The 141,950-nt window shown below is 52.7% G+C and overlaps 1 protein-coding gene and 1 long non-coding RNA gene across 3 annotated transcripts; both read right to left on the bottom strand.

Annotated features, from left to right (window-relative positions):
* Window positions 1-51,025: 51,025 nt before the first annotated feature.
* Window positions 51,026-107,098, bottom strand: LOC135175674 (leucine-rich repeat and fibronectin type-III domain-containing protein 5). Of its 2 annotated transcripts, XM_064144018.1 has the most exons (4): window positions 106,922-107,096; window positions 61,709-63,116; window positions 57,166-57,872; window positions 51,026-51,439 (listed from the first exon to the last, which is right to left on the bottom strand). In XM_064144018.1, exons 2-4 carry the CDS (start codon window positions 63,094-63,096, stop codon window positions 51,330-51,332), a joined length of 2,205 nt encoding a protein of 734 aa, XP_064000088.1. In that variant the 5' UTR covers window positions 63,097-63,116; window positions 106,922-107,096; the 3' UTR covers window positions 51,026-51,329. The 2 variants fall into 2 exon arrangements, with proteins under 2 accessions (XP_064000088.1, XP_064000080.1); XM_064144010.1 differs by lacking the exon at window positions 51,026-51,439 and having other exon boundaries at window positions 54,670-57,872; window positions 106,922-107,098.
* Window positions 107,099-120,669: 13,571 nt separating this feature from the next.
* On the bottom strand, window positions 120,670-121,961 carry LOC135180631 (uncharacterized). The gene is made up of 2 exons (XR_010304512.1): window positions 121,853-121,961; window positions 120,670-121,697 (listed from the first exon to the last, which is right to left on the bottom strand). It is a non-coding gene; the product is annotated as an uncharacterized LOC135180631 (long non-coding RNA).
* Between the last annotated feature and the right edge of the window lie 19,989 nt (window positions 121,962-141,950).

Below are 141,950 nucleotides of genomic sequence, written 5' to 3'. Positions count from 1 at the left end.
AGAGCTGGCAGCCTGTGATGCAAACATCAACTCTAAATGCCACCCAGAGTGACCTGGACAGGCAGGAGACATGGGCTGGGGAGAGCCTTGAGAGATTCAGGAAGCAAAGTGCAAGGTCCTGCACCTGTGTGGGAGCAATCCTCGATATCAATGCAGGATAGAAGATTGAAAGCAGCCCTGCAGAGAACCACTTGGGGTGCTGGTGGATGAGAAACCTGGCATGAGCCAGCAAATTGCTCTTTGCAGCCCAGAATCACAGAATGGCTTTGGTTGGAAAGGAACTTAGAGATCATCTGCCCTAAAGGTCAGTGGCATCCTGGGCTGCATCATCAGAAGCATGGGCAGCAAGTCAAGAGAGGTGAACCTACCACTCTGCTCTGGTGAGACCTCACCTGGAGTACTGTGTGCAGCTCTGGACCCTCTCACACAAAAGCGGCATGAACCAGCTGGAGTGGGTCAAGAGGAGGCCACAAAGATGATCTGGAGCCCCTAACACAAGAAGGACATGGAACTGTTGGAATCAGTCCAGAAGAGACCACCAAGATGCTCAGAGGGCTGCAGCAGCTCTGCTGTGAGGACAGGCTGAGAGAGTTGAGGCTCTGCAGCCTGGAGAAGAGAAAGGAGACCTTGGAGTGGCCTTCCAGTATCTGAAGGGAGCTCCAGGAGGGCTGTGGAGGGATTATTGACAAGGTCTGGTACTGACAGGATGAGGAGGAATGGGTTTGAAGTGTCAGAGGGGAGATTGAAAGTGGATGTTAGGAAGAAGTTGTTTGCAGTGAGGGTGGTGAGACACTGGCACAGGTTGCCCAGGGAGGTGTTGAAGGCCAGGTTGAGACACTGGCACAGGTTCCCCAGGGAGGTTGTGGAGCACAGAATCGCCCAACGTGATCTTTGATCACGTTGGGTGATTCTGTGCTCCATAACCTCCCTGAAGGTGTTCAGGGCCAGGTTGGACAAGACCTTTAGTGACCTGTTCTAGAGGGAGATGTCCCTGCCTATGTCAGGGAGAGTTGGAACTGGCTGAGCTTTGAGCTCCCTTCCAACCTAAGCTGTTCTATGATTCAGTGAGAGTAGAGCAGTGGTGTCTATTGTCTTACCCTCTGACTCCTTTTCAGCAATCCACTCCAAAACACTGTTGTCATCTTACCCAGCCCCCCCTCAGGACCCCTGCCCTCTGACACCTCTGTTTTACTGCTGGACCACTTCAGGCTGTCAGAAGAGGATGCAGGCAGCTAAGCACTGCTGAAGAGCCTGCACATTAGCTGATGGGGAGATGCTTCTGCGCTGCCAGGGATCTGTTCTGCTGCCCGGGGCTGTCGATAGCTGCTGGTACAATTGATTCCATCAGAGTGATAATGACAGCTATAGATCGTTCCCAAGTGCAGCCGGTGCCTGTGATCTGGCAGCTCTCATAGCAGACTTCCCAAGCCTCAGCCTAGACTGTTCTCAGAAAAGAGCAGTGCAGTGGGAGCTGAGCAGCCTGCTTCAATCACAGGATTGTTTTGGTTGGAAAAGACTTCTGAGATCAAGTCCAGCCATCAACCCAACACCACCGTGGCCATTAAACCATCCCCCAGAGTGCCATGGTCACACATTTCTTGAACACCTTCAGGCATGGGGACTCTACCACCCCACCCCCCCCAGCTAGGCTGTTCCGATGTCTGACCACTCCCACAGCAAAGAAATTGTTCTTCATGTCCAACGTAAACCTCCCTTGGCACAATTACAGGCCATTTCCTCTGGTTCTATCACCTGATGCTAGGGGGAAGAGACTAACCCCCACCTGCCTCCAAACTCCTTTCAGGGAGTTGTAGAGAACCAGGTGTCCCCTCAGTCTCCTTTGCTCCAGGCTAAACACCTCCAGCTTCCCTCAGCCACTCCTCACCAGACCTGTTTTCCAGACCCTTCACCAACTTCATAGGCCTGCTCTGTTAGGAGCAGTCCCTGTACTCTGGCAGCAGTACTTGACCCTCAGAGCTGCAAGCTAGCGAAAGGCAGGGAGCAAGATGTGCCCTTCAGAGCAGCAGGCAGGAGCTTTGCAGCTGCCTCCATCCAAGGAGGTCATTAGGGTGATTTACCTACTCAGAGTGGTCTTCTGCCAGTCTGGTTAAGTTTCATGAGACAAAAATTCTGCACAAAGACAGGAGCCAGAGTGCCTTACCCAGCTAGAGACAGGAGTCAGAGTGCCTTACCCAGCTAGGGATGGGAGTCAGAGTGCCTTACCCAGCTAGAGACAAAAGTCAGAGTGCCTTACCCAGCTAGGGACAGGAGCCAGAGTGCCTTACCCAGCTAGAGACAGGAGTCAGAGTGCCTTACCCAGCTAGGGACGGGAGTCAGAGTGCCTTACCCAGCTAAGGACAGGAGTCAAAGTGCCTTACCCAGCTAGGGACAGGAGTCAGAGTGCCTTACCCTACTAGAGACAGGAGTCAGAGTGCCTTACCCCACTAGAGACAGGAGCCAGAGTGCCTTACCCCACTAGAGACAGGAGCCAGAGTGCCTTACCCCACTAGAGAAAGGAGCCAGAGGGCACAGGTTGCCCAGGGAGGTTGTGGAGCACAGAAGCACTGAACACAAACAAAGATCAAAGATCACATTCTGTGCTTCTGTGCTCCACAACCTCCCTGGAAGTGTTCAAGGCCAGGTTGGATGATGTCTTGAGCACCCTGTTCTAAAGGGAGGTGTCTCTGCCTCTGGTGCGGGGTTAGAACCGGCTGAGCTTTGAGCTCCCTTCCAACCTAAACCATTCCCTGATTCTACAACTGCCATGCACTGACATCCACACATTAAATTATTCATCTTAATTGCTATCTAAAGCTCTGCAATATTTGTTCACTTTATAAGAATATATTCTTCTTTTATTTGTTATTTCCCCCCTCCCCCCCCCCTCCTCTTTCATGGAGGCCAAACAGCACTGCAATATTGGAAAATTAAGTAAGAAAAAGGGGTAGGTTCTCTCCTTCTTGTGGTGAGGATATTCACTGGAGACACACAAAGTTTCAATGTTAATGTCTCTGCATCACTACTCCCTGCATGCTAAAATAGGTTTGGAAACGCTTGAAAGGTTAAAGCTTTTGCAAATTATGAAACCAGACCATTTTGGAGCTATAAATCCTGCTCATCAGGGACAGTTGTTCTCGTGTAAAACCTCATGTTTTCTTGAGAGACCCAGCTGAATATTTATGCCCAGCACATCAAACACGAGGAAGGCGGAGGTTGGCTCGTCTGTTGTGGGTATTTAAGAGTTTGCTGTTGATAATTAGATCTAGAAATTGTAATTAGTCCTTTACTCAAATTGGAGTGCCCTCTTTTTCCTCCTTTACCTTTCTAGCACAGGAGTGGTCAAGCAGCCCAGGGGGGTGCTGGAGTCGCTGTCCCTGGAGGTGTTCACAGCACTTTAGGATGTGGTTTAATGGCCATGATGGTGTTTGCTTAATGGACTCAGTGATCTTAGAGGTCTTCTCCAAGTGAAACAGTTCTATGGTGTCAGCTCACTGCTTATCCTGCTCCAGTATCTTTTCACATTCAGCTTTTGTCAGTGATGATCTAGAATCATAGAATCATTAAATCAAGCAGGTTGGAAGAGACCTCCAAGATCATCCAGTCCAACCTAGCCCTAAGTGTCTCAGTGCCTCCTGGGGCCCCTTTGCCAGCCCAGTAGCTGCCTCAGACTGGTGAAACTTCTGGAGTGATTTGCCATTGGAACAGGTGGCCTGGGGCAGGGGGGTGGTCTGGAGTCGCTGTCCCTGGAGGTGTTGAAGCCAAGCCTGGCTGGGGCACTTAGTGCCATGGTCTGGTTGATTGGCTAGGGCTGGGTGCTAGGTTGGACTAGATGAGCTTGGAGGTCTCTTCCAACCTGCTTGATTCTATGATACAGGAGCTGATAAACCAGCACAGGAAGCTTTGGAAAATATCTGCCAATATCCAAGCCCTTTGCCAAAGCCTGAGGAAAGGGCAAGGCTGATCTACCAGCAGGGGATGGCTTATGGAAGGGCAAACAATGACTGTGGTGGGTTTGCTCACAGGAGATGGGCCAGCAGCCTCATTGCAACTCACAACACTGTTGATAAGGGTCAACACTTGCTCTGCTCACTGATCCCTGGGATAGGACAAGCAGCAATGGATGGAAGCTGCAGCACAGGAGGATCCAGCTCAACACAAGGGGGAACTTCTTTGCTGCAAGGGTCCCAGAGCACTGGCACAGGCTGCTCAGAGAGGTTTTCTCCTTCTCTGGAGCCTTTGCAGGCCTGTCTGGATGTGTTCCTGTGTGACCTGAGCTAGATTGTATGGTCCTGCTCTGGTAGGGGGTTGAACTCCATGATCTCTTTGAGTCCATTCCAACCCCTGACATCCTGTGAGCCTGTGAACAGAAGTACTTTGTCCATAGGAAAGCAAAGCTGAGGGAGCACAGAAGACCCCTAATGAGGTTATGATCCAGAAATGAGCAAGTGAGGGAAAGTAGCATCCTGAGCAGTAACTGAGGAGGTGTTTGAGTCATAGGTTTGGCTGGAAGGGACCTTTTAGGTCATCTGACCACCCTGAAGCCAGCCGGAACCCCTGCAGCTAGAGCAGGTTGCTGAGAGCCCCAGAAAACCTGCCCTGTAATGGTCCCAGGACCTGGACATCTACGACCTCTCTGGGCAACCCACCACACTCAGTAGAAACAATTTTTTCCTTCTCTCCAGGCCCAGTTTGCCCTTAAAGGGCTGAGGATGGCCTTGATGCCAGACATGGTGAGAGCATGGCTCTGTGTATTTGAGGAGAGCACAGATGGCTTTGAGCAGGGGCTGAGACACAACCAGTTGTGATCAGCAAGGGGTGAAGGTGTTTGCCAGGAAGGCAACCTGTCTGGGCTCCTGGACATGTAGAGGCAAAAGTGCTAATATTGGTGCTTTGTGATGCTGCAGCAATACCCCACAGCCACCAGTTCAGATGATCAGGCATCCTAACATATGCTGGGGCCATGCTGAGCCACTGCAGCAATGCCAAAGCTTGGACTTGGCCAGCCAGTCCAAATCCAAAGTCAGGTGAAGAGTTACAACAGCTACCCATGTGTATATGGAGGTTCTGATGCTCAGTTCAGGCTGAAACACTCAAGAGAGCAAGTAAGGAGACACGTGGCACTTCAGAATGCCTCCTGGCACATTGTCTGCTCAGGGCTTGGAGGACCCCAGCAAGGTGCCAAGGCCACTTTGCCCTCCTTCTTCCCCATGTGGCAGCGCTGCAAAGCCATCCCTGCTGCCACTTCCATCTCTCTAGTTCCCAACACCTCTGGCTATGGTCTCCAGCATCTCAGGGGATGCCCAGGCACCTACAACCCTTCACCAGGGCAACACAGACCAGCTGCAGGTCACTCCAGCCCCACACTCCCCAGAGTGATGGAAATATCCCAACTAAGTCCAGAGCTCTCCACTGCTCTCTGGAGCACAACCCCACTCACCACTCCTGTCTTTGCCTCTCTGGCTACATCAACACCTTCCCTCACACAGGAGCCATTCTGTGGCAACCCTCTGCTCTCACCAAATCCATCCCTTCTTAAACACCTTCCTCACAGTGGAGGAGGGAAAAGGAGGAAAAAGAAATAAAAGCCAACCAGCAACAAGCAGGCAGCCCTCCCAGCCTCTCACAAACACCTCCAGCACCCAGGCTCTCTTTGTGGCTCTCCTGACTCTGGTAGGCAGCAGCAGAAGGAATGGATTTATTGATCTGGTTGTTGCAGAGGGATTTGTAAACATCTTCTCGGCTCAGAGCAGCCTCTCTTGGTCTTACCAAAGAGCTCTCCCAAACAGAAACAAAATGATTCAGGCCCTTGATGGGGAAGTTTAAACTGTCATGTACCACCCTGAACCTTCTGCTGCTCTGGGACTTTCTGCCTCATTTTGGAGGATGCAACAGCCTGGTTCTGCCTGTTTTGTCTTTCATCTCCTGCCTCTCAGCAAGACATGAGCAGAATGCACACAGAGCAGAGTACTGCACACCAAAAAGCCCAGCCCTCCAGCCCACCCTGGAAACAACTTCCTCTGTTCCAGACTGCACTCACTCACCTGCAGGATGAGTTCTGATGCTGCCTCCTCCCAAGACCCCATCTCTCCTCACCTGCAAGGCACAATGCAGCAGCTGCTGAGAGCACAACACATTGCCACAACGCCCAAGACCGACACCAGGAAACACAAGAGAACAAGTATGTCCCAAAGGAATGTTTGACATCACTGCCATGCTGCAGGCAGTGGTGCACTGCAGAACACCACAAATGAAGACTTCTGTTGTCCACTGGCAACAGAAACTGCCCGTGGCATCTTGTCAGGGATCACTGCTTCCACCTGGGTCTCCTAGATCATAGAAGCATAGAATCAACCAGGTTGGAAGAGACCTCCAAGCTCATTCAGTCCATTACATCACCCAGCCTTATCCAATCAACCAGACCATGGCACTAAGTGCCCCATCCAATCTTTTGCTGTGAGATGCTGTGCTTTTAAAGCAGCTTTTCTCAGTGGTGGGCAGAGCCAAGGATGAGAGAGTGATGCAGCAGAGCTGTGGTTTGGGTAGAAGTGGTTCAGGTTTTATTCCCCCCTCCTGCCTGAGTCTCGTGTGCAGCTGGAGGTGTGGAGCAGCACCAATGGGCTTAGAGTCATAGAGTCAGTCAGGCTTGGAAGGGACCACAAGGATCATCTAGTTCTAACCCCCCTGCCATGGACAGGGACACCTCACACTTAGAATTATAGAATCAGCCAGGTTGGAAGAGACCTCCAAGCTCATCCAGTCCAACCTATCCAACCAAGATCATCCAGTCCAGCCCTAGCCAATCAACCAGACCATAGCACTAAGTGCCCCATCCAGTCTTGGCTTGAACACCTACCTCCTTGGGCAGCCCATTCCAGTGCCAACCACTCTGTGTATGAAGAACTTCCTCCTAACATCCAGCCTGTACCTCCTGTGGCACAGCTTGAGGCTGTGTCCCCTTGTTCTGTCCCTGGGTGCTTGGCAGAAGAGCCCAACCCCACCTGGCTACAGCCTCCCTTCAGGGAGTTGCAGACAGCAATGAGCTCTGCCCTGAGCTTCCTCTTCTGCAGGCTGCACACCCCCAGCTCCCTCAGCCTCTCCTCACAGGGCTGTGCTCCAGGCCCCTCCCCAGCCTTGCTGCCCTTCTCTGGACACCTTCCAGCACCTCAACATCTCTCTTGAATTGAGGAGCCCAGAACTGGACACAGCACTCAAGGTGTGGCCTGAGCAGTGCTGAGCACAGGGGCAGAAGAACCTCCCTTGTCCTGCTGGCCACACTGCTCCTGAGCCAGCCCAGCATGCCATTGGCTCCCTTGGCCACCTGGGCACACTGCTGCCTCATCTTCAGCTACTATCTACCATCACCTCCAGCTCCCTCTCTGCCTGGCTGCTCTCAGCCGCTCTAGCCCTAGCCTATAGCGCTGCTTGGGGTTGTTGTGGCCAATGTGCAGAACCCTGCACTTGGCCTTGTTCAGTCTCATCCCATTGGCCTCTGCCCACCCATCCAGCCTGGCCAGGTCCTTCTGCATGGCTCTCCTACCCTCCAACTGCTCCTAGCTTGGTGTCATCTGCAAACTTACTGATGCTGGACTCAGTTTCCTCATCCAGATCATCAATAAAGATGTTGAACAGTACTGTGCCCAGCACTGATCCCTGGGGCACACCACTACTGACAGATGCCAGCTGGATGTGGCACCATTCACCACCATCCTAGGAGCCTTGCCACATGGTAGTTCTTTCAGCAGTTTAGCTCAGACAAAACTGCTTGAAGGTCTGCTTGAACCCAGACAACCGGTAACAGAAGAAGGGGACACAGTCTCAAGCTGTGCCAGGGCAGATTCAGGTTGGATGTTAGGTGGAATCTCTTGACAGGGAGTGATTGGCATTGGAATGGTCTGCCCAGGGAGGTGGTGGAGTTGCTGTACCAGGAGGTGCTGAAACAAAGCCTGGATGAGGCACTTAGTGCCATGGTCTGGTTGATTGTGTAGGGCTGGGTGCTAGGTTGGACTGGATGAGCTCAGAGGTCTCTTCCAATCTGGCTGATTCTATGGTTCTATGATTCTTGCTGACACAGGTACCTTGTCTTCATCTGCAGCAGAGACAAGCAATAGTCCTGATGCAGTTCTCACCCCTGCTCTGGAACCATGGACCGATTGCTTTCATGGAAAAAGAAATCCAGCCTGGACATGTCAAGATGGAGATGAAGTCTCACACAACTGCTCAGAACAAGTTCAATTTGTTCTCCCTGGGTGAGATGAGTTGAGAAACTTTTGCTCTGGAGGAAGGTGAAAAATTGGCTGTCTGTGTGTGTGCAACCTAAAACCCTGAGCTGCCTCGAGATCTCTACTCATCAGGATCCATAAGACTGCCTCCATCTCCCTTCTGAGAGAAGCATCTGAACAGCACTAAAAATAGAAAATAAGGGTTGGGGTTTAGCAGACAACAGCTGGAATGAGACGTGGCTTAGATACAGAATGCCTGTCTCCAGAGGGAGGACTGGATTGAGAGGAACCCACTTCATAGAATCACAGAATCATAGAATCACAGAATCATAGAATCAGCCAGGCTGGAAGAGATCTCCAAGCTCAGCCAGTCCAACCTAGCACCCAGCCTTGTCCAATCAACCAGACCATGGCACTAAGTGCCCCAGCCAGGCTTGGCTTCAACACCTCCAGGGATGGCAACTGCACCGCCTCCCTGGGCAGCCCATTCCAATGCCAATCACTCTCTCTGACAACAGCTTCCTCCTAACATCCAGCCTAGACCTCCCCTGGCATAGCTTGAGACTGTGCCCCCTTGTTCTGTTGCTGTTTGCCTGGGAGAAGAGACCAACCCCACCTGGCTACAGCCTCCCTTCAGGTAGTTGTAGACAGCAATGAGGTCCCTCCTGAGCCTCCTCTTCTGCAGGCTGCCCACCTCCAGCTCCCTCAGCCTGAGATTTTAGTCTTCTTCCAGGTTAATTCATAGCCTCTCTAGCAGGTGTCTTCTGCTATCAACCAGTGAAAGCATCATCACTCTTTCCTTCCCATCACCACATGGGAGGCACAAATCATGGAATGGTTTGGGCTGGAAGAAACCTTAAAGATCATCTACTTCCAACCCTCTGTCCTGAGTGTTCCAACTCCCTACCTCTCAGTTGCTCAAGGCCCTGTCCAGCCTGGCTTTGAAGCCTTCTAGTCTTGGAGCCTCTCCAGCTTCTTTGGGCAAACAGTTGCAGTACCTCCCCACCCTGGTGGGGAAGAATTTCTTCCCAATATCTGCTCTGAATCACAAAGGCAGAATTTTCTCCTTTGTGTGCATTTGTATGAGCTGAGCCACTCACTGCTGAAATTACCACAGCTTTAGATCACATTTTCTGAAATCAAGATGTTGTTTTCCTTAAGCCATTGGTGCATTATGGGCTGGGGGGAGGGAGCAGGCTCAGCCATCACACCAGCAGCATCTGCAGATCTTGGTCCCCAAGGAGGCAGTTCCCTATTCCTGTCACGCATCATCTCAGCTAGGAGATCCCCAGCTTTACCCTGTCAGGCAAAGGCAGGGCCACAAAGAGCAGAGGGAAACCAGAGCTGTCCTTTGTGTCCATGGCCGCGTTTGCAGGTACCACCACTTTCAGGTCCCTTCAGAATTGCTCTGCTGCTCCTCCACAGCTCCCACAGCAGCAGGGGCTGAGCAGGGTACAGGTCAGGTGTCTGCACAGGGCTGGCAGGGGCTGGAAGGCTTCCTAGAGCTAAGGCATGAAGCTGGTGAAAGGCCTGGAACACAAACCCTGTGAGGAGAGGCTGAGGGAGCTGGGGGTGTGCAGCCTGCAGAAGAGGAGGCTCAGGGCAGACCTCATTGCTGCCTCCAGCTACCTGAAGGGAGGCTGTAGCCAGGTGGGGTTGGTCTCTTCTGCCAGGCAAGCAGCAACAGAAGAAGGGGACAGAGTCTCAAGCTGTGCCAGGGCAGGTCTAAGGCTGGATGTTAGGAGGAAGTTGTTGTCAGAGAGAGTGATTGGCATTGGAATGGGCTGCCCAGGGAGGTGGTGGAGTCGCCATCCCTGGAGGTGTTGAAACCAAGCCTGGCTGGGGCACTTAGTGCCATGGTCTGGTTGATTGTCTAGGGCTGGGTGCTAGGTTGGACTGGATGATCTTGGAGGTCTCTTCCAACCTGGTTGATTCTATGATTCTATGACAGGGATGACAGCAGCCCTGCAGTCCCCAGCTCTGTATGCAGAACTGCTTTCATGGATTCATAAATTGGGTCAAGGTTGGAAGGGACCTCTAGCTCCAACCCAGGTTGCTCAAGGCCCCATCCAGCCTGGCCTTGAACACCTCCAGGGAGGGAGCAGCCACAGCCTTTCTGGGCAATGTGTCTCTGTCTCACCAACCTCACTTTAAAGAAATTCTTTCTGATCTCCAGTCTAAATCTCTGCTCCTCAGGCTCCAGCCCATTCCGTGCTTTCATCCACACCTTGTCTCCCCACTCAGAGCCCTGACATACCAGCACATAGCAGGAGCCTCTCAGCAATTTCCAGTCAGTGCAATCATCTGGAACCCAAAGGCCCTCGCAGGTCTGTCCCTTCCCATCCACTGAGTCCTGCCATCTTCCATCAAAGGTGACTTTGGTGACCTGACAGCTCAGCCACAGACAACGGCAGCTGGAGCAGGGACAGAGCCTGACTTCATACAGGCAGTTGAAGAACTCATCCTGCCTCCTGCCTGCCCTGTAGAAACCTCAGCCTTCATGACCTGCTGTTAAACAGCAACCAAAGGAAAGGAAAAAGGCCAGAGGCCATCAGAAGTGACCCCACTGCTGTTTGAGAGCAGAGGAGAAACAAGGACAGCTGCGACCCAAAGGTCAGGGTTGCTGAATTGCACCTCCGGCACACAGACACAAACTTTGCCTCTTCTGCTCCCCTTTCCAGAAGCTTTCCTCCACATAATGAGCTCTGTCCACTGTATTTGTGTGCTTGTTCAGAAGATGGAGCTGAGGAACATCTCCAGGTGCTGTGATCAGACTGAGGCCAGCTCAGTCAGTGCTATCTGTATCCACCCATGTTCCTCTCTGGCCTTCTACAGAGTACACTGAGAGGACCAAGCAGCAAAGATGCATCTGGCTGCTTTTGGCCTTGCCAGGAGCACATGTGGCCTTTCATCCTGAATTGTCAGCTGTTCTTCTTCTCTAATCCTGACGTGGTGAACTTTTGCCAAGTTGAACTCACAGGACAGACCCAGGCACTCACTCATCAACCAGCTATCCTGAGGGCTCCAGGAGAGCAGAAGAAAGACATCCTCCACCTGGCAAAACTGCCCATTCCCGTCCTCAAAGCACCCTGCACAAGCCAACAGATCAGAGGTTGCTCTGCCGACAGCATCAGAAACAGTGGACTTGCAGCTCTGAACTCAACCATCCTTTCCCCCTTTGCCCCACAGGCGATGGTGTCCCAATACCAAAGTCACAGAGCTGGCCCAGGATCACAGAATCACAGAATGGTTTGGCTTGGCAAGGACATTAAAGATATCCAGTTCCAACCTCCTTGCCATTGGCAGGGACTCTTTCCATCATCGAATCATAGAGTTACAGGATCATAGAATGGTTTAGATTGGAAAGGACCTCAAAGCTCAGCCAGTTCCAACCCCCTGCCATAGGCAGGGACATCTCCCACTAGAACAGGGCACTCATCCAACCTGGCCCTGAACACCTCCAGGGAGATTGTGGAGCACAGAATCAAAGATCACATTCTGTGCTTCTATGCTCCACAACCTCCCTGGGCAACCTGTGCCAGTGTCTCACCACCCTCACTGGATTGAACCCTTTCTTAACATCTAGTTTGAATCTCCTCTCTGCCAGTTTAAACCTTGAGCAATCTGATCTGGATGGGGCACTTAGTGCCATGGTCTAATTGATTGGATAGGGCTGGGTGATAGTTTGGACTGGATGATCAACCTGGTTGATTCTATGATCCTATGAGTAGCTCTCGTCCTGTCATTACAAGAATCAATCAGGTTGGCAGAGACCTCCAACCTCATCCAGTCCAACCAATTACCTAGCCCTATTCAATCAACTAGACCATGGCACTAAGTACCCAATCCAAATCAGGTTGATCAAGGCCTCATCCAACCTGCCCTTGAACACCTCCAGGGAGAGGACAGCCATAGCCTCCCTGGGTAACCTGTTCCAGCATCTCACCCCTCTCACTGTGATGATTTTCTGTCCTTACAGGGTGATCTGGTGGGGCAGGAAAGCAGCATTACCAAAGCAGCATGGGCCAGATGCTGACCAGTTACGTGCCTCTGCACAGCTGATGGTGGGATTCTAATGGATGTGTGCTGGTGGAATATCATGGAGGGGGTAGAGGCGGCAGCTACAGAGGAGGAGCAGCGCTGCTACGGATATCACATCCTCAGGTGTCTGGGGGAAAAGATCTCTTCTTGTTCCTTGTACTGTAGAGTCAAAACTGCAGATCTCGCTGAAAAGCTTATCTGAGGGGAAAGCAGAAGCTGTTTGATGGAAGGGCAGCTCTCTGTCCGGGAGCAGAACAGGCTGATTCAACAGGCACAGATCAATCAGGCCGTGGAAACAGCAGAGCAGCACGGCGCAGTTCCAGTGTTTCCATACACGCTGCCTGAGGGAGCTGCAGAAGCAGATTGTGAGGCTTTAGAAGCACGGCTGGCAGCAGATGAAACCTCTGCCAGCTGTAGGAAACAGCCAAGAAGCAGGAGCATTACCACTACCATCCCTCACTCAGGAAAACAGTCTTGAAGAAGTTGCTGCAGCCAAGTGCAATGTCTGCCTCCAGCTTCCCTCTCACCTAAACCAATCTGCCGGCTGCATGGCACGATGGAGAGTGAGATCTTTGCTCTGAAATCCACCCACCTCCATTTCCTCCCCGCTTAGCATCCCCCCACTCTAGCTTTTGAATGGGCTGGTGTGAAGTTAAGGGCTGAACCATTTGAGGATCAGCTTCTCAGCACTCCAGGGGCAGGGTGAGGGCTTTTGGCCCCCAGGCATCCTCCAGCCTTAGAGTGTTTTGCTTCAAGAGCTTCTCTACTGTTGGAGTCTTCCAGCCTAATTCTGTGTGTACTACATCCTAGGAGACAATTGCCTCACTCAGGCTCTGGAATAGCTCATTCTGGCTTTCAGCTTGAGCTCTGGCTGTGAGAACATCCAGCAGCTTTCATATCTGCAGGACAATCCAGATTATTTTCATGCTTTGCTATGGAGATCGCCACATTGCAGAGCAATTAACAGTGAAACATCAGCACCATGGCAAAGATGAAAGCACAGCTGCTGTCCTGGGTACAGGCAGTGTTTCTGCACCACTCCTAAGTGTTCTGCAATGTCTGGCTCCTTCCTGAGATGACAGCCCCATGTTGCACTGCCACAGAAGCAGGTCTGCAGGCTCCTCTCTATCTGCATAATCTCACCTGCCCACTCAGACTGTGAGGTGCTCCCCTGGGATCTACAAACTGGAAGCCAGAGGGGTCTGGTGGAAAATTCATAGTTCTTCCTACTCACTACAACTGCCATGATGTAAGCTGACTCCGAAACAGTCTGTGTCCCCACAGGTCTGATCCATCCTTGCAGAGAGGAACTCAGGCTCACTGTGGCTGTCTGTGCAGAATCACAGTGTGGTTTGGGTTGGAAAGCACCTTAGAGATAATCCAGTGCCAAGCCCCCTGCTGTGGGCAGGGACACCTCCCACTAGATCATGCTGCTCAAGGTCCCACTCAGTCTGACTTTAGTTCACAGGCTCACAGGATGTCAACAGTTGGAAGGGACCCAAAGAGATCATCCAGTCCAACCCCGCTGCCAGAGCAGGACCACACAATCTAACTCAGGGCACACAGGAACACATCCAGACAGGCCTGCAAAGGCTCCACAGAAGGAGACTGCACAACCTCTCTGGGCAGCCTGTGCCAGTGCTCTGGGACCCTTACAGCAAAGAAGTTGCTCCTTGTGTTGAGCTGGAACCTCCTGTGCTGCAACTTCCATCCATTGCTGCTTGTCCTATCCCAGGGAGCAGTGAGCAGAGCCTGTCCCCTCCTCCTGACCCCCAGCCCTCAGATAGTTAGAAACATTTATTAGATCCCCTCTCAATCTTCTCTTCTCCAGACTAAACAGCCCCAGCCTCTCCTCATCAGGCAGTGCTCCAGTCCCCTCATCATCCTCACAGCCCTCCCTTGGACCGTCTCCAGCAGATCCCTGTCCCTCTTCAACTGGGGAGCCCCAAACTGAATGCAGCACTCATGATGGAGTCTCACCAGGGCAGAGTAGTTCTTCAGCTGGCGCTCACCACCAGGCAAAGAGCAGGAATCAAGCACCTGGCTGCTGCAGCTTCTGCAGAACTGCTGAAGGCTTCCCCTGTGTGCTGTCCCTCCCAGCCTTATGCAGAGAAGCAGCAGATGAGCCCCAGCTGGAGCAGACGTGCTGCTAGCAGCAGCAGAGCATGGCAGCACACTTGTGTCACGTTGCAGTGCTCAGGGACAGATCCTGCATGTGTCCAGGGTGCTTGTGCCAGGCAACCCCTGTGGAAGGTGATGAACCTGCTCTTTGCCCACTGGTCAACACCAGGCTGGATGGGGATTTCAAGGCTTGGCTGGACGAGATCTTGAGCAATCTGTTCTCGTGGGAGGTGTCCTTGCCTATGGCTGGGGGTTGGAACTGGATGAGTTTCGAGGTCCCTTCCAACCTAAACCATTCTCTGATTCAGCAATCTGGTCTGCTGGAAAGTATCCCTGCCCATGGCTGGGGGCTTGCAATTAAATGATCTTTAAGGTCCCTTCCAACCCAAACTATTTCACGATTCTATCACAGAATTTACCAGGTTGAAAAAGACCTCTGGTATCATCGAGTCCAACCTATCACCTAACATCTTCTAATTAACTAACCCATGGCACTCAGTGCCTCATCCAGTCTCCTTTTAAACACCTCCAGGGATGGTGGCTCCACCACCTCCCCGGACAGCCCATTCCAATGAGCCAGAATAACCTCTACATGCACAATCTCAGAGCCAAAGGCAGGAGCAAGTAAATATCCCAACCCTGGAAACAGTCCAGGCTCAGCTGGACAAGTGGTGGTGAATGGTGCCACATCCAGTTGGCATCTGTCAGTAGTGGTGTGCCCCAGGGATCAGTGCTGGGCACAGTCCTGTTCAATATCTTTATTGATGACCTGGACGAGGGGATTGAGTCCAGCGTCAGTAAGTTTGCAGATGACACCAAGCTAGGAGCAGGCGTTGATCTGAAGGTAGGAGAGCCCTGCAGAGGGATCTGGCCAGGCTGGATGGGTGGGCAGAGGACAATGGGATGAGACTGAACAAGGCCAAGTGCAGGGTTCTGCACTTTGGCCACAACAACCCCAAGCAGTGCTACAGGCTGGGGACTGAGTGGCTGGAGAGCAGCCAGGAGGAAAGGGACCTGGGGGTACTGATAGATAGTAGACTAAAGATGAGCCAGCAGTGTGCCCAGGTGACCAAGAGAGCCAATGGCATCCTGGCCTGCATCAGGAACAGTGTGGCCAGTAGGACAAGGGAGGTTATTCTGCCCCTGTACTCAGTACTGGTCAGGCCACACCTTGAGTACTGTGTCCAGTTCTGGGCCCCTCAATTCAAGAAAGATGTTGAGGTGCTGGAAGGTGTCCAGAGAAGGGCAACAAAGCTGGTGAAGGGCCTGGAGCATAAACCCTACGAGGAGAGGCTGAGGGAGCTGGGATTGTTTAGCCTGGAGAAGAGGAGGCTCAGGGGTGATCTTATTACTGTCTACAACTACCTGAAGGGGCATTGTAGCCAGGTGGAGGTTGGTCTCTTCTGCCAGGTAACCAACAATAGAACAAGGGGACACAGTCTCAAGTTGTGCTGGGGAAAGTATAGGCTGGATGTTAGGAGGAAGTTCTTCACAGAGAGAGTGATTGGCATTGGAATGGGCTGCCCAGGAAGGTGGTGGAGGCACTGTCCCTGGAGATCTTCAAGAAAAGCCTGGATGAGGCACTTAGTGCCATGGTCTGGTTGATTGGCTAGGGCTGGGGGATAGGTTGGACTGGATGATCTTGGAGGTCTCTTCCAACCTGCTTGATGCTATGGTTCTATGATTCTAAGGCTGTGAGCAGCCTGGTCTGTTTGCACATGACCCTGTTCACTCCAGGGTAGGTGGACTAGATGACCTTTAAAGGTCCCTCTTAACCCAGACCACTGATTTAATGAATTAGAGATTCCCTAACACAAGTCCCTCGGCCTCACACTGCCCAACTCCGACTCTCTCTGAACATCCTGTGGCTGCCAATGTGCCTTCATTTTACTTTCAGATGGTGGCATTTCAGTAAGAGAGACAGACAGACACAAGTCTCAGCTTGCTCATGTGGTCAAGGTAAATGTTACTGAAGGCAGTAAAAGCCTCAGACGGCACAGTCTGGAGAGGAGAGGACTTCGACGTAACCTTGCTGTGAACTTGCAGTATATTAAAGGGGGCCTACAAGAAAGATGGGGAGGGACTTTTCAGGCTTTCAGGAAGTGATAGGACTGGGGAGAATGGAGCCAAGATAGAAATGGGTAGATTGAGACTGGATGTTAGGAAGAAGTTGTTCAGCATGAGGGTGGTGAGAGCCTGGCAGGGGTTGCCCAGGGAGGTGGTGGGAGCCTCATCCCTGGAGGTGTTTAAGGCCAGGCTGGATGAGGCTAGAGGGTGGTCATTCTGCCCCTGTAATCAGCACTGGTCAGACCATGCACTGAGATACTGGAATGTGCCCAGAGAAAGGTGACAAAGCTGGCGAGGGGCCTGGAGCCCTGTGAGGAGAGGCTGAGGGAGCTGGGGGTGTGCAGCCTGCAGAAGAGGAGGCTCAGGGCAAAGCTCATTGCTGTTTGCAACTACCTGAAGGGAGGCTGTAGCCAGGTGGGGTTGGGCTCTGCTGCCAGGCACCCAGGGACAGAACAAGGGGACACAGCCTCAAGCTGTGTCAGGGCAGGTACAGGCTGGATGTTAGGAGGAAGTTCTTCATACACAGAGTGGTTGGCACTGGAATGGGCTGCCCAAGGAGGTAGGTGTTCAAGCCAAGACTGGATGGGGCACTTAGTGCTATGGTCTGGTTGATTGGCTAGGGCTGGACTGGATGATCTTGGTTGGATAGGTTGGACTGGATGAGCTTGGAGGTCTCTTCCAACCTGGCTGATTCTATGATTCTAAGTGTGAGGTGTCCCTGTCCATGGCAGGGGGGTTGGAACTCGATGATCCTTGTGGTCCCTTCCAAGCCTGACTGATTCTATGACTCTAATCCCATTGGTGCTGCTCCACACCTCCAGCTGCACACGAGGCTCAGGCAGGCGGGGGAATAAAAACTGAACCACTTCTACCCAAACCACAGCTCTGCTGCGTCACTCTCTCATCCTTGGCTCTGCCCACCACTGAGAAAAGCTGCTTTAAAAGCACAGCATCTCCATCCACCTCACAAGAGGAGAGGAAGGGCAGGAGGCAGGTTCCAAAGCATCTGTGTGCGGGGATGTCTCTGCCACGTGAGGTTATTAATTTGTGCCACGACTGCATAATTAATGCCCAGCCTCATCCTGGGCATTTTCAAACCTATTCCCAGGCTGCAGAGGAGTTGTTGGGGCTAATGAACTCAACAGTTTGATGTTGATGAATCACCATTCCGCCCATCAATATTCAAACATCGCCAGAGGTGCGCTTTCCCCTTTGGGGGATGCAAGCCTGGATAGCAGTGGTGTCAGAAATGCAGGGATGATGCTTCTCAAGCCTCAGTGCAGAGGCAGAAGCCTCTGAGCTTTGTTTTCCAGAGTATTTTTGTTTGCTTTCTTCCAGCCGAGTGGTGACAAGAACATACGGCACCCAGCAAACCTTCAGAGTTATCAATAATAGCATCTGAAAGGGAGAAATCCAGTTACTCAGGAAACCTCCAGTCAAAACGAGTTTGTTCCTTGGACTATGATTAATGTGGTAAGTGGTAGCAGATGGTAAATGCTCCAAGAAGCCTCTGCTCTCAGAAGAAGTGTGAATTATTTCAAAGCTGCAGCAAAAGGATAACAGAGGAAGAACAAGTCCCAGCCCGGCTGAAAAAAAGGGACACAAGAGCGAGGTGTACCTCAACACACATTTCTGCCAGGAGTCTTGGTGAGGGACCCACGGGGCTGGGTGCTCCCATTCAGCACTTAACCCCCCAAGCAGGACCAGATTCTTCACCCACACCATCCTATATGCTCCCCGCATAGCACAGAATCAATCTCCTGCCTCCAGAGGAGAAGGACCACAGGCTCACAGGATGCCAGGGGATGGAAGGGACCCAAAGAGATCATCGAGTTCAACCCCCCTGCCACAGCAGGACCACACAATCTGTTGCAGGTCATGCAGGAATGCATCCAGACAGGCCTTGAAAGGCTCCAGAGAAGGAGACTCCACAACCTCTCTGGGCAGCCTGTGCCAGTGCTCTGGGACCCTTACAGCAAAGAAGTTGCCCCTTGTATTGAGCTGGAACCTTCTGTGCTGCAGCTTCCATCCATTGCTGCTTGTCCTATCCCAGGGAGAGTGTGAGCAGAACAAGTGTTGCCCCTTAACAACAGTGTTGTGATGAGGCTGCTGGTCCATCTGTGAACAAACCCACCACAGGCAGCATTTGCCTTCTCCAGAGAAGGAGACTCCACAGTCTCTCTGGGGAGCCTGTTCCAGTGCTCTGGGACCCGTACAGGAAAGAAGTTTCCCCTTGTGTTGAGCTGGAACTTCCTGTGTCATGGTCTAGCCTTGAGCTCTGTGGTACAGGGTTGGACTTGATGATCTGTGAGGTCTCTTCCAAACCTGATGATCCTGTGATACTGTGATACTGTAATTTACATTCACTGCCCCTTGTCCTATCATGCGGAGCAAGTGAGCAGAGCCTGTCCCTGTCCCTTCCATCTTGACACCCAGCCCTCAGATATTTATATACAAGAAAAGCCTGGCTGGGACACTTAGTGCCATGGTCTGGTTGATTGGACAGGGCTGGGTGCTAGCTTGGTCTGGATGAGCTTGGAGGTCTCTTCCAACCTGCTTGGTTCTATGATTCTATGATTTACTAGATCACCTCTCTGCCTTCTCTCCAGACTAAACAGTCCCAGGTCTCTCAACCTCTACTCATAAGAGAGTGCTCTAGCCCCTTCATCATCTTTCTGTCTCCTCACTGGTCTCTCTCAAGCAGATCCTTGTCCCTCTTGAGCTGGTGAGCCCAGAAAGGGTAGCAGCCAGTCTAAGGTGGTCAACAAACACTTCATGGCCTCCCCACTAAATGACAGCCAGCACCAGCCTAGCACAGGGGAAGCCACCAGGCTGTGCAATCACAATGCCTTGCAGGCACACTGGTGGCTGCCGGTCACAGCCCTGGCTTTGGTGGCAGGCAGCACATAAGTGCACACTGACTGCTGCAGCAGGCTGCTGCTGGGCTGCTCTCCACACAGCACCACGGGCTCTGCTCTCCCCAGTCTCCATCAGAGGGTGTGGAAGAGGAGGAAGCTGTGAGGCTGCTAATGGGGCTTTCATGGGCAAAAACTTTGTCACAGGCTGATCAGCCTGTAAAGGGAATGGAATCATAGAATGGCTTAGGTAGGAAGGGACCTCAAAGCTCAGCCAGTTCCAACCCCCCTGACAGAGAGTGGGACACCTCCCACTAGAACAGGTCACTCAAGGTCTCATCCAACCTGACCTTGAGCACCTCCAGGGAGGTTGTGGAGCACAGAAGCACAGAATGTGACCCAAGCCCTTGAACCTGGTAACAACAGCCTGGTAAGAGCCACGTGGGGCACAGAGGGACAAAAAGAGCTGTGGGAGCAGGTTGGGTATCAGAAGGTGGGGAACAGCACATCTGAGTGACATAGCTTGGGACTGACAAAATTGGGGTTGCTTGTTCAAAAGCCACACAAAGGGACAGTTGGAAAAGGATCTGGAGAGCAGGGCTGGTGAGACAGCACCTGAAGAAAGAGGTTGTGCAGAGAAAAGGAGGCTGAGGGGAGACCTTCTGGCTCCCTACAACTCTCTGAAGAGAGGTTGTGGCCAAGCAGGTGTTGATCTCTTCACTTTAGTAACAAGTGCAGGAAAAGAGGAAATGACCTCAAGTTATCCCAGGGGAGGTTTATGTTGGACATTAGAAGAAACTTCTCTCATGAAAGGGTTCTGCAACACTGGAACTGAGTCCCCAGGGATGTAGTTGAATCCCCACGCCTGAAGCTGTTTCAAAGGGGCAGGGATGTGGTACTGAGGGATGTGGTTTAGCAGCACCCTTGGCAGAGATAGAGAATGCTTGGTCTCAATAGCCTGCAAGGTGTTTTCCAGCCAAAGCCACTCTATGAGTCTGCTTTGTGACCTTCTGAGCAGGGAAGCTCCAGAAGCAGCAGACCCAGGGAAGCTCCAGAAGCAGCAGAGCCAGGGAAGCTCCAGAAGCAGCAGAGCCAGGGAAGTTCAGAAGCAGCAGAGCCAGGGAAGCTGCAGAAGCAGCAGAGCCAGAGAAATTCAGAAGCAGCAGAGCTAGGGAAGCTCCAGAAGCAGCAGAGCCAGAGAAATTCAGAAGCAGCAGAGCTAGGGAAGCTCCAGAATCAGCAGACCCAGGAAAGTTCAGAAGCAGCAGACCCAGAGAAATTCAGAAGCAGCAGAGCCAGGGAAGCTGCAGACCTCTCACCACTGACCTCTCACCACTTTCAAGTATTTTATCCTTGCAAAACCATTTAACTAAATCTCCACTTTCTGTCTTAAATTAAATCATAGAATCCTTCCACTTGGAAGGCTGGAAAGGCCTGGAAGAGCAACCCCCTGGAGGCCCAGCAGGATCTGGCGGAACAGGGAGACAGAAGAGAGCAATTAGCCAATGATAGCAGCGGCCAGGAGAAGATGCTGTCGGTTTTGCTGAGCCTCGCCACTGCTTCAGCAGTCCTTGCTGAGGCGGTGGAAATTCAGCATGATCATCTGTCCCAAAGCCAGAGAGGGCTTGTGCACCACTGCCCTAGTTCATGGATTAAAGAGGGGGGGAAAGCACAGGGGAAAAAAAAAAGCAAAGAATTAGGAAGACAAGATAAAGGACATCTAAGCTGCCTTGGTGGAGGCTTCCCAGAGGTACCAGATGAATGATCCAGGAACAATCACGAGCTAAAGCGGATCTGAATCCCCAAAGCAGAGAGAAATTTGTACTTCATTTACGACTTTCCTCCAAGGGGAAAAAAATGCATCATGAAGTAGCACAAATAAAGCACCAGCAATAAATGTGACCTCCCTGCACGGCTCGGTGAGCTCAGGTCCTGATCATCTCATGGCACAGCTACGGCTGCTGCATGAAGGGCAAGCCAAGGACAGCTCCGGATGCAAGCAGGGAAAAAACCGGGCTGCAGCAAGAGCAGTGTGGCCAGCAGGGCAAGAGAGGTGATACTACCTCCTTACTCTGCTCTCCTCAGACCCCACCTGGAGTCCTGTCTGCAGTTCTGGAGCCCTCAATGCAAGAAGGACATGGAAGTGTTTGAGCCAGTCCAGAGGAGGCCACCGAGATGCTGAGAGGGCTGCAGCAGCTCTGCTCTGAGGACAGGCTGAGAGAGTTGGGGCTCTGCAGCCTGGAGAAGGGAAGGCTTGGAGGAGACCTTGGAATGGCCCTGCAATATCTGAAGGGGGCTCCAGGAGGGCTGGGGAGGGACTATTGACAAAGCCTTGTAATGCCAGGATAAGAAGGAATGGGTTTGAAGTGTCAGAGGGGAGATGGAAACTGGATGTTAGGAAAGGGTTCCTTGCAGTGAAGGGGGTGAGACACTCCCACTAGACCCCGTCCAAGCTGGCCTTGAGCACCTCCAAGAAGGAGAAATCCACAACCTGCTTCAGTGTCTCACTACCCTCATTGTGAAGGATTTCTGCCTAAATGAGGTGTGAAGAGCCTGGGGAATTACCTTGGCAGGACTGCTCATGCCATCCTGTCCCTTCCACATCTGTGGGGCTGCTGGTTTTGGGTGCAGCTGACCAGGGACTGGGCCTTTGTGCTCATCAGCTGTGGAGAACCTCTTGATGGGGGAAAGGGAAGCACCAAAGTGCTTAAAGGACACTTTCTAGAGCAATTCTTTCCATTGGAGCAGCTCCTTGCTGCCCAAGTGACAGGAACTCCAACTGCATTACACTGGCACAGGCTGCCCAGGGAGGTGTTCAAGGCCAGGTTGGATGAGGCCTTGAGCGACCTGTTCTAGTGTGAGGTGTCCCTGCCTATGGCAGGGGGTTAGAACTGGCTTAGCTTTGAGGTCTCTTCCAACCCAAACCATTCTCTGATTCAATCTTTAACCCTTCTGCTGCCACAGCTCCCATGCAGTGGGAGCAGTGAGATGAGTTGTCTCCTGCAGCATCTTCAGTTGTCTTGCACTTGCATGACTGGTCAGTTATGCCTCAGCAGTGCCTATGAAGGCATTCTGTCTGTGCAGGTGTCACTGAAGATTAACTTTCAGGCACCAAGTCTATTATTTTCAGCTTGTGCTTCCCCTGTTCCCTGGAAGAAGCTTGGCTCAGCTGTCAGAGCCTTGGAGAGCTTTGCAAAGCTGGCAGTCTGAAATACAAACATCTCACAACAGCTCCTGTAATCCAGCAGAAATAGTCTAGCAAAAGCCAGCTGGTGAGAGCTCAAACCCAACAAACTTTGGCTAGGCACAGGCCTTGGTAGCTGCTTAGTCCAGTTTTGGGCCCCTCATTCCAAGGCCACTGAGATAGCAGGATGTGTCCAGAGAAGGGCAGCTGAGCTGGAAAAGGGTCTGGAGAGCAGGGCTGGTGAGACAGCACCTGAAGAAAGGGATTGTGCAGCCTGGAGAAAAAGAGGCTGAGGGGAGACCTTCTGGCTCCCTACAACTCTCTGAAGAGAGGTTGTAGCCAAGCAGGTAGGTGTTGATCTCTTCACCCTAGTAACAAGTGGCAGGACGAGAGGAAATGGCCTCAAGTTATCCCAGGGGAGGTTTAAGTTGGACATTAGAAGAAATTTCTCTCATGAAAGGGTTCTGCAATGCTGGAACTGAGTCCCCAGGGATGTAGTTGAATCCCCATGCCTGAAGCTGTTTCAAAGGTGCTGAGGGATGTGGTTTAGCAGCACCCTTGGCAGAGATAGAGAATGCTTGGTCTCAATAGCCTGCAAGGTGTTTTCCAGCCAAAGCCACTCTATGAGTCTGCTTTGTGACCTTCTGAGCAGGGAAGCTCCAGAAGCAGCAGAGCCAGGGAAGCTGCAGAAGCAGCAGAGCCAGAGAAATTCAGAAGCAGCAGACCCAGAGAAGCTCCAGAAGCAGCAGACCCAGGGAAGCTCCAGAAGCAGCAGACCCAGGGAAGCTCCAGAAGCAGCAGACCCAGGGAAGCTCCAGAAGCAGCAGACCCAGGGAAGTTCAGAAGCAGCAGACCCAGGGAAGCTCCAGAAGCAGCAGACCCAGGGAAGCTCCAGAAGCAGCAGACCCAGGGAAGCTCCAGAAGCAGCAGACCCAGGGAAGTTCAGAAGCAGCAGACCCAGGGAAGTTCAGAAGCAGCAGACCCAGAGAAGCTCCAGAAGCAGCAGACCCAGGGAAGCTCCAGAAGCAGCAGACCCAGGGAAGCTGCAGACCTCTCACCACTTTCAAGGATTTTCTACTTGCAAAACCATTTAAGCAAATCTTCACTTTCTGTCTTAAATTAAATCATAGAATCCTTCCACTCGGAAAAGACTTCCAAGATCACTGAGTCCAACCATCAACCTAACACCACTGTGGCTGCTAAAGCATGATGGGAGGACCCCCCCCCAATTCCCTATGGAACAGGTCGCTCAAGGCCTCATCCAACCTGGCCTTGAACATCTCCAGGGAGGTTGTGGAGCAGAGAAGCACAGAAAGTGATCAAAGATCACATTCTGTGCTTCTCTGCTCCACAACCTCCCTGGGCAGCCTGTGCCAGTGTAATGCAGTTGGAGTTCCTGTCACTTGGGCAGCAAGGAGCTGCTCCAATGGAAAGAATTGCTCTAGAAAGTGTCCTTTAAGCACTTTGGTGCTTCCCTTTCCCCCATCAAGAGGTTCTCCACAGCTGATGAGCACAAAGGCCCAGTCCCTGGTCAGCTGCACCCAAAACCAGCAGCCCCACAGATGTGGAAGGGACAGGATGGCATGAGCAGTCCTGCCAAGGTAATTCCCCAGGCTCTTCACACCTCATTTAGGCAGAAATCCTTCACAATGAGGGTAGTGAGACACTGAAGCAGGTTGTGGATTTCTCCTTCTTGGAGGTGCTCAAGGCCAGCTTGGATGGGATCTAGTGAGAGATGTCCCTACTCGTGGCAGAGGTCTTGGAATTAGATGATCTTGGGAGTTCCCTTCTAACCCAAAGCATTCTATGATTCTAAGCCCCTGAGAGCTGGAAAGCAAACCACACTGCTCTCCCCAGCATCCCTCTAGTGAGGCAGCAGGAGGAAGGAGCAGGCTTCTCAGCTGAGCTCAGCAATCTTAAATGTCTTTCCCCACCTAAACAATTCTGTGACTCCTCAATCCCACCCCAGGGCCACTCACTGCTCACCTGCAGCATCACCCCAGCAGACCCAGCTCTTCTGCCACACAGCAATTCCCAGGTACTCATGCAGAAAAGTGCAGTGAAGCCAATTATTTAGTGTTTGTGCCTCTGTGAAATCTCTGCTCTAGCTGACAAATTGACCAGAAAAACAAGCGAGGCACTTCCCACCCTCCCACTGCCTTTGAGCAGCAGCTCGCTCCGCACCAAGCTCTCCTGCAGCAGACAGAGGAGCTCCTTTGAACACAAACTGAAGTGCTGCCCGTACCTGGGAGAAGCCTTAATTGGATGTAAGAAAAGATTTGTGTATATTCAGTGTAAAGGAGACTAAGCCACTTAGAAAAGGATCAAACAAATCCTCTGAAGTGGGCCAGGATCACATGATCAGCACTTGGTGTCTTCAGACTCAGAAGAGGGAGTTTTTTATCCCCCTTCCATCTGAGAAGGAGATGCTCCAGTGAAACCAGAGCTTGCAGCCTTCTGTGCCCACTGATGGCAGTGGGATGCTCTGGTTCCCACTGCAGTAATTGGGAGGGCGAACCCTGTCCTCATCAGGTTTAGAGCACAGAGCTGGGGAATGCACTACAGCTTGTTCAGGAGACTCTCTTCTCACAGGTAGTTGGGAGACAGAACAAGGGGAAATGGCCTCAAGCTGAGGCTGGGAAGCTTTAGATTGGACATGAGGGAAAAGTTTTTCGTAGAGAGAGTGGTCAGGGAGTGGAATGAGCTGCCCAGGGAGGTGGTGGAGTCACCCAGCCTGGGTGTCTTTGAGGGTGGCTTGGATGTGGTGCTATGGTTGAAGGTGAATATTGTAGATTAAGGTTCTAGGTTGGCCTTGGTGATGCTGAGGGGCTTTGCCAGCCTGCATGTTGCTGTGATTCTGTGATAGTGGCTGCTCCCTGCCTGGAAGTGTCCAAGGTTAGGCTGGATGAGGCCTTGAACAAGTTGGGCTAGTGGAAGGTGTCCCTGCCCATGGCAAGAGCTTGGACCAGATGATCTTTAAGGTCCCCTCCAACGCAACCCATTCTGTGAATCTGTGCCCATCCCAGGAGCCAAGAAGTGGGGCAGCATTTTCCTCACACATCTGGACCAGGAAGCTGCAGCTCTGCTTCAGAGTGGCCCTCAGGTCTGCAGCTGGCAACTGCACAGGCACTTCAACCCTAGAAGACTCCTCCATGGCATGGTGCACCCAGGGCTGAGGACTCCTTCGCAGCCTGGCACACAAAGGCATGTCCCATGGCATGGTGCAACCAGCACTAGAGGACCCTCTCCCCAGCTTGAGGAGGGCAGATTTAGACTGGATAGCAGGAAGAAATTCTTTACACTGTGGGTGGTGAGACACTGGAACAGGTTGCCCAGGGAAGTTGTTCAAAGCCAGGTTGGATGAGGCCTTGAGTGACCTGTTTTAGTGGGAGGTGTCCCTGCCCATGGCAGAGGTGTTGGAAGTAGACGATCTCTAGAGTCCCTTCCAACCTAAACTATTCCATGAATCTATGTATGGAGCTTGCAGCTTGGCAATTCCCTGGAGTAGCTGCTTCATGAATACTCTAATGCCTTCCAGGGTCCAAGCCCACTTTAGCCTCAAATCATCCTTCTAGCTGGCCCAAGAGCAAGCAGACTCTTACCCATCCCTATACAAGCATAAGGCTGTCTCCTGACTTGCTTGAGGCAAGAACACAGCAAAGACACAAAAATCTGATGAGGGAAGGGTAAAGGCAGCTGGGCCCATTTTACAGCAGGCCTTGGTGAGTGCCTGTGTTGAGTCAGCAGAAGTGTGGGAAGTGTGGTAGCTGATTTAGCTCACCTGCAAGCAGCCTGGTCTCCAGCTGCCTCTCCTTAGCAGCTAGGAGCATGTGTATAAGGTACTGGGAGTCCTTGCTGCACCTGAAAGCAGTTCTGGATGAGGCTGCTCCTTCTGGATATGTTTCCCAGCATGCCAGCAGCTCCACGCTGCCAGCCCAAGGACCAAGTTAGCCTGGTTCAGCAGCTGTACAGGGGTTCAGCAGCTGTACAGGGGTTCAGCAGCAGCATGATACTCTCACAGCAAGTGTCTGCTTTTATTTCCAGCATATAGGAAGGTCAGGATGGAGAATATCTCCCTCATTCTGCTCCATCCCAGGGTGGCATCAGTGGCAGCACATCTCTTACATGGAGCAGGCTGCCCAGAGATTTTGTAGAGTCTCCTTCTCTGGAGAGATTCCAAACCCACCTGGACATTGTCATCCTGGGCAAGCTGCTGTGGGTTCCTATGCTTTAGCAGGGGGGTTGGACAGGAGGAACTCCAGAAGTGCTTTCCAACCACCCCACCCCCCACCATACTGAGATTCTGGGATAATCAGCAGCTAATATTTCTGCCCAAGAACTGTGTACCCATTCTGCAGGTGTTAGGCACAGTGCTGTGGAGGAATCCCTTTGGTCTCAGTGATGACTAAGAGGGCCTTAATTGTACTCAGCACTGCTCAGGCCACACCTTGAGTATTGTGTCCAGTTCTGGGGTCCTCAATTCAAGAGAGATGTTGAGGTGCTGGAAGGTGTCCAGAGAAGGGCAGCAAGGCTGGGGAGGGGCCTGGAGCAGAGCCCTGTGAGGAGAGGCTGAGGGAGCTGGGGGTGTGCAGCCTGCAGAAGAGGAGGCTCAGGGCAGACCTCATTGCTGTCTGCACCTGCCTGAAGGGAGGCTGTAGCCAGGTGGGGTTGGTTTCCTCTCCCAGGCAACCACCAACGGAACAAGGGGACAGCCTCCAGTTGTGCCAGGGCAGGTCTAGGCTGGATGTTAGGAGGAAGTTGTTGTCAGAGAGAGTGATTGGCAGTGGAATGGGCTGCCCAGGGAGGTGGTGGAGTCACCATCCCTGGAGGTGTTGAAGCCAAGCCTGGATGAGGCACTTAGTGCCATGGTCTGGTTGACTGGACAGGGCTGGGTGCTAGGTTGGACTGGGTGATCTTGGAGGTCTCTTCCAACCTGGTTGATTGTATGATTGTATGATGTCACTCTCAGCTTATGTCACAACTCAATGGCCAATATTTTGGTGCTGTACAGAAATACAGGTAAGAGACACCACCACCACCCTGGGCTGTTTAACTGAAGCTGAGCAGGGAAAGGCGCAGCAGGAACCTGACCAAGGCTTTGAAGCAAACACAGGAGTGTTTGCACTGGGCTTAGGGGGTTTGTATTCCAGCAGTGTTTGCCAGATGCCACACATGTGGCAATGCCAGGGGAAAGAGTGGTCTGCCTGTGCGTGGTGATGATGAGTAAATGAGTCCTGATGAAAAAATCTGGGGGGAGGAAGTGATGGTAAGGGGCCAGTAGTGTTTGTGATGCTAGGTGGGAATGGGAGACACAGGGAAAGGAGGTTTATCTGAGGAATCTTGTGTTCTTCCTCAGATCCCAAATCAAGGTTTCCCTAGCCCCAAAATCTCACAGTGCTTGTTGGCTGAGCCCTGAGGTTTCCCCTGTGTCATACCTGAACCATTTCTGCCTTTAAAATGGATTTGTTTTCTTGTTGTGAAGATTCATGGAGACAAAACTCATACCAAGGTCAGTGGAGGAAAACATTTTTCCTCCCTCTCTATCCCCCAGCTGCAGTTTTGCATCCTGACTTCTGGAGCATGTCTCTTCCCTTCACTGCCCATCAAAGCACTAGTTTAAGGTACTTCTGTGTTCCACAACCTCCCTGCAGGTGTTCAAGGCCAGGTTGGATGAGGTCTTGAGAAACCTGTTCTAGTGGGAGATGTCCCTGCCTATGGCAGGGGGTGGGAACTGGTTGAGCTTTGAGCTCCCTTCCAACCTAAACCATTCTATGAGTCTATGACACAAGCAATGCCACCTCTGCCAGCAAAGACTCACCAGCCTCCCAGACCTCAGTGACCACCTTCCTCAGTGGGCAGCTCCCCCAGAGGACAGCATAGATTCATCAACTGACACTTATCTAAGGACCAGAATTCTGCTGCCTCCAGCTGCCCGTGCGTTTGACTCACTGTGCCATCCCTGATGCTCTCTCCAGAGAGGCACAGCACAGATCCATATGCCAAACAGTTTGGAGCAAGCCTGATCACAGATTTTTCCATCAATATCTGGGGGAAGCTGTGAAGGGTTTGCACAACATCAGCTCTGTGGCTGTTCCCTGCGTGCGCTCAGCTCTGCACCTGCTCTCCTACCAAAAGCCTCCAACAGAAACGGGGGGAGAAGGAAAATTCCTCCAACAAGCTGAGTTCCCATTACATAAGTTAAAGCAGAGAGGGAGAGGGATTATTCACACCCTTAAAATAAGCAGTACTTTAAATTTTGCCTTCGCTGAAATGCCACCGAGATGGAAACACGAAGCCATTTCGCAGGAGCCGTACCCTGGGAGGAAGCACAGCTGTCAGCAGCCTCTGCAAACAACCACTTCTGTTGGTGTTCTTAGAATCAGTCAGGGTTGGAAGGGACCACAAGGATCAGCCAGTTCCAACAACCCTGCCATGCCCAGGGACACCCTACCCTAGACCAGCCTGGCCTTGAACACCTCCAGGGATGGGGCTTCAACCACCTCTCTGGGCATTCCAGGCTCTCACCACTCTCATGTTCAACAACTTCTTCCTAACATTCAGTCTGAACCTACCTACCTCCAGCTTTGCTCCATTCCCCCTAGTCCTGTTACTCCCTGAGAGCCTGAAAAGCCCCTCCCCAGCTTTTTTTAGGCCCCCTTCAGATACTGGAAGGCCAGGAAGATGGGCAGACTGGGGCTGCTTCCCAACAGGTCAGCCTCTCACCCATATGGCTGCAGGAGGTTATTTCACCCCAGGTGCAGGACACTGCACTTGGCTTTCTTAAGCTTCTTGAGGTTTCCCTCTGCCCAGCCTAGCAAGGGCTCACTGGATGGCAGCACAGCCTGGTGGGACATAAACTGCTCCCAGTTTGGTGTCCTGAGCAAAAGAGCTGCAGGTCCATTCTGCCCCTTCATCCAGATTGCTGATGAAGATGTTGAACTTTCTACCAACAGGAGTTCCGAAGACAAGCCCCACTACAGGCAGGTGACAACTCCAGGCAGGGTGGAGAATGGCAGAGAGCAGCCCTGAGGAACAGGACCTGGGGGTCTGGGTTGGTAAAAAGCTCAACAGGAGCCTGCAGTGTGAGTGCAGCCCAGACAGCAACCCTGTGCTGGGCTGCAGCAAGAGCAGTGTGGGCAGCAGGGCAAGGGAGGGGATTCTGCCCTTTGGCTCTGCTCTCCTCACACCCCACCTGCAGTCCTGGGTGCAGTTCTGGAGCCCCCAACACAAGAAGGACATGGAAGTGTTGGAGCCAGTCCAGAGGAGGCCATGAGGATGCTGAGAGGGCTGCAGCAGCTCTGCTCTGAGGACAGGCTGAGAGAGTTGTGGCTCAGCAGCCTGGAGAAGAGAAGGCTTGGAGGAGACCTTGGAGTGGCCTTCCACAATCTGAAAGGGCTACAGAAAAGCTGTGGAGGGACTACTGACAAGGTCTTGTAATGACAGGATGAGGAGGAATGAGTTTGACAGAAGGGAGATGAAACTGGATGTTAGAAATGGGTTCTTTGCAGTGAGGGTGGTGAGACAGGTTGCCCAGGGAGGTTGTGGAGCACAGAATGTGATTTTTGATCACATTCTGTGCTCCACAACCTCCCTGGAGGTGTTCAGGACCAAGTTGGATGAGTCCTTGAGCAACCTGTTCTAGTGGGAGGTGTCCCTGCCTCCGGAGGGGGTTGGAACTGGCTGAGCTTTGAGGTCCTTTCCAAGCTAACCCATCCTGTGGTTCTATGACACAGCCATGCCAAGTGTTGTCTCAGTGCCAAGACACTGCCCACACAGACCTGCAGAGAGGTCCTGGCCATGAGACTCTTCCTTTCCCTCGCTCCACATCTCAGCCTGCTGGTGCAGCTGCAGAGGTTTTCCCTGTAATGAACTCAAGGACAATTAGCGGGGATCACCCAGTGGAACCTGAGACACCTCAGAGGCAGCATTATGGGGGCCATAAAAGCACTCACACTTCATTTCTTCTGCTCCAGACCTTGTTAGGGGCAGCAGGCAGCACAGGACTCAGGCGCAGCAATTTACTGCTGGACTAATTAACATTTTCCCAGCCTAATTAAAAAAAAAACAAACAAGAAGCAGTTATTATTAGCCCAGCTCCAGAAGCACCAACAGGCTCCAAAGTGTCCAATCATGCTTTAAAACTTCATCACAAATACATCAAAAGCCTCACTGAGTGCAGCCCTCCCTGGGTCTTCTCAAGTGGGAGCTCCCCAGCCCTGGGCTCTGCTCTAAGCAGATCCCTGACCCCCCAGGCTGCCATCACCCTCCTGCATCAGTCCCTATCACTGGATCACAGAATGTCAGGGGTTGGAAGGGACCCAAGGAGATCATCAAGTGCAACCCCTCTGCCACAGCAGGACCACACAATCTAGCTCAGGGCACACAGGAACACATCCAGACAGGCCTGCAAAGGCACCAGAGAAGGAGACTGCACAACCTCTCTGGGCAGCCTGTGCCAGTGCTCTGGGACCCTTACAGCAAAGAAGTCCCCCCTTGTGTTGAGCTGGAACCTCCTGTGCTGCAGCTTCCATCCATTGCTGCTTGTCCTATCCCAGGGAGCAGTGAGCAGAGCCTGTCCCCTCCTCCTGATCCCCAGCCCTTAGAGGTTTAGAAACATTTATCAAATCCCCTCTCAGTCTTCTCTTCTCCAGACTAAGCATCCCCAGGTCCCTCAGCCTCTCCTCATCAGGCAGTGCTCCAGTCCCCTCATCATCCTCATAGCCCTCTGCTAGACCCTCTCCAGCAGATCCCTGTCCCTATTGAACTGGGGAGCCCAAAACTGAAGGCAGTACTCAAGATGAGGTCTCACCAGGGCACAATAGAGATGGAGAACCTCCCTTGATCTGCTGGACACACTCTGCTTAATGCCCCCCAGGATCCCGTTGGCCCTCTTGGCCATAAGGGCACATTGCTGTACCATGGAAGTTCTCCACCAGCACCCCCAGGTCCTTCTCCACAGGGCTGCTCTCCAGCAGATCACAGCTTTGGTAGTGGTGGGGTCACAGATGGCTCACACCAGGCAGCCCAGCTTCTCCTTAGCACCAGTGAGTCATCCACAAACAGCCGTTAAATCACAGCCAGAAGAAACCCAAGCAGCATGCACCCAAGCACAGAGCAGCTGCTGTCCTGGGGCATGTTGGCACTGTCCCACCCCACCAGTGTGGGGCCTGAGGCCACCTGTACACACGGAGCCCTGGGACAGTTCTTTAGCAACAGCAAAACTAAAACTAAGGAGGAAGGTAAAATGGGGACCTCTCAGTGCTTAGAGGGGGCAGTCAGAAACCTGAGAACAGTCTTCTGAGCAGGGTTTGCTGTGCCAGGACAAAGGACGAAGGTCTGAGCTAAAAGAGAGAAGTTCAAATTGGAGAGAAGGAATGGAATGGGTTGCCCAGGGAGGTGGCTGAGGCCCCATCCCTGGAGGTGTTTAAGGCCAGGCTCGGTGAGGCTGTGGCCAGCCTGATTTAGGCTTGGGTTAACCCTGGGCATGGCAGGGGGGTTGGAACTGGCTGATCCTTGTGGTCCCTTCCGACCCTGACTGATTCTATGATTCTAATATTTGACAGTGAAGGGTGGTGAGAGCCCAGCCTAGATTGTCCAGAGAGGTGGGAGATGACCTATCCCTGGCATCACTGCAGGTCAGGTTGTTTGGGGCTCTTATCAGCCTGTGCTGGTTGCAGATGTCCCTGCTGACTGCAGGGGACTGGAGTGGATGAGCTTTAGAGGTCCCTTCCACATCCTGTGACCCTGTGACACTGGGTGAGGAAAAGCATCAAGAAGAACTGAGCCATTTCACAGTGGGATGATAGCTCTTAGCTTGATGGTTTGACTTAATGATCTTAAAAACCTTTTCCAACTAGAACAATCCTGTGGTTCTGGGATGGGAAAGATCCTCAGGGGAGGAAACAGAAGAAGAATCATAGACCCATAAATTGGTTTAGGTTGGAATTGACCTCAAAGATCATCCAGTTCCAACTCCCCACCATAGGCAGGGACACCTCCCACTAGAACAAGTCGCTAAAGGACTCATCCAACCTGGCCTTGACCACTTCCCTGGGCAACCTGTGCCAGTGTTTCACCACCCTCACTGCAAAGAACCCTTTTCTAACGTCCCCTTTCAATCTCCCCTCTGACACTTCAAACCCAATCCTCCCCCTTCTGTCATTACAAGACCTTGTCAATAGTCCCTCCACGGCTTTCCTGTAGCCCCTTTCAGATACTGGAAGGCCACTCCAAGGTCTCCCCAAAGCCTTCTCTTCTCCAGGCTGCAGAGCCCCAACTCTCTCAGCCTGTGCTCACAGCAGAGCTGCTGCAGCCCTCTCAGCATCCTCATGGCCTCCTCTGGACTGGCTCCAACACTTCCACGTCCTTCTTGTGCTGGGGGCTCCAGAACTGCACCCAGGACTCCAGGTGGGGTGTGAGGAGAGCAGAGCCAAGGGGCAGAATCCCCTCCCTTGCCCTGCTGCCCACACTGCTCTTGCTGCAGCCCAGCACAGGGTTGCTGTCTGGGCTGCACTCACACTGCAGGATCATCATGAGCATCATATAATCATAGAATCAAGCAGTTTGGAAGAGACCTCCAAGCTCATCCAGACCAACCTAGCACCCAGCCCTGGCCAATCAACCAGTCCATGGCACTAAGTGCCCCAGCCAGGCTTTGATTCAACACCTCCAGGGACGATGACTCCACCACCTCCCTGGGCAGCCCATTCCAATGCCAATCACTCTCTCTGGCATGAGCATCCAGAGTATATACACATCCATCTTGGTGGCTTCCTCTGGACTGGCTCCAACAGTTCCATGTCCTTCTTGTGTTGGGGGCTCCAGAAGTGCACCCAGGACTCCTGGAAGCCTTCTCTTCTCCAGGCTGAATTCTATCAGTCTATCTCACATCTCAGCTAATTGTTGGACTAATTAATAGTTGCCTTTGATTCAGAAATGTTTTAATGCAACAGGCTCAGAGTTTCCACCCAGCTGCTTTGGCAGAGAGCAGACAGTGCCAACCAGCTTGTCGTGTCCTCAGCAAAGCCCTGGGAGCTGCCCAGAGGAACCTGCCCGGAGCCAGGCTGCAGTCAGGAGCTGGGCTGCAGGCTGTGTGCCGACTGGCGCCGGCGGGAGGGTGTGAATGTAAATCCTGTCTGCTCAGACATGCAGGCTGTCTGCTGCCATCCCTGTCACAGCCACGGGATCCGCATTTCATATTCTGTAAGGATTTTTTTCTGATGGAAAGCAACTCCAAAGGGATGACTAAATTACTTTTCATCCCAGCTTGGATTTATGACTTTCTCAAACATCACATGGAGGCATCCGCCTGCCTCTGGGGCTTTGTTTTTCAGCTTTTCCAAGGTCAGGACACAGTTTCAGTCCAACTTCACTTGTAAACTGCCAGGGACACAGCATTTCTAGTGTTTTGTAGCAAAACCACAGAATCACGGAGTGTCAGGGGCTGGAAGGGACCTCCAAAGCTCATCCACTCCAACCCCCCCTGTCAGAGCAGGATCACCTAGACCAGATGACACAGGAACATATCCAGGTTGGGTTTGGAGGATCTTCAGAGAGGGAGACTCCACAACGGCCCTGGGCAGCCTCTTCCAGTGCTCTGTCACCCTCACAGGGAAAATATCCCTCCTCGAGTGTACAGAAAACTTCCTTTGCCTCAGATTCCACCCAGTGCCTCTTGGCCTGTCACTGGCATCACCCAGCAGAGCCTGGCTCCAGCCTCCTGTCACTCACCCTAAACATATTGATAACCATTGCTGAGGTCACCTCTCAGTCTCCTCTCAGCAGCACAGCCCCAGCTCCCTCAGGCTCTCCTGAGGGCAAATAGGATGTGATCAAGGATCCCAGTCTGTGCTTCTGTGCTCCACAACCTCCTTGGAGGTGTTCAAGGCCAGGTTGGATGAGGCCTTGAGCAACCTGTTCTAGTCGGAGGTGTCCCTGCCTATGGTGAGGGGTGGAACTGGATGAGCTTTGAAGTCTCTTTCAACCTAAACCATTCCATGATTCTATGAAAGGAGGTGATGCCTGGGTCAGAAACATCTGCTTGTAGCCATGCTCCAAGGATGCTCTAAGGCATGGTTCAGCCTTGCCCCCACCAGGTAGAACCATAGAATCAGCCAGGTTGGAAGAGACCTCCAAGATCATCCAGACCAACCTAGCACCCAGCCCTTTTCTTGAACACCTCCACGGATGGCGACTCCACCACCTCCCTGGGCAGCCCATTCCAATGCCAATCACTCTCTCTGACAACAACTTCCTCCTTACAGCCAGCCCGAACCTCCCCTGGCACAGCTTGAGACTGTGTCCTCTCATTCTGTTGCTGGTCACCTGGGAGAATAGACCAACCCCACCTGACTACAATCTCTTTTCAGGTAGTTGCAGACAGCAATGAGGTCTGCCCTGAGCCTCCTCAACCAGTTAGACACCTTGCAGCCTCTGGGGCTGGGCTTCAGCAGGGTGAGGGAAGTGGAGCTGGGACACCTCCCCCTGCACAGCCCTCCCTTAGCCACTGCCAGGCCAACAGGTGCCCTGAGAGCTTTGCTGTGCTGCAGAGCAACCAGGGATCCCCAGGGAGGACAGGCAATGGAGATTTGAGGTTCAAACACCCTAGAGGGTGGCAGAGCTCTCTCCCTCCCTCTGCTGCTTTTTGTCTCTTGAAAGCAGCAGCTTGTACTTGGAAATTGGGAAGCTTTTGCCTGCATCAGAGGTGGGGTAGCTTTTACATTTTGAGCATGCAAGGCTGGAAACTAACAGGGAAAAAAAACCCCAAAGCCCACATTTCTTACTGCCTCCTTAGCTTCTCCACATAAAACTTAACAACACACAGCCCTCTGCAAGCCTCTGATCAGCTCTGCTCAATCTCCTGCTTTTAAATTGCACTTTTTCTTTTAAGGAACTGTGGGGGTTTGGGCTTCCAGAAGGACCCCCCCCAACCTCAGCCAGCTGGGCTGGGTGCACTGAGCAGATGGAAGGCACCAAGGACGTGGATTGCAGGGCTGGAAGTGCCTACCCAGGGGCAAAGTCGCTGCTGGAGCTGGAGCCTGCTTCTTGAAGGGAGCCGAGAAGCCATTTGGGATTCTTCTGAACAAAGTGTCTGAGGGGAAGGAGGGAGCTTGTTAAAATAGAAATCCTGGGCAGCTTCACTCTGAAATCTGTTGAGTGAAAGCAACCCATCATGACTGAGCACCCACTCAGCAGTCACTGCTGTCTCCACAGGCAGAGCTGCTCTGTAGGGTGATAACTGCTTCATGCCACAAACATACTTCATGTGAAGCAGAAGGGAAATGCCTGAAGGATTAATTGTTGCACTTGATGACCTCAGAGGGCTTTTCCAACCAAAACAATGCCATGGCTCTACAACTGCAAATGCCTTTAGATAATATCCCCAACGAGAGCTTATTCCAGACACTTAATTCTGCTCCACAGTTGCTTCTGAAGTCAAAGCCAAGCAGGGAGAACAACTGCATGGCAGCGAGTGGAGCAGACCCCTCCTGGCCTCAGCAGCTTTGGGAGGACAGAGAGCATGGCAAGCAGGGTGCCCTAGACACATGGGCAAGTGAAGGGTGGGAGAAGCATGTTCACACAGCCCAGAATGATTCTGCCACACCATAGACACAGACCCCAGGCCTTGAGCAACCTGTTCTAGATGAAGATGTTCCTGCCTATGGCAAGGGGTTGGAACTAGATGAGCTTTGAGGTCCTTTCCAACCTAAACCATTCCATGATTCAACCTGCAGAAGTCACATAAGCTGAAAAAACACCTGCAGGGTGAGCACAGTCATTTCCAGAGTTCCATGGTGGAGCATCACAGGCACTCACCTTGATGTTGGTACAGTTCAATATGGTTAGAGAGGGACTCCAAGACTTAAGCTCAGTGTGTCAAGTGTTTCATAGACTCATGGAATGTCAGGAGCTGGAAGGGACCTCAAAAGATCATCTGGTCCAGCCCCCCTGCCAGAGCAGTGTTTCAGACCTTTAAGATCATCCAATCCAACCACTAACCAGTGAGTGGAGCAGACCCCTCCTGGCCTCAGCAGCTCTGGGAGGACAGACAGCACGGCAAGCAGGGTGCCCTGCACTGACTGCCAGGTCACCACTAAACTGCAGCCCTCAGCACCACATCTCCACAGCTGTGAAACCCCTCCAGGGACAGGGATTCCACCACTGCCCTGGGCAGCCTGTTCCAATGCCAATCACTCTTATTGCCAAGAGCTTCTTCCTAACATGCAGCCTGAACCTGCCCCGGCACAGCTTGAGGCTTTGTCCTCTTGTTCTGTCCCTGGGTGCCTGGCAGAAGAGACCAACCCCACCTGGCTACAGCCTCCCTTCAGGGAGCTGTAGACAGCAATGAGCTCTGCCCTGAGCCTCCTCTGCTGCAGGCTGCACACCCCCAGTTCCCTCAGCCTCGCCTCACAGGGCTGTGCTCCAGGCCCCTCCCCAGCCTTGCTGCCCTTCTCTGGACACCTTCCAGCACCCCAACATCTCTCTTGAATTGAGGACCCCAGAACTGGACACAATACTCAAGGTGTGGCCTGAGCAGTGCTGAGTACAGGGGAAGAATAAACCCCCCTTACCCTGCTGGCCACACTGTTCCTGATGCAGGCCCCTGCCCTGCAAACCCACAACATGTTTCCTCATTCATCACCAACACCAAGTGGATTTTTGCTCTTCTCTTTCAGTCACTGCTCCTCTTTAGCCCCTCAGGCACATTTGGAGACTTTGAGCATTTGTTAGAGAAGCCTCCCAGTACTGAAAGGGAGCTGCAGGAGAGATGGAGGGGGACTTTTTACAGGGGCATGTGATGATGGGAGAAGGGGCAACAGCTTTCAACCGAAAAAAAGTTAGATTTGGATCAGCTAATAGGAAGAAGTTCATTGCTGTGAGAGTGGTGAAGCACTGGGACGGGTTGCCTAGGGATGTTGTGCATGCCTCATCCCTGGAAGCATTGAATGCCAGGTTGGATGTGGCTTTGGGTAACCTGGTCTAGTTGAAGATGTCCCTGCTAGCTGAAGGGGGGTTGGCCTAGACAACCTTCATAGAATCATAGAATCAGTCAGGGTTGGAAGAGATCACAAGGATTATCCAGTTGCAACACCCATGGGCAGGGACACCCTACCCTAGAGCAGGCTGCCCACAGCCTTATCCAGCCTGCCCTTAAACACCTTCAGGGATGGGACCTCAGCCACCTCCCTGGGCAACCCATTCCAGGCTCTCACCGCTCTCATGGTGAAGAACCTCCTCCTCACATCCAGTCCCTTCAAGGGTCCCTTCCAACCCAAACCATTCTGTGACAGGATATTTGACAGTCTCTTAGTCCCAGCTGCTGAGTGTGACCACAGAAGCACCTCAGAGTGCTGGGCTGCTGGCTCTGCATCCTGCCTGGATGCAGGAGCTTCTCTGCTCAGAAGAGCTCTGAGGCTTAGGTGAGTCCCCCTCCATCCACATCCACTGGTGTGCTAGCTTGAGGCTAAGTGGAATATTTTAATGAGAGAAATTAGATCACTGGCTGTGAAAAGAAAACAGCAGTGATGTCTATACCACCCATTGCTTTGGCTTAGAGATACAAAAAGCCAAAACAATGATTCTCAGTCTCTGCCTGGCTGCAGCTTGCTTTGTTAACTCCTTTGTCTGGCCCTGTATAACTCAATCAAATAGTTCTCCTTCTAACCATTATCTGGCATCTCATCCCTGCACGTGAGCCTTCTGAGATAAGGGAGGGGGTGGTAAGAAGGAGAGGAGTTAGCTTGGAGTCCTCCTGGGTGGTTCTGCTGGTCAAGAGGGGGGTTGTACTTCTGTATTCCTCTTAACTTGTATGTAGGTGTAAAGATCTGTCTATACACTGCGTGCTTGTGCCACGCTGTAAAATGCAGCTTCATTCCTTAACTTGAGTCCTGCCTTCAGTTCTGGGCTCCACAGTTGAAGAGGAACAGGGATCTGCTGGAGAGAGTTCAAGGGAGGGCTACAAGGATGATGAGGGGACTGGAGCACTGCCTGGTGAGGAGAGGCTGAGGGACCTGGGACTGCTTAGTCTGGAGAAGAGAAGACTGAGAGGGGATTTAATAAATGTGTACAACTATCTGAGGGCTGGGGGTCAGGAAGGGGGGCACAAGCTCTGCTCACTGCTCCCTGGGATAGGACAAGCAGCAATGGATGGAAGCTGCAGCACAGGAGGTTCCAGCTCAACACAAGGGGGAACTTCTTTCCTGTAAGGGTCCCAGAGCACTGGCACAGGCTGCCCAGAGAGGTTGTGCAGTCTCCTTGTCTGAAGCCTTTCAAGGCCTGTCTGGATATATTCCTGTGTGACCTGAGCTAGGCTGAGGGAGCACAGAAGACCCCCAGTGAGGTTATGATCCATAAATGAGCAAGGGAAGGGAAGTAGCATCCTGAGCAATAACTGAGGAGGTGTTTGAGTCATAAGTCTGTGGCATAGGGTTTGGACTTGATGATCTCTTTGGGTCCCTTCCATCTCTGACATCCTGTGAGCCTGTGATCCTGTGAACTTCCAGCCAGATGAACTAGTGTAGTGAATGTCTTGTCTGGGAGGGGTGGGAACGCTCAAACCACAACTGGGAAGCACAAGGTCTGCTGAAAAGGAAGCAAACATTAGGTTCCAGCTCTGGCTTCCTTCCAGGTTCCCAGCAGCTGAGGAGCTTCCAGCAACGGAGAGCACATCGGGATTAAGATGCCACAGGCTGCTCCTGCTGGGTCACAGCCCCTCCTCACACAGCAGTGCTGCTGACAGGGCCAGGCACAAGCAGTTGGTGCTAATGGCTGTGCATTAATTAGTTCAGGAGCAGCTGAAGCATGCATGGCTGAGTGGCCGGTGGAAAGAACTGCCCTGGCTTTGTGATGCACAGGGCCAAGCACCTCTCACTAGAACAGGTTGCTCAAGGCCTTATCCAACCTGGTCCTGAACACCTCCAGGGAGGTTGTGGAGCACAGAAGCACAGAATGTGACCTCCCTTCAGACAGTTGTAGTCAGCAATGAGCTCTGCCCTGAGCCTCCTCTTCTCCGGGCTAGAACAAAGCTGGAGGAAATTCTGGCCCACAAGCAGCATTTTCCTAGCTCCTGGTGGTGTTGCACCAGCTGACACATCTGTGTGTCAGCATCTTCTGCCCAGCCTGGGACAAGAAGGGTTTGAAGGCTTTTTCTACGATTGATTCCATGGGCCTGACAGTACTCAGTGGTCAAGATCTCAGCACTGGTGGTCACCAAAGTGAATGAATGGGTTAATATTGGGAAGCACTTCTCTTAATAGGCAGAGAAAGATCAGGAGACGTCTGTAGGCACTGAGGAGCTGGTGGTGAAGCAGTGGTCCAGGACAAGTATCTGGAGATGCTGCACTCTTCATCCCAGAAGCCTCCTGGGAAGCTCACGCTTGGGCAGCCTGAAATGCTGCTCACAGGGTTTGTGTGAGGTGCAGGTGGTGATAGAATCATGGAATGGTTTAGGTTGGAAGGGACCTCAAAGCTCATCCTGTTCCAAGCCCATTAAAACAGATTACTCAAGGCCTCATCCATCCTGGTCCTGAACACCTCCAGGGAGGTTGTGGAGCACAGAAGCACAGAATGTGATCAAACATCAAAGATCAAAGATCACATTCTGTGCTTCTGTGCTCCACAACCTCCCTGAGCAACCTGTGCCAGTGTCTCACCACCCTCACTGCAAACAACTTCTTCCTAACCTCCAGTTTCAATCTTCCCTCTGACACTTTAAACCCATTCTGCCTCATCCTGGCATTACAAGACCTAGTAATGGTCTCCATGGTGAGTTTGGTTGTGAAGAGGTAGCAGAGGCAGTTTGATCTCAGGAGCTCTCACACCGCATAAGCAGAGCCTGCTGAGATCTGCTGGCTGCCTCTCACAGCCATGCTCCCTCCAGACCAGCCAGGACAGATGCCTCACAATGCCACAGTGAGCAACCCATGTATCTTGGAATACTGTGTCCAGTTTTGGGCTCCCCAAGGCAAGAGAGACAGAGATCTACTGGAGAGAGTCCAATGGAGGGCCACAAGGATGATCAGTGGACTTGTGCATGTCCCCTAGGAAGAGAGACTGAGAGGCCTGAGGCTGCTTAGTCTGGAGAAGAGAAGGCTGAGAGGGGATCTGATCAATGTCTATAAATATCTGAGTGGTGAGTGTCAAGTGGCTGGGGCCAAGCTCTTTTTGCTAGTAGTAAGGCAAGGAACAATGGATACAAACTGGAACAGAGAAAGTTTCACCTCAACTTGAGGAGAAACTTCTTTCCAGCAAAGATGACAGAGCCCTGGAGCAGGCTGTCCAGAGAGTTTGTGGAGTCTCCTTCTCTGGAGACTGCCTGGGAAGCATTGTTGACTGAACTACCCTAGAGAACCTTGCTTTGACAGGGAGGTTGGACTCAATCATCTCTGGAGGTCCCTTCCAACCTCTAACATTCTGTGATTCTTCTGTAAGGTGCTTTCTGAATGCTTCCATCTACCAAGTTCTCCCTTCAGTACCACGACATTCAGTGTTTCCTTCTGTCCCGAGGCATTTGCCAGCAAAGGTGGCAGGTCTGACCCCACAGCTGAACCTGCATCGACTTTTAGACCTCATTTTAGACCTTACTTTAGATGACCCTGCCTATGGCAGGGGGTTGGAACAAGATGATGTTTGAGGTCCCTTCTAACCGAAACCATTCTATGATTCTATACGATCTTAGGATGGTTTGGGTTGGAAGTGACCTTAAAGATCATCTAGTTTTGAACCATTGCCATGGGCAAGAACACCTTATAGAATCATAGAATCAACCAGGATGGAAGAGACCTCCAAGTTCTCCTGGAAGCCTTCTGTTCTCCAAGCTGCAGAGCCCCAACTCTCTCAGCCTGTCCTCAGAGCAGAGCTGCTGCAGCCCTCTCAGCATCTTGATGGCCTCCTCCTCTTAAATCATTCCAGTAGCCAATCCAACCACATTTTATTTGCCAGTTCTCTGCTCACACCTGAGTACTAAATAGGTGTTGTGTAGTGAGAAGTCTACAATTTGTTCTCAGTAAAATCACAGAATCATAGAATCAAGCAGGTTGGAAGAGACCTCCAAGCACATCCAGCCCAACCTAGCACCCAGCCTTAGCCAATCAACCAGACCATGGCACTAAGTGCCTCATGCAGGCTTTGCTTCAACACCTCCAGGGACAATGACTCCACCACCTCCCTGGGCAGCCCATTCCAATGCAAATCACTCTCTCTGGGAAGGACTTCTTCCTCATATCCAGCCTGGATCTGTCCTGGTGCAGCTTGAGACTGTGTCCCCTTGTTCTGTTGCTTGTTGCTTGGAGAAGAACCCAACCCCACCTGGCTACAGCCTCCCTTCAGGTGGTTGTAAACAGCAATGAGCTCACCCCTGAGTTTCTTCTTTCCACTAGAGCAGCTCACTCAAGTTCAGTCTAAACCCCAGACCAGATCTTGGAAGTCTTCTGAGAAAGCTTCTTGCTTTCCAGAATGTATTTGAATGTAATTAGAAGATAAATGTTCTACTAAGCATCCTCCTTCCGCCCACCTGTTAGAACTGGTTTCAACCTGACAGAAATGCTAAAGACATATTTGATTTAAAATTTCCTCTGGTTTGGGTGAAAGTCACAACAACTTACTTGTAGGGGAAAGAAATTTCTCCTGTTGAGGGGGATGTGAAGGCTGCAGGGTTTGGAGGGAAGCCCAGAGCATTGCACACCTACCCAAGCCTGGGACGTCTGCTGTGCTGGCTTGAGACTAAGTGGAATATTCTAATGAAAGAATTTGAATCATTGGTGGTAAAAAGAAAACAATGCTGAAGCCTCTATCAGTCATTGGTTTGCTGAGAGGGATAAAAAGCCAAAGTATAAACAATTTGGCCCTTTTTTGCCTCGGAGGACTTGGTCCCTTCATAGAATCAGCCTGCATCAGTCTCTTGGCCAGGCTGCCAGCCCAGCGTGGCAGCGAGTCTCTGTGTCATGCCTGCTTCTCAAATAACACTAAGGGTTTTTCTTTTCTTCCTCCTGGAGAAGCCCATCTGGCTCACAGAGACAACTGCAGCTCAGGTGCAGCTCCAGTGCATCAGCCAGCTGCAGGGGTGCTGCTGAAGAGCAGAAGTAATTATTGCAGTGGGGGATGGTGCAAAGGGCAGGAGATGCCCAGATGTGGTTCTCCCAGCCTGGCTGCTCCCCATGGAGGCAAACTGGTCCCACTGGTGGGATGAGGGGCCTCAGCCTGGGCAGCTGGCTGAGCCTAGCCTGTGATTTACCCGTACCAGCAGACATCAGCACCTCTCCAGGACAAGGCAGGCCATAGGGGACAAGTTGGGCCTGGACAGGAGGCCCTTTGGTTTACTCTTGTACTTTCTCAAATTCTGATGGCTGCAGAGCTGAGTGCGGCAGCTGGGGTTCACCTTACAGCAAGGGGCACCTTGAGCCTTGGCAATGGGCACCCCAAGCTCACTAGTGGAGCCCAGCTCCCAAGGCCCATGCAGGAACCTCACTGCCGTGGATATTCAGCTTCCCACAGTCTGTTAGCACCCCAAAATCCAGAATTTTTTGTGCACCCGAACTAGTGGCAGCAGAGTGGCTCTGGAACGCTGCTTGAGCAGAGCAGTCATCCTGGCAGGGCTCAGCTGGGTGGCACAAGGAGTCACCAAATGCTGGAGACCCCCAAAGCCAGGGCACAGGCCCCCAGCACCACTGGCCAGGGCTCCACTTGGATGAAAACCCAGGGAGGGCAGAAGCTGCCAGTAGGGGCAAACAGGAGTGGCTCCCCAGGTGCCCTGCAGCCACACAGCCTGTCTCTAGCCAGGGGCACAAGCAGAACCTGAGGCAGCTGCATATGTCAGGGCTGAGACTGGGGGCACAGAGCTGCTGTTAAGAAGCTGCTCACACAAACCCTCCAAAAGCACCAACACTGGCCTGAGCATGGGCTCCTGGCCACTTGAGCAGCATGACACAAGTCAGAGGCAACACAGGCTCTGGGGCTGCCTTACTTCCTTTGGCACCAACAGCACTTGGGCACAGAGAGAGGTGCTCTATTATGGTGGCCCCTCCTTTGGGTAACTTGCCTTCTCATCCCAGGCTCCTCTCCCATGGCTCAGGCTGCTCCACCAACCTCTGTAGGTCATCCACTGCAAACTCCTCTGACCCACTACTCATCCAGACTTCCCTCCCAGTCCCAGCTAGGCCAACCACACCCAACAGTGGCCTGGATGCAGGCTTGAAGTGAGACAGCTGATTTCCATCACCTTCCTCTCTCCAGCTGCAGCAGTTTGGGGTCCATCACCCTGGGACAAGTCACATTCAGGGTGAAAGCCCTGGAGATAGAGCAAGCATGCCAGGGGGACTTTGGAGATGCAGGTATTGCTGGGGATGCTGTGCCTGTTTTGCTGCTGATTCCCACCCAAACTCACACCAAACCCGGACAGAGACTTGGAAAGGCTTCCAAGAAACCTGCTGAGGCTGTTTCCCTCCAGCCCTGTGCCCCATGGTGGCCATCACACTGATGCTGGAAAAGACTTCTGCTGGCCTGTGTCTGAAATGAGACAAAGTTCCTGCAGAAGAAGCCAGAGATACATCAGTACAGATCCACAGCACAGGAAGATCCTAAGGTGTTACCTGAAGGGATGTTCACCTTGCCTCACCTCTTCTCTGACAGCGAGCTGTGGTTGCACCACCAACAGCTACCGAGTGGTGCCAGTGCCAAGCATGATGCCAAGCTGATGGAAGAAACCCACCAGTGCTACACCTGCCCATTGAAGAAAATCACACAGCTCACAGCCAAAATTTTGACACAACTGGCATGGTCAGAGAAGTGGAAGCAGTGGGAGGTGCCACTCCCCAAAAGCTGTGCTGTCACCTGCTCTGCAGGCACCTCTGTAACTCCCAGCCCATCAGTCCAGGCCAGCACAGGGTAATGTGACCTCCTCCTCTGACTCAGTTTGTTCCCTGGAAAGAAAAGTGATCTAACCCAGCATAACCATTACCTACGGTCAGGGCTGCTCCCTTGGGCCTGCATTGAAATGCAGAACTGCCCATGTGGGATGGGACACCCCTCTGAGAGGTCTCTGCCCCATCCCTGCTCAGCCTGAGACCACCTCTGGGCTCTGATCTCCATGTGCAGAGATCTCACAGGCTTTCCTCCCTACTCTTGTCTGTGGGAATGCAATGTGAGAAGAATAATAACAAGCTGTGCTAGTTTGAAGCTAGCTAGAACATTTTGATGAGAAGAACTAGATTACAGGATGTGAAAGGGAAACAAGGCTGATGTCCTCTTCACCCATAGGTTTGCTGAGATGTATAAGAGCAAGAATCCAAACATAGATAAGGGAGACACTCTCTGTGCGGGATGTGGGCTGCATTTCTCTCTAACCTCACCTTCCGTCTCTCTGATTAATCCATTTTGCTTCCTAACCCCCTTGGCTGACCCTCCATTCTTCCTTGGGGCACAAGGCAACATCTGGGGTAAGGTAGGGGAGTGGGAGAAGGCAGAAGGGCAGTTAGGAGCCCCTCCTGGGGACTCAGGTTTCTGGGAGGGGAGTTGTGTTTCTGTATTACCTTTTACCTTGTATATTTCTGTCTGTAACTGTATATACTGTAAATATCTACTTGTATGTTGTGCTAAGCTGTAAATATAAAGCTTCATTCAATTTCCAGAGCTGGCTGAGTCTAGTTTGTGTGATTTCCAAAGTGTGGGGAGGCAGAGAACACCAAAACCATCACAAGAAGCCTCCACCCCTTCCAGTGGGCTGCATGATGCAGCTCAGTTCCCTGCCAGCTAGAAGCCATCTCCCCTATTGTGCTAGTTTGAAGCTTGCTAGAATGTTTTGGTGAGAAGAACAAGATCACAGGCTGTGAAAGAGAAAACAAAGGTGATGTCTGCTTCACTCATAGGCTTGCTGAGAGGTATAAGAACAAGAACCCAAACATATATAAGGCACTTCTTGGGGCATTGCCTGAGCTGCATCTCTCTCTCTAGCCTCTCTGCTGCCTCTCTGATTAATCCACTTATGTTTCCTAACCCCCTTGCTGAACCTCCATTCCTCCTTGGGACTGGAGTAAGGTTGACAGGGATGAGAGAAGGTGGAAGGGTGGTTGGGAGCCCCTCCTGGGGACTCAGGTTTCTGGCAGGGCTGTTGTGTTTCTGTATTACCTTTTACCTTGTCTATTTCTGTCTATATCTGTATATACTGTAAATATCTGCTTGTATATTGTGCTAGCTGTAAATATAAGCTTCATTCAATTTCCAGAGCCAGCTGAGCCTAGCCTGGGTGATTTCCAAAGTGGGGGGGGGGGGGGGCATGTAACACCCAAACCACCAGACAAGCGAACGCTGACCTTGGTTCCCACAGCTGGCTACGTTATCTGGGGAGAAGGACAGGTAAGTGGACATCTCATCAATGAGAAAAACAAGGCGTGGTGTATGTAAGAGACTGGGTTGTTCTTGCCTAATTATGCCAACGTGGAGGTGTGTGCTCCATGCTCAAGACTATATAATGAGAGCCAGATCAATCAATAAAGGTCTCTGGTACAATTCACACTGAACCGTCTGGAGTCCATGTGGCATTGCTCTGATCACACTGATCTGTGCGAGCTTTGATCACCTTCTCCCACAGCAGCAAACAGGTAGCTGCTACACTTGCCATTTTCTCTCTGCCACCCAATGGCTTGTGGCACCCAGCACACCTCAGATCTTGTGTCTAAAAGATAACTTATGGACAAAAATTAATGGGGGGTGAGGGGGAAATCTGTCTTTCTGTGAAAGCTTGAAGAGAAAATTCCCAACCAGCTCTCTCTCACACTCTGTAGGACTGCAAGGGCTTAGTGCACATTGCAAGGTCTGGTCTCTCCTCACTGCAGATGCTCCAGAACAGTTCCAACATGTAACCCATCACTTCAAAGGCTGCAGCAAGAGCAGCATGGTCAGCAGGGCGAGGGAGGGGATTCTGTCTCTTTACTTTGCTCTCATCACACCCCATCTGGAGTCCTGGGTGCAGTTCTGGAGTCCTCAACACAAGAAGGACATGGAAGTCTTGCAGCCATCCAGAGGAGGCCAAGATGCTGAAAGGGTTGCAGCAGCTCTGCTATAAGGACAGGCTGAGAGAGTTGGGGCTCTGCAGCCTGGAGAAGAGAAGAATTTGAGGAGACGTTGGAGTACCCTTCCAGTATCTGGAGGGAGCTCCAGGGGGGCTGGAGAAGGACTATTGACAAGGTCTTGTAATGACAGGATGAGGAGGAATGGCTTTAAAGCAGCAGAAGGGAGATTGAAAGTGGATGTTAGGAAAAAGTTGTTTGCAGTGAGGGTGGTGAGACACTGGCACAGGTTACCCAGGGAGGTTGCAGATGCTCTCTCCCTGGAGGTATCCAATACCAGGATAGATGAGGCCTCGAGTGACCTGTTCTAGTGGGAGGTGTCCCTGCCTATGGCAGGGGCTTGGAACAGGATGAGCTTTGAGGTCCCTTCCAAACTAAACCATTCTTTGATCCTATGATTCTGTCATCCTCTGCACCTCACACAAACCCTGTGAGCAGCATTTCAGGCTGCCCAAGCGTGAGCTTCCCAGGAGGCTTCTGGGATGAAGAGTGCAGCATCTCCAGATACTTGTCCTGGACCACTGCTTCACCACCAGCTCCTCAGTGCCTACAGACGTCTCCTGATCTTTCTCCGCCTATTAAGAGAAGTGCTTCCCAATATTAACCCATTCATTCACTTTGGTGACCACCAGTGCTGAGATCTTGACCACTGAGTACTGTCAGGCCCATGGAATCAGTCATAGAAAAAGCCTTCAAACCCTTCTTGTCCCAGGCTGGGCAGAAGATGCTGACACACAGATGTGTCAGCTGGTGCAACACCACCAGGAGCTAGGAAAATGCTGCTTGTGGGCCAGAATTTCCTCCAGCTTTATTCTAGCCCGGAGAAGAGGAGGCTCAGGGCAGAGCTCATTGCTGGCTACAACTACCTGAAGGGAGGTTGTAGCCATGTCTGGTTGGGCTCTTCTGCCAGGGAACCAGCAATGGACCAAGGGGACACAGCCTCAGGCTGTGCCAGGGGAGGTCTAGGCTGGATGTTAGGAGGAAGTTGTTGGCAGAGAGAGTGGCATTGGAATGGGCTGCCCAGGTAGGCGTTGGAGTCGTGTCCCTGGAGATGTTCAAGCAAAGCCTAGCTGGGGCATCTAGCCCCATGGTCTGGTTGATTGGATAGGGCTGGGTGCTAGGTTGGACTGGATGAACTTGAAGGTCTCTTCCAACCTGCTTGCTTCCATTCCATTCTATTTATTCTGAGATGATTTGTATTATTCTTCAGTAAACGCCCAAGACCTGGGTCTCCACAGCAGGTAATTCGTGACATGATGATGCTCCTCTAAACTCTGAAATGCCACAAAATCTACCCTGGTGAAGCAGCCTCCCTTGCTGTCCCACCAGTGGGATTATTCCTGAGAGGGTACAGCTGGCATACTCTGCTCCAGGGTTTTCCTCCAAGGTCTGGTTCACAGTATCAGCAAGCCCCACCAGAGTTAAAGCTATGTTTCCCACCAAGATGGAGCTGACAGGTAGAACTTATCCTACCAATTAATTAAAGAGCTGTGGAAAGGAAGCAGCAAGGGGAAAGCAGCTCTGCTGCGTGCATGAAAGGCTGAAATTTGAGCTATTGAGTGAGGTGATAACATGGCATTAACAAGAGCCAGACCCCTGAGAGCTGCCACAGGCCAAGCACCAAGAACTTGGGGCAGGTTAATGATGATCTGGACCAGGGGATTGAGTCCAGCATCAGTAAGTTTGCAGACGACACCAAGCTAGGAGCAGGTGTGGATCTGTTGGAGAGTAGGAGAGCCCTGCAGAGGGACCTGGCCAGGCTGAAGGGTAGGCAGAGGTCAGTGGGATGAGATTGAACAAGGCCAAGTGCAGGGTTCTACACTTTGGCCACAACAACCCAAACTAGTGATGCAGGCTGGGGACAGAGTAGCTGAGAGCAGCCAGGCAGGGAGGGACCTGGGGTTGCTGGTAGACAGTAGGTGAAGATGAGGCAGCAGTGTGCAGCAGTGGGCAGGACAGCCAATGGCATCCTGGCCTGAATCAGGAACAGTGTGGCCAGCAGGACAAGGGAGGTTCTTCTGCCCCTGTGCTCAACATTGCTCAGGCTACACCATGAGTGCTGTGTCCAATTCTGGGGTCCTCAATTCAAGAGAGATGTTGAGATATTGGAATATATCCAGAGAAGGGCAGCAAGGCTGGGGAGGGACCTGGAGCACAGCCCTGTGAGGAGAGGCTGAGGGAGCTGGAGGTGTGCAGCCTGCAGAAGAGGAGGCTCAGGGCAGACCTCATTGCTGTCTGCAACTCCCTGAAGGGGAGTGGGGTTGGTCTCTTCTGCCAGGCAACCAGCAAAGGACCAAGGGGGGACAGCCTCAAGCTGTGCCAGGGAAGGTCTAGGCTGGATCTTAGGAAGGAGTCGCCGTCCCTGGAGGTGTTAAAGCAAAGACTGGATGTGGCACTGGACAGGGGTGGGTGTTATGTTGATCTGGATGGACTTGGAGGTCTCTTCCAACCTGCTTGATTCTATGATTCCATGTTGGGTCAAGGAGGCTTCAGCAGCAGCACAAGCTAATGCAGGGTGGCAGAGGCAAGCATCAGCCTTAAGGTTCCTCCAGCAGCTCACACCTCCAGGTGACACATCCGATCTGCCCAGCAGCTCTGCAGGCCTGAGTGCCATCTGCCTGCCCAGAGAAAGTCCTGGAATTCATCAGGGAAGTCATCTCACTCTGCAGTGGGAGGAGATGAGCTTGAAGACTCAGCTGCACTGTGAACATTTTACAGAGACACAGCTTCTTTGGGGCACATCCTCCTCCAGCATTGCAACCCCAGCTCCACCACACAGACAGGGAATGGAAGAGCAATAGGTGCTGTTGTTATAATCCACATCACACCCAGGTCATGTGCAGAGACAGAGGGATCTCTGCTCACACTCTGCAAGGGTCAGAGCCATAGTTCCAGCCCTTGAACAAAATTGGGGGGGTCACCCTCCAATTCTCCCCTGGCATGGCATCCTTGTGTGCTGGAAAAGGCAAGATCACTTATCCCTGGGCTCTGTGGGGCTAGACCAGCACCCAGCTTTCTGCACATGCCATTGGGATGGGCTGCACAGGGAAGTGGTGGAGTCACCATCCCTGGAGGTGTTCAAGAAAAGATTGGATGGGGCACTTAGTGCCATGGTCTAGTTGGCTGGCTAGGGCTGGGTGCTAGGTTGGACTGGATGAACTTGGAGGTCTCTTCCAATCAGGTTGATTCTATGATTCTAAACCTTGGGTGCTGGGCTCCACTAGTGAGCTTGGGGTGCCCATTGCCAAGGCTCAAGGTGCCCCTTGCTGTAAGGTGAACCCCAGCTGCCGCACTCAGCTCTGCAGCCATCAGAGTTTGAGAAAGTACAAGAGTAAACCAAAGAGTGAGGCTCCTGTCCCAGGTCCAACTTCCCCCATGGCCTGCCTTGTCCTGGAGAGGTGCTGATGTCTGCTGGTATGGGCAAATCACAGGCTAGGCTCAGCCAGCTGCCCAGGCTGAGGCTCCTCATCCCACCAGTGGGACCAGTTTGCCTCCATGGGGAGCAGCCAGGCTGGGAGAACCACATCTGGGCATCTCCTGCCCTTTGCACCATCCCCCACTGCAATAATTACTTTTGCTCTTCAGCAGCACCCCTGCAGCTGGCTGATGCACTGGAGCTGCACCTGAGCTGCAGTTGTCTCTGTGAGCCAGATGGGCTTCTCTAGGAGGAAGAAAAGAAAAACCCTTAGTCTTATTTGAGAAGCAGGCATGACACAGAGACTCGCTGCCATGCTGGGCTGGCAGCCTGGCCAAGAGACTAATGCAGCTGTGGCAGGGGTCCAGGGCTGTCTCCCCATTCCAAACAATCCTGCATTAGGGCTGACATGGCCCAAGAGCTGCTGGCACCCCAGTGCTCAGCACTTTGCTGTGGCACTCCTGGCACACAGTGCTGCTGTAACCCACAATGTCCCAGATTCTCTGCCTGGCATGGAGAGGGAGCAGCCTGGCCACAAACAGGGGTTTGGGGGGACCAGCAGCCCTAGTGCTGTCAGGGCTTTCCCTGCAGCGGGCAGAGGCAGATGGGGCTCACTCTTCTATCAAACCCCATGTGCTCAGCCAGGCTGGATGAGGCCTTGAGCAACCTGGTCTAGTGGAAGGTGTCCCTGCCTGTAGTTTGTGGGTTAGAATGAGATGATCTTTAAAGTGCCTTCCATCCCAAACCATTCTGTGAGCCTATGATTCTCACCCAGCACCAAGGGGCAAAACTAGGTGGATCTCCCGTGGCACTGTTACCAGTCACTCTGGGCAGGTGGCACCAACTGCCGCAGGCTGATACCATCACGAGGCACAGCTTGCTGCTCGTTCCTCAACCCTGTGTTTGCCAGCCCCAGCCCCCAAGCTGCAGAGGCACGAGTGACCCCGCGCCACTGTCTGCTGGGCACAAGGACCAGCAGCAGCATGGAGAGCCCTGGACACAGAGAGCAGCAGCAGGCACAGCTGGGCACGGTTGGCCCCTCCAGATTAAGCAGCATGCCCAGGCCATCGTAGTAAAACATTTATTTGTTCAGGTGATAGAAGCTACCATGTTTACAGTCTGTGAGCTCACCACTGGCGACACCGACCGCGACTGGGGCCTGCAGCTGCTGCCACCAGAGTTCTCGCCACTGAGTTTATAAAAACCTTGGGACACCAGAAAAAAAGGAATCGGGACTGAATGTGGCAGATGGCAGACGGGCGACCTGTGAAGAGGGGAGGGAAGTTTATCCAACAGCACCACCGGCCCAGGCGGCTCCCGGCCGCAGCATGGAGCGCAGGCGGCCGTGGGTGTGCGCGGTGCCACGCGTCAGTCTGCGGCGAGCTGGAACCGAATGGCTTTCTGCCGGGCGAGAGCGTCGGTGCCAGCGCCATCGGGCAGCGGAGGAGGGCAGGTGTCCTGTGGGCTGGCCCCGGCTTCTGTGCAAAGAGACAAAACAGGGACAGTGAGGGGACGAGCGCCGGGATGCGGCCCTTTCCCTGCAGCCAAAGAACTGCCACGGGGCAGGTGGCACCAGGAGCTGCTTCGTGGGGCTGGCCCAAGCTTTGCACCACACTGACAGCTGCCCACGGAGCTGACCAGTTGGAGAACAGGCAGCGGAGCCTGCCCTCAGCCCCAGCACCCCATCGGTTCCAGTGCCTCCAATGCCACCAGCACCACGAGGCTGGGATGTGGCAGGAGGAGCATGGCAGCTATTGGCAGACAGGGTTAACAGCACCTGGCATCCCCAGCCAGATCCAGCACCAGACCGTAGCATCACTAGCCAAAAACACTCCCAGCCAATGCCACCACCACTCAGAGCCACCAGCAGCCAGTGCCATCACCAGCTTTAGCACCCTTGTTTCTCAAGGGAAAATCAAATTAACAAACCCCTCTCCTGAAAACCAAAACCAGATCCACTAAAGCTCCTTGCTCCAGAATCAGCTTTCCAGTTCCTAGGTTTGCTCCTACCCTCTCTGACCTGAGCCTTTTTCCACAGCAGGGATTCCAGCTCCTTGCAGGTTCAGAGCCCTGCACACAACTGGAAACACCAGAAGGGAGCAGAGACTATGCATGGGGTTGGGACTGGCCTCCATGGGGTTTACAGCAGAAGAAAAAAATCACTGGAGAGAAACCATGCTGACAAGTTGCCCTGCCCATGCTCCCACACTGTGGGCATCACTCAGGACAGGGCACGTGGACTCTATTTAAAGAGCTGGTTTAATTTGGCATTCAGTGCCCAGTGTGCTGTACCTGCCCATGTGCTTGATGACCAGAGGGACAATCCGTCTCTGAGGACAACAAGGGTAGCTGTGGGTGTAGCACCACAGACGGACTTGCAGAGGGAACCAGCACTGCTGCCTGGAAACCTCAGCTGGGCAGAGCTGGGGTGAGTTCCTTACCCAGCCCCAGCAGCACAGGCTCTGGTACCAGGCCCAGACAGCCTGGCATGCAGCGAGGCTCACAGGAGCACATCTGCAAAAGGAAACAGAATTTCTGTGAGCAGGAGCCCATCGACTTTGCCACCTTTTGCTTCTTTTAAACCAGAACTTTGCCAGCTTAGAGTGGACAGTACTCAGTGGTCTCATGGCTGCAGTCACTGCTGCTGTGGGAGAGCAGCAGCACTCCATTGCTTGCAAGCAGCACCCTAGAAGAGGACAGCAAACCTTCCTGAGCTGTTGCCATGCTGATGGATGCTCCCACTCCACGAGTGCCACCTCAGAGACGCCAGGTCCTCTCCACTAATGGCAAGAGGAGCAATAGCAGGTGAGAGCAGCTGTGACCATGACTTCTGCTGGCTGAAGCAGTCAGTACGGGAGGAGACCTCCTCCCTCTCCAAGCAGGGTTTCTCTTGTGGCTCTGGTTTGCAGTAGCACAGCAAGGGCCATGCAGCACCTTCCCAAGACAGGGACTATTAGTTGTCATGGCTCAGTGTGACTCTGCTGACCCAGGATACTCCATCCCAGATGTGCCCCTGACTCAGCAACAACATTTGAGTGCCAGAGGAGTTACTAGAAGACATTTTGTGTGGTCCTAAAGCAGTGGGCAGTGGAGGTTTCATGGGCTCCAGGAGCCAATCTCTGCATTGCTGGAAGCCAGCCTCCAGCCTCCAGCATCTCCACAACCAGAAGGGATCAGACCAGGACCTTAGCAGGATCTCTTGGGCAGACAGTGTGTCTCAGCAGTAGGCACCTCATGAACGTGTGAGCAGTGGGTATCCTGCTGCCAGGCCCTTCCCAGGCAGAGCAGCATGTGTCCAGGAGCTGTGACCCCTCTCCCAGGCACAGGACACTCGTGGCTGACATTGCTGTGGCAAGGCTGGCCATGCAGGAACAGGATGGCAGAATTGAAGCCATGTGGGCACCCAGAGCACAGCAGAGCCAGGTACTCATGGTAAGGAACAAGACAGAAAACAGGCAGACAGAAAACAACCAACAGGACATAGTTCTCACCCAGCAGAGCCCTGCTTCTCCAGCCAGAGGCAGCTGGCCCCAGCCCGCTGTGACAGCGCACGCACGCCCGGAGGAAAGGATGCGGGAAACATGAGGAGGAAGCGTGTGCCAGCAACTTTAATGAGAGTGAACATATCTGGAGTCGTTTCTCCTCCTCTGGTGCCCACGGAAAGACACCAGCTCATGGCTAAAACCTCGCTCAGTTGATTTTTGAGGAGCATTGCAGGGTGCAGACCCACAAGCTGGGGGATCTCCCAGGAACAGGCTTGTACCCACGGGTCCAAGTCTCTGCAAACTCCCCTCAGCAGGCTGCACCCCCTTATCCCCAATACCCCCGGGGCTGGTAAATGTGTTGGCACCACCACCTGCCCTGGGGAGCACCCTGCTTGGATCTGCTGAACCCACACTCTGGTTTCGAAAGGGTCAGCAACACTGCATTGCTGCGCTCTGGGCAGTAACAGGTCAGCATTGCCCTGGTCACAGAACAGCTCAGCACTTCTTCTGCCTCCAACCTGGCAGCCTCTGGTTTTGCAGAACAGAAAGGACAGAGAATTTTCTCCTCCACAAGGACTTTCTCACTGTGAATTGAGCCTGGATAAAGTGAAATGCCCTGCTGCAGTTACTCTGGTGGGATCACGCCCACGGGACACTCCTCTCTGGCCAAGAGAGGAACCTCCGCAAGGGGAACCCTCTGTTGCCCAGGTCCAACCACTCCTACGCTGTTAGCAGAGAAGCAGATCAAAGGCAGGGACATATGGTCCTTCTAAGCTGCTTATACAGATGCACTGAGGACAGAACACTCAGATCCAGCCTTTAGAAGACGATTCCTTTGAGTAAAAAAATACCCAACAAAAACCAAACGAAGAACATGAAAATAACCCTCCCCAAGTCACAGGAAGCTGCAAATGCTTTAGCACTCTCACAAAACATCAGACACATTTACGCCCGGTTGTAGACAACACATAAAGCATTTTCATTTGATGTTTTTACAGTGCACGACTCAAACACCTCACAGAAATCCTCCAAAGCTCTCCCAGAGCCCAGCACAGGGTGAAGGTGCTGCCTGCAGCCAGCAGCTCCTCCATGGAGCATGTGCCTCCTGCATTCAACAGCACCTTCGCTGCAAGGCCACCGCAGCATTGCCTGTGACTGTGCCCTGCTTTGTAGCTAACTTCTGTGCACAGCCCCTCGAGAAGAAGGTGGACTCCAAAGAAAGCTAAAGAGAGACTGGTTTCTTTATTTCATTTCTGACTTTCCCAGGAGGAAGCAGGCCTTCTAATTTTGAGGTTCTCATTTCCTTTTTTGGTCTCCACATTTCCCAAGGGAAGGAAAAGGGCTTTCTAAATCAGAAACAACCTCTTCTTACTTAACATCCTTTACGCCATCCCCACCAGACACTGATTTTCCATTGACAGGCAGACAAACCACTGAGAACCATTCAGGATAGCTGAGACCAATGGAGATCAGCCAGCATGTGTCAGCCCCAAGGTGTGCAAGGACTAAGGGGCAGAGACTCATGAGGCTGAGGGAGATGGTCCCTGCCACGAGACAATCCCTACCAGCAGAAGGTCCTTGCCATCAGACATGCCCCATCTCAAGCCAATCCCTGCTACAGGACATTCCAAGTCATGAGATGGTCCCTGCCAGATGTTGCCTGCCACCAGATGGGCCCTACCATAAGATGCTCCCTGCACCAGACATTCCCTGCCACGACTGCTCTTGGGCTGGCCTGGTTGCAGCCAGACTGTCTTCAGACATCCACTTTGGTTATGCTGCCCTCAAGAAGAAGCAGAGGGTGTAAAATACAACTCCTCTATCACTTGAATGGCCACAAAGCCCACATCAAGCCTGCTATTTTGCACCTGAGAATGCAGTAAGTGCAGAGCTAAGCTGTCTCTAATTTAAACATGATGGCCATCTGACTTTAATTGATATTAACTGTTGCCTTCTCTTTAGAAGGAACAGAGCAGCAGGAGCACGTGCGGCCACTCTCCCAACGCAGGATTTCCCATTGCTATCACCTAGTGCCACATGTTACATCCCTGTGTAGTGACCTGCATTTGCTTTGTCCCACAGGCACCACAGCCCAACAACAGGTTACAAACAAGACCACCTCCCAGGCCCTTCACTGTGCATGGGGGTTAAAGAGAACTGGAACAAGCCCTAGAGTTCATAGGAAACGTGCCCCAAAAGTCTAAGAAAGAAGGCGGCCATCATCACCTCCATCAGCCATCACTGTCAGTTCCTGAATGGCTTTGTACCCTCATGTGCAGCACTGCCTGCTCTGCAGCACTGGGGTCGATATGCCAACCATGTACTCCAAAGCATCCACCTCTGCCTGGAGCCATGCTGACCAAGCCACAGCTCCCTGCCCTGCAGGAGGTCCCGAAGCCTACAGAGATGCCCACCATTATAGCTGGGCTGCAGGGCTGCTCACACCTTTCCCACTGGCTCCCCTTGCTCACTTTTCCACCTCTGTGCTGATGGGATGGGGCCACGAGACAGTCCCTGTGGCACTGGCTCTGAGAAAGGATCCCTGTGGCACTGACTGTGAGGCAGGCTCCAGCTCTGAGAAGGGAGCACAGGGCAGGCTCCTGCTGAACACGTTGTGTTTCTCCAGTGCTGGCACCAGGCACAGCCATTGCTGTGGCATCCCAGGCTCCTGGAGCGGGCACTGTGAGCAGGTGGCCACCACCAGACCCAGCACCACAGAATGAAGGTGCCCAGGGCCCTCTTGGGTAGACCAGCACCCAGCAAGAGCCAGACCCCAGCGGGAGCAGAGGGACTCCTCGCCCTGACACCCTCCTGGCTGTCAATGAGGGAAGGGCTTGCTGCATACCAGGCAACGCCACAGGCTGTCGTTCTGTACAGCGTCTGCCTAGGAAGGAAGGCAACAACCATTGTCTGGAAAAGAAATGTACAGTCTGGGCGTTTTAAAAAATAGCATTTTACTGATTGATCCAGAAGTGGTTATTTGTTAGCTCGGAGGAAATTTCATTTCCTTTATAAAAGGCTTTTTTTCTGTGAAAACTCTCTCTCTTGTTTTCTGCCACTGCAGAACCAGGAAGCCAGTCCTAGAGTAGGGAAGGCACTGGTGCTGTTTCATGCTTTTTTTTTTTTTAATTTTCCCTTTTTAACCCCTTAATCTTTCTCTTTTTTCCTTGTGTGTTTTGTTTTCTTTTTGTTTTGAATCTCTTGAGTGCTGCCTTCGGTTTCGCCAATCAAACGAAATCACAAAGGGGAACCAAATGAACCCTGTGCGCTCTGGGTGGCTTACACAGAACTCCACACGAACAAGCCATCCATCGGCAGGACAGCGGTAGACCTCCAGACCCCCTTCCGTGGGCAGAGGGAGTTTGACACACACACGTTTGGCGACTCAGGTTTTGGGATTTGTTGGTTTTTTTTGTCAAAAAAAAGAAAACTAAATCAAAAGAAAAAAAGGGGGAAAGAAAAAAAAAAAGGAAAAAAAAAAAAAGCAGGTCACACAGTGCTTTCCAATATCCACTCAGAACTGCAGAAAGTTGCTTTTCCACTCTCCACACCGGAGCCATCTGCCTGGACCAGCATCCCGTTCATGGACAGGCTGCGTTTGGAGCGCAGCCCGCCTGCGGCGCGGGCACTGCCGGGGCAACCGGGCTCCATCAGCTGCCCGCCCAACGAGAGCCGGCGCTTGGCACGGGTGGCGTCGGCCGGCAGCGTGAGGAACTTACTTGGCTTGGATTGTGCTCTTTTGTAGGGGGCGGCAGCAGGCGCGGGGGTACGGCCTGCCAGCTGCAGGGCAGTGGAGTTGTTCCTGTTACTGTTCTGGGCCTCAGTGCTGCCCATGGCCTCGCCCGGCGCCTCACTGCCGGCCTTGGGCCCCGGCTTGCGCTTCTGCTTCGGGGGCCCTGCCGCACTGGCAGTCCACGCGGGAGGCAGGGCGGAGGTAGTGGTGGCCGAGTCCTGTCCGGAGCCGCTCTCCGGCGACTGCGCCACGCCGTCGCTGCTGGCCTTGCAGCACTGGATGCCTTCTTCGTGCCCCACAGCCTGCTTGGACACCGACTGCGGCAGCGCCCCGCTGCAGCCCTGGATCTGCGCCCCGTTGGTCTGCGAGTACACGTTGCTGACCTTGGTGGCCTTCTGCTGCCCGTTGTTGTTACACACCTTGTAGCGGATCATGAGGATGATGATGAACACAAGCACCGAGGCCACAATGATCCCACCAATGATGATGATCATGGTCCCACCCAGGAACTGGGACTGCATGAAGTGGCAGCGCACATAGTCCTGCTCAGTGGTGAACTGTGTGCAGCCCACCACTCTGGTGGCCGTCAGCGAGGTGATGCCGTCGTCATAGATGGCCAGAACGCACAGGTCGTACAGAGTCCCAGCGGCCAGGTTGTTGACCAGGAAGGTTTTGCTCGTGGGAGGTATCATTCTGCAGGAGAAGGAAACCAGCCTGAATGAACCTGGTAGACCTCCATGCACCTCCCCATCATGTGCTGCAGCCCTGGTTGTGATCAACATCACCAAAGGCCAGCTCCTCTGCTCCTGCTGCCGCCTCACAGCAGCTGCTGCCCTGCAGCGGCGAGGCAGAGTCACCAGCAAGCCCTGCAGCACACCTGGGTGTAGCAGAGCTCCTCATGTAAATGTTCAAGGCCTGGCTGGATGGGGCTTTGAGCAACCTGGTTTAGTGGAAAACATACAGTTCTGGAGCCCCCAATATAAGAAGCACATGGCAGTGCTGGAGCCAGTCCAGAGGAGGCCACCAAGATGCTGAGAGGGCTGCAGCAGCTCTGCCATGAGGACAGGCTACAAGAGCTGGGGCTCTGCAGCCTGGAGAAGGCCAGTTGGCCAGTAGGACAAGGGAGGTTCTTCTTCCCCTATACTCAACACTGGTCAGGCCACACCTTGAGTACTGTGTCCAGTTCTGGGCTTCTCAATTCAAGAGAGATGTTGAGGTGCTGGAAGGTGTCCAGAGAAGGGCAGCAAGGCTGGGGAGGGACCTGGAACACAAACCCTATGAGGAGAGGCTGAGGGAGCTGGGGTTGTTCAGCCTAGAGAAGAGGAGGCTCAGGGGCAACCTCGCTGCTGTCTACAACTACCTGAAGGGACAATGTAGCCAGGTGGGGCTGGTCTCTTCTCCCAGGTAACCAGCAATAGAACAAGGGGACACAGTCTCAAGTTGTGCCAGGGGAAGTATAGGCTGGATGTTAGGAGGAAGTTCTTCACAGAGAGAGTGATTGGCATTGGAATGGGCTGCCCAGGGAGGTGGTGGAGGCACTGTCCCTAGAGATCTTCAAGAAAAGACTGGATGAGGCACTTAGTGCCATGGTCTGGTTGATTAGCTAGGGCTGGGGGATAGGTTTGACTGGATGATCTTCGAGGTCTCTTCCAACCTGCTTGATTCTATGATTAGGCTTCCAGGAGACCTTGTAGTAGCCTTCCAGTATTTGGAGGGGGCTGGCAGGAAGGCTGAGGAGGGACTATTAACAAGATATTGTAATGACAGGATGAGGGGTAATGGGTTTAAACTGGCAGAAGGGAGATTGAAACTGAATGTTAGGAGGAAGTTCTTTACAATGAGGGTGGTGAGACACTGGCACAGGTTACCCAGGGAGGTTGCAGATGCTCTCTCCCTGGAAGTTTTCAAAGCTAGGTTAGATAAGGCTTTGAGTGACCTGTTCTAGTGGGAGGTGTCCCTGCCCATGGCGGGGGTTTGGAACTGGAAGATCTTTGAGGTCCCTTCCAACCTAAACCATTCTATGATTCTAAGATTCTATGTACTTTTCCATAGCAGGGAGGGTTGGAACTACCTGATCTTGACAGTCCTTTCCAAACCAAACCATCCTGTGATTCTCCACCAAAAAAGCACTCAGGTGCTCTGTTGCAGAAATGGTCTCTCTCTGGTGCCTCGTGGAGGTTTTTGGGCATGCTGAAAACCTACTCTAATATAAAATAATGCAACCTTCACATTCAGCACAGAGCCAAAGCACCTCTGTGTACAGCCATGTAGTGACAGCATGGAAGAGTGGTTTGTAGAGCCAGATGCAGTCTTGGAGGCAGTTTGGTACAGAATTGCTGCATCTCTCCTACACACTTTTGCAGAGTCCATGATGTCCTCTTTGGGGCAATACTGGCAAACCAAGCAAGTTTCAGACTTCATTATATTTTTTTATCATCATCATCATAGAAGTATCAAGCAGGTTGGAAGAGACCTCCAAGTTCATCCAGTCCAACCTAGCACCCAGCCCTAGCCAATCAACCAGACCATGGCACTAAGTGCCCCAGCCAGGCTTGGCTTTAACACCTCCAGGCACGGCCACTCCACCACCTCCCTGGGCAGCCCATTCCAATGCCAATCACTTTCTCTGCCAACAACTTCCTCCTAACATCCAGCCTATACTTCCCCCGGCACAACTTGAGACTGTGTCCCCTTGTTCTATTGCTGGTTGCCTGAGGGAAGAGACCAACCCCACCTGGCTACAGCCTCCCTTCAGGTAGCTGCAGACAGCAATGAGCTCTGCCCTGAGCCTCCTCTTCTGCAGGCTGCACACCCCCAGCTCCCTCAGCCTCTCCTCACAGGGCTGTGCTCCTGGCCCATCCCCAGCCTTGCTGCCCTTCTCTGGACACCTTCCAGCACCTCAACACCTCTCTTGAATTGAGGAGCTCAGAATTGGACACAGCACTCAAGGTGTGGCCTGAGCAGTGCTGAGCACAGGGGCAGAAGAATCTCCCTTCTCCTCCTGGCCACACTGTTCCTGGTACAGGCCAGCATGCCATTGGCTCTCACATGTTGCAATAGGATGAGAGGCAATGGCTTTCACCTGAGAGAGGGCAAATTTAGACTGGATATAAGGAAGAAGTTCCTCGCCATTAGGATGGTGAGGTGTTGGAGAATTCTTGTTAGCAGAGAAAAATTATAAACATGAGCAACCCGTGCTGGGAAGACCTTGAATCCATCCTGGGAGCTTAGATCACAGTATCACAGTATCACAGTATCATCAGGGTTGGAAGAGACCTCACAGATCATCAAGTCCAACCCTTCACCACAGAGCTCAAGGCTAGACCATGGCACCAAGTGCCACGTCCAACCTTGCCTTGAACAGCCCCAGGGACGGTGACTCCACCACCTCCCTGGGCAGCCCATTCCAGTGTCCAATGACTCTCTCAGTGAAGAACTTTCTCCTCACCTCGAGCCTAAATTTCCCCTGGCGCAGCCTGAGGCTGTGTCCTCTTGTTCTGGTGCTGGCCACTTGAGAGAAGAGAGCAACCTCCTCCTGGCCACAACCACCCCTCAGGTAGTTGTAGACAGCAATAAGGTCACCCCTGAGCCTCCTCTTCTCCAGGCTAACCAATCCCAGCAGATAGATAGCAGGCACAGGGTGGTTTCCCCCCACATGCAGCTGCAGGGGGTGGAGTGCAGCTGCAGGTGGGCAGAGTCTAGCCAGCCCCAGAGGCTGACCCTCAGATTGTTATGATATATTAACCTATGCACGCATTACAAGTAACCCTGGACCCTCTGACTGTAACCAATCTTGGTGGAGCACGCCTCTTGCTAGGATGCATATAAGTCACTGTATCACGGAAATAAAGTGGATTTGACCATCTAGCCACATTGGTGAACAAAGAGTCATTTTCCCATAGCGCCTCACCGACTTAAACTCCAACAGTGAGGCACTGGAATAGGTTGTACAGAGAGGTGGTAGATACCCTATCCCTGGAAGCACTGAAGACCAGCCTATACATGGCTCTGAGTAACCTGCTCTAGTGGAAGTTGTCCCTGTCCAGGGCAGGGGGGTTGGAACTAGATGATCTTTAAGATCCCTTCCAGCCCAAATTGATTCTACAAGAGCAACCACATCAAAAGAACCGAAGAAATTACCATGCAAAGACAGTTTTGAAGGGTCCCACCAGGCAGCACAAAGCCAGCCCACCAGCACGGACACCATCAGAGCTAGTGCTAGGAGGAATATGTTTACAAGCACCTTTTTTTCTTTTGCCTTGCCAAAGCTGACAGCATTCAGACCCATTTAACTCCTCACCCTTTGCAACCTCTTGGGCAGTCAGATGAGCTCAGAGGCTATTTGGATTATCTCAAACAACCCCAATCAAAGTCGTTTCCCTGCTGGAGAGCAGAAACCTGGCACAAGGCTTTCCCATGGCTCCCACTACCTGCTGCCAGGGTAGGGCCCTGCTGGGAGCTGCCTGGGCAGCATCTCAGTTGCAGAGCAGCCCGCAGGGCCCCACGACGACGTTCTGGGGCTGCCTTACCTGTAAACAAGGGAGTCATCGTAAGTACCATTGTACTGGATCTGGAACATCCGTATCCCAGGGATGTTCCTCTGAAAGTTGAACTTCAGCAGAGCGGTCGAGGATGTTGCTTCCGCAACCACCACCTTCTTATCTTGGCTCACTTTAGTATCCCCATTGCTACTGCTCGCATTGGAGCCCGACTTGGTGGAAGTGGAGATATCCGAGGAGCCAGGATCGGGCTCGTGGATGTGGTTGGTGCTGTTCAGCAAGTGGGGGAGCTTGATGATGTGCAGGTCCACTGTCTGCGTGGCCTCCCCGGCCGGGTTGGAAGCAATGCAGGTGAAGGAGCCCGTGTCCTTCACCGTCGTTATAAGGATGTCGAGTGTCCCGTTGTCGTACACCACCGACCTGGTGGCGTTGGAGATCAGTTTGCCCTCAGGTGATATCCAATGGATGGCTGGCTCGGGGTCCCCACGGGCCTTGCACCGCAATGCTGCCCGCTGGCCTTCCAGCACCCGCAACTCGTGCGTGTGCCGGGTGATGAGAGGAGGTTCACACAGGAACTCCTCTTCAGGGATCGACCAGAAATACCGGCCAGACAGCAGCGTGGGAGAAGCACAGGTCTCCAGGTCGTCCTCCCTCGAAAGACGCCTCAGCCACAAGAGCTCACAGTTGCAATGCAAAGGGTTCCCACCAAAGCTCAATGCAAAGGTTGAAGGGCTGATAATTCCTGAGGTTGCCAGTACCTGAGCTCGCTGGAAAAGAGGATCAGGTGGTAGCTTCTGCAGTTTGTTAGACGTGACATCCAACCTGGTCATCTTGTGGAGGTGGGAGAAGGTCCCCTTGGGAATATGGTCAATCATGTTGTGGTCCAGGCTCAGTGTGTGCAAACTAACCATCTTCTCCACCGCATCCCAGGGGATGGTTTCCAGGTTGTTGTAAGACAAATCCAATTCCTCAAGAGCTAAAACATCATCGAAAGCTGTGGAAGAAATCAAAGTCAGCTGGTTGTTGTTAAGTATCAAGTGGTGAAGGTTGGAGAGCCCACTGAGCATATCGTTAGTGATCTTAGTCAATCGGTTGCTGTTCAAATGCAAAGCCCGCAAATTGCGCAGGTCGGCGAAGGCGTGGGGGGTAATAAAACTGATTGTATTCCTGGACAGCGTCAGGTCCACCAGGCTGGTCATGTTGGCAAAGTCTTTCCTTTTAATGTTTGTGACAAAGTTGTCTGCCAGGCGTAACTCCACGGTCCTCCTGTCAATGTTGGGAGGAACGAATAAGAGCCCTTTCTTGGCACAAAGGGTGGCAAGGTTCGGAGACAAAATCTGACAGACACAGCGCTTGGGGCAGATCTGAGCTCTCACCGCCATGCCAATGAACAGCACAAACAAAAGCAGTTTTTCCATTGTAGATCTGGTTCAAGAGCCTGCAAGGAACAGCAAATGTCTGTTAGTCTCTGCACAATAAGCCAGCAACGTCATAATAAAGCAGAGACAAACTGTCTGTGCTTAAATCGTGAAACTAAGGTGCATGTAGCAGTGCATCGCCCTCGTTTTTACCATCCTCCTGATGCCTTTACCATCTTCCATATCCTGAAAGAGCTTCTATGCTACCTCCCTGCCTCCTTCCTGGAGTTTTCAAGACAAGGTTGGACAGGACCTTGAGAAACCTCTCTAGTGGAAGGTGTCCCTGTCTATGACAGGGAGTTGAAACTCAATCACAGAATCATAGAATCAAGCAGGTTGGAAAAGACCTTCAAGATCATAGAGTACAACCTAGATGATCTTGAAGGTCCCCTCCAACCCAAACCATTCTGTGACTCTGAAATTCCAGAAGAAGCACTGAGAGGTAGGTGTTTGCACACACACAGGGACACCCAGGCACTTCTGTACAAATGACAAAGCCCACAGAAGCGTGAACATGGCACATGGCATCAGTAGCGTCTTTAGCACTGCCACCCCACAACTGGTCCCCACTATGCCACCCACCTCTCCTTCAGGCACTCAGCCTTCCAAGAGGTGCTCCTGACCCCACAGCCTGATGTCACTCTGCCATGGTGCCATTTCTGTGCTGCAAAGGGGGGAATGTTTCCATGTGTGCTCCACTACAACTCTCAGTGGCCTCTAAATCATGGCAATTCAATGGGTTTATGGCCATCTCCTCCAACGTGTAAGCTCTTAATGCTATTTTCAGAACAGACTCAGACGGAGCTAATTTTATGTCATTCAAACCCCAAAAATGCAAATAAAACACACACACAAAAAGGCACCAAGAAAAGCCCCCACAACAACATGGATCTAAATAAAAATGGAACAGGGGCTAATTTTAGCTCCTTGCTGTTTTCCCGGCTGCCACAGCCAGCAGCGCTGCACTCCTCTCCCTGACACTTCAATTAGCCTTATCTCCTGCCTTGCCAGATCCAGGATCCTCACGGAGTATGGAAACCAGGGAGATAACAGCAGCGCCCACACCAGCTAAATGAAATCATCCATCAGTGACAGCACAGGGAGAGGCGCGGGATGGTGGCCGCTCCCCACGGCGTGGGACGGCAGCTGCTCACCGTGGAGCGGGTGGTGGGAGATGCAGAGTCCTGTGGAGCAGAGTCCTACAGGCTTGAGAGGGAACCTGTGCAGTCACCAGCAGCAGTGCCTGGAGGGCCCCCACATCAGAAGTGAAGCACTCGGCTCCCTCTGGACTGGTGACAGCGCACAAGCCAGCTACGCAGATGCCTTATCGCCCCAGAAACCTGCTGATGAAGCTCATCTTAACTAAAATAAAAGTTCCACAGCTAGCCATAAACAGGAGTCTTGAATCACCACTGCTATTTAAAGAGATGTAACGTCACAACAATGACTACTGCTCCTGACAGTCCAGTCCCTGCATGTCCATCCTCGGTGCTGTGCAAACCGAGGGGAGCCAATGAGCTCAATAAGGATGAGTGAAAGTACCCCCTGCAAACCCTGCTCTTCAGCACTGTCCATCGATTTGATCCAAGGATGGAACCCCTCTGCTGTGAGGCCAGGCTGAGAGAGGTTGAGTTGTTCAGCCTGGAGAAGAAAAGGCTTCAGAGAGACTTTCCAGTTGCTTTTCAGTGCTTCAAGCACATGCCTTAAGAATTGCAGCCGAGGGAGCTGGGGGTGTGCAGCCTGCAGAAAAGGAGGCTCAGGGCAGACCTCATTGCTGTCTACAACTACCTGAAAGCAGGTTGTAGCCAGGTGGGGTTGGGCTTTGCTGCCAGGCAACCAGGGACAGAACAAGGAGACACAGTTTCAAACTGCATCAGGGCAGGTTCAGGCTCGACAATAGGAGGAAATTCTTTGCAGCAAGAGTGATTGGCATTGGAATGGGCTGCTTGGGGAGATGGTGGAGTCCCCATCCCTGGAGGTGTTTAAGAGGAGGCTAGATGAGGCACTTAGTGCCATGGATTAGTTAATGAGAAGGGTCAGGTGATAGGTTGAACTCGATGATCTTGGAGGTCTTTTCCCACCTGGTTGATTCTGTGATTCTGTGAAGGGGCTGAGCAGAAACCTGGGGACAGACTTTTGAGCAAGGCCTGTTGTGCCAGGACAAGGGGTGATGGTTTGAACTCAAAGAGGAAGATTCACAGTGAAGAGAAGGGAGAAACATTTGGCTCTGAGGGTGGTGAGATTCTGGCCCAGGTTGCCCAGAGAGGTGGGATATGTCCCACCATTGGAACCCTTTCAGGTCAGGCTGTTTGGGGCTCTGAGCAACCAGCTCTGGTGGGAGATGACCCTGATGGCTGCAGCAGGGGTGACCTTTAAAAGTCCCAACCCAAAGCATTCTATGACTCCATGACTACTGACTCAAATTCTTGAGAACCCATTGGATAAAGCATTGAGTGTGGTACTGTGGCCTCCAGCTGAGTCTACTCCTGCAGCCACAGCCTGTCACAACCTCTGTGCTGGGACCCACCACTATAACGATCACTGTTCCTGCTGCCATTTGTTGTAGCAGAAAGCAAAACTTCCTGATTAACCTCCAAAGGTGTTTTGTGGCTCAGTTTGGCCAGCCCATGCCAGCACTGCAGGTTGGGGTGGTCCTCCAGGTGGAATGGGCTTGGAGGAGAATAGTGAAGTCAAATAGCAGAGTAAGCATGGTAGAGCATACCAGCAGCTCCAACCCCAAACTCCAGTGGTGACACCCATCTGGCTGCCTTCCAACATAGCAGCTGCAGCCACACCATGAGCTGTCCTCCATCCTTTTCAGGCAGGACTTTTTTAATTCTCTATCTGGCACACACCAGACCCAAATGGACTCAGCAGCTCAGGGCATCCGCATCACCGCCACTGCGGCCCCCAGACAGTCCCGGCTGGCGACACCACAGTCATTTAGATTTGCTAACTTCATTCTGCTAATTTAGATTTGTAGCTGTGATTAAAGTCACGAGCTTGGACTGAGCCAAGTTCATCTGAAGAGCTACAGGAGATTAAATACGAACCAGCGAGGAGCCTTTCCAGCTTGGAAATGCTGCTGCGTGAAACGGCGACCTAAGGAGACAGAGACCTAAGCCATAGCTGCAAGGACAAGGCTGTGGAGAGGTTACCCACCAGTGGACGTGGGGTTTTATTTCAGGGGAGCTTCTGACACTGACAGCAGCTTCTGGACAGAATGTCCAGCACACAGCAAGAGCTGGACACAGTGTGATAGGTGAACACCAGGCAGAAGAGGCAGGCTCGGACAGCTGCAGCAAATGGGGCAAGACCTGGCTGGTGGCCAGTGACTAACAGTGTTCCCCAGGACTCAAGGGGCAAGACCTGGCTTGTGGCCAGTGACTAGCAGTGTTCCCCAGGACTCAGGGGGCAAGACCTGGCTGGTGGCCAGTGACTAGCAGTGTTCCCCAGGACTCAGGGGGCAAGACCTGGCTGGTGGCCAGTGACTAGCAGTGTTCCCCAGGACTCAGGGGGCAAGACCTGGCTTGTGGCCAGTGACTAGCAGTGTTCCCCAGGACTCAGGGGGCAAGACCTGGCTTGTGGCCAGTGACTAGCAGTGTTCCCCAGGACTCAGGTCAGAGCTAGTCCTCTCCAGTGCTCCTATCAGTGACTCGGACAGGGGGGTGAGGGCACACCATGCACATCCTGTCAATGGCAATTAACTCCTCAAGGGTAGAAGGTGCTTAATGAGAAGTTCTGGTGGATCAGAGAGCTGGGCAACCAGCAGCCATATAGACTGTAACTAGGACAAACGGATTCAGTTCTATAACTCGGTCTCTGCCTGCTTGTTCTCTCCCAGCACTCCACAATCCTGAAAGGGCTGCAGCCTGCAGCCCTGCACAGGCTCAGCCCCAGGCAAGGCAGGCACCTGCAGGGTCAGCTCTGCAGCAGGAGGAAGCAGGAGGCCATCTCCACCAGGAGGTGTCTGGCACATAGCTGCGGCCAAGACCAGGGCACCCCTAGCAGCTAAGGCCGAGGACAAGTGGAGAGTTCCCTCACAGAGAGCAGCAGACCCTGACCAGCTTCTCCTCTCTAGGCCACCTGCAGAACAAGCACCCTGGGCTGTCCCTGGCACAGCACTGACAAAGAGCAGGCCAGCACAGCCAGCGGGTTGTGCAGTCCAGCCTGGGTGCATCTGAACACGACAGGTCACAGCCCATGGCTATCACCCCCCAGCAGAGGAAGGAGCACTGAAGGTCTCTTCCTCATTTCCATTGTCACACAGACATGAGAAGTGAAAAGCAGCCGAGCCCAGCAGCCCCCAGCACATCGCTGCCCTCAGCACTGGGGCACTGCTCCCTGCTCTCCTGCAAGCACTGGCTGAAGGCACTGTCCCCAGACTGCTCTTTCTGCCTTACACCTGAGGACCTCCTTTTCCTTGTTCACTTTCCCCAGCTACGCAGGGAGTCCAGCAGCGGTTTGGTAGTGCTCGTGGAGGCCAGGACTGCCCTTCCATGTCACCCCTCCCCCGCCTTGCCCCCACAGTTCCCAGGTGAAGCAAGCTGACAAGATGGGCCACAAGTCAGTGAGTTTTCTCCTGCAGATGTCTCTCATGTGGCTTCACAGCTTTGCTCCATCTCAGCTGTGCTAACAAGTGTGGGTGCTGGGCTCCTGCTGAGCCAAGTCCCAGCAGCTCCAAACCAGCCATCCCAGCATGAGGACATACCCTGAGCTGAGAAAAGAGGCAGCACCAGTCACCAAAGGCACCCTGCAGCCATGCTGAAATGGGAGCAGTGATGTGATGGCACTGGGATGTACACCCTGCCAGCTGCTGAAGCTCCTGAAGCACAGAGCAGTCTACATGGGTGAGCTGGAAGGAGGGCTGGGTGGGGTGGAAGCAGGGCTGAGGTGGGACAAAGATTCACTGGGTGAGCTGGAAGCAGGGTGGGTGGGATGAAAGATTCGCTGGGTAAGTTGGAAGCAGGGCTGGGTGGGCTGGAAGGATGGCTGGGTGGGGTGGAAGCAGGGCTGAGGTGGGACGAAGATTCACTGGGTGAGCTGGAAGCAGGGTGGGTGGGATGAAAGATTCGCTGGGTGAGCTGGAAGCAGGGCTGGGTGGGATGAAAGATTCGCTGGGTGAGCTGGAAGCAGGGCTGGGTGGGCTGGAAGCAGGGCTAGGTGAGATGAAAGCAGGGCTGGGTGGGCTGCAAGCTGGGCTAGGTGGGCTGGAAGCTGGACATTCCCAAGGGAAGGGCAGGGCTGGAAGCTAAGAGCAAACTGAGATGAGGAGCTCAAGAAGGATTACAAGCATCTTCAGGCAGGAGCCAGCTGCTAGATAGTAGTGGGGAGATATCCCACCACAGCCTACGACCTAAACCTTTCACTGAGAGGTTTGAGGTCTCTGCTCAAGGGTCACCAGAAGAATTGAGCCACCAGTACCTTTGCAGAGCAGGAGGTTGACACAGACATGAGGGGAACCTGGGCTGGTTTGGGGGTTCAGCCTCTCAGCCACTTGGAGAAACCCCTGACAGCAAAGAGAGGCCTCAGGGGTTGCTGTGGTAGGGAAAATGCTGTCTTGGACTGCATTCAGAAGATGCTAAACTCATTACTGCTGCTAATTTCACACACTCTTCACTTGTCCATCTGCCCTGGAGACAGCCAAGCTGCCATGTGCCAGAAGAGGACTGAGGTGCTGCAGCAGCTTGGCTTCATCTTCCCCACAGCTCCTCTGTTCCATCAGCAGCTCTGCTGCCTTTAAGCACAACTCACCCCTGTCTCTCACAGTGATCTCCCTGCTCATCTCCTCACCACCCCACCACTGGGGTGCAGTCTCACAACACTTTGTGTCAGAACCTTACCCGTGTGTCACAGACCACTGAGGGCACCAATTTCACTGTACCTTTCTGCTTCCTCGTGGGTGTCCCTAGGCTACAGCCACAGTGCCCACAGCTCCCTGCAAAACCACCATGCCCATGTGTTGGGCTGCTCCACATCCTTCAGTGGGATGGAGTCCAGGCGGAGGCCTGTGAATAGTGGGGTCCCCACAGGGGTCAGTACTGGGACCAATGACTGGTGGGGTCCCACAGGGGGCAATTCTGTTCAATAGCACAATGCCCACCTGGAGAGCAGTGCCAAGTGGCACCCCTCAGGGGTCAGTGCTGGTGCTGTTTGACATCTTTGTCAGCAACATGGACAGAGGAATCAGTGCACCCTCAGCAAGTCTGCAGATGGCACCAAGAGGCATGGCACAGTTGACTTGCTAGAGGGAAGGGATCTATCCAGAGGGATCTGGACAGGCTGCAGAGGTGTGCCCAGGCCAAACTCATGATATTCAACAAGTATCTCCCTCTGGAGATACTCAAAACCCACCTGGATGTGTTCCTGTGTAATCTGTGTAATCTGGTGTAGGAAACCCTGCTCTGGCAGGGGAGTTGGACTGGATGAGCTTTGGAGGTCCCCTCCAGCCCCTGACATTCTGTAACAATATGATCCTGTCAGTATTCCATCCCTTGGGTGACCATTCAGAGCAGTGAGAAGGGCAAGTGGGCATCTGCCTGGTCTTGTGCCATAGGTTACTACAGACCACTCTCACAAGCCCTCCCCCCTTCTCTACATACAGATGGGAGGGAAAGTAGTACAGAAACTCCTCTGGTTTGAGATAGAGTTTGATGATAAGGTGCACAATTACCTCAGCCTACTGCAGAAGCGTGCAGCAAACTGCAGAAGCAGCAGCAGAAGCCAGCAATGTCCCCAGCAGAGAGGACCAACGCCCCAAACCCAGAGCTCAAAAGCAGCAACTGGAACAAGAAGCCTCTCATGCTGCAATCTGAACTTCAAGCCCCATGATACTTTGCTCCAGCCAGTACCTTCATTTTGAAGCTGGCATGATGGCAGCATGGTATCAAACCTCAGCAGCAGGTTCAGCTCTGCCCAAGACACACAGCAGGAGCCCTGGGCACAGCTCCCATGGAAGCACAGCCAACCCATCCGTCAAGCCATGGCAGCCAGGCTGGTGCACTCACCCGTGGGAGAGCTCCTGCACCTGGCCACTCATGCCTTGCCCTCTTGTCCAGCACTGTCCCATGAGTACACAGACATCCCTCCTCAATCACTGTGGCTGGAGTGAGCTCCCTGAGGCCAAGTCCATAGGTGGCCCCTGCTCATCCAGCTGCTTCAAGCCTGGCCATGGAGGAGCAGAGGCTGAGGAGGGACAAAAACACTGGCGGTTTCCAAAGTTCAGCTGCTGAAAAGCCACCTGGTGAGAACTGGTCCAGCCAATGGGGAACATGGGCTTTGCTGCACCAAATCAGATCACTGGGGCAGCTCATCACCAGGCTTCTCACTTCTGCAGCAGCAGGGAGAGATACTTTCTCTATTCCACCCAGTGCCAAACCCACTGAGCTGTGGCTGCAGCCTGAAGTCACCCTGGACTCAAGCCAGGACAGCTGAGAACCTGGTCTGACTTCTTGTTCTTGAAACAGAAATCCCTGGCAATCCATCCTCATGCTCCAGCAGCAGTATTCCCTCCCCATGACCAACCCACCACCCAGGGCAGCTCTACACCAGTAACCAGCAGCAAGCAGCAGCCTTACCACCAGCACTGTCCATCAGCCCAATGCACCAGCACACTTTGGCATGTGTGGGAGGCAGTGAGTACCAACAGGACAGCAGCAGCCAGGGCTGTCTGCTGGATGTTCTGCCTGGCACAGCGCTGCCATCACAGCTGGGCTCAGACAGACAGTGCCCACCTGCACAGGCCACACTTAATAAAATGTGCATCAGGAGTTACTGGGCTGGGGGCATGCTACAGCACAACCCCCCCACCAGCCACAGCCCCTCTTAGAATCATAGAGTCAGTCAGGGCTGGAAGGGACCACAAGGATCAGCCAGTTCCAAGCCCCCTGCCATGCCCAGGGACACCTCACACTAGAGCAGGCTGTCTACAGCCTCATCCAGACTGGCCTTAAACACCTCCAGCCATGAGGCTTCCACCACCTCCCTGGCCAACCCCTGCCAGGCTCTCACCACCCTCATGCTGAACAACTTCTCCCTAACATTCACTCTGAATCTCCCCATTTCTAGCTTGGTTCCATTCCCCCCAGTCCTAGCACTACCTCACAGCCTCAGAAGTCCCTTCCTAGCTTTCTCGTAACCCCCTTCAGATACTGCAAGGCCACAAGAAGGTCACCTGGGAGCCTTCTTCTCTCCAGACTGAACAGCCCCAACTGCCTCAGTCTCTCCTTGCAGCAGAGCAGCTCCAGCCCTCTGATCATCCTTGTGGCCCTTCTCTGGACACCTTCCAGCACATCCACAGCCCTCTTGTAATAGGGGCTCCAGAACTGGGCTGAAGCATGGCAGATATCACACCAAAAGTCATCTCACATGCCATCACCACACCAAAACCTGTCCTGCATACCATCATCACACTAAAATCTATCCCACATGCCATCACCACACCAAAACCCATCCCTCATGCCATCACCACACCAAAACCCATCCTACATGTCATCATCACACTAAAATCTATCCCACATGCTATCATCACACCAAAACCCATCCCAGGTACCATCATCACGCTGAAACCTATCCTAGATACCATCTCATGAAGCAAGCATCATGGCTTAAAGTCAGAAGCATCAAGCTGTGCTATCTTCTGACTCCTGAGGTATTGCCACCCAAACCAGAGGACAAATCTGGCCTGGCTTCTGGGAGGACAGAAGCTGTCTCAGGGCTGTGCTTGGGATTTGGGATAAAACCACAGAGGGATGGCTCAGTTGTTGCTGAGCAGCATTTAGACTAAGTTGAGGATTTTCTGCTCCTCACCTGCCCCAGTGGAGAGCAGGCTGGGGGTGTGCAGGGAGATGGGAAGGAGCACAGCTGGGACAACTGCCCCTCAACTGACCCAAGGGATATGCCAGACCAATGGAGACCATGGCCAGTGTATGAACCTGGAAGAGGGTGGCTGGCAGCCACTGTTTGGGAACAAGCTGAGCATTGGTGGGTGAGTGTTGAGCAACTGCATTGTGCATCCCTTGCTTTGTGTGCTCAAATTCTGTTACTACTATTACTGTTACTGCTATTGCTATTATTGTTGTTGTTGTTCTTGTCATTTGTTATTACCATTATCATTATCATCTCCCCTTCCTTTTATAGCCTTTTAAACTGCTTAATCTCATCCCATGGGTTTTAACTTTCATCTTCTGACTCTCCCCCGACCCACTGAGTGAGCAGCTGCCTGGTGCTGGGGTGCCAGCTGGGTCAGCCCACACCAGCACCAGCTGCGCAGCTGACAAAGGCGAGGGAGCCCAAGAGCACAACCTCAGCAGTGGTTTAAATAAAACAGCTTTAAACTTCTCTGGAACACTGTGGCTTTTTCAGAACCAAGGGTTTCTGCAGCACCAAAACCAGCGCTCGGACAGAAGGGATTTGCCTGGATGCTTCTCTGCCGCTGGCACTGCCAAAGGTGCTGCACTCACCCCTCCCGTGTCCACCCCACACTCTTTGGCCAGCATGGTTTGCTCTCTGTGCCATTGCAGTGGTGCTCTGCCCACGAGGGGCCAGTGGTAAGCCCTGCTCTGAGGGGAAGAGGTCTCTCAGGGCTACCAGAGGCACCCTGGACCTTTTCTGGCATGGAGCCTGCCAGGGCAGAGGAACCAGATGCAGCCAGGTGGCCGTGCACTGGCTGTGGGCTCCTGACAGGAGCACCCTGGGTACACACCTCCCCTTGCCAGCTGCTGCAAAGGTTGCAGAGAGCCCAGAGACACCTGAAACACGAACCATTTCCAATGGTGGGAAGCCAAAGGGGAGGGAGGACAGCCCAGCCCAGGAGCTCTGGCCCAGCAGCTGCCACTCTCCCAGTTAAACAAGCAACTCCTGGGCAGCAGAGGTGGCACTGCCACAGCTGAGCAAGGAGCACAGCCTCCCCTGTCATCACTTCAGCACACAGCCCATGGCAATCCCAGAATGGGCCCATTCCAGCTTTCCCTTTCTACTGCCACTTAAGGGAGAGGGTGGTTTGGAAGTTCAGCACAGGGTGGCTTTTCAGGAGCAGCTGCCCCAGTGCCGGAGCCCAGCAAATGTGGGCTGGAGCAAGGGGGCAGGGTCAGACTTGCTGACCCCAGGAACTGGGCTGGAGGCTGTGCCACCACCAGGCTCTCCCTGTTCACATCCCACCACAGGCACTCCTGCTGCCTGCTGACAGATCCCTCACACCAAGGAAGCAGAATGGGAAGTGCCATCAAACTTTCTATCTGGAGGGTTCATGCGAGGGATCGAGATCTGTGTCCTGCTCACTGCTTGCACCTCACCCTGTGGAGGGCTCTGATCTTCACCTCGGCTTGTCTGAACCATGCCCAACATCTCTGACCTTTCTTATCAGCTGCCCCAAGATGATGCCATCCCCATTCCACACACAGAATCTGGAGACATGGACACTCCCCCTGCCCCTGTATCACACCAGCAAAGCTCTTTCTGCTGGCAAAGCCCAGAGGAGGCTCAGGGGGGACCTCATTACTGTCTACAACTACCTGAAGGTTGTAGCCAGGTGGGGTTGGGCTCTTCTCCCAGGCAACCAGCAACAGAACAAGGGGACACAGTCTCAAGTTCTGCCAGTAGAGGTCTAGGTTGGATGTTAGGAGGAAGTTGTTGTCAGAGAGAGTGATTGGCATCGGAATGGGCTGCCCAGGGAGGTGGTGGAGTCTCTATCCCTGGAGGTGTTGAAGCCAAGCCTGGATGAGGCCTTTAGTGCCATGGTCTGGTTGATTGGCCAGGGCTGGGTGCTAGGTGGGACTGGATGAGCTTGGAGGTCTCTTCCAACCTGCTTGATTCTATGATTCTATGAGGCAAGAAAGATGGCAAAGCCCTCCCCAGAAGAAGCCAGTTTTGTTTCTACTTAAAAGTCATAGAATCATAGAATGGATTAAGTTGGAAGGAAGCTCAAAGCTCAGCCAGTTTCAACCCCCTGCCACTAGAACAGGTCGCTCAAGACCTCATCCAACTTGGCCTTGAACACCTCCAGGGAGGTTGTGGAGCACAGAATCTGTGATTCTCCATTCCAGCCCCTGACATTCTCTCATTCTGTGAGTCTATGAAATAAGGGTAAGATGAGGAAAAGCCTGACAGCTCCACTCATCAGCACTGTCACAAGGATCTTCCTCAGCACAAGGAGTTGATGAAATCAAAATGTTAAAACTATTCTTGGGAGAGCAGACTGCTGCCAAAGCTGTGGATCTGCTTTGTTGGAATTTTAATCCCAGCTTACAAAATTCCATAGAAAATGTAACAACAACAGAAAGAATCCTCCAAGTACACTGCTCTGATTTTCTTTCTTTCACAAAGCTCCCTGGGGATCACAGAACTGAAGAATCACAGAGTGGTTTGAGCTGGAAAGGACCTCAAAGATCATCTAGTTCCAGTTCCCCCATGCCCCAGGTAGGGACACCTAACCCAAGCTGCTTAAGGACTCATCCAACCTGGCCTTGAACACCTCTGCTCGGAGCCTCCACAGCTTCTCACCATCCTTGGTGAAGAAGACTGAGAGGAGATTTAATCAATGTGTATAAATCTCTGAGGGCTGGGGGTCAGGAGGGGAAGGACAGGCTCTGCTCACTGCTCCCTGGGATAGGACAAGGAGCAATGGATTGAATCACAGAATCACAGAAATGAATCATAGAATCAACCAGGTTGGAAGAGACCTCAGGATCATCCAGTCCAACCTAGTACCCAGTCATCTAGACCATGGCACTAAGTGCCTCATCCAGTCTTTTCTTGGCTCCCTGGAGGTGTTCAAGGCCAGATCAGATGAGTCCTTGAGCAAGCTGTTCTAGTGGGAGAAAAGGTTCTTTGCAGTAAGGGTGGTCAAACACTGGCACAGGTTGCCCAGGGAGGTTGTGGCTACTCCTTCCCTGGAGGTGTTCAAGGCCAAACTGGATGAGGCCTTTAGCAACCTGTTTTAGTGGGAGGTGTCCCTGCCTATGGCAGGGGGTTGGAACTGGCTGAGCTTTGAGCTCCCTTCCAACCAAAACCATTCTATGGTTCTAAGATGTGCCCAGCACAGTGGAGTCCTCATCCCAAGAGGGGTTTCAAACCTGTAAAGACACAGTGCTGAGGGACATGATTTAGTGGACTTGATGATCCCAAAGGCCTTTTCCAAATGAAACATCCCTGTGCTGCTGTGCCCACAGCAGCCTGGATGCTCTGAAGACACAAGCAAGGAATCTCAAGGAGATAAACCACTTCCATCACAGTAACAGATGATGTACTCCAGCAGAACACATGTAAGGAAAAGAAGGACAACAAGGGCTGGGATGGAAAATTGTTTGGCAGAAGCCAAGAAGAGTAAATGATTTATATGCACTGATTTTAATTTTATTTCCAGGCTGAGTGTAATTTATCTAAAGTCATCAAAAATTAATAGGCCACACAGAAAGGAGGCTTAATAAATTCAAACTGAGGGGCACCCAGCAAGTTCACCTCTCCTCAGCTGCTGTTGCTGCTTAGCTAATGAAGCCTCCTCCTTATCTCCTCCGGCAGGCAGGCACTGCCCTGCACAGGCTGAGCCACAGCTCGGGGGCGGCGTGAAGCAAGGGGGCTGAGAGGGCTCCCTCCTGGCAGGCAGCTCCCTGGGGGCTGTGCTCTGCCACTGCCCTCCCTGCCCACTGCTTCTGCTGCCCCAGAGCCTCCAGAGCCCTCAGCACTGCTCCAGCCTCCATGCACCCCAGCTCCCACACCTCCTCTCTCCAGCCTCCATGCACCCCAGCTCCCACACACCTTCGCTCCTCTCCAGCCTCCATTCACCCCAGCTCCCACATATCTCCTCTCCAGCTTCCATGCACCCCAGCTCCCACACATCTCCTCTCCAGCCTCCATGCACCCCAGCTCCCACACATCTCCTCTCCAGCCTCCATGCACCCCAGCTCCCACACATCTCCTCTCCAGCCTCCATGCACCCCAGCTCCCACACACCTCTACTCCTCTCCAGCCTCCATCTCTCCCTGGCTCCCAGGCAGCTCCTGGAGCTACCAGATCCCTTGCTGTCCTGGAGGCAAAGCCAACTCAAACACACTTCAAAGCTAAGGCTGTGTTGGGGCACAGGTCCATGCAGAAACTCTTTGTGAGCACTGAGAAGCCCAAGGCTGAGCATGAGCCCACATTTCTGCCCCGGGGACATGCAGCTGTGCCAGCCCCCAGCACACGTTCCACATTAAGTCCCCAGAGTGATGGCACTGCCTTCCCCAGCCTTACTTAAGCCATGGCTCAGAAGAGCATGATGAAGGAAGGCAGCAGTGCTGGTAGGGTGCCCCAAGAAGGGTGCTTGGCCTCACAGCCCCTCCACAGTGATCCCTAACCACCCTAGAGCACCCTCAGACAATGCTGAGCACCTTCTTGGGGTCCCATCCCAGGGTCCCTCTTGGGGATGGCACTAAGGGACAGGAGGAATTGTGTGATGACAGAAGGGAGGCTAGAGAAGGCAGACGGTGGGGAGAGGAGCTGCAGCACTGGGGTGATGCTCCCACTCCTGTTGGACATCCACATGTGAGGGCAGGAATCCATACAGATGGAGAGCACCTGCCAGGCCTTGCTTGCCTGGGAACTGCTAGCTTTAAAGCTGCTGATTCTCCAGCTGTTGGTTGCCTCAAGCCATGATGTTATGGCCTCAGCACTGCACAACCCATGGAAGGAAACTCCTCAGAGAGACAACTTGAGGTGACCGCCCCAGGAGGTGAGGCCCTGGAGGAGGCTCTGACTGACTGTGGAGTACATTCCAAGCAGTTGCAGCAGATGGGAAATTCCTAGGATGCAGGGGCACCACACAACTCAACCTGGCAATCACCCAGCATCTGACAACTACGTGACTACCATGAATCAGAGAACGGGTTGGGTTGGAAGAGACCTTAAATATCACAGGCTCACAGGATGTCAGGGGTGGGAAGGGAACCAAAGACATCATCCAGTCCAAACCCCCTGCCACAGCAGGACCACACAATCTAGCTCAGGGCACACAGGAACACATCCAGACAGGCCTGCAAAGGCTCCAGACAAGGAGACTCTACAACCTCTCTGGGCAGCCTGTGCCAGTGCTCTGGGACCCTTACAGCAAAGAAGTCCACCCTCGTGTTGAGCTGGAACCTCCTGTGCTGCAGCTTCCATCCATTGCTGCTTGTCCTATCCCAGGGAGCAGTGAGCAGAGCCTGTCCCCCACTCCTGACCCCCAGCACTCAGATAGTTAGAAATATTTATTAGATCCCCTCTCAGTCTTCTCCAGACTAAGGAGCCCCAGGTCCCACTCACCCCAGCCCCACGTCATGGGGAGCTGCCCCAGTCCTATCCCAGAGAACAAGGCAAAAGCTCATCCAGCTCCAACTCCCTGCCATGGGCAGGGACACCTCCCACTAGACCAGGCTGCTCGAATGGCACCCTCACCACACACAGCCTTTGTTTAGCAGCCACGGGGCAGTGCTAGGATGGAGAGGAGTGCCGGGACCACTCCCCAGGACCAGCTGCCAATGATGGTGCTGCAGGAGAGGCAGTACACATCCCACCTCAGAACCCCATCTTGATGGGGACCCTGGGGACACAGCGGGAGGCTGGGAGCGGTGGCTGCTTGCCCTGGGCTGAAGGTCAGGCAGCACACGGAGGTGACACAGCCCTAGGTGACGACCCAAGACCTGCCCTTCTGCACGTCCCCAAGGGGCCTGCACTGGAGAGGCTCAGGAACACAGAGCAGGCAGCCGATGCCCAGCTGTCTGCATGACAAAGGGTCAGAGCTCTCAGCACCCCTTGGGTTGCCTGCTGGAGCTGGACCATGGAGCAAAGCCTCATCCCTGGAGGTGTTTTAAGGGCAGGCTGGATGAGGCTGTAGACAGACTGACCTAGTGTGAGGTGTGCCTGTCCATAGCAGGGGGGTTGGAACTTGGTGATCTTTGTGGTCCCTTCCAACCCCAACTGATCCTATCACAAGTTCTGAAAGCAGCTAAGGGTCTCTTCTATCTCCAAAACTCCATGTAAGATGGTTTTGAACTTGTGCAGGGGAAGAGAATTCTTTGTGATTCTATGATTCTAGAAGTTCTGAAAGCAGCTAAGGGTCTCTTCTATCTCCAAAACTCCATGTAAGATGGTTTTGAACTTGTCCAGCTGAAGGGAACTTTGTGTGGTTTTGCTTCCTCTGTCCCTATGAGATGTTTGATCTGCCTTTTGGAAGGGACAAAAAGACACAGTGCTGTTGTGTCAGCCCTTAGAGTGAATTAGAGTGATCTGTGATAATTACCTCTGGAAAGTGTTCAGAGTTGTACTCAGAGGTGAGGTGAGATCAGAGAGGCTCCCTATGGCTTTTCTGTGACCCTGCAGCACTCAGCAGCACCCCAGCCTCTCTGGGCTCCTCCACAGCAGCAGCCTCGTGTGGAGCTGCAGCTTGGGTTTGCTGCCCAGAGCTGGGAGCTTCGTGACTGAGACACAGAACCATAGAATCACAGAATATCAGGGGCTAGAAGGGAGCTCCAAAGCTCATCTGGCCCAACCCCCCTGCCAGAGCAGGATCACCCAGAGCAGATCATACAGAACACATCCAGATGGTTCTTAAGCATCTCCAGAGAGGGAGACTCCACAAGCCCCTGGGCAGCCTGTGCCAGTGTTCTGTCACTCTCACAGAGAAAAACATGACCTGTGCCACACTCCCTCGAGTAGCCCAAAGAATGGGGTCAGAGCTGGGGGCTTCATGACTGGGACATAGAATCATAAAATCACAGAATGTCAGGGGCTGGAAGGGACCTCCAAAGCTCATCTGGTCCAGCCTCCCTGCCAGAGCAGGATCACCCAGAGCAGATCACACTGGAATGCATCCAGATGGTTCTTGAGTATCTTCAGAAAGGGAGACTCCACAGCTCCCCTGGGCAGCCTGCTCCAGTGCTGTCACCCTCACAGGGAGAAACATGACCTGCGTCTTGCTCCCTCAAGTAGCCCAAAGAATGGGGCCAGAGCTGGGGGTCTTCATGACTGGGACACAGAATCATAGAGGGGGGACACAGAATCATAGAACTACGGCAGGGGAGTTGGAACTGGATGATCCTTGTGGCTCCTTCCAACCCTGACTAATTGTGTGATTCTGTGATTCTGAGGCTGGCCCAGCACCGCTGGCCACACTCACACAAGGTCTCTGCCCACGCAGCTGCAGCAGAAACCAAGGGCTCCTGGGCTGAGCTCGGATCCACAGGAAATCACTGGGCACCCTGGCAGGTGAGTTTCCCCTCCCAGGGGCAGCAATCTCAGGGAAAGAAACGCTGGGGCCCATCTTCTCTAAAAACTTCAGCTACATCTGTCAGGGTTGGGCAATTTCGCTTTAAAGAGAAACTTCCAATGCGCCATAAGGGAGAAACTATTTTTGCAACCTTCCCTTTGGCTGAAAATCTGCTGCTGGGATTTTTTTTTTCAGGAGGAAGGCACTCTGCACGCCTGGAGAAATGCTCCACGGCTCCAAAATACATATTTATGGTTTCCTGATATAGGGAGAAGCAACAGAGGGAAGGAAGGATCAGCTGCAGGAGATGTTAGCAGAGCTGTGTGAGGAGGACAGGCAGCAAACTGAGGATCGCTGGTGGAGCTGGGGGGGAGGTAAAATGAAAGAGCTGGTTGGGCAGAGGTGCTGAGCACCAACCACTGCCCAGCGCTGCCTGCCAGAGGCAGGACAAGTGAGCACTGAGGGGCTGAGCCACAGGGATGCTCAGTTGCAGGGGCATTCAGATGCAGGGATGCTCAGGCACAGGGGTGCTCAGGCACAAGGATGCTCAGCTGCAGGGATGCTAAAGCACAGGGATGCTCAGTTGCAGGGGCATTCAGATGCAGGGATGCTCAGGCACAGGGGTGCTCAGGCACAAGGATGCTCAGCTGCAGGGATGCTAAAGCACAGGGATGCTCAGTTGAAGGGATCCTCAGGCACAGGGATGCCGGGTGGCAGGGATGCTCAAGCACAGGGGTGCTCAGGCACAAGGATGCTCAGCTGCAGGGGTGCTCAGGCACAGAGATGCTGAGCTGCAGGGGCATTCAGATGCAGGTGTGATCAAGCATAGGGGTGCCAGGCACAAGGACGGTCAGCTGCAGGGATGCTGAGCTGCAGGGACATTCAGATGCATGTGTGACCAAGCACAGGGATGCTCAGGCACAGGGGTGTCTGGCTACAGGGATGCTTGGGGACAGGACAAAGGGCAATGGGTGGAAGCTGAGGCATAGGAAGTTTCATTTAAACATGAGGAATTCTTTCCCTGTGAGGGTGACAGAGCACTGGAACAGGCTGCCCAGGATGGTTGTGGAGTCTCCCTCTCTGGAGATATTCCAAACCTGCCTAGACAAGATCCTGTATAATCTGGCCTAGGAGATCCTGCTCTGGCACGGGGGTTGGACTGGATGAGCTTTTGAGGTCCCTTCCAGCCCCTAACATGATTCTGTGATGCTCAGCCAGGTCTGTCAGGGAGAACAAGGGCACAGCAGCATGCACCAGCTCCAGCTGCACAGGCTGTAATGCCAGACCACTGTCAGCTCTCCCACCCAGGTAACACACAACACAGCTCATTGTGTCCCTGCTTTGCTTCATCATCAGGGAGCCGGCCCTCCCAGAAAGCAAAGGAGAGAGCAGAAGATGCCATGCTGCAGAAGCCACTCAGCGTGTCTCTGCAGCGCAGCCAGGGCACCCCACGCCCAGCCTGTTCTCATCAGCTCTCCTGTAACTGCCAGCTTATTGTTCAGAGGTGACAGAATAATGATGCCAAAAGGCTTGAAAACCTACAGGAGGTCTGTGGGTCTTTTACAAATCACAGAATCATTACGTTGTTTCATAGAATCAGCCAGGTTGGAAGAGCTCTCCAAGCTCATCCAGCCCATCCTATCACCCAGTCCTAGCCAATCGACTACACCATGGCACTAAGAATTGGAAAAGCTCTTCAAGACCATTGAGTCCAACCCATCACCTCACACCTTCTAATTAACTAAACCATGACACAAAATGCCTCACCCACCCTCTTTTTAAACACTTCCAGGGATGGCAACTCCACCACCTCCCTGGGCAGCCCATTCCAATGCCAACCACTCTCTCTGTGAAGAACTTCCTCCTAACATCCAGCCTATATACACATCCATCTTGGTGGCTTCCTCTGGACTGGCTCTGGCAACAGCTTCCTCCTAACATCCATCCTGAACCTGACCCTGCACAACTTGAGACTGTGTCCCCTCATTCTGTTGCAGGTTGCCTGCAAGAAGAGACCAACCCCACCTGGCTACAGCCTCCCTTCAAGTAGTTGTAGACAGCTGGAAGACCTCTAAGATCATTGAGTCCAACCATCAACCTGATATCACCATGGCCATTAAACCAAACCTGTGAGGACCTGCAGAAGCCTGTGCAATGTGAAGCCTTGGCCTGGAAAGAATGTCCATGAGCAGAGAGAGCAGGACACATGGGAACACTGAACCAGCCTCAGATGTCCTGCTTAGGGACACGGGCACATTGCCACTCCGAGTCAGTACCGGTGATGGCAGCATCACACTGCCACCTCAAACAGGCATTTGCTCAGGAGAGACACCACAAGCTGTTTGGTGTGTCAGTCACACAACTGCCAGTGGTTCACATCTGCAGTTCTCCAAAGAGCAACAGCAGTGAGGACCTTGCTGCCAAGGCTGCCAGGACTGGGGCAGCTCCCCATGACATGGACGTGGAGTAAATGAGTGGGACCTGGAGCTGCTTAGTCTGGAGAGGAGAAGACTGAGAGGGGATTTAATCAATGTTTGTAACTATCTGAGGGCTGGGGGTCAGGAAGGGGGGCACAGGCTCTGCTCACCGCTCCCTGGGATAGGACAAGCAGCAATGGATGGAGGCTGCAGCACAGGAGGTTCCAGCTCAACACAAGGGGGAACTTCTTTGCTGCAAGGGTCCCAGAGCACTGGCACAGGCTGCCCAGAGAGGTTGTGCAGTCTCCTTCTCTGGAGCCTTTGCAGGCCTGTCTGGATGTGTTCCTGTGTGCCCTGAGCTAGATTGTGTGGTCCTGCTGTGGCAGGGGAGTTGGACTCAATGATCTCTTTGGGTCTCTTCCATCCCCTGACATCCTGTGAGCCTGTGATTTTGTGTGACTGATAACTGGAAATGCTCCCTCCAACATTTGTCATGATAATTGTGCCTACCAAGAGACAATGTGAGACACACACTGGTCACAGACTCTGTGCCAAGAGAGAATGGCTCAGGACACTGTGGGGAGGAGAGGGACAATCACCATCCCTGGGGAACACACTGCTGAGCCAGGCTTTGGAACAAGACAGGAGAGTGAAACAAGACAGGAGAGTGGGCAACTCCTAACCTGATGTGGAAAAAGGAAGACCTGAGACTGAAGCCTCAGGGACAGCCCTGCAGAGGAACTAGGTACTGGGCTGGTCAGTGAGAGCCCCCCAAACAGCACTGTGAGACAGGGAGCACCTCCAGAGCACTTCTAGCTGCCAGGGATGTCCCTGTGAGGAGCAGGCAGAACATCTCCAGCTGTCAGGGATGTCCCTGTGAGGAGCAGGAGCTTACCCTAAAGAGCCTAACCCCAGCTGGTTGGAGCTGCCAAGGAGCAGTGTGCAGCTGGGAGCTGGCAGGAGAGAGGCCCTGTCCCAGGAGGAGCCATCAGCACAACCTCTCTGGGACCTCCATCACATTTAATTTTCCCATCAATCCCCATTAGCTTTCTGCCATTCCTTTGGGTCACCCACAGGTCCAGGAAATACTAAAAACAAACCTGTGCAGTCTCAGGTTGCTCCTTGTCCAATTATTTTAATGCTCCTAGGTAGCAGCTACCCAACACTGCTGCACTGCGTTCAGCTGTGGCTTTTTAACCCTTCTCTGAGTCCCTGCAGAAGCAGAAAGCATCTTCCTGTCTCCAGCAACCTGCCTTCCTGCAATGGCAAACAGAAATAACCCCTGACAACTCCTTTCTCCTCTGCATCACCCTCGGTGGTGCTTCTTTGCACACCCTCAGGTCCAGTCCATGCCAGGCTTTTTGTCGTCTCAAATCTCCTGCTGCAGCTGCTTCCTGGCTCAAGGATGTTTAACATTTCAATTAGAGAACTTCCACTGCCCTCAGAAGGCAGAAATTCAGGCACAAAAATGATCCTTGGTGTGCAGAGATCTTTCTGGGGAGCTGGGCCAAGGCCAGTCTGGCAAAAGCAGGGCTCACAAAAGGGCAACTCACTTCACCCTGGGCACAAGCCTGTGCCTGCCAGCCCCCTTTATCACTAAGGGATGGGGCAGGGGGGTTCTGCTGGTACCCCAAAATCTCCCTGACCCCTCTGGTGCCTCATCCTGGTCCTCCACCACCACAGCTTATTTGCATCCCAATAGCACTTCACTCCTCCAACACCCCACCAGCAACTCCAGAGCAGCACTCTAATTCCTCTACCACCTTGACAGCACTCCAGATCCCCTGGCACCCCAAAAGCACCACAGTGCTCCAGCATCTCATCAGCTCCCCAGATCCTCTGGCAGCCTGAAAACACCTGACCTGCTTCAGCACCTCAAATGCACCCCAGTTCGTGTGGCACGCCAGCAGCACTCCAGCACTACCAGTGCCCTGAATGCACTCCAGTCTTTCAGGGCCCCACCAGCACCCTGAAAGCACCTCGGTCCTCAGGCACCCCACCAGCACCCTGGGCTTCCAGCATCCTATAAGCACTACATCTCCATCAGTACTCCTCCAGCACACCAACATCCCAAAAGGACTCCAGTCCTCCCACAACCCAGCTCCACCAGCACCCCAAAAGTACCCCAGCTCCTGGTACTGGTAGATAGTAGCTGAAGATGAGGCAGCAGTGGGCAGCAGTGGGCAGGAGAGCCAATGGCATCCCGGGCTGGATCAGGATCAGTGTGGGCAGCAGGACAAGGGAGGTTCTTCTGCCCCTGTACTCAGCACTGCTCAGGCCACACCTTGAGTGCTGTGTCCAGTGCTGGGCTGCTCAAGTCAAGAGAGATGTTGAGGTGCTGGAAGGTGTGCAGAGAAGGGCAACAAGGCTGGGGAGGGGCCTGGAGCACAGCCCTGTGAGGAGAGGCTGAGGGAGCTGGGGGTGTGCAGCCTGCAGAAGAGGAGGCTCAGGACAGACCTCATTGCTGTCTACAACTACCTGAAGGGAGGCTGTGGCCAGGTGGGGTTGGGCTCTTCTCCCAGACAAGCAGCAACAGAACAAGGGGACACAGTCTCAAGTTGTGCCAGGGAAGGTCTAGGCTGGATGTTAGGAGGAAGTTGTTGGCAGAGAGAGTGATTGGCATTGGAATGGGCTGCCCAGGGAGGTGGTGGAGCTGCCGTGCCTGGAGGTGTTGAAGCAAAGCCTGGCTGGGGCACTTAGTGCCATGGTCTGGTTGATTGGCTAGGGCTGGGTGCTAGGTTGGACTGGATGATCCCAGAGGTCTCTTCCAATCTGGTTGGTTCTATGATTCTATGATCTGCCTTTAAACAAGTCATGAAGTCATGGCATAAGCAGGTGCACCATTGTCTGCCATGCTAATTGGCCATCCCCCCACTCTCTGGTGCAAGGCCATTCTTTGGGCTACTCAAGGGACCATGACACAGGCCATGTTTTCCCTTGGGCGGGTGACAGAGCACTGGAAGAGGCTGCCCAGGGGAGTTGTGGAGTCTCCCTCTCTGGAGATATTCAAGAACCATCTGGATGCATTCCAGTGTGATCTGCTCTGGCAGGGGGGCTGGACCAGATGAGCTTTGGAGGTCCCATCCAGTCCCAGACATTCTGTGATTCCATGTCCAAGTCATGAAGCCCTGAGCAGCAAACTCAAGCCGCAGCTCCATATGAGGCTGCTCCTGTGGAGGAGCCCAGAGAGGCTGGGCTGCCACTGAGTGCTGGTGGGTTGCAGAACAGCCATAGGGAGCTGCTCTTTCTTTTGGAGAAAGAAGAAATCCTCAGCTGCTGTCAGAACTTCTAGAATCATAGAATCTTAGTCAGAGTTGGAAGGGACCACAAGGATCAGACAGTTCCAACCCCCCTGCCATGGGCAGGGACACCTCACACTAGAGCAGGCTGCCCACAGCCTCATCCAGACTGGCCTTAAACACCTCCAGCCATGAGGCTTCCACCACCTCCTTGGGCAACCCCTTCCAGGCTCTCACCACCCTCATGCTGAACAACTTCTCCCTAACATCCACTCTGAATCTCCCCATTTCTAGCTTGGTTCCATTCCCCCCAGTCCTAGCACTCCCTGACAGCCCCAAAAGTCCCTCCCCAGCTTTCTTGTAGCCTCCTTCAGATACTGAAAGGCCACAAGAAGGTCACCTGGGAGCCTTCTCCTCTCCAGACTGCACAGCCCCAACTGCCTCAGTCTCTCCTCACAGCAGAGCAGCTCCAGCCCTCTGCTCATCCTCATGGCCCTGCTCTGGACACCTTCCAGCACCTCCACAGCCCTCTTGTCCCAGGGGCTCCAGAACTGGATGCAGTACTCCAGGAGGGGTCTCAGCAGTGAGGAGCAGAGGGGCAGGATCCCTTCCCTCACCCTGCTGCCCACACTGTTGTTGCAGCAGCCCAGGCTGTGGTTGCTCTCTGGGCTGCAAGAGCACACTGACAGCTCAGATTTGGCTTCTCATCCCCCACCACAAGGAGCCAGAGGAGTCATTCTGAAAGGTCTCTTTCCCCTCCTTTTCTGCATTTTGGTGTGTAAAGAAGGCAGGGTGAAGCCTGCAGCGCAGGATCCTGCCAGTCAGCAGGGTTTGTAGCTATCTCCTGTGCCAGATCATTTAATGGCTCTCTTGGTCCTAATGTTCTTAACTCAGCGATGTGTCTGAGCATCTCAGATAAGAGACATACTTAAGGCTTTGGCAAAGAAGTTTAGGTTTTAATTGCTGCTTCAAAGATTGATCAGTCGTGCTGCTGCTGCAAGACTCCCCTTGAATGCAGGAGAAGAGCACAGATAGGTGCACACCTACACCTCTCCGAGTCCACAAGTTGAGGCCAATCCTGGTTGGAGCCCTCAGAAGGCACTGCATACCTGAAAACCTTGGGTTTATGTCATCATCCAGCTGTGGCCAGCTGTGCAGACCATGCCAGGCTCTAAGCACTGTACCCCATGCCCCACAGCCTGCTGTGGGTTTTATGGAATCACAGAATGGCAGAACACCAGGTTGGAAGGGACCTCAGGAACCCTCTGATCTGACCATTCTAGGCCCAGCCTAGATGATGCCTTGGAGAAGGCAGCTATTTGAAGCTCCAGATAACCTTTGCCCATCTCTTGCCACCCAATATGCATTTCCACTGCTCACAGCTGCAGCAAGGTACACTCCTGACCCATGGTGAAAGGCAGCTCTTGTATGAGAGTGGTGATCAAGGGCACGATGCCCACCTGGAGACCAGTGCCAAGTGGCATCCCTCAGGGGTCAGTGCTGGCACCTGTGCTGTTTGACATCTTTGTCTGCAACATGGACAGAGGAATCAGTGCACCTGCAGCAAGTCTGCAGATGGCACCAAGCTGTGTGGCACAGTTGACTTGCTAGAGGGAAGGGATCCAGCCAGAGGGATCTGGACAGGCTGCAGAGGTGTGCCCAGGCCAACCTCATGACATTCAGCAAGACCAAGTGTAAGGTCCTGCACCTGGGTCAGTGCAATCCCAAGCACAAATCCAGGCTGGGTGGGGAATGGCTGAGAGCAGCCCTGAGGACAAGGCCCTGGGGGTCTGGGTTGGTGAAAAGCTCAACAGGAGCCTGCAGTGTGAGTGCAGCCCAGACAGCAACCCTGTGCTGGGCTGCAGCAAGAGCAGTGTGGGCAGCAGGGCAAGGGAGGGCATTCTGCCCCTTGGCTCTGCTCTCCTCACACCCCACCTGCAGTCCTGGGTGCAGTTCTGGAGCCCCCAGCACAAGCAGGACATGGAAGTGTTGGAGCCAGTCCAGAGGAGGCCACCAAGATGCTCAGAGGGCTGCAGCAGCTCTGCTCTGAGGACAGGCTGAGAGAGTTGTGGCTCTGCAGCCTGGAGAAGAGAAGACTTGGAGGAGACCTTGGAGTGGCCTTCCATGATCTGAAGGGGACTACAGGAAGGCTGGGGAGGGACTATTGACAAGGTCCTGTAATGACAGGATGAGAAGGAATGGGTTTAAACTGGAAGAGGGGAGATTCAAACTAGATGTTAGGAAAGGGTTCTTTGCAGTGAGGGTGGTGAGACACTGGCACAGGTTGCCCAGGGAGGTTGTGGTTGCCCCCTCCCTGGAGGTGTTCAAGGCCAGGTTGGATGAGGCCTTGAGCAACCTGTTCTAGTGGGAGGTGTCCCTGCCTATGGCAGGGGATCTGAACTGGCTGAGGTTTGAGGTCCCTTCCAACCTAAACCATTCTCTGGTTCTGTGTTTCTACAACACCAGGTGTGAGCAAACCCAGACAGGGCTGCTCCACAAGCTACAGCTTGCCTGCTCAGGACAAACCTCTTCACTGATCTCCAAAAGGGTACTGAACACAAGCAGCTCACTTCTCTGCCCCAGCCCACCATGACCTCCCAGCCCCTCGGGAGCAGAGCTGGCACCTTTACCTCTCATCAGCTAAGGCATCCCATGCCCACCACCCCGCAACGTGCACCCACGAGGGGACACTCCTGGAGAGAAGGTGCAGCAAGCAGCTGCCCTGAGCCCCCCAGGCTTCTGTGGCACAAGGGACCATCACAGCAGGACATCAGCAGCCTCAGCACAGACATCATAGAATCATAGAATCAATCAGGTTGGAAGAGACCTCCAAGCTCATCCAGTCCAACCTAGCACCCAGCCCTAGCCAGTCAACTAGACCACGGCACTAAGTGCCTCATCCAGGCTTTGCTTGAACTCCCCTCAGTCATAGCACAGCTACTCTCTGTTGCATCATACACAGAATGGTAGGGGTTAGAATGGACCTCTGGAGATCATCGAATCCAACCCCCCTGCCAAGGCAGGCTCACACAAAGCAGGTCTCACAGCAACACATCCTACTGGGTTTGAAGTGTCTCCAGACATGAAGACTCCACCAAATCTCCTGCATAAGCCTTCCCCACTCTCCATTTCAAAGACAAATGGGAACGGATCCCCTGTAGATCCCAAGCAGCTCCACAACCCATCCCACTGCCTGCATCACTACAGGAACCCTTTTGCTCAGGGGGCCTGGGCTCCACCATCGACCAGGGGTTTGCATCTGGACTTTGGGCCAGTTTAAAACTTCTTTATTTTCCACCCAATGCGTTTGGGTTTAATTCCCTCTTATCTTAATTAACATCAGGAAAAAACAGCCAGCTCCCTTTTCACAAAGCAGAAGGAGCAGCACAATGCAGGCAAAGGCTTGTAGAAACAAGAAACCTCCAACTTTCACCCCAGGTAAATTAGCATGACTGTACCGAGGCTAATGGAGTTACCCTTAAATTACGCACAGGAATCAAAGGAGGTTCTGGGCTCTCCTCAGAAGGCACTCATTACAAATGCATCCCTTCCCTTGCCTCCCAGGCTGCTAGGGATGCACCACTTGGGGATGTGGTTCCTGCCATATCCTCCTCAACCACCACAGCAGGTCTCTCAGAAAAGGGAGGAAGAGGAGGGCATGCAAAGAGTCCATCACCCACTGACCACCACCCATAGCCCAAGCAGGCTGGATGTGGCCCCAGGTGCCACCAGCACAAGGAGCACCACCCAGCCCTAGTGCCCATTTATCTAGGTCTCCCTAGAAGGCTCCAGGGAGACCTTAGACTGGCATTCCAGTACCAAGAAAACCAGACAAGGACTTGCAGTGTCTCACCAGAGCCCAGTCCAAGGGGACAATCCCCTCCGTGCTCCTGTTAGCCACAGCATTTTTAATCCAAGCCAAGATGCCATTTGCCTTCATGGCTGCATGGGCACATTGCTTTCTCATGTTCAGATGCCTGGGCAAACTGCTGGCTCACATTCCGCTGCCTGAGCACACTGCTGGGTCATATTCAGCTGCCTGGGCACACTGCTGGCTCACATTCAGCTGCCAGGGCAAACTGCTAGGTCTTATTCAGCTGCCTGAGCACACTACTGGCTCACATTCAGCTGCCTGGGCACAATGATGGCTCTTATTCAGCCCCTGTCTATTACAGCCCCCAGATCCCTTTCTGCCAGGCAGCTCTCCAGCCACACTGCCCCAAGCCTGCAGCATTACTTGGGGTAAAGGTACCGCAACCATTTGCCACCACTTCAACTTCTGCTGCTGGCTGCTGGCTTTTCTCTATGTTTTATTACACCAAAGAAAGCAACAGAGAGGTTCCCCTTGCCATGGCACCCAAAGCTCTGAATATGCAAATACTCCCTCCTCATGAGCTTAATTTCTGCTGCAAAGAAGTGATGCTAATTGAATTTCTTTACTAGAAACTCTTTGACTGACAATTCTGTTCTAAATTAAGGAATCCAGCACTTTGGGTTGGTGGTTTTTTGGTTGTTTTTTAATGTCTAGCTTTGCTATCAAGGCTATCCCTTTTCCATCTCTGCCCAGCCCTCTTGTTTAGCTCTGTAATTAGCAGGCAAAGAGCCACCCTGCCTGCTGCCCTCTCTGCTGCTCCATCATGGCACACCAGCCTTGCCTCCAGCTGCACTAGTGTGCTCCTAAGCTGTCCAGGGTCAAACACTCACCCACTACTGCATAGCCTCTGCCACACTGCAGGACTAGGCTCCAGCCAGGCATCTGCTCAAGAGTCCAAGGGATGGAGCACTGCCTGATGAGGAGAGGCTATGGAGTGGGGACTGCTTAGTCTGGAGAAGACTGAGAGGGGATTCAATCAATGTTTATAGATATCTGAGGGTTGGGGGTCAGGAGGGGGGGACAGGCTCTGCTCACCGCTCCCTGGGATAGGACAAGCAGCAATGGATGGAAGCTGCAGCACAGGAGGTTCCAGCTCAACACAAGGGGCAACTTCTTTGCTGCAAGGGTCCCAGAGCACTGGCACAGGCTGCCCAGAGAGGTTGTGCAGTCTCCTTCTCTGGAGCCTTTGCAGGCCTGTCTGGATGTGTTCCTGTGTGCCCTGAGCTAGATTGTGTGGTCCTGATGTGGCAGGGGGTTTGGACTGGATGATCTCCTTGGGTCCCTTCCATCCCCTGACATCCTGTGAGCCTGTGATTTTTTTCAGTGTGAGTATGACAGAGCCTTGGAACAGGCTGCCCAGGAGGGTTGTGGAGCCTCCCTCTCTGGAGATATTCCAAACCTGCCTGGATGTGTTCCTGTGTGAGCTAGTCTAGGACATCCTGCTCTGGCAGGGGGGTTGGACTGGATGAGCTTTGGAGGTCCCTTCCAGCCCCTGACATTCTGTGATCTGCTTAAGGGACATCTCCTCTGCCATACTGAAGTTGGGAAACCTGCATTTTAACCCCTCATCTTTGAAGCCTGGTTGCCATGGTTACCACAGAGCAGCCCTACAGCAACCAGGAGATCAGCATTCATTTCCCCCAAAAAAAGTACAGGCTGCTTTCCCAACATGGACTTCCTGCAAGGAGAGCCAGGATCTCACCAGCTCACACCTCACAGCCTGGTGAGGTGGAAGTAAAGGCTGACAGCCACTTTTTGCAGGCCAGGGAAGCATCTGGGAGGCAGTGGGGGCCAGGGCAGCTCCCCCTCCAAAGCATCTCCAGCTGCTCTGACACACTCATAAAACCACAGACCTAGTTTGGGTTGGAAAAGCCCTCTGAGGTCATCGAGTCTGTCAACCCAATACCACCATGGCCACTAAACCATGTCCCAAAGTGCCACCTCCACACATTCTATGAATCCTTCCAGGGATGGTGACTCCATCACCTCCCTTGGGCAGCTTGTTCCAATGCTTAACCACTCTTGCAGAACATAAACTGTTCCTAATGTCCAAAGTAAACCTCCCCAGGCACAATTTCATGCCATGCCATCTCATTTCATCACTCCAGCTGCCTTCCTGCTCACCCACCTCTGCTTTCCCCTTTTTTTGGCACGGGGACACTTCCCTGTTGGAACCTCCTTTCCCTCCCATGCTGGGGGTCAGTACACAGACAGCTGCCAAGCTGCTGTAGTTTGGCTTCTCCCTCTGAACAGCAGGAACTGGCAGACAAGCAAACTCCCCAAGAATCACCACCCAGAATGGAGGTGCTACAAAACAAGAGCAAGTTATGCCAGGGCTTACAAGTTCTCAGAGAGAATTCTCTCCTGCTCTGCCCTGCATGCCAAGTAGAATTCCATCATGGGATTGCATGGAAAACCAGAGCATGCTTCTTCTAGCCAGCATTCAGTATTGTGAAGAGAGAAAACCCCTGGCCTTTCTGGAAAGCTCTGCTAATCTGGAAACATCTTTCACATCCACCTAGTTCCAGCTACACACTGGAGTTGTGCAGCCCAAGCTTCACAGTGTGTCTCTTGCCTGGGGGCAAATCATCTCTCACTGAGATTTAAACATCTCCAAATCCCCATAATTAGAATCACAGAACCCTTTTGCTTGGAAAAAAACCTGGAAGATCATGGAGTCCAACCATTCTCCAGCTTCACCACAGCTGGTGCTACATCATGTCTCTCACCACCACATTTCTGTGTCTTTAGCTACAGTCTTCAGTTTCTTTGGTACAGTCTTACTCATGGAAAAGACTTAGAGTCACAAAATCATACAATTAGCCAGGTTGGAAGAGACCTCCAAGCTCAGCCAGTCCAACCTAGCACACAGCCCCACACAATCAACCAGACCATGGCACTAAGTGCCTCATCCAGGCTTGGCTTCAACACCTCCAGGGACGGCAATTCCACTACCTCCCTGGGCAGCCCATTCCAATGCCAATCACTCTCTCTGACAACAACTTCCTAACAACATCCAGCCTAGACCTGCCCTGGCACAGCTTGAGACTGTGTCCCCTTCTTCTGTTGCTGGGTGCCTGGCAGAAGAGACCAACCCCACCTGGCTACAGCCTCCCTTCAGGGAGTTGTAGACAGCAATGAGATCAGCCCTGGGCCTCCTCTTCTCCAAGCTAAACAACTCCAGCTACCTCAGCCTGTGCTGGTAGCAGAGGTTTTCCAGGCCCCTGATCATTTCCATGGTCCTCCTCCGGACCTGCTCCATCAGGTCCATGTCCTTCCTGTGTTTAGAGATCCAGAGCAGGACACAGCACTGCAGGTGGGATTTTACCAGAGCAAAGTGAGATAATCTCCTCTCTGGCTCTGCTGGCCACACTTTTGATGCAGCCCAGAATAACCATTGGCCTTCTGTGCTGCAAGTGCACACTGCCTGCTCATGTCCAGCTTCTCATCCACCACAACTCCCAATCCCTCCTCTGCAGGGCTGCTTTCTACCACCTCATCCTCCAGCCTTGAGTGACCTGATCTAGTGGGAGGTGTCCCTGCCTATGGCAGGGGATTAGAACTGGATGAGCTTTGAGGTCCCTTCCAACCTAGATCATTCTATGATTCTATGATAATGAAGATTGCTCTGATCCAGGTGCAGAACTCTGCAACTGGGTCTTGCTGAATCTCACAAGGTTCATCTGGGCCCACTTCTCCAGCTTGCTCAGGTCCCTCTGAATGACACCCCATCCCTCTGGTGTATCAGCAGCACCGTTCAGCTTGGAGTTATCTGCAGGCTTGCTGATGGTGCACTCAATCCCACTAAAAACATTAAACAGCATCGGTCCCAGCATGGGCCCTGGGGGACAGCACTTGTCACTGCTCTCCATCTGGGCTTCAAGCCATGGACCACTGCCCTCTGGATGCTCGCCTCCTGCTAGGAGCTGGAGCTGCTGGGGCAGGTATCCGAGAGGAGTACCTGATAGATCCCCCCACCCCTGGTTCCTCTGGGCAGCACCATGCGGTGCATGGAGCAGACAGCACCAGCTGGGCACTCAGGCCTGGCTGGCATCCATGTGGTGACATCAGCAGGTCAGGCTGTCACTAATTGAATTGTACCTGCGTGGCTTAATAAACAAAGAGCCCTCTCCACAACACAGCCATGTAATCCCTTAATTGGTGTGAGCACACGTCCCTCAGGAGGTGTCACAAATCCATCAGGGTGCCCCAAGCATGGCAGTGCTGAGCCTCAGCGATAAGGGGTGGCACAGGCTGGCGCTCGGCTCTGCTTCTCACCATGCAGCACCAGCACTGCTGCCATGGGCCACACAGCCACCACTAAGCAGGCAAGTCAGACCCTGTCCCCCAGCACTGAGAACCTCCACCACAGGCCAACTGCTCACCCCTGTGTGACTCCATTGCTGCACTGCACACCATGGAGCTGGTCCCAGGGCACAGCCATGGGTGTCCTTCCAGGCAAAACGGAGGCAGTGAGGGCTGCACCCTCTGGATCCACACACAGTCCATCAGACCTCAGCAATCCAAGTCTCACCTAACTCCCCAAACACACACAGTGAGGACAGCAGGCCCTCACCACCCATCACCTCACCCAAAAAACCCTCTCCTGCTGCACCACGCAACTTACTAACGCAAACTTAACCCAAGACTGCATCCACAAAGTGTGGCATGCTTAGGAAAGGTAGAGGAGCCCTGGCAGAGGGGTGACCATGCTCAGCAGAACCCCGGGTTGCATGCAGCTGTGCATGTAAACACCAGCACAGGACCACTCCTCTAGCATAAAAAAAAACACTCTCACATCTGGACCACAAGAGTGGTGGAGGGGTGAAAGGGATCTTCAGGCACTATCCAGTCCAATCCCCCTGCTAAAGCAGGGCTACCCACAGCAGGCTGCCCCAGATCGCAATGTCCAGGTGGATTTGGTATGTTTCCAGACAACCCTGGAGATGGCTCAGCACCAGTTTCAACCTTCACACTGTTGGCCAAAGCAGAGGCTGAGGAGGGGACAGGGTAATTCAGCTCAACAGGCACACTGCATGCCAGCTGTCTGCCATGATGCCCCACACCATGCCATGCTGCCCTAGGTGCCATCCACTTGTTGGAGAACAAATGCCATGCTGCAAGGATATGCCTGGATTGGAACTGCTGTGTCCAGCACTCCAGGAGGAACAAACCCTACCCTCAGGGCACCAACGACTCTGAGCTGTGTGATAACTGAAGCGCTGCTGCCCCTTCATGCTCCTCTTGTGTCCTTCACTTCTCCTCATCCCTCGGTAGAACTCAAAGCACATCACTGACCACCAGGGAACCCTCTGGGTACCCAATTCCACGAGTAGCCCCAGTTTCAGATGGCAATGAGGAGGGTCCAGCATCAGCACAGCATCCCCAGCCTCACACCTTGCTGGCCACAATTCTGCCCCTCATTGGGGTTGATAATGTATTGTTATTTGGGCTTTCCAAGATGTCACTTCCAACACTGCTGAGGTGCTGGAAGGTGTCCAGAGAAGGGCAACAAAGCTGGTGAAAGGCCTGGAACACAAACCCTATGAGGAGAGGCTGAGGGAGCTGGAGGTGTGCAGCCTGCAGAAGAGGAGGCTCAGGGCAGACCTCATTGCTGTCTGCAGCTACCTGAAGGGAGGCTGTAACCAGGTGGGGTTGGGCTCTGCTGCCAGGCAAGCAGCAACAGAACAGGGGACACAGCCTCAAGCTGTGCCAGGGCAGGTACAGGCTGGATGTTAGGAGGAAGCTGTTGGCAGAGAGAGTGATTGGCATTGGAATGGGCTGCCCGGGGAGGTGGTGCAGTCACCGTCCCTGGAAGTGTTGAAGCAAAGCCTGGCTGGGGCAGGGCACTTAGTGCCATGGTCTGGTTGCTTGGCCAGGGCTGGGTGCTAGGTTGGACTGGCTGAGCTTGGAGGTCTTTTCCAACCTGGCTGATTCTATGATTCTAAGAACAGAGGCAGAGGGCATCAGGCAGGCTCCTTTAATGCTGTTTAGGAGAAATTAAGCTTATTCAGCTCAGCTCTCCCTCGGCCCCAAGCAAGGCTGCAGAAGGCAGCGGCAGTGCCCGCCAGCAGCGTGGGCTGCGGTGCCCAGGCAGAGCTGCTGCCCATCACGCGGCCCGGCCGGGCACAGGCGGAGAGCATTTCCCTAAGCAGCTTACCCGGCGCTCATCTGCGCTGCGCCGCACAGTGCCACGCCAGAAAAGCTCCGTTTAAATCTATTCCCCTAATTTGTGCCTTCAGAAACAAATCCAGTCCTCTCCAGGAGCTGGCAGGCAGCTGCAGCCAGCCCCTGCTGACCTCCCCTGGCTTTTCCGGCGGTTATTTATCCTGTTCTCCTTTCCCTGAGCTGGGAAGGACGTGGGAATCGCCTCGGCCCTCAGAAGGTGTCTGCTGGTAGAACGTTTCTTAACTAAAGCAAGCGGAGCAGCTGCGTCCGACCCAGGGCGGCAATGGGCGATAAAGGACACAACAGAAACCTGAGCCCTGGGGGAAGCAACCTCCCGTACCCAGCAGTGCCACAAAACACAGGCTCACAGCATGGCAGGGGATGGAAGAGACCCAAAGAGATCATCCAGTCCAACCCCCCTGCCTCAGCAGGACAATGCTACCTAACACAGATCACACAGGAACACATCCAGATAGGTCTTGAAAGGCTCCAGAGAAGGAGACTCCACAACCTCTCTGGGCAGCCTGTGCCAGTGCTCTGGGACCCTTACAGGAAAGAAGTTCTCCCTTGTGTTGAGCTGGAACCTCCTGTGCTGCAGCTTCCATCCACTGCTGCTTGTCCTATCCCAGGGAGCAGTGAGCAGAGCCTGTCCCCCCCCCCTCCTGACCGCCAGCCCTCAGATGTTTATAAACATTGATTAAATCCCCTCTCAGTCTTCTCTTCTCCAGACTAAGCAGCCCCAGGTCACTCAGCCTCTCCTCATCAGGCAGTGCTCCAGTCCCCTCATCATCCTCATAGCCCTCTGCTGGACCCTCTCCAGCAGATCCCTGTCCCTCGTCAACTGGGGAGCCCAAAACTGAAGGCAGTACTCAAGGTGAGGTCTCACCAGGGCAAGGTAGAACCTCTCTTGATCTGCTGGACACAATCTTCCTAATACACCCCAGGATCCCACTGGTCCTCTTGGCCAGCAGGGCACATTGCTGCCCCATGGACGTTCACCAGCACTCCCAGATCCCTCTCCACAGGGCTGCTCTCCAGCAGACCACTTCCCAAATACTGTTTTTATTGAAGATGTAAAAGAACTTTTTATTTCTCTCTTTGAACCAACTCTGACACAAAGAGACAGATGATGGCTGTGGTTAATCAAAGACACAGAATCCCATGTCCACAGTTCAGGCTGGTGGAGCAGGAGTAGCTCCAAAGTGTGCTCTGTTTGCTCACCTACGGCCCAGCACCCAGCGTAGGGTGCAAGGGAGAGAGCAGCACCACCACATACAGAGTGACACACAGAATTAACCAGCTTGAAAAAGGAGGTTGGAGGATCATCGAGTCCAATCTGTCACCTAACCCTTCTCATTAACTAACCCATGGCACTAAGTGCCTCATGTAGCCTCCTCTGCAACACCTCCAGGGATGGGGACTCCACCACCTCCCAGGGCAGCTCATTCTAATGCCAATCATTCTTGCTGGGAAGAACTTCTTCCTAATGTTCAGCCTAAACCTGCCCTGGCACAGCTTGAGACTGTGTCCCCTTGTTCTATTGCTGCTTGCCTGGCAGCAGAGCCCAACCCCACCTGGCTACAGCCTCCCTTCAGTAAGTTGCAGACAGTAATAAGGTCTCCCCCGAGCCTTCACTTCTGCAGGCTGAACAGCCCCAGCTCCCTAACTCAACACCCAAAGCATCCCCAGCCCCAGCACCTGCCTTGGGCACTTGGCTAAAGTGTCACAGGGGATGAACACAGAGGCCACCTCTGCCCCATGCACACTGACACCCTGCAGCTCCAGGGGCTTCAGGACAGGAGAAGCAGAGGTGGGCAGCAGTCAGATCTGCTCTCAGGGATCCCTGAGTTCAAGCATTACCCCAGCACTGCCACATCACCACTAAACCATGCCCCTCAGCACCGCATCTCTATGGCTCTGAAACCCCTCCAGGGATGGGGAATCCAGCACTGCCCTGGGCAGCCTGGGCTAGGCCTCAACAACCCTTTTGGGGAAGAAACTGTTCCTCATGCCCAGCCTAAACCTCCCCCAGTGTATAGAATCATAGAATGGCTTAGGTTGGAAGGAACTCCAAGGATCACTCAGTTCCAACACCTTGCCACAGGCAGGGACACCTCCCACTAGAACAGGTCACTCAAGGCCTCATCCATCCTGGCCTTGAACACCTCCAGGGAGGTTGTGGAGCACAGATCAAAGATCCCATTCTGTGCTTCTGTGCTCCACAACCTCCCTGGGCAACCTGTGCCAGTGTCTCACCACCCTCACTGCAAACAACTTCTTCCTAACATCCACTTTCAATCTCCCCTCTGCACTTTAAACCCATTCTGCCTCATCCTGTCCCTCCCCAGCCGTCTTGTAAGCCCCCCTTAGGTACTGGAAGGCTACCATAAGGTCCCTACTGTAAATGTTATGTGAGGCCATTCCCTCTTCTCTAATAGCTTTGTTACTAGAAAGAAGAGACCAACTCCTTCCTGGCTCCAAGCTCCTTGTGGGCAGTTGTAGAAAGCCAGAAGGTCTCCCCTCAGCCTCCTCTTCTCCAGGATGAACAACCCCAGTTCCCTCAGTGCCTCCTCACCAGACCTGTTCTCCAGACCCTTCCCCAGGTTTGTTGCCTTTCTCTGGACATGCTCCAGCCCCTCAATGTTCTGCCCATCAGGGCAGGCCACCCACAGTCACCACTCAGGGTACATGCCAGTACATTGCACCACCCTGCTCCTGGTCATAGCATCACAGAATGCCAGGGGCTGGGAGGGACCTCCAAAGCTCATCCACTCCAACCCCCCTGCCACAGCAGCACCTCCTAGACCAGATCACACAGGAACACATCCAGTCAGGTTTGGAATATCTCCAGAGAGGGAGACTCCACGACCCCACTGGGCAGCCTGGTCCATTGCTCTGTCACCCCCACAGTGGGCAAGCTGAGGACCACAGCAGGATGCCTCCAGACTCCACATTAATGACCAACAATCACTGAAGACCATCACACATCCCACAGAGAAACACAAACCTCTTCCTAAGCTGGCAGCCACCATAGACATGTGCTTTACCTCAAACCTCCCCCCAGAGGCACCAAGCATTGTCAGGGTTTTATGTCCTGTGGAATTTTGAAGAGCCAAGTGTTTTTACAGCAAGCACAACTCCACCGCTGCTCCCAGGAGCTCTCCCATGATGAGGGATGTCAGAGAAGGCCTCGTGCACCACAGAGCAATGACACAGCTGAGAGGGCACTGAGCACAGCACATCCCCAGGCACTTGCACAGTCCCACCACTTCAGAGGCATCACCCACTTATGTAGTCAAGTCTACAGAGGCAAGTTACATGCCAGCCTGGGAGGACCAGTTCTGGGCACCTCAATTCAAGAGACATGTTTAGGTACTGGAGCATGTCCAGAGAAGGGCAGCGAGGCTGGGGAGGGACCTGGAGCACAGCTCTGTGAGGAGAGATTGAGGGAGCTGGGGGTGTGCAGCCTGCAGAAGAGGAGGCTCAGGGCAGACCTCATTGCTCTCTACAGCTACCTGAAAGGAGGCTGTAACCAGGTGGGGTTGGGCTCTTCTGCCAGGCAAGCAGCAACAGAAGAAGGGGACACAGTCTCAAGTTGTGCCAGGGCAGGTCTAGGCTGGATGTTAGGAGGAAGTTGTTGGCAGAGAGAGTGATTGGCATTGGAATGGGCTGCCCAGGGAGGTGGTGGAGTCACTGTCCCTAGAGATGTTGAAGCAAAGCCTGGATGAGGCACTTAGTGCCATGGTCTGGTTGACTGGCTAGGGCTGGGTGATAGGCTGGACTGGATGAGCTTGGAGGGCTCTTCCAATCTGCTTGATTCATAGAATCATAGAATGTCAGGGGCTGGAAAGGACTTCCAAAGCTCATCCACTCCAAGCCCCCTGCCACAGCAGGATCTCCTACACCAGATCACACAGGAACACATCCAGGCAGTCCTTGAATATCTCCAGAGAGGGAGACTCCACAACCTCCCTGGGCAGCCTCTTCCAGTGTTCTGTCACCCTCACAGAGAAAAAAATTGCTCATCATGTTTAAATGAAACTTCCTATGCCTCAGCTTCCACCCACTGCCCCTTGTCCTGGCACTGGGCATCACTGAGTAGAGCCTGATTCTGTGATCGTACTGCCCATGAGCTGGGCCCTCAACAAGGACGTAGGGAATCAGGGAGCCATCCTCTCAGCTCCTGCAACAGTTTGAAACACCTCCAGTGGGTGCTACACCACAGCCAGCACTGGAGGTACAGGAGCTGTGCCCTGCAGCACTGATGTTTTTATTCAACTACTGAAGCACTGAAAAACAAAACCCAACACACTGCTTTATGCAACCAGGGGAAGGAAAAATATATTGATCTGCTGCTTCTAATTGCAAAGCCAGTGGCATTCAGGGCACTGCCACTCCCCTGACAAGGCTGCCACTGGCATGCAGCCCCCCACCAGCATGCCTGCAGAGCAGCGAGCTGTACTCAAAGCAGCCCCAGCCCTGGCTGAGCCTCATCTGGCCAGTCAAGAGCTGCAGCTTGGAGCCTGATCCTGGCCCAGCAGACCTGCACTGCTGCTGCCAGGCTCTGGTGGGGCTGAGATGTGAGGCTGAAGCACAGGAGGAGCCCTGAACAGACTGCCCCCAGCAAACAGCTTTGCAGGGCACGACAGAGCTGAATCAGGGCTGAGAAAAGGCTGCCTGTGACAGGCAGTACCCAGCAGAGCCACCGAGCCACAGCTGAGAGGCCAACAAACCCTCTGCTTCCACAGAGCCCCTCCAAGCAGGCTCTGCGTAGAGCACTGAAGAGCACCCTGGGGCAAACATGAACACCATGGCTCATGGCACTCCAGCAGGGCTGGACATGCCCCTCCTTGCTGGGCAGGGGATGCATTGAGGGGTGAACTCCTAACTCTGGCACTAGCAGGGCTGGACATGCCCCTCCTTGCTGGGCAGGGGATGCATTGAGGGGTGAACTCCTAACTCTGGCACTAGCAGGGCTGGACATGCCCCTCCTTGCTGGGCAGGGGATGCATTGAGGGGTGAACTCCTAACTCTGGCGCTAGCAGGGCTGGACATGCCCCTCCTTGCTGGGCAGGGGATGCATTGAGGGGTGAACTCCTAGCAGCGCACCACAAAAAAGAGACCAGCACCTTCATCTTGACACACAACCCTTGGATATTTATGGACTTAAGAAGATGTCTTTGCAAGACTAAACAGCCCCAGTGCTCTGTCTCTCTTCACAAGAGAGTGCCCTAGACTCTTTCCAGCAGGTCCCTGCCTCTCTTGAATTGGAGAGCCCAAAACTGGACACAGTATTCCAGCTGTGGTCTCGCCAGGGCAGAGCAGAGGGGCAGAAGAACCTCCCTCAACCTGCTGGACACTTCTCAATGCACACCAGTGCAGCACCTCTTGGTGCTGTTCAAGAAACAGCTTCTCATATCCTGGGAGCAGCAGCATTGTCACCAGGGTACTGAAAACAGATCTGGGGACTTCCTCTAGGTGTGACATTTTCTAGCCTGTTTTTTTTCTTCCTTGCGCATCTGCTTTATAGTCTGTCCTACTGCTGTGGGAGGTACACGGCTGCCCCAGCTCACTGCTGTGGGCTCCTGGGTCAAGTTCAGACCTCTTGCTTCCCTGTCCTCCTTGGCCAAGCACAGGGAGTAGGCAGCACAAAGGGATTAGAGATAAATACCCAGAGAGCATCAGACACCTGGCAACATAGTGATGCCAAGGCAATGAAAACTGAAGTGTCTCATCTGTCTCCAACCCCAAAGGAGTCCAACATGATCCTGACAGGGAAGTCTAAACAAAATCTTCAGAGTTAAAAAAAAATACCTATTCCACCTTAAAAGTACAGCTAGCAGATCACATGCTTCATGTAAATGCTTTGTTAAGAGAGAAGTCACAGTGAGAAACTTCATCTAGAAGAGCATCCTGCGAAGCAAGACATTGGACAGGGGATTTGCAGCCCCACTGCTGGCCACAGGCTAAGCAATTAGAGAGGCATTCAGCCAGGTTCCCAAGATGGCCTGCAAAAAGCCAGCTGACAAACCACCTTCTGCATTGCTCAGCCTGCTTGGAGCAAATATACTTTGTAGAGCTATTTACTGCACAGGGACAGGAGAGCAGCCGCCCAGTCTGCATCCCAGCCGGCTGCCCCAAGGCAGGAGCCCCTCAGACACTGCAGAGCCCCCCACTAAAGAATGGGATAGTTCAGCTGTGACAGCAGCTGCCATGCAAATCCATGCCAACAGCCCCTGGCAGGGCACGGATCCCAGCACCACACCATGCCACCATGCTATGTACCTCTGGTTCATGGCGCTCAGACCCAGGGGCCAGAAGCATAGCTTGGGTGAACTGCACCTGTCCTTGGGCTACTTTAGGCATGCAGCCACCCAGCTCAAAGAGATCCTCTGAGAGCTCCCCTTCACCCTCTCCTCACCTCTCTCTTCCTCTGGGAATACCAACTCCTCTCTTTCCTCTGTAGCCTCTCAGTTCTCCAAGAACCCTCAGAGAGCCACCACAGAAAACAAAACAATCACTGCTATTTCAGAGAATTACAGAGTCAACCCGGTTGGAAGAGACCTTAAGAGCCTCTTTGGCCACAGCAGCCCCAAGCAGCACTACAGGCTGGGGTGGCTGGAGAGTAGCCAGGCAGAGAGGGACCTGGGGGTACTGGCAGATAGTAGGCTGATACTGATAGTGGCTGCAGGCCACTCCTATCACCACCAGAGCTCAGTGAGGGACCCTGTTTGCTACCTGGGAACACCTCAGAGGTCTCCATACCTTCTCAGGAGCTCAAACCCTTCACTAGCCCCAGAGAAATGCAGACACAGACACAGGCTCACTCCTCTTCAGCAGGGGTATGTGGGAATACTTATGATCACCTAGAATTCAGGCACCATCTTTCACCCCTGGGTCAGTAATGCCATGTCCAAGACACAGCCTGGACAGCCATTATCAGACCAGCACAGAGTGAGCTCCTGCTCAAACCAGCTCCATCATGAGTAATTCCCCACTGAGACCCACAGCAGTACAGGAATGAAGCACTGACTTCATCCATGGAGAATGCTGCTCCCTCTTCTCTGAATCCATGCAGGATGAGACTCACCTCAGAGCTCCTCCAGGATGGGCCACATGGCAGGAACACCCAAACCAAAGACACCTGCCAGCTCCCCAGCCTCCCACATCTCCCCAGTAAATGAGAAGCTACTTCTTCAAGATTTGTCATTTTGTTTTCAAAACAATGTCTCAAACTTGGGGGTACCAGAAGGTGTATCTGACTAATTAGAAGCAAATGTTTCTGGTTTGTTGTGAAGTGCACCATTACTTGAACACACACTTAAAATCATAGAATCAACCAGGTTGGAAGAGACCTCCAAGATCACCCAGTCCAACCGAGCATCCAGCCCTAGCCAATCAACCAGATCATGGCACTAAGAATTAATCACAGAATTAACCAGGTTGGAAAAAACCTCTGGGATCACCCAATCCAACTTATCATCTAATACCTTCTGATTAACTAACCCATGGCACTAAGTACCACATCCAGTCTCCTTTTAAACACCTCCAAGGATGGTACCTCCACCACCTCCCTGGGCAGCCCATTCCAATGCCAATCACTCTCTCTGACAACAACTTCCTAACAACATCCAGCCTAGACCTGCCCTGGCACAACTTGAGGCTGTGTCTCCTTGTTCTGGTGTTGGGTGCCTGGCAGAAGAGACCAACCCCACCTGGCTACAGCCTCCCTTCAGGTAGTTGTAGACAGCAATGAGCTCTGCCCTGAACCTCCTCTTCTGCAGGCTGCACACCCCCAGCTCCCTCAGCCTCTCCTCACAGGGCTGTGCTCCAGGTCCATCCCCAGCCTTGCTGCCCTTCTCTGGACACCTTCTAGCACCTCAACATCTCTCTGCAATTGAGGAGCCCAGAGCTGGATACAGCACTCCAGGGGTGGCCTGAGCAGTGCTGAGCACAGAGGCAGAAGAACCTCCCTTGTCCTGCTGCCCACACTGCTCCTGAGCCAGCCCAGGATGCCATTGGCTCTCCTGCCCACCTGGGCACACTGCTGCCTCATCTTCAGCTATTATCCTCATCTTCAGCTACTATCTACCCCCAGGTCCCTCTCTGCCTGGCTGCTCTCAGCCACTCTGTCCCCAGCCTGTAGTGCTACTTGGGGTTGTTGTGACCAAAGCGCAGAACCCTGCACTTGGCCTTGTTCAGTCTCATCCCATTGGCCTCTGCCCACCCATCCATCCAGCCTGTCTAGGTTCCTCTGCAGGGCTCTCCTACCCTCCAACAGCTCCACACCTGCTCCTAGCTTGGTGTCATCTGCAAACTTACTGATGTCCCCTGGTCCAGATCATCAGTAATGATACTGAACACTGCACACCCAGCACTAAACCCCTACCCGGCACACAACCCTCTCCTGCCATCACAGTGTGCCCATCTGTGCAAGGCTGCCTGTGTCTTGATCCTCTGGCTTCCCATGAGCTGCATCTAAACTACTTGGCCTTGTTCAATCTCAACCCACTTCTAGAAAGAGTGGTTCATTCACAAGCAACATAACCTGACGCTGGTGTGGATTTGGCTTTGCAGGCTGGAGCACATCTCCATGCTTCTGTTCAATCACATTTCTCCCTGCTGCCCATCTCTTTGTGGAAAAAGTATTTTCTTGACACCCAAAGCATTTCAGGTAGCTGCCTCAAGAATAGGCTTTATTTAAAACACACAGAGAGTCTCCTCCTAGCAGAAAACTCATCAGATAGTGTCAGCAAGCACATTTTAATAGCAAGACATTGAAAAGTAATTTTACTACTAGCTAGAAAAGTCTGAAGACTGCAGAGGATATATTTAGCTGGGTATAAATAGACAACACTCAGTACTGTCTGGTCAGGGGAGTACAAATCTTCCCTAATGCATGGAGTACGCCTGGCCCGGAATGCTTCAGCAGCACTTAGAGAAGCCTCTCCCACTTGGCCAGGGTTCTGCAGCCCGCTAATAGCAAAGCCATTAGAATGATCTTCTGAAGCAACTGCTTGCTCAGAGAATACTCAAAAGCTGGCTCTGTAAAACCAGCCTGGTACCACATCTGAAAGCAGAGCAGTATTGATAAGCAATGGAAAGCCATTAGCTCCCCAGTGCCTGAAACATCCCCACGTGCCCCTGGCATGGATGAGCCCTGCAGACACCTCAGGGTGCTCCATCTTCACAGGGTACTTGCAGGAGCTCTTTGCTTGCCAAGCCTGGCCTCTGCATCTCCTCAGCTCTGGGGCAATAAACCACACTCTGAGACACTGCGTGGCAGCAGTCCACAGGAGATCTGTTTGGGACAGATCTGGTTCCTTCTCACCAGTGCTCTGTCATGTTCCTTATTGGGTTCCCTCACTTTGTCCCCTACACTCATCCAGTTGGTTCTGGGGCTGGGCAGTTGTCCTTTACCCTTTTGTGTTTGTCTTTGACCACAGCCTGTCACCACTCATGTCTTTAGTGGCAAACAAGAGTCTCTCCAGACAATGAGTTGTAGGAGGTGTTCAAACCAAGCCCCTAGGAAGACACCCTGCACAATGCTCCACCATGGAGCCCAGTCTTTCTGCTGGGACCAAGGCAGAAGCCCTCAGCCCACCAGCTCTCACTGGGACAGGACAGTTTGGAGTCCACCTCTGCACATGGTCTGGTGAACAGGTGAACCTGGTCAACTGCGAGTCCCCAGTAGGCACCTGAAGCGCATGTGGTTTACTTCCACTGGCTGCACTGCCACGACCAAACCAGTAATTGCTCTTCCTGAAAGCAGAAAGGCAAGCTCATGTAGCAGGAGAAGATTCTGGTGAGCCTTGCAACTCAAGGCCTAGCTGGCAAGCTCCAGCACGCATTTTGATACAGCCACACGCATTTAAATGCATTTATTATGCATTTAAACAAATGCACAATCCCCCGAGTGCAGTGTATACTTAGAAATGGAGATGGGGAAGGTGTTGGGCACTGAGAACACTTGGGCTCTGCTATGGCTCTTTGTGCAGCATCAAACCCAACTCCTGGATCAGCAGTAAGGTCACTGCAGCCTGCTCTGGAGCCCACTAATCAGAGTTCCACTGCCAGGACACACTGCAGTGTCACCATGAAGCCTGGGGATAGCACTGAGGTGAAGCCCATGCATAATTGTATAGTCCACAGCACCTGTGGGCTGTCTCTGGGGCCCACCCAGAGCTCCCAGAGCAGTATAAGCCCATGCAGTCCTGCACAGCCCATCTGGGGCTGCCCAGGTGCACCAGGGCACAGCCTCACCCTATGACAGCAAAACTTGTCCCAGCACATCCTGTCCACTTGGGCAGTATTGCACTGTGCTCCTGGACACCTCCACAGACAGGATGGGTGCTGCCAGAGCCAGGCAAAGCCCTCCACACAGACCCATATGGTGACCAAAACAGGTCAAGAGACCATCCCACTAGTCTGCTGGTTGGCTGGGATGACCTGACCAGGCCTGGCCGCATCAGCTCCCACCCGAAGATGCTTAGAAGGAGCCAACAACCTGCTGCTAAGGGAACATGTGAAGGGTGAGCATGCGTGGGAACAGTCACTCTTGCCAGCACGATGGCCAAGGTAGAGGGCTCCTGGCTTGTCCAGCTCTATGACAGCCAGCTGGAGGCTATCAAAGGCTGGGTTGCAGGTCTTCAGCTTCCCATGTCTGTCTGGGGGGCTGAGGAGGTCACGTTCACAGCCACAGCTGAGACCAACACAGCATTCTGCTCTGGACATGGAGCACGGTGAAGAGCAGCCCCTGCCCCAGGGACAAGACTGGGGAGAAGGCAGAGGTGCAGGGTGGCAGCACCACGGCCGACAGTGCCACAGCTGGCAGCAAGGGTGGGCACTGCTCACACTGGCTCTCACGGCAGCTGTCTCCGAGGCAGCAGCGCTGAGGAGCTATCCCTGGTGCCACCAGCCCAGACGTGCCCGGGCACTCCGAGCCGGGCCGTGCCCACTCCGCTGCCGGGAGCCAGGCCGTCGGTGTGCTCCCAACGTCAACATGGCTGCGAGGCTTCCCGGCTCCGCCACAGCCGCTGCCATCGCCCCTAACGGGAACCTTCCCGCAGGAGAACGCAGCTCATCTTGCCCTACATTTGCCTTCCTGCGAAGTGCTCACTACTGACAGCAGAAGGGAAGGGAGAGCCGCGTACCCCATCGCGGGATGTCGGGGACGCAGCAGCTCCCCAGGACAGAGGAGACCGGGAAGAGGCGTGTGCCCGGCCAGGGGTCCGCCGGGGCGGCCGCTAGGGGGTCCAGAGCTGCAGGACGCGGAGCCGCGGACCACCCGGTCCCCACGGAGTAGCTCCGCATCCCGCATGGCCGGGGAGTCGACCGCGGCTCCGACCCCGCGAGAGCTCGAAGGCTGGCTCTGCGCACAGCCCCGGCCCCGGGGCGGCATCGCCCGGGCACACGCAGCGCCGCCCGCGCCTCGCCCCGCCGCAGCGGCACCGTGGGCAGAGAACGCGATGCCGCGGACGGCCGTGCCGCGCTCCCGCCCAGGACCCGGCCCGGCCGTGCCGGCGTTCCCCGGTCGGCGGCGGCAGCAGCACAGCGGCTGACGAGGGTTGGGGGGAGGCGGCGGCCGCGGCAGCACACGCGGCCCTGCAGCACCCCCGGTACGGGTGGCCGCCGGCGCCGTCCCGCGGGCAGCAGCGGCAGCGCGGGCCGGCCCGTCCGCGGGGCACCCGCCCCGCCGCGCAGCCTCCGCGCCGCTTCGCGCACCCCGCGGCCGCCGCCCTCTCGGGAGGGGCGTCCCGGTACCGCCGCCGCCCCCGTGCCGGTGCCGCGGCTAGCGCTGCCCGGGACCCCGCCGCCCTCCTTGTACCCCCCCTCCCGCGCCCCGCGGGCTGCAATGCAGATGGGGCCGGGCGCGGCACCCCCACCCCCTCCCCTCCACCCCCGCCATTACCTGGCGCCTCCCGGGGAAGGACGGCGTCCGGAGCACTTCCCCTGCAGGTGCGGCCGAGCTGCGGCGGGGTGCGGGCCGTGGCGGCGGGCAGGCTGGCCGCCTCTCCGCCCTGTGCCGGCGCTCACCAGCCGCATCCTAGAGCGGCTCGGCGGCGGCCCGCGGCCGGGGCGGGCAGGGCAGCCCGCTCGGACGGCCCCATGCGACTGAGCGGCGGCGCGGCGGGCGGCGGGCAGCGCACATGCACACACGCACGGGCGGCGGCGGGCGGGAGGCGGGGGCGCGGCGCGGGGCACGCAGCGGCGCAGCCCCGGGAGCCCGCTCGCATCGCCCCGCCGCGGGCAGCCGGCCCCGCGCCCGCCAGCCGCTGACCTTGCCGTGTACCTGCGCCGGGCAATCCTTCTTGCTAGTGCTGCCGGCTCCGCGCCGCCGAGGCGGAATCCTGCGCGCCGGGGGAACCGGCGAAGGAGCGGACAGACGAACGAACGGACGGACAAGGGAATGCTTGGGGGGGGGGGGGGGCGGAGGGGCGGCTACAGAGGAGCGGGTGGCGGTGGGGCCATGAGGCTCGGCGCTCAGGCGGGGAAGCAGCCGCGGCGGCGGTGGGGGCTGCGGCGGGGCAGGGCGGGGTGCTCGGTGCCCGCAGCTCGCCCCGCCGCGGCGGCTGCTGCGCCCATTCTCCGCGCCGCCGGATGCCGCCCGGCCCCGGGCCGCCGCGCCGCTCGCTGCAGCATGGAGGCAGCCGCCGCCTCCCCCGCGCCGGGGCGGGCCGGAGCAGCCCGGCGCCTCCCCGCCCCGCCGCACGCACGGCTGAGCCGCAGCCGCCCGGCCGCCGCGCAGACGTGCCGCCGGGCCGCCCCCCGCCGCGCCGGGCACCGGGCTGCGCTCCGCCGGACGGGGAATGGCACTGGGGAGAAAGCACTGGGCTGCGCTTCGCCGGGCGGGGACCGGGCATGGGAACCGACACGGGCACCAGCATGGACAGGGCTATCAGCATGGACACACCTTCGCCTGCCCCGCCACGCCCGGGCCGGGCTGCGGTGACGGGGACCGAGCGATCCTCGGAGCTCTCCAAGCATCCCTCCGCCAGGAGTTCCGTAGGGATCAGCGCCGGGGCGGGCAGGACGCTGCTCCGGACGGGGGACGGTGCGAGTGCGCTCGGCTTTGACCTGCTTCTTTATCCCGCAAGCGCAGAACCGAGACGGCGGCGACAGGAGCGGACACGGGGCAGGGAGAGGGGGGCTCGACTTTGCCCTGTACGGCGGTGGAGCGGCTGCTGCGCACCTCCTGCGTGCGCCTTCTCTTGCACTCTGACCGTGCCCTGCCTGCAGCCTGCCTGGCCTCGGGGCGCCTGATCCCAGACTCCCGCCTTGCAGAATCTGTGAGAGCCGTGGAGATGTGCAAGTCGCTGTCTTTCCCCAGGGATCCCGGACGGGAGGACGGACCCTTCCATGCTGCCTGATGCCTTTCTCGGATGCTCTTTTGTGGGAAGATATTGGTGATGTGGAAGCACCCGAAGCAGAGGAACAGTGCCCTCAGAGCCTTAAAGAAGAGCTGAAGGACCTTGGCCTGGGGGGACGTGTCGACATCCACCCTGGTAATGGGCCCCATCTCTTCAGACACCCTCCCTGCATCTGTGGGGTACCCAGGTCTGCCCAGCTGCCAGCACAAACACTCAGGATGGTTTCTGTTGCTGGAGAAATGCATTAGGCATAGAGAAAAGCTCAGCGACTGCTCAGAGGGATGCTGCTGGGATACACTGGTGCTTTGCTGGGATACACGTGTAGGGAGCCCCATCCCAGGAAGAAGATGCAGTGACAGTCCTTGCTGACCCTGTGCAGAAGATATTTGTGCCTCAGGATGCAAAGTCTGGTCTCAGTATGGGTGAGAAAAGGGAACACTGTAGTGCTCCCGTGAGACCTCTCCTTGCAAACTCCAAGGTGGGAAGGGAGTTTGGGTTTGTGTTCTCCACAGAAGCCGGTGACCCTGGTCTAAGGACAAAGACACCTTCCAGAGCAGCAGCCACCCTCTGCCCTTCTGACTACCTCTGGCACAGCCCAGGGCCTGCCAGCCAGACTGGGGCTCCTAGATTAGTGCTCGTCTCCAGTCCCAGCTGCCGTGTCAAAGAGCTGGTTTGGGACATCAGAGGCATAGAGGTTGGAGTGGCGGTGAGGGTGGGGAACAAGCATGAATCTCCTGCTGCCCTGAGGGAGCATGCATGTCATTGAGCTGATTGTGCCAAGGTTGTCTCTGTACTTCCTCATGCGTAGTTGTAGCTAGGTTGTCCTCAGAACCTGAAGAAGGTCTTGTGCTCAGCCATGATTCAGCTCCCATGATGTGTTTTCCTCTGGAGAGAGTGGAGAGAGCAAAAGATGCTCTGTAGTACAATCTCTGTTACCTTGGCTGATGTCTTCCAGACCAGACAGCCTTCCTAGGCTCCACGTGCCAGAATTTGCTGCCCAGGGGGCCAGATGAATGGTGGGATGGTGGCACCAGCTGTGTGGCTGGCATGAGTAACAAGCAAGTGCCTGGGATGGCTTCCCTGGGGAAAGGGAGATGGCAAAGCCCAGGGGAAACTCAGTGGAAGCTTGTGCATGGAGTCTTTTATGTACCTGAGGCTACCTTGGTTTGCTACCAACCAGCTACAAACACCCTATGAGGACTGGCTCAGGACCATTCTGAACTGGTCATACCAAATCCCAGAAACTCTTGCACACAGCTATAGCAATATCCTAGACTTCCTGAGCAGGATCTGCAGCAGCTTTTTGCCATGTTGGATGTGGTACTGAAATGGCAGCATTGCCTTGTTAACATACCCAAGGGAAATCTGCTGTTCCCTGGAGCATGCAGGCTGTGGATGCACTAGGGAAGTTCTCTTCCTGATGAGTAAGAGGGACAGACAGTCCATTAGGGCACAGCTGTTTGCCATGGTGGCTCCGACTTGGAGTACTCACAACATGTCTCTTCCACCCCCCTTTTTGCTGGGCTGCCTTCCCAGGGCAGCAGCAGTGCTGATGCAGGGGGCTTGGTTTGGAAGCAGGGCAGCCCCCAAAGCATTGAGATGCTCTTTGCTGTGATCTGCTTGCAGAAAGCAAGCTGCTGCAGCTACTGCTGCTCATGTGTGACCACAGACTCTGGGTCTGGAGGATCCAGAGACCTGTGGTTACCTGGAGACTTGCCTTCAGCTCAGCTTCTCAGTGGGTGATGCTGCTGGGCACCCTGGCTCTGGACACTGGCCAGAGAGACAACATGTGACTGTTATGCTGTTGCCGGTCTTGTACAGATGTTGCCCTTCCCCTGGTGTGGTCTCTCTCCTTAGCATGCTCCTGGCTGTCCAGTGGCATCATGGAGGGTGTCTGTGTCTGAGCACTCCCTTCAGTGCCCACAGCCAAGCTATTCTGGGAAAGACCTGGGACGGGGAGGTCTGAATCTAGGAAGCCACAGCGTGGCACCCCACGGATGGTGCCAGCCTGCCTGGCCCCAGGTCTGAGGATGCTCAGGATTACTCAGCTGAGCCCCTGCATAACCCTGGCCAAGACCTGCCCTGCCTTGAGGCCCCCTCACTCCCACTGGGGCTTAAGCCCCACATACCTCACCCATTACCTCCCTAACCACAGCCTTACTGGGAGCTGGGAGTCGTCTCTCCCCCCCAGCCTCCAAGCACATCATTGATGCCTTTCTCCTGGCAGAGTGAGTAACTCCCTCACCTAAAATCTTTCCTCCCTCATAGGTACCATTTTAAAGTGATTTCATAGTTTCTTTTTTTTGACTGAAAAAAAAAGGCAAAGAGAGCTTCCTGGGGAAAGAGCTTTGCACAAATAAGGCACAGAGCTGCTTTTAAGCATGCTTCCTAACCCTTAATCACCTCACAGAGGAGGTACCTCAGGCCTGGGCACAGTGCCACCTCACTGCAGCTGGCTTCTTGTGCTGCTGTGCCCACTGAGCTGGCTCCTCTCGCTTTCCAAACCCACACATCTACTCTCCTCAGTGGGGACAGGGGGCTGCTTGCCCCTCCTTGCTTCAGACCTTCTGCCTGGCCCCTCTTCATGAACTAGAGCCATCCTTTAAGTCGCAGCTGAAGAGCAGAGCACCCTCAAGATAGGCGAGCAAAACCGAGCACCGTCACGGGTCAAGAAAGGAGAAGCACCTCTCCGGGGTGGGGGGATGGCTGAACAGAGGCCTGGCATCCACGGGCACGGCCCTTTATCAGCACACATCTCAGCTGGTTGGCAGTACGGCGTGCTGCGTGTACACCCTAAAGGAGAGCGGCAGCAGTGCAGCACCAGCACAGCCGTGCAGGCATCCGCGCTGGAGCTCCAAGGCAGCGCTGCTCTCCAGGGCAGCCTGTTGTACCTCATCAAAGAGTGGTTGGAAACTGCAGTGTTTACTCATCCTTACGAGAAGAAACCTCAGCGCCTTAATCACCCAAATGTCAAGTGTGGCGCTGTCTGGAGTGGGCTCTCTTCTCGGAGCACCTGGGAACAGGGAACACGGCAGACACAAGCCTCTCCTTCCAGGAGAAGCAGCCGTGGAGTGTGTCGAGCTGCCCTGGGATTTTTTTTATCCCCGTTTTAAGTTCTTTAGTCTGGAAGGTGGGGGAGCTGTTGTATTGTACAAAAAAAAAACCCAGAAGGGTTCCTTCCTCCCAGTTCGTGGGCACTACAGCTCCCTGTGACCAGGCTACGGTAGGCAGCAGGTGGAAGCCTCCCCAGCTCTGGGCTGCAAGCTGAAGAGCACCCTGGTATCACCCTCCTGAGCTGGAGAGCCACAGGGCCAGTAGTGCTTAAACCTAGCCCAGCAAACAGGATTTGGAGAGGCCACTTCCTCGTCACTGCTTCTGCTTTTCTTTCAGGTGAGCTGTCATTGTTTCTACTCGGGGGATATTGGAGCAAGGGCTGATTCACTGCTCCTCAGCTATTGCTGGCAGTCCCCATGGCCATCTTTGCTGCTGGCACTGCCAGTGAATGCACCCTCACACCCCAGACCACAAGGAGAGGAGGCTGGTCTCAGGTTTGTCCCCCCCTCACACCCCAAACCACAAGGAGAGGAGGCTGGTGTGCACCCAGAGGACTCAATGCATCCAGTGAAACCAAAGAGATCCTGAACAGCTGGGGTGCCTCCTTGTTTGCATTAGAATCATAGAATCACACAGGTTGGAAAACACCAAGGCCAAGCTTTAACTCCACCACATCTGATACTAAGCCACATCTCTCACCACATCTGTGTCTTTTAAATACCTCCAGGGATAGGGACCAGTCTGCTCTGGTGTTGGAGCACCCCTTCAGGGAAGAAGTTTTTTGTAATGTTCAACCTAAACCTTCCCTAATGCAACCTGAGGCCATTTCCTCTTGTCCTATCACTTGTTCCTTGGGATAAAAGACCAACCCCCACCTGGCTCCAACCTCCTTTCAGGGACTTGGAGAGAGGTTACCTCTCAGCCTCCTTTTATCCAGGTTCGTCAACCCCAATTCCCTCACCTGCTCCCCACAAGACCTTTTCTCTAGACCCTTTACCTGCTTCTTTGTTTTTTTCTGGACAAGCTCTGGCCCTTCAGTGTCCTTTTTTGTAGTGAGGGCCCCAAAATTAAACCCAATACTCAAGGTGTAACCTTACCAGTGCTGAGTAGGGAACAATCACTGTCTTAGTCCTGCTGGCCACACTGCTGCAGATGCAGACCAGGCTGCTTTTGACTTTCCTGACCACCTGGGCACACTTCTGATTAATCTGTTCAAAAAGCAGTTCAAGTGATACACTTTAATTCATTATTGCAGTAATCACAGTGTCTGATCTTTTAACAGATTTTTCCCTTTGAGAGGCAAAAAGCACCGACAAAACTTTGGGGGTTTTGGAAATCAGCCAGGTGGTTATTTGGAGATTGACAGCAGCTGGTACCTGGCTTTCAAAAGAGTGGTTTGTACTTTTCAGTGCTTTGGGGGCTGCAGACACAAGCTGGAGAATTAGCACAAATCGCTGCTGGAAGTGCAGTAGTGATCCAGCAGATGCAACCATTTTGCACTGTATGAGGCCATTTGTCTAGGAAAGCCCTTGAGGCACAACCAGTGCAAGACTGGTGTGCCAGCTAAGAGCCAAGCCAGAGATGCTCTGCGCTGCCATTTCCCTTCTCCCTGTTTCTGGCAGTGTTTAGGTGTGTGTCCCCTTGGTATTTCATAGAATCACAGAATGTCAGAGGCTGGAAGGGACCTCCAAAGCTCATCTGGTCCAGCCTCCCTGCCAGAGCAGGATCACCCAGAGTCAATCACATTGGAATGCATCCAGATGGTTCTTGAATATCTCCAGAGAGGGAGACTTCACAACCCCCCTGGGCAGCCTGTTCCTGTGCTCTGTCACCCCCACAGGGAAAAAAATTCTTCCTGATGTTCACATGGAACCTTCTATGCCTCAACTTCCACCCAGTGCCCCTTGTCCTGGCACTGGGCATCACCCAGCAGAGCCTGGCTCCAGCCTCCTGCCACTCACCCTAAACATATTGATCACCATTGCTGAGGTCATCTCTCATCCTCTCCCAGCAGCACAGCCCCAGCTCCCTCAGTTTCTCCTCTTAACAGAGATGTTTCATTCCCTTCAGCATCTTTGTGGCTCTGTGCTGGACTCTCTCAGGTAGTTCCATATTCCTCTTGATCAGGGGGCCCCAGAACTGGACACAGCACTCCAGATGTGGCTTCAGCAGGGCAGAGTAGAGGGGCAGGAGAACCTCTCTCGACCCACTAACCACATCCCTCTTAATACAGCTCAGAATGACATTGCCCCTCCTGGCCACAAGAGCACGTTGCTGGCTGATGCTCAACCTCCCATCAACCAGGGGCTCTAAATTCTTTCCCCCATTGCCCCTCCTGACCAGAAGGCACACTGCTGGCTCATGGCCATCCTTCCATCCACCAGGACTCCCAAGTGCTTCTCCCCTACACTGCTCTCCATCAGGTCAGCCCCCAACCTACCCTGATACTTAGGGTTGTTGTATTTGGTATGGCTTTCCCTCAACATTCGTGCTCTTCATATTGGTTTCGTGTCTTTGAAACTTCTCCCTTACTCCCATTCCTTCCTTGTATGATTTCCACCTCCTTTGCTGAGGCACAAAACAAAGTTGCCAGCAGCAGCCTGCTCGGCTCCCCTTAGTAAGTTTGCTGCTCTGTAAGAGCTGTGTGAGCTCATTTCTGTAACAGACTGGGAAAATTGTTTGCTCTTCTACCAGTTGCTGGTTTGTTTTCCTGAAGCCAAATCTTGCATGGAGAAGGGTATCCAGTAATTCAAGCCATCTGCACTGCTGTCTTCGGCGTGTCCCATCCCCTCCCTAATATCCAAGCAACAAGCTGAGGGCTCGTGTTCAGCTGACTAAGGATGGGAGAATGAAGAGCCACCAGAACCCTCATTTATGCATTCGAGGGGGGGGGGAAGCTACCAGAACCCTCATTTATGCATTCGAGGCGGGGGGGAAGCTACCAGAACCCTCATTTATGCATTCGAGGGGGGGGAGGAAGCTACCAGAACCCTCATTTATGCATTCGAGGCGGGGGGGAAGCTACCAGAACCCTCATTTATGCATTCGAGGCAGGGGGAAGCTACCAGAACCCTCATTTATGCATTCGAGGGTGAGGGGGAAGCTACCAGAACCCTCATTTATGCATTCGAGGCGGGGGGAAGCTACCAGAACCCTCATTTATGCATTCGAGGGTGAGGGGGAAGCTACCAGAACCCTCATTTATGCATTCGAGGGGGGGGGAAGCTACCAGAACCCTCATTTATGTACTCGAGGCGGGGGGAAAGCTACCAGAAACCTCATTTATGTATTCGAGGTGGGGGGAAGCTACCAGAGCCCTCATTTATGTACTCGAGGGGGGGGAAAGCCACCAGAACCCTCATTTATGCATTCGAGGGGGGGGAGGAAGCCACCAGAACCCTCATTTATGCATTCGAGGCGGGGGGGAAGCTACCAGAACCCTCATTTATGCATTCGAGGGCGGGGGGGAAGCTACCGGAACCCTCATTTATGCATTCGAGGGTGGGGGGGAAGCTACCAGAATCCTCATTTATGTATTCGAGGGGGGTGGAAAGCTACCAGAAACCTCATTTAAGCATTCGAGGCAGGGGGAAAGCTACCAGAAACCTCATTTATGTACTCGAGGGTGGGGGAAAGCTACCAGAATCCTCATTTATGCATTCGAGGGAGGGGGGAAAAACACCACCAAAACATTATTGCTGTCTACAACTACCTGAGAGGAGGTTGCTCTCTTCTCTCAGGTGGCCAGCACCAGAACGAGAGGACACAGCCTCAGGCTGCGCCAGGGGAGATATAGGCTGGAGGTGAGGGGAAAGTTCTTCACTGAGAGAGTGATTGGACACTGGAATGGGCTGCCCGGGGAGGTGGTGGAGTCGCCGTCCCTGGAGCTGTTCAAGGCAAGATTGGACGTGGCACTTAGTGCCATGGTCTAGCCTTGAGCTCTGTGGTAAAGGGTTGGACTTGATGATCTGTGAGGTCTCTTCCAACCTTGGTGATACTGTGATAAAAAAATCATCTTCAGTCTTTACAGTCTTTGCAGTCACACTTTAAAGCCTACAGAAGCTCACCATGGCCATAACCATGCTGAAGCAAAAATCAATTGAATAAAATCAATTGAATGAAATAAATTATAAAAAGACTTCACAAAAAAAAAGAAAAAGAAAATAAATTGTAAAGGGCTTCACCAAACAATAAAATTAAAGAAGTTTAAAAAACACTTCACCAAAAGAATAAATTAAATGAAATAAATTTAAAAAGGCTTCACCAAAAAAAAATACATTAAATAAATTTTAAAAGGCTTCACTAAAAAAAAAAAAATTAAAACCCTTAACCAAAAAATTAAATAAATAAAATTTAAAAAATTAAAAGCTTCAACAAAAAAAAAAATTAAAAAGGCTTCAGCAAAAATAAAGAAATAAATAAAATCAAACAAATTTTAAAACAGGCTTCACCCCAAAAAATGAAATAAATAAAATAAATTTTAAACCAGGCTTCATCCCAAAAAATTAATAAATAAAATAAAATTTTAAAGGCTTCACAAAAAAATAAATAAAATATTTTTAAAGGCATCACCAAAAATAAATTAAATAAAATAAATTTTAAAAAAGGCCTCACCAAAAAATAAAATAAATAAATTTAATTAAATAAAATTTAAATGGCTTAATAAAAAAATAAAATAAATAAATCAAAAAAAGTTTTCACAAAAAAATAAATTCATTAAAATAAATAAATTTAATTAAATAAATTTTAATGGTTTAATAAAAAAATAAAATAAATTAAATAAATTTTAAAAGGTTTCACCAAAAAATAAATTAAATAAAATAATTTTTAAAGACTTCACCTAAAACATAAAATGAGTTAAATAAATTAGATTTTAGAAGCTTCACTAAAAAAATAAAATAATTTTTAAAAGGCTTCTCTAAAAAATAAAGTAAATGAAATAAATTTCAAAAAGCCTCCACCAAAATCAGGCTTCACAAAAGATAATTTAAATAAAATAAATTAAAAAGACTTCACAAAAAAAAATTTAAAAGGCTTCACCAAAAAATAAAATAAAAAAATTAAATTAAAAAAGGCTTCATCTAAAAAATTAAATAAAATTTTAAAAGGCTTCTCCCAAAAAAGGCTTCACAATAAATAAATAAAATAAAATAAAATAAAAATACTTCACCCCCAAAATAAAATAAATAAATTAAATAAAATACATTAAAAAGACTTCACATCAAAAATAAAATAATTAATTAAATTTAATTTAATTAATTAAAAAAGGCTTCACCTAAATAAATAAATAAATTTTTAAAAGGCTTCACCCAAGAAAGGCTTCACAAAAAATAATTAAAATAAAATAAAATAAAATAAAAAGACTTCAACCTAAAAATATAAAAATATAAAATAAAATTTTAAAGGCTTCACAAAAAATAAATAAAATAAAATAAATTAAAAAGACTTCACCCCAAAAATAAATAAATAAATAAATAAATAAATTTTAAAAGGCTTCACAAAAAATAAATAAAATAAAAATACTTCACCACAAAAATAAAATAAATAAATAAATAAAATAAATTAAAAAGACTTCACATCAAAAATAAAATAATTTAATTTAATTTAATTAATTGAAAAAGGCTTCACCTAAATAAATAAATATTTTTTAAAAGGCTTCACCCAAGAAAGTCTTCACAAAAAATAAAAAAAATAAATAAAATAAAATAAAAAGACTTCACCCCAAAAATAAAAAAATAAATAAAATAAAATAAATTTTAAAAGGCTTCACAAAAAATAAATAAAATAAAATAAAATAAAAATACTTCACCCCAAAAATAAAAAAAATAAATTAAATAAAATAAATTTTTAAAGGCTTCACATCAAAAATAAAATAAAATAAAATAAATATAATTCACCCCAAAAATAAAAAAAAATTAAATTAAATTAAATAAATTCAAAAAGGCTTCACAAAAAATAAATAAAATAAATTAAAAATACTTCACCCCAAAAATAAAAAAAATAAATTAAATAAAATAATTTTTAAAGGCTTCACAAAAAATAAATAAAATAAATAAATTAAAAATACTTCACCTCAAAAATAAAAAAAAATTAAATTAAATAAATTTTAAAAGGCTTCACCAAAAAATGAATACAATAAAGTAAATTTAAAAAGGGCTTCACCAAAAAATAAATTAAATAAAGCAAATGATTTAAAAAAAAGGCTCCACCAAATAAAAGGCTTCACCAAAAAAAAAATACAGTCGAATAAATTTAAAAGAAAAAGACTTCGCTGAAAAAGGCTTCAGCAAAAAAAAAAGAAATTAAATCAAGTAAATAATAAAAAAAAAGCTTCCCCCACAAAAAGGCTTCCCCAGAAAAAATACACCCGAGTCAGCTGCCAGTGCAGTGCCTGCTGCTGCCTGCAGCCTGCTGTTTAGCTCCCCGGACAAGGAACGCAGCGTTCCGCTGGAACGGGAAGAGAAAGCAGAGTTAACGCTCATTAGGCAGCAGCATCCCAAACGAGCAGAGCCAGAACAATAATAGCGTAAATAATATTTTGGGGAAGTAGCTAATTGGAAGGAAAAAAAACCAACCCAAACCAAGCCCAGCGAGAGGCAGGCAACAGAAGCCTTGCAATAACTCTTCAAAAGAGGGCGAGGCGCAGCCTGGCACGGAGCCCCGGCGCTTCTCGGCGCGCTCAATTAGAATCAGCGCTGAATGGGCTTTGCTTTCGCTGCCGTTACTCAAGCTGCATCCTTCAAAGGGGGAGCAAATGAGTGATATGCATATGAAAGGACCATGGAGTATGAAATTACAACATGATACAGGGTTTGGGTATTTGCGCTCCGAGATATTACATCTTCTGAAGGAAAATATTTGAGCAAATTCTGACTAAAGAGCCCTACAGAGGAAGAGCTGCGAGAGAAATCTAGTAAGGAAGAGGCTGAGCAATTGACAGCGCCACCGAGTCACTCGGCCTGGCGGCGATGCTGTGTTTGCAGCCGAGGACTCGTTCCCCTGGCTGCTCAGGGCAGCGGCCACATTGTCAGTGCCTTTCAGACTTGGCACGCAGACATGGCTGCCCTGGCACCAAGCTGGGTGCAATGGCTGCCCTGACACCCAGCTGGGTGCAATTGGCTGCCCTGACACCAAGCTGGGTGCAATGGCTGCCCTGACACCCAGCTGGGTGCAATTGGCTGCCCTGACACCAAGCTGGGTGCAATGGCTGCCCTGACACCCAGCTGGGTGCAGTGGCTGCCCTGACACCAACCTGGCTGCAATTGTCTGCCCTGACACCAAGCTGGGTGCAGTGGCTGCCCTGACACCAAGCTGGGTGCAATTGGCTGCCCTGACACCAAGCTGGGTGCAATGGCTGCCCTGACACCAAGCTGGGTGCAATTGGCTGCCCTGACACCAAGCTGGGTGCAGTGGCTGCTGTGACACCAAGCTGGGTGCAATTGGCTGCCCTGACACCAAGCTGGGTGCAATTGGCTGCCCTGACACCAAGCTGGGTGCAGTGGCTGCCCTGACACCAAGCTGGGTGCAATTGGCTGCCCTGACACCAAGTTGGGTGCAATGGCTGCCCTGACACCAAGCTGGGTGCAATTGTCTGCCCTGACACCAAGCTGGGTGCAGTGGCTGCCCTGACACCAAGCTGGGTGCAATTGGCTGCCCTGACACCAAGCTGGGTGCAGTGGCTGCTGTGACACCAAGCTGGGTGCAATTGGCTGCCCTGACACCAAGCTGGGTGCAGTGCCTGCCGTGACACCCAGCTGGGTGCAGTGGCTGCTGTGACACCAAGCTGAATGCAATTGACTGCCCTGACACCCAGCTGGGTGCAATTGGCTGCCCTGACACCAAGCTGGGTGCAATTGGCTGCCCTGACACCAAGTTGGGTGGAGTTGGCTGCCCTGGCACCAAGCTGGGTGCAATTGGCTGCCCTGACACCCAGCTGGGTGCAATGGCTGCCCTGACACCAAGCTGGGTGCAGTGGCTGCCCTGACACCCAGCTGGGTGCAATTGGCTGCCCTGACACCAAGCTGGGTGCAATTGGCTGCCCTGACACCAAGCTGGGTGCAGTGGCTGCCGTGACACCCAGCTGGGTGCAATTGGCTGCCCTGACACCAAGCTGGGTGCAGTGCCTGCCGTGACACCCAGCTGGGTGCAATTGGCTGCCCTGACACCAAGCTGGGTGCAGTGGCTGCCCTGACACCAAGCTGGGTGCAATTGGCTGCCCTGACACCAAGCTGGGTGCAGTGGCTGCCCTGACACCAAGCTGGGTGCAGTGGCTGCCACACCAGAAGGCTGTGCTGCCATTCAGCCAGACCGGGACAGGCTGGAGGGGTGGGCAGGGAGAAATGGAGCGGAATTTAACAAGGGCAAGGGTAGAGCTTGGCTCCTGGAAAAGAACAACCCCAGGGAGCAGGACAGGTTCAGGACTGAGCTGTTGGAAGGCAGCGAAGGGGAAAAGGACCTTTGGTTCCTGGTTGATGGGAGGTTGAGCCAGCAATGTGCTCTTGTGGCCAGGAGGAGCAATGTCATTCTGAGCTGTATTAAGAGGGCTGTGGTTAGTAGGTAGGGAGAGATTCTCTTGCCCCTCTACTCTGCCCTACTGAAACCACATCTGGAGTGCTGTGTCCAGTTCTGGGGCCCCCAGTTCAAGAGGGACATAGAAGTGCTTGAGAGAGTCCAGCACAGAGCCACAAAGATGCTGAAGGGAAAGAAACATCTCTGTTAGAAGGAGAGCCTGAGGCAGCTGGGGCTGTGCTACTGGGAGAGGATGAGACTGAGAGACCTCAGCAATGGTTATCAAATATGTAAAAGTGAGTGGCAGGAGGCTGGAGCCAGGCTCTGCTGGGTGATGCCCAGTGACAGGACATGGAGCACTGGGTGGGAGCTGAGGCATAGGAGGTTTCATGTAAATATGAGGAGGAATTTTTTCCCTGTGAGGGTGACAGAGCCCTGGAAGAGGCTGCCCAGGGGGTTGTGGAGTCTCCCTCTCTGCAGATATTCCAAGGCTGCCTGGATGTGTTCCTGTGTGATGTGGTCTAGGAGATCCTGCTGTGGCAGGGAGGTTGGACTGGATGAGCTTTGGATGTCCCTTCCAGCCCCTGACATTCTGTAATTCTCTGATGATGATAGCAAGCACTTCTGTCCTTCCCATGCAGTTTCTCCTGCCACTGCAGTGCCACTGAGGCAGGACAGTCCTCAGCTGGCCTGAGGTGTCCGGGTACGACAGGGTCTCATGTTCTGCAGCAATGCCATGGGGCCACGCCTGGAGCAAGACTCATGCTGCCCTCCCTATGGCTGTCCCCATGGTGGCACTGGCTTACTACATACAGGCTTCTCTGCGGTTAGGTTGACATTCAGTAGCTGATTCTCATTTACATTCATTGCACAAACTGGGTTTGAGGTCCCAAATCAGACTTGGCTTTAACCTTTCCCAGAGATTTAGGGGTCCTGAAATTATCTTCTTTGCTCCCTGGTGCCCACCCTCTTCTCCCATTGCCAGACCCTGCGCTGCTGCAGCACCTCTGTGCAGATCAGACTCATAGCTCTGGGCTGTCCTGCACAGTGGGAGCAGAAGACACACAGCAGCAATCCTTACACATGCTGCATCTCCATTTGAGTCCTCTCAGCCTGTACCACTCATGGCCATGTGCAGGCTTTATCACAGTTGGGTAAGGAGACCTGTTAGAGCTGTGTCACAACTCCTTTGGATCTATCATATTTACAAGGCAAGACACTCTGTGAAGTAAAATATACTCTCTGAAGTATGCTTCATTTTGGGAGCTCATTAAGAAATGAAAACCCTCACACCAAACAAGTTATTATCCACCATCCTATGATGTGAATTCATTTACCACTCGAGGCATGAGGTTCCATAACTTACAACCCACACCTCTTAAATGATGGAGCTAAGAACTCCCCAGCCAAGGATGAGAGGGCTCACAATTCCTCTTCTGTCCCCTGCAATGCTCTGGGACACACAAAGCCTGAGCCTGGCTGCTGCTGGATCCATGTCAAAGCCTTTTTGGATGAGGCAGTGCTTGACCTCCTCCAGCTTGGATCTTGGGTAGATGTTATTCCCAAAAGTCAAAACACTCAACACCTGATACATAAAGATGCTGGTTGCAGGGGACAGCAGCTCCATTGTAGCCCTTCAGCTCGTTCTGGCCACCTCTTTTGCTTCCCTACTGCTCTCACTTTGATCCAGCGATGCTCCTCTCAGTTTCCATCAGGCCTGCACACGAGCTGGGTTAGCCAGAATCTGAGCAGCAGCTGCATGAATGGGCACAGGGAACAGAGATTCTAATCACTTTTCGGTTTGAGAGGCCAAGGGAAGAGCTAGGGCTCATCTCTAGGCTCATCCCTGGTCTCAGCCTGCCTTACTGTTAATGCGTTGCACAGAGTGAAGGGCATTAAAAGTCACTTGCCTGGCACAGACTCGTCTTGTGCGTTCAGAATATGCCACACGGGGAACGCTCAGCCTGTTGCTTCAGCAAGCTCCTCACCCTGACCACCCCTAATCACACAAGCTCTCCATGCCCTGTTTAAAAACCTCAGAATGCCATGACTGGGTAGTAATTAGAGATAATTGTTTCACACGGAGGCACTGTGTTTGACTAATCACTCCCTTTACAAGAGTCAGGGAGATCAGGGACATGGGGTTAAGAACCATCACTGTTAATTACCCTTTTACTCCTCCCATTGCTAACGCAAGCTCCTCCACAGCTTCTGCTGCTGGTGACCTTGCAGGGCTGGGATGCTCAGCCCAGTGTGATTCTGAGCACCACACCACCGCGTTCATACAGCTGCAGCAGGTTCAAGTGCTACACCTCAGGTCCCCTTCAAAAGCAGCAAACAGAGATTTTCACTTCTTAAGGGAAAAAAAAAGGCAGCTGCATCATCCCTCAGCCCGACCTGCTGCAGAGCACAGGCCAAAAGCCACATGCTCAGGCTTTTGGCTGCTGTTTGAAGTTCTTCTGGGGAGGAACCCAGGCTGAGTTAAAGAAAAGCAACTTCAATGGGCAAAACTTGAACAGCCCCCTGGGTAAGTTGCTCCAATGTCTTACTATCCTTCTTGTTAAAAATGTGCATCTTGCTTTTAAGTTTCCTACCTTAGCTTCCAGACAGGGATTTTTACCTCCCTTTTTTTAATCTCTAGCCCTTAAAGTGAAATGTTTCTCAGGTACTGGGCAGCATTAAGGAGGACATGGAAGTGTTGGAGCCAGTCCAGAGGAGGCCACCAAGATGCTCAAAGGGCTGCAGCATCTCTGCTCTGAGCACAGGCTTAGAAAGTTTGGGTGCTGCAGCCTGGAGAAGAGAAGGCTTTGAGGAGACCTTGGAGTGGCCTTCCAGGATCTGAAGGGGGCTCCAGGAGGGCTGTGGAGGATCTATTGACAAGGTCTGGTAATGACAGGATGAGGAGGAATGAGTTGCAAGTGTCAAAGGGGAGACTGAAACTGGATGTTAGGAAGTAGTTCTTTGCAGTGAGGGTGTTTGAACACTGGCACAGGTTGAGAGTGGCGAGACACTGGCACAGTTGAGGGTAATGAGACACTGGCACAGTTGAGGGTAATGAGACACTGGCACAGGTTTCCTAGGGAGGTGGGGGAGCAGAGAATGTGATCTTTGATCATATTCTGTGCTTCTCTGCTCCACCACTTCCTGGAGATGTTCGAGGCCAGGTTGGATGAAGCCTTGAGTGACCTGTTCTAGTGGGAGGTGTCCCTGCCTCTGGCAGGGCATTGGAATTGGATGAGCTTTGTGGCCACCTCACACTGCTCTGTGTTGCTCCTCAGCCTCTTGCATGGTATTCTATGTGCTTTGCAAAGACCTCTTTGTGTTTTTCTTCTGCAAATCTTTGCTTTCTCTGAGATTTTTTCACTCACTCCAAAATGCAGTTCCCTTCAGTGGATAATCTTTCTCCCCCTCCCTGAAAATCCTTCATCCATTTGGGACAACTTCACTCAAATTCTCCCTTTTGTGGAAGAAGCAGAACAAAGCAGTGCACAGCAATGTTTCAGAAAGGTTTGTTCTGATATTCAAGTGGGGCTTTTATCCTCATTCAGTCCAATGGAAAGATCTCATAGGCAATAAAGAAATAGGCACAATTGCCTCCATTCAGCCTTCTCTCTCATCACTACCCTCTCCAATTTCAAACCTCATAGCAAAAGGACCTGCTGCCAGGAAAGCTTTTTACCTTCCAGAGAACAACAAGTACTCGTGGATAAGAGGTTCTCAGTCAGCAGAACCAAAAATTTGCTTCATGTGTGACCACCAAATACTTTTCTTCACTTCCAAGGCAAGCCTGCTGAACCACTAGCCCAGCCCAGCATGGGATGGTGTTGCTGGGCACATCCCAGAGAGCTGCTCTGCAAGGAGAGCTCTGACTGAAACAAAACCAAGAAAATAATAACTCTAAAAAAAAAAAAAAAAAAAAAAAAAAAGACAAAGGGGGGGGGGGGGACAAAACCCACAAATAATCTTTTACCTTGCTCATCTGACTGGAAAAGCATTTCTAGAGACTTTATTACCTCTACCTGATTTTAGATTGGTTTTCTTTCAAGCAGATTTGTCATGGCAATTCAGTAAGGCTAAGTGCCTTGCCAGGAGAAAGCCAGCAGAGATTTTTGTCAGTCTTGATTTTTTTTCTTTTTATCTCCAAAACAAGAGAAACACCAAAAGGTGCAGAAGAGCTCAGACATGAAATACCAAGCCTTGTTGCTGCAGTGTTTCCTCCTGGCCAGATGCAGCTCTGCTGCTCCCTCTGTGCACATGTCTCCAGGGAGCATCTGCTGCTCATGGCAGCGATGGCTCCCCCCCAGACCCTACCAGGATGGGGGCTCAGCATGCCCCCAGCCACCTCCTACAGACTCCACCAGGGGCTGTGCTGGGTCTAGAGGGATCTCAGCCCTGCCACAGCACCCTGGGGACAGCAGGGTGTGTTTGTATCCTAATGGTTGTGGGGACATCAGTCTCGTGTCAGTGGCAAGGTCAGGGCACTGGCAATGTCCAGTTTTGGTCACCACAGTACAGGAGGGACATTGAGGTGCTGGAGTGGGTGCAGAGAAGGGTGATGAGGCTGGGGAGAGGTCTGGCAAACATGGCCTGTGAGGAGCAGCTGAGGGAGTTTGGCTTGTTTAGAGAAGAGAAGAGAAGAGAAGAGAAGAGAAGAGAAGAGAAGAGAAGAGAAGAGAAGAGAAGAGAAGAGAAGAGAAGAGAAGAGAAGAGAAGAGAAGAGAAGAGAAGAGAAGAGGCTGAGAAGGGACCTTATTGCCCTCTACAGCTACCTAAAAGAAGGCTGTAGTGAGGCTGGAGCTGGTCTCTTCTCCCCAGTTACTAATGATAGGACAAGAGGAAATGGCCTCAAGTTGCATCAGGGCAGGTTTAGGTTGGCTGTGGGGAGGAAGTTCTTTCCTGAGCAGGTGTCAGGCACTAACACAGGCTGCCCAGGGAGGTGGTGGAGTCACCATCCCTGGAGGTGTTTAAAAGGAGAGTGGCTGTGGTGCTTGAGGCTATGGTCTGGTGCTGAAGGCTGCTGGGATGAAGGTTGGACTGGCTGATGCTGGTGCTCCTTTCCAACCAGAGTGATTCACAGTGATGAGATGTTGTGCTGAGGGCTTTGGTTGAGTCAAGGACTTGTCAGAGTGAAACTAATGATTGGACTTGATGAGCTCGAAGAGCTTTTCCAATCTAAGAAATTCTGTGACTGTAGTTGTATAATCAGCTTGTGCCATGGCATTGTGCCCCTCCAGCCACCAACCTAGGGTCAGGGCATGCATGGGCAGCCAGCCTTGACCTATCTGACTCTCCTGGCTTCTGCTCACTCACTCACCCAAGTGGGGTGGAGAGAGAATCAGGAGGGTAGAAGCAGTGAGTAGGAATCAAAACCATTCTACAGGCAAAGCAAAAGCTGTGCACACAGCAAAGCCAAGCCAGGGGTTCAGCCACCACTTCCCATGGCTGGCAGGTGCTTGGCCTCCCCCAGGACAGCAGGGCTGCATCAGCTGTGAGGCTGCCTTGGGAAGGCAAATGCAAGGTACTCTGCGTGCTTTGTAAAGACCTCATTTTGACCACCTTCTGGAAAGCTTTACTTCCTCTAAGATTTTCACTCCCAGCAAAATGCACTTCCTTCAGCAGAAAATCTTCCCCTCTCTGAACTTCCTCTTCCTCCTCATTGTATGTACTGGCCACAACGTGCTGCTGTGATCTGGGACATCCCTTGGGCCACTTGTGGTAGGCTGTCCTGGCTGTGCCGCCTCCAGCTCTCTGTACACCCCCAGTCTGCTCACCGGTGGGGCAGGTGATCAACAGACCAACCCCTGACACTGTCCAATAACCACAGAAGCATCCAAGTTGGAAAAGACCTTCAGGATCACCAAGCCCAGCCAGCACCATCACTATTCCCAGCACAGATCCAGAGCACCAGGAAAGACATTGTGAAGAAATTGAAGTCTATCCCAGCCCAAACCAGTACACTGCTGATTCACACACAGCTTCTTCAGAACTTTCAATGCTGCTTCCACGAGACTAATAAAAATCATAGGCTACTCTTGGACTAATGTTGGAGTTAAACTCCTGCTAAGGCTGGAAAATAGCACCAAAAATGCCTTCTGGCATCTCCTCCAGCCTGACACAAGAAAGACATCCCACTCAGAAGTGGAAAAAAGAGGAAGAAGAGGAGGGTGAACAAAATCTCCCTTTTCAGTAGCAACTGTCTGGTGGATCCACTCAGCCTCAGCTTTGCGACTTCAGCTGAAGCTCTTTGTGAGGATGCTCAGCCCTGGCCTTTTTTCAAGCCTGCTGCCTGTCAAAAGCCAGTAATTAGGTACATTCTTTAAATCCTTAAAGTGTTTGTGTAGTAAGCAATTACCCAATTCTACATTCCAATTCTACAATTAGCAGCTCTCCCTTGTTAATAATGAATTTAAGACTTGTGTAACCACTCTCAAGGGCTCTGGTTCCTCCGAGAGGGATCACATTTGCATCATAAAAGCAAATCTATGGGCTGGCCAGCTGGGTGCTAGCTTGGTGTCTGTAAAGGGTTGGCATCTCAGCAGTGAAGCCAAACTCAGAGACCAGCAGCCACTCCTGAGCATCTCAGCAGTGAAGCCAAACTCAGAGACCAGCAGCCACTCCTGAGCGTCTCAGCAGTGAAGTCAAACTCGAAGACCAGCAGCATGTGCTGAGCATCTCAGTGGTGAAGTCAAACTCAGAGACCAGCAGCCATTCCTGAGCATCTTGGCAGTGAAGTCAAACTCAGAGACCAGCAGCATGTGCTGAGCATCTCAGCAGTGAAGTCAAACTCAGAGACCAGCAGCATGTGCTGAGCATCTCAGCAGTGAAGTCAAACTCAGAGACCAGCAGCCACTCCTGAGCATCTTGGCAGTGAAGTCAAACTCGAAGACCAGCAGCATGTGCTGAGCATCTCAGTGGTGAAGTCAAACTCAGAGACCAGCAGCCACTCCTGAGCATCTTGGCAGTGAAGTCAAACTCAGAGACCAGCAGCATGTGCTGAGCATCTCAGCAGTGAAGTCAAACTCAGAGACCAGCAGCATGTGCTGAGCATCTCAGCAGTGAAGTCAAACTCAGAGACCAGCAGCATGTGCTGAGCATCTCAGCAGTGAAGTCAAACTCAGAGACCAGCAGCCACTCCTGAGGAGGAAACAGCAGTTCAGGCATGTGACTGGTGGAGAAAACTCACAGGAAGGGCACAATGTGAAAGCAGTACTCAGAGTGATGTCCAACAAGCCAAGGAAGAGCCCTTGGCCTAGGCCTTTTGGGAAGGGTCTGGTGGCAAACAAACAGTATTTGTGGTCTTCCCCTTCCTTCCTTTCAGCCAGCCTGTGCTAGTTTGAGCCTAGCTGGAGTATTTTGGTGAGAGGAATTAGGTGATAGGCTGTGAAAAGGAGCCAGTGGTGATGCCTGCTGCACTCATAGGCTTGCTGAGATGGATAAGAACAAGAACATAAACATAGATAACAGAATTGCTCTCTGGCTTTGAGGCTGTTCTTTTCTCTCTCTCTAACCTGTGACTAATATTTCTGCTTCCTAACCCCCCTGCCTGACCCTCCAAACTCACCTTGAACATAAGGCAAAGTCTGGGGTAAGGTAGAGGGGTGGGGGAAGGTGAAAGTGTGGTTAGGAGCCCCTGCTGGGGACTCTGGTTTCTGGGAGGGCTGTTGTGTTTCTGGTTTGCTTTTAAACTTGTCTATTTCTGTACAGATTGTAAATACCTGCTTGGATCTTGTGCTAAGCTGTAAATATAAAACTTCATTCAGTCAATTTCCAGATTGGCTGAGTCTAGTCAGGGTGATTTTCTTAAGTGTGGGGGAGGGGGTAACACCCAAACCATCACATAGCCCCAGACTGAAACACTGTGCCCCTTTCCACATCCTTCTTGCTCCCATTCCTGGACATAATCTGCTGCTGCTCCCCTAGCACAGCACCAGGAAGGGGCTATGTGGGAAGCAGGGCAGCCGAGGGTGGTTTTTTCCCTGCCCCCCAATCCCCCACCACCAAAACCTGGCCAGGCAAACTCACCAATGCAATTTAGCCTTTATTGTGTGTTTGCTTTGCAGAATTATGTACTTATCTTGCAGAGAAGCAGGCTGTACTTCTGAGCAGTCACAGTGCCTCCTGACTTACGTTCAAGGCAAGCACAAGACAAACGAGGTGCCTCCAGACAGCTGAATGCCGGCCAAGCGGGGTTCACTGCCATGTGGTCCAGTGATAAATAACCACCACTGCTCAGCATGGACTGAATAAATGCATAAAGCCCAGGAAAAAAAGAAATCAATCACAAAGGGGACACCTGAACAGGCAAAACCGCACAGCATCGTTGCTTGTAAACTGGACCGCGAGGTTGGGAGGAACTGAAGGACAAGCCTGCCCTGAGTAATAGTCTCTGTGATGCCTGCAATACATCAGATCCTGCTTGATGGATTGTCTGATAGGGGGTGTGCTTTCTATACCATTCATTATGTCAGCAATTGGGGACTCAGAACAACATTTGTATCATGATGGATGCAGTTTCTAGAAGGCGAGGCCCCTGCCAGGGCTGCCTGCGCTCCTCCCTGCTGGTTCTGCGGAGCTACGGAGGCAACGTAGCAACCACCTTCACCTTCAGTATCATGGAGTCAGAGAATGGTTGAGGCTGGAAGGGAGCCCAAAGATCAGCCAGTTCCAACCCCCAGCCAGAGGCAGGGACAACTCCCAGTAGAACAGGTTGCTCAAGGCCTCATCCAACCTGGTCTTAAACACCTCCAGGGAGGTCGTGAAGCACAGAAGCACAGAATGTGATCTTTAATAATCTTCTGTGCTTCTGTGCTCCACAACCTCCCTGGGCAACCTGTGCCAGTGTCTCAACACCCTCACTGCAAACAACTTCTTCCTAACAGCCACTTTCAATCTCCCCTCTGCCACTTCAAACCCATTCCTCCTCATCCTGTCATTATCAGACCTTGTCAATAGATCCTCCACAGCCCTCCTGGAGCCCCCTTCAGATACTGGAAGGCCACTCCAAGGTCTCCTCAAAGCCTTCTCCTCTCCAGGCTGCAGAGCCCCAGCTCTCTCAGCCTGTCCTCAGAACAGAGCTACTGCAGCCCTCTCAGCATCTTGGTGGCCTCCTCTAGACAGGCTCCAACACTTCCATGTCCTTCTTGTGTTGGGGACTCCAGAACTGCACCCAGGACTGCAGGTGGGGTCTGAAGAGAGCAGAGCCAAGGGGCAGAATCCCCTCCCTTGCCCTGCTGCCCACACTGCTCTTGCTGCAGCCCAGCACAGGGTTGCTCTCTGAGCTGCACTCACACTGCCAGCTCACGTTGAGCTTTTCATCAACCCAGACCCCCAGGTAGCTGCTGGCTTGGAGCAGAACTAAACAATGCTTGTGCAGACGCTGAGAGAACCCCTGAAAGGTGCTATATTGATGGTATTTCATCTGTTTTATTCTGGTCTGCTACCAAAAGCAGCTCGAAGCACACAGCCAGGTCAATGTGTGTGTGGAAGGCTTCACATGCTACCAACAGCTCAGGGCAGAACTCATCTAACAGGGCTTGCTCCTCTCAATTCAAAGGAAGGGAACAGAAGCACTTCTGTCTTAGAAGGTTTTTTTGTCAAATTTGCATAAGCAGCTTCCTGAGACTGCTTTTAAAACCACTGGCTGGGCTTCCAAACCAGACGTGTTTTCCCTCGGAGGACAACCATGATGTCGCTTGCCTCACGTTGTGCAGCAGCAGGGCTGTAGCTACCGAGCTCTAAGGGTACAAGCACAGGAGGATAACAGCAGATGCAGGAGCTTTCATCCATCTCTTCACCTGAAGAAAACAAGGAGAGTTTCAGGAACAAAAACCCTTCAGAGCTGAAATTTCACCAGTGGCTCTATCAAAAATGTCTGACTTCTGCCCACAGATCCTACCTTATACCTTTAGATTATCAGAGGAACACATTCATTATTTCTGCAACATGGACAGGTAGTCACTTCCCAAAGCAGCTCTCTTCAGGCAGCAGAAAGCTGGCAGGTCCAGGAAGAGCTACACATATATTCTTGAGATGAGGAGTGCACAGCAGGAGTCCCACACGAGTGAGACCTGCACCCACAGAGCTGCTTCAGCTGAACTCTCCCTGCCAGAGCACCCTAAGCACAGGCTGGCATAGAATCACAGAAGCATAGAATTAACCAGGTTAGAAGAGACCTCCAAGCTCATCCAGTCCAACCTAGCACCCAGCCCTACACAATCAACCAGACCATGGCACTAAGTGCCCCAGCCAGGCTTTGCTTCAACATCTCCAGGGAGAGTGACTCCACCACCTCCATGGGCAGCTCATTCCAATGCCAGCTACTCTCTCTGTGAAGAACTTCCTCCTAACATCCAGGCTATACATCCCCCTGCACAACTTGAGACTGTGTCCCCTTGTTCCATTAATATTCAGGTAGGCAAAGCAGACACAGAGAGACAATCTCCCAACTGTGTTTCTTTGCATGCAAGAGGAATCCGCCCAGAATTGCTTTGGCTGGAGTTAACAGCTTTATCTTAAACACAGCTTTATTTCTTTAAAGTGATAAATTTAATTCACCACAGCTGGCTGTCAGCAGGGGACTCCCTGCTCTTGAGAGCAAATGGAAAAGTGAGGAGGCAAAAATAAGGGCAGGAATTGATGTCATAGCATTAAGTAAGACCTTCGCAGTGATTTGGGGAAAATAAATGTGGTTTAGGGGCTGGACAAGAAGACCTTTAAAGGTTCCTTCCAAAAACCATTATTTGAGTCTATTTATGATTCTGTGATTTGAAGAACACTGAAATCTGCAGACTGTTTTTGGTTCCCATTGCTGAATTGGTTAAGCTGCTTCTGCGTGGGCTGTGAGGACCAGGCTGTCATTTACTGCCAGCCTCACATCGTCGTCAGCACAGCCCAGAGCAGTGCTGTGTTTGCCCAGTGGCTCAACTTTTCAGCCAAAAGTTTTATCATCTCAGTGAAACATCATCTGAGCTGGTTTGAGACCAAGTGGAATATGTTAATGAGAGAGATTAGATCATTGGCTGTGAAGAGAAAACAACAGTGTTGTCTATATCACTCAGTGGTTTTGCTGAGGGATCATAGAATCAAGCAGGTTGGAAGAGACCTCCAAGCTCATCCAGTCCAACCTAGCACCCAGCCCTACACAATCAACCAGACCATGGCACTAAGTGCCCCAGCCAGGCTTTGCTTCAACAATTCCAGGGGCAGCGACTCCACCACCTCCCTAGGCAGCCCATTCCAATGCCAATCACTCTCTCTGGCAACAACTTCCTCATAACATCCAGCCTGAACCTGCCCTGGCACAGCTTGAGACTCTGTCCCCTTGTCCTGTTGCAGCTTGCCTGGCAGAACAGACCAACCCCACCTGGCTGCAGCCTCCCTTCAGGTAGTTGTAGAGAGCAATGAGGTCTGCATTGAGCCTCCTCTTCTCCAGGCTAAACAACTTCAGCTCCCTATAGTATGTAACAGGATATAAAACCAAGTAACAGTAATAAAGTTTCTCAGCCTCTGTCTGGCTGCCACTTGCTTCATTAACTCCTTTGCCTGGATCTGTATAGCTCAATATAATAATTTTTCTTCTAGCCTCTTGTCTGCATCTCACCCCTGCACGTAAGCCTTGTGACATAAGACAGGGGATTGGAAGAAGGAGGGAAGGAAGAAGGAGTTCAGGTAGCCCTCCTGAGCATTTAGGCTTTTTGGAAGAGGTTTTGTAGTTCTGTATTACTTTTAAGTTGTACATAAATGTGTATAGTGGTAAATATAGAATCAGAGAATGGTTTAGGTTGGAAGGGACCTCAAAGCTCAGCACCCAGCCCTACCCAGTCAACCAGACCGTGGCACTAAGTGCCCCAGCCAGGCTTGGCTTGGACACCTCCAGGCACAGCAGCTCCACCTCCTCCCTGGGCAGCCCATTCCAATGCCAATCACTCTCTCTGACAACAACTTCCTCCTAACGTCCAGGCTAGAGCTCCCCTGGCACAACTTCAGACTGTGTCCCCTTCTTCTGTTGCTGCTTGCCTGGGAGAAGAGCCCAACCCCACCTGGCTACAGCCTCCCTTCAGGTAGTTGTAGACAGCAATGAGCTCTGCCCTGAGCCTCCTCTTCTGCAGGCTGCACACCCCCAGCTCCCTCAGCCTCTCCTCACAGGGCTCTGCTCCAGGCCCCTCCCCAGCCTTGCTGCCCTTCTCTGGACACCTTCCAGCACCTCAACATCTTTCTTGAATAGAGGAGCCCAGAAGTGGACACAGCACTCAAGGTGTGGCCTGAGCAGTGCTGAGTAGGTTTTTTTTACTATTATTTTTTCTGTTATTTCCTTCCAGAGCACAGTAAAAGCTTTTTCACTGTGAAACAGAGGACTGTGAACTAGCCTTGGTTATAGAAGGATTCTAGTTTGGGAAGCCCCGAGGAGAGGAGATTTTAACCATAGTTGGATCACAGCTTCTTTCAAGAGGATCATGATTTGCTAAGGTGGATGCTCTTGGCTTACTTCTCATGTTCCCTCGTGATTTAGGTTCCTTGGCAGAACTCTGCCAAGCCAGGGGGTGAATTTTAGTCTATTCCTGTGTATCACAGAATTCTTAAGCCCCTAGGGCTTTGCTGTTCCTGTTTGTGCCAAGTACAAAACCTACCCTGTGTTGTGGTAGGCCTGACAGGCTCAAAGTAGGCTTGTACATGTCCTGTCTTGCCTAGGAATGTTTTTCTGCTCCACCAGAGAGGCAAGTGCAGGAGATGGACACAAAGTACCTGTAGCCACTGAGTCTGGCCTGACCAGGGTCCTGTGGTGTAAGGTGCACACACTTAGCTTGTGCCTGCCTAGTGCAAAGCCTGTGCTGTTCCCAAATGAGGGAAAAGAGCCTATGGCTTTGCCTGTTATGGTAAGGTTTGGCTAACTGCCATCCTGATTGGCTATTCTGTGTCCAAAGGGCAATTAACCTCAGCCCACATTGATAAAAGGAGATAGGCAGGTGGACAACCTGCTTTTGCTTCCCTGCTCTGCTGCCCTGCTCTTTGCCTGCTCTCTCTGCTGTGCCCAGCCCTTTGCACACTGCCTTATCACTGCCTGCTAAGCTCCACTGTCACCAGTTACCAGGAGCAGACCCTGGATGCCTGCACGCCATCGGCCTGTGTGGCCAGCATGACATCGTGCTGAGACTGCACCACAGCTGCCTCTGCACCTGAAGGTCCTGCCTGGAATCCCTGGACACATGCACAGATCGTGCAGAAGAAGCCAGGAGACAAGGGCAGAGATTGGCTGCATCCTGTCCCCAGAAGCTGGGAAGATTCAAGCCTCAATGCCAACAAGACAGAGTCCCCTGAAAGCATTTGGGCACTGTTGGACTGTGGCCAGCCCCCACAAGGGTAGTAATAATGGTAACAATCTGTGAGTAGATGCTTAAATGCCTCTGTAATTCTCTGCTGCCTTCTGCCACAGAGCAGAAAGAGCTTGGGCCCAGCTACTGGGCAAGCAGAATTTGACCACAGGAACAGTCTCTCCCAGTTCAATTAATGTTTCTATATTTTACTGGCTATATTAGATGTAGATATCATCCACAGAATGTTTCCATCACTGTGTAAGAACCCAAATATTATTAAAATGAGTGGTGGGGGGTGGCAGAGTTCTGAGTATCAGCATTCATAAAAAACAGTCATTTTGGAAAATATCATCTCCCATCAATTAATTTCCCCTCCCCAACATCCTGCTCTCCAGAAGAGCCTTTCTCTGACTGGTTCAGGGCTGAGGCCATTTCTTGGAAACTCTTCCTGGAAATGATGAGACGTGACATTATTTCCCTCAATAACCACTCCCAGGAAAGAGCTGTGGGTGCTGCAGGTGGAGCAAGGGCTGCCTGACCAGGTGCTCTCCTTTCAAGTGCTGCTGCTAACAATTTCATAGAATCACAGAGTGTCAGGGGCTGGAAGGGACCTCCAAAGCCCATCTGGCCCAGCCCCCCTGCCAGAGCAGGATCACCCAGAGCAGATCACACAGGAACACATCCAGGCAGTCCTTGAATATCTCCAGAGAGGGAGACTCCACAACCTCCCTGGGCAGCCTGTTCCAGTGTTCTGTCACCCTCACAGGGAATAAAATGTGCAATGAACCAATCAGTCAGCTGTGTTTGGATGCTGGATGTGCATAAAGGTCCCTGAGCCATCCCTCTGCCTAGCCACCCAGGGCAGCCCTGAGCAGGGCAACCAGAGCAGCTCAGGCCAACATCCCAAAGCAGCACCCCCGTGGGAGGTACAGCTTGGAGGGGCTCCAAAACCAAAGACCTCCTTCCTCCTGGTTGAGGCAGAGCTGATAAACAAAAGCCACATGGATCCCTTCCCTCTCATCAGGACTGTTTCTTCTGCTACATTATTTATGAGTTGTCAGAACTAATAATAATTGCAGGCTGGTTCAGTGGATTACGTGTCGTGAGCAATGCACATTTACTGTTTCCTCAGAGCTCCCCTCTTGCTTCACTGCAAAGAGCAATTTGTTGATTGCATTTAAAATGGAAAGGCTGCTCAGAAGAGGCACGCTGATGTCACTTGGCTGGAGCACTTCCCATTGTTAGTGCATGATGGAAGACCACGGTCCCACAGAGCCCATTTATACACCACCAATCCTTGGGTGGGACATCCAAAATGATAGCGAGCTCCAGAAAGTTTTCAGTGGAGAGGGCAGGTCCTCCAGAAAGAAGAAGGTACAGGCTGCTGGTCTTCACCATGTTTGAGGGGTTTGACTTGTAAGCTTGCTCTCTGCTCTCCACAGAGCCCACCTGGAGTCCTGGGTGCAGTTCTGGAGTCCTCAACACAAGCAGGACATGGAAGTGTTGGAGCCAGTCCAGAGGAGGCCACCAAGATCCTCAGAGGGCTGCAGCAGCTCTGCTCTGAGGACAGGCTGAGAGAGTTTGGGCTCTGCAGCCTGGAGAAGAAAAGCCTTTGAGGAGACCTTGGAGTGGCCTTCCAGTATCTGAAGGGGGCTCCAGGTGGGCTGGGGAGGGACTATTGACAAGGTCTTGTAATGACAGGATAAGAAGGGATGGGTTTGAACTGACAGAGCGGAGATTGAAAGTGGATGTTAGGAAGATAGGTCTGGGCAGATCAGGTAGATGGATCTTAATAATGCAGTGTACACCTTGTGCAGCATGCCCAGAGCAGAAACAACAGCCTGGGCTTTCTCTCACAAGTCTGTCACACATCTTTCTGTCTCATATCTGCACTTTGGCCACAACAACCCCAAGCAGTAATACAGGCTGGGGCCAGAGCGGCTGAGAGCAGCCAGGCAGGGAGGGATCTGGGAGTGTTGGAGTGCTGGCAGATAGTAGGGTGAACAGTGTGCAGTTCTGGAGCCCCCAACACAAGAAGGACATGGAAGTGTTGGAGCCAGTCCAGAGGAGGCCACCAAGATGCTGAGAGGGCTGCAGCAGCTCTGCTCTGAGCACAGGCTGAGAGAGTTGGGGCTCTGCAGCCTGGAGATGCTGTGAGCTGTGAATCTGTGATATTCAACCACGACTGCTATGATTTTGTCCATCAAATTCCTCTTTCTGGTGCCTCTGCTCTCAGCTGGTCGGTTTGGCAGGACACAGCTCCCGTAGCCAACCTGCAGCTTTTCAGCCTTGGAGCTGTGGCCAGTTGCCTGGGCAGGGCTGTGCCTGTCTGCTGGCTCCTCTCCTGAAGGAGCAGCGAGGTGGGTGCCCTGTCGGCACTCCCAAGGTTTTTCACTTCTCTCAAGCCACAAGGTCACCTGCACAGAGTGCAATTGGTTTGCTCATTATGCAGATTGGTTCTTTACAGGCTCCATCAGGCTGCGCGGATGCGAGGAGCGGAGGAACAGCAGCCCAGGAGAATCAGCAGCCCTGCGCCTGACACCAGGAGGAAATATGTGACAGGAGATGAATCAGGGCCTCGCCAAGCCAGCTCAGAGCAATCTGCAGACAGAGAGGCCTGGGTAGGAGCCAAAGCTGGAAGCAGGGGGAAGGTGCGATTCTGGCCTTGGCAGGGATGTCTGCGGTGGGCACAGCTCCTTCTGGAGACCCCTCCTCAGGGATGCTCTGCGGTCTCCAGCTCCCACCTGCCGACAGCAGCAGCTTGGCCAGGTCTGCTGGGAAGGGTGGTGCTGGGTGACAGCAAAGCTAGAGCCACAGATGCTGGCTCCAGGCACTGCCCAGAGCATCCATCATTCTTCCACCTGTCCCTGATGCAGACCTGGCATCTGTGCCCCGCTGAGGAGGACAGGAGTGTGCGCCAGATCTTCCCTACACCCCTCTGGTGATGCACATTTCAGTAGCCACATCTCCACAGAAGAAATGTATAAACCATTAAATTAAATTCATTTGAGGAAGCCTGTAGCTTCATGGCCTAGAAACTCCACCGTGGCTTCCACTCCCTGAAAGCAAACATGTTTACCATCCTGGCTGTGCTTCCTGCTTCGGTTTTTGGCTTCTTATCTGCCTTCTGTGGGGGAACCAGAGTAAAACTTATTAATTCACAGAGTCATCAGCTGGAGCCTTGCACACAGGCTGGCAGACACGTGGCTGTTTCTCCTGGGCTGTGGCTGCCAGCAGAGGCAGCTGCGGGTGCCAGCCCCAGGGCAGCCCCAGGGACATGCACCCTGAGACGTATTAAGTCAGGAGACAGCATGGACGTGGCTTGGAGTGATTTGTGCCAGAGCAGGTAACTCAGGCTTTCACCTTTTTAAGACACTGCAGTGTTTTGAGGGTTTTTTTGGCTTGTGAGCTCTTTGCTGGGGCCAGAGGAGCAAAATGACTAATCTTTTGGTCTGTCACTGGTGTAAGCACCCACAGTGCTTCAGTGGGTGATGGACTCAGTGAAGACAGCACCACTGCTCAAGATGTTGCTTTAATGCACCTTTCTTGAAGTGGAGTCCAGCCTTCAATCTCACAGTCCTCCTGCTTCCCTTCAGGTGCTGGTTGCCATGCAAATGCTGTCACAGCTGCTGCAGGCAGGTTTAGGCAGCCAAGGCTACTGTTTGCCTAATCCTGGGCCACAAACCAGACAATTAGCTGTGGTTGCCGCCAGATGCTGTCAGGCATCCCTTGGGCAATGCTGCAGAGCAGCCCTGAGCAGAGACTTGAGAGTGTGGGGGAGCAATGTGTCTTTGAGGCCAAGAGGCCAATGGGATCCTGGGGGGCATGAAGAGAGTGTGTCCAGCAGATCAAGGGAGGATCTCCTCCCCCTCTACTCTGCTCTGATGAGACCTCACCTTGAGTACTGCATTCAGGTTTGAGCTCCCCCGTTGAAGAGGGACAGGGATCTGCTGGAGAGGGTTCAAGGGAGGGCTGGAAGGATGGTGAGGGGACTGGAGCACTGCCTGATGAGGAGAGGCTGAGGGATCTGGGACTGCTTAGTCTGGAGAAGAAAAGACTGAGAGGGAATTTAATCAATGTGTACAACTATCTGAGTGCTGGGGGTCAGGAGTGGGGGACAGGCTCTGCTCACTGCTCCCTGGGATAGGACAAGCAGCAGTGGATGGAAGCTGCAGCACAGGAGGTTCCAGCTCAACACAAGGGAGAACTTCTTTGCTGTAAGGGTCCCAGAGCACTGGCACAGGCTGCCCAGGGAGGTTGTGCAGTCTCCTTCTCTGAAGTCTTTCAAGACCTGTCTGGATGTGTTCCTGTGTGACCTGTGCTAGATTGCGTGGTCCTGCTGTGGCAGGGGGGTTGGACTGGATGATTTCTTTGGGTCCCTTCCAAACCCTAACATCCTGTGAGCCTGTTATCAGTGAGGTGCTCAGGCTGCTCCTGCCACTGCAGATGTACTGCCAGGCAGAGTCCATCTCCCTGCACCCACCCAACGAACGAGCAAAGCTGCCGCTTGTGAACCATGGAGCAGGTGATGGAACGGTTGATAATTGCTTCTTATTAAATCCATAATTACCTCCAGCATGTTTTCCTCATGCTGGGTGCCACTGAGTATGGCTGGAAGCAATCCTGTTACCTGTGCTAGCAGTGCCCACGTGACAATTCACTCGGGGAGACTGCAGTGTTTTATCTGCAAGGGAAATACAGCCCTCCTGTTTGGAGCAATGTCAGTGTTATCTTTGACAAACCTCACAAAAACAGGAAAAAAAACACCACCCAAAACCAACCAATCTCCTCCCCCAGAGATGCTCAGCACCCATCACAGAACCATTTTGCATTTTATCTCCCTTCACTCTTCCCGTGCGCCCAGGAAGTATTGATGTTAACATCCATAACAACAGTGTTTGCTCAAAGTCTTACTATAAGCTCTTCTTTTGGATTCACTGGAGGGAAAAAAAACCAGGAGTTTTCTCTGTGTGCACGCTGCTGAAGAGCTAGGTCATCTTTCACTCCCTTACAGGCTCTCCACTTCACCCACAAAGCAGCATCTCAGACAAAGATACCACAGGATCATGGGATGTGTGCTCCACAGCCTCCCTGGAGGTGTTCAGGGCCAGGTTAACACAGAATTGAAAGTGGATGTTAGGAAGAAGCTGTTTGCAGTGAGGGTGGTGAGACACTGGCACAGATTGCCCAGGGAGGTTGTGGAGCACAGAAGCACCCAATGTGATCTTTGATCACATTGGGTGCTTCTGTGCTCCACAACCTCCCTGGAGGTGTTCAAGGCCAGGCTGGATGAGAACTCGAGTGACCTGTTCTAGTGGGAGGTGTCCCTGCCTTTGAAGGGGCTTGGAACTCACTGTGATTCAATGCTGTCTATGGGCAGGGAATGGCAGCTGCTGGAGCCAAGCCCAGCCCATGCTAAGGGTTTGCAGCCCCACAGCCACACTTGGACTAGTGAAACAGTGAAAAACTACTTGAGAAGCGAGCAGTTCCCCACAGCTCTTGGTTAGGGCTGAGGCTGTGAGGTGTGATGGCCTCAAAACCCTCTGTGGCCTGGAAGGACTGTCATTGAGATTGAGCATGCCAAGGAAATCTACCTTCCACGTTCAGCTTTCATCTGTAATTATAACTTCAGGCTTGACAGATAAATCACTCTGTATCACTGGAGCAGAAAGCATCCCCCCCCCCCTTCCCTTTGGTGTACTGTAAGTGCAGGCAACTTATGTGTTATTTAAAACGTGCAGCTTGGTCTGTGAGCTCTAAAACTCGAGTGGCAGCACTGAGTTTTATTTAGCAGCACTGCAAGCAGAGCAGAATGGAGGTAGGAGTTGTCTTTTCTTCCGTCAGTAAGCACACAGGCTAGGAGTAAACCTCCCTTCCAACCTAGCTCCAGTTAGCTTCAGGGATCCAAAAACACCAAACCACAAATGCAGTTGGTATAACTGTGACCACAGAATCATAGAATCTCACTCCTAGTTTAGAGGATTAATTACTCTTTTGAGGTCAAGCATCACACTCATCTGCCCTTTCCTGTATCTCTTCAGGTGAGCTCACTCTGGTTCTTCTCTAGGCAGGTACCCTGGCTACAGCTCTTCTTTCACCAACTTCTTTTGGGCCCTGTGAGGAGGATCTCTTCTTGCAGTTATTCCCTGATCCCTGCCTTCATTGCTCCCAGGCTGTCTCTGCCCCACCAAGATGTCAGTGAAGATCTCTCAGACGTTATTTCATAGAATCATAGAAACAGTCAGGGTTGGAAGGGACCACAAGGATCAGCCAGTTCCAACCCCCCTGCCATGGGTAGGGACACCTCACACTAGAGCAGGCTGCCCACAGCCTCATCCAGCCTGGCCTTAAACACCTCCAGAAATGAGGCTTCCACCATCTCCCTGGGCAACCCCTGCCAGGCTCTCATCACCCTCATGCTGAACAACTTCTTCCTAACATCCACTCTGAATCTACCCATTTCTAGCTTGGTTTCATTCCCCCCAGTCCTAGCACTACCTGACAGCCTCAAAAGTCCCTCCCCAGCTTTCTTGTAGCCCCTTTCAGATACTGCAAGGCCACAATAAGATCACCTGGGAGCCTTCTCCTCTCCAGACTGAACAGCCCCAACTGCCTCAATCCTCCTCACAGCAGAGCAGCTCCAGCCCTCTGCTCACCCTCGTGGCCCTTCTCTGGACACCTTCCAGCACATCCATAGTGCTCTTGTAACAGGAGCTCCAGATCCACAAGCCAGAGCAGGGTTCCTCTTTGCCCAGTTGCTGTCTGTATTTCTCAGGGACTGGTGGTAGCTGGCAAGGCTGGACAGAGAGGAATGTCTCATAAACTTCCCTGAGAAAGTAGGAGGTGGCAGCTCTTGAGCTCTTCTGTGCTTCCTCTAGCTTTGAAGCTGTCTGGAAAGGCTTGGGGTTAATAAACAGTTGGGAATCACTCCACAAATCATCACATTCTGCTTTTGCCTCCTTCCTGGTGTTAATGGCCTGTTCCTAGCAACTCCTAGAAGAGGGTCTGTGAATCATAGAATCATAGAATCAACCAGGTTAGAAGAGACCTCTAAGATGGATGTAGGTGGTTGAGGCCCCGTCCCTGGACGTGTTTAAGGCCAGGCTGGATGAGGCTGTGGGCAACCTGATCTAGGGTAGGGCATCCCTGCCTATGGCAGGGGGGTGGATGATCCTTGTGGTCCCTTCCAACCTTGACTGATTCTATGATCATCCAGTCTGACCTATCACCCAGCCCTATCCAATCCCCAACCCTCACACAGCCATCAGCATCTGCACAGCTCTCCTTGGCCACTGCCGCCACTGGAAGGCACAGCACCCAAGCCGCTGTCTGGCACAGGATGCTGCTGGCTAACAGCCTAATCAACAGCAGGCTCTGTTAATTACACAGCCAAAGCAACACGCAGGAATTTTGCCTTAACTCTTGCAATGTCCAGCATGTTTTGATAGAAGGTCTGCCCAACGTGGGGGACACATAGAATGGTCTAGGGCAGAATCCCCTCCCTTGCCCTGCTGCCCACACTGCTCTTGCTGCAGCCCAGCACAGGGTTGCTGTCTGGGCTGCACTCACACTGCAGGCTCATGTGGAGCTTTTCACCAGCTCAGACCCCCAGGGCCTGTTCCTCAGGGCTGCTCTCAGCCATTCCCCACACAGCCTGGATTTGTGCTTGGGATTGCACCCACCCAGGTACAGGTTCTTCCACATGGCCTTGTTGAATGTCATGAGGTTGGCCTGGGCACACCTCTGCAGCCTGTCCAGGTCCCTCTGGATGGATCCCTGCCCTCTAGCAAGTCGACTGTGCCACACAGCTTGGTGCCATCTGCAGACTTGCTGACAGTGCACTGATTCCTCTGTTCCTAGCACTGAACAAAGATGTTATGATTCCAGGCAAGCCACGGTCACCCTGTTTTAGGAGGGGAGTGACCTGGATGGTGTCTGAAGTTCCTTTCCAACCCCCACCATGCTGGGATTCATTGGACATCGTTAGCCCTTGGGGCACCTGGAGCTCCTGGGGTCAACAGGTTTGCAGTCAAGCAGTATCCCTCAGAGTCCAGCTGAAGCAAGTTGAAGAAACTGCACTGCCAGAACTACTGGCTGGATCCCTGCCCTCTAGCAAGTCGACTGTGCCACACAGCTTGGTGCCATCTGCAGGCTTGCTGAGGGTGCACTGCTTCCTCTGTCCATATCACTGACAAAGATGTTAAACAGCACTGGTGCCAGCACTGACCCCCGCGGGATGCCACTTGGCACTGCTCTCCAGGTGGGCTTTGTGCCCTTGATCACCATTCTCTGCTTGCAACCAGACCTTTTCTTGTTGGCTGCAATCCCCTGCCACTGGGTAGGCTCCAAGCGTGCAGCCTGTTCAGACTGCAGCAACCATGCACTGCTCTCCTCACCCCTGCCCACCAGGGACTTGGAAGCTGCTGACCCCCAGCAGGTTAAGGAAACTTCTTCAGAAGGGCTACCTGCACAGTGGGACATGATGGAAGCTGCTGTGGGTGAAGATCTTGAAGCAGCAACCCCAAATCTTACAGAAAGCAGCAGACTCTGGGAGCAAGAAGTGGGGGGTGGGGGTTTGTTTTCCTGCAGCTGATGAGTCTGAGCTTGGAGAGCTGCAGTGCCATTCTCAGGCACAGAGGAGGATGCTGCAGGAGAGCTCATTAGCATACTTTGTCTACTAATCAAGTCAGTGTGAATA

The sequence above is a fragment of the Pogoniulus pusillus genome, chromosome 1 (assembly GCF_015220805.1).
Source record: "Pogoniulus pusillus isolate bPogPus1 chromosome 1, bPogPus1.pri, whole genome shotgun sequence".
Lineage (NCBI taxonomy): Eukaryota > Metazoa > Chordata > Aves > Piciformes > Lybiidae > Pogoniulus > Pogoniulus pusillus.
This window is presented reverse-complemented; position numbering and strand designations above follow the sequence as displayed.

Coding starts and splice junctions, on each gene's coding strand:
- LOC135175674 (XM_064144010.1), bottom strand. CDS start 63,096: ATGGAAAAACTGCTTTTGTTTGTGCTGTTCATTGGCATGGCGGTGAGA. Junction 57,873..61,708: donor GATGACTCCCTTGTTTACAG/GTAAGGCAGCCC, acceptor CTTCTCCTGCAG/AATGATACCTCCCACGAGCA.